Source organism: Peromyscus eremicus, chromosome 6 (assembly GCF_949786415.1).
Source record: "Peromyscus eremicus chromosome 6, PerEre_H2_v1, whole genome shotgun sequence".
In the NCBI taxonomy this organism is placed as follows: Eukaryota; Metazoa; Chordata; class Mammalia; order Rodentia; family Cricetidae; genus Peromyscus; species Peromyscus eremicus.
Genome location: NC_081421.1, coordinates 87,315,439 through 87,459,617, shown reverse-complemented (window position 1 = coordinate 87,459,617; position 144,179 = coordinate 87,315,439). Strand labels below are relative to the sequence as shown.

General features: G+C 39.9%; 1 non-coding gene across 1 annotated transcript; it reads left to right on the top strand.

The window, feature by feature from the left end:
* Positions 1-76,823: 76,823 nt before the first annotated feature.
* On the top strand, positions 76,824-76,896 carry Trnak-cuu (transfer RNA lysine (anticodon CUU)). The gene has a single exon. It is a non-coding gene; the product is annotated as a tRNA-Lys (tRNA).
* Positions 76,897-144,179: the final 67,283 nt, after the last annotated feature.

The following is a 144,179-nucleotide window of genomic DNA, read 5'->3' as shown; positions in this document are numbered from 1 at the left end:
ACTATACTTTATTGTGAAGAATAGAACTCGTGAAGAAAGGGCGGCAAAGATCCCCCTGTTTTGCATGTGTATGTGGGTGCATGTTGAGGCCTGAAGTTGATATTGGGTGTCATCCTTGATTTCTTTCCAAATTTATTTATTGAAGCAGAGTCTTTCGTTGAACATGGAGATTGCCACCAGTTCTGGCTGGCCTCGATAGCAAGCTTGTCCCAAGTATGTTGTCCCTGTTTCCTAAGCACTGGGATTACAAGAAGTCACTATATCTGTTTGCTGAGCTTTTATGTGGGTTCTTGGGTCTGAGTTATGGTCTTCATACTTGCATGCTGAGAGTGAGAGCTTTATCCACAGAACCATTTCCCTGGCCCCCCATTTAAGGGAAAATTTAGACAAAATGCCAATGCCAACAAGTATTTCCCTACAAAAGGATATTCTAAGTGAAGTAATGCATCAAAGTTTTAATAAATGAGCCTCAATATTTTGCACGGTGACCTTAATCAGTTTCTAGCAATCCAGTTGATAAATTCCTTAGGACAACAAAGATCACTGGGCATGTTTTCAATTTGATAAGGGTACAGAGGGACAGGGAGCCAATGTTTATTTCAGATGTTCTATGTACTTGGCAATAAACTGTAATCTTTATAACCATTATCTAATTAAATTCCTCCAAAATCCTGGACTATGGCAGTATGCCAATGCCCAGAGAGGTATGACCACAGAGTTCATTGAGGTGCCTGTATTTAAATCTGGAGATATTCTAGTGTGTGAGCACTATCTACTTCCCTAGGCTAACCTCAGCTTCCTCTTAATCGTTGTAAGGAATCTATGATTTTGTACTGACTAGGGACATCATTAAACATTAGTTGCTGTGTGTTATCTAATAAACTTTTCCCATTTAGTAGAATTGCTCAATGCATTTTGAGACAGTTTGGTACCCTGTTAGTATAGACCTTATGTTGGTGTGTTTGTGCTTTAGCATCGCTCTAAAAGCTGTTCACAGACAAGACATCCAGGAAAATGCCACATTTGGCCTCATTTGAAGTTGTTCTTTCCACCATGTTCCCCCAAATAATCCATCCAAGAGGAACCAAGTGCAGGGGGCAGGGTAGTATTAAAAAACTTTATATTTTAAAGTTTTTATTACTTTATTACTTTATTTATTACTTTATTACTTTATTACTTTATTACTTTATTTATATATTTATTTATTTATTTATTTATTTATTTATTTATTATGTGCTGCTGGTGGTGGGGAGTGCATACAGAGGACAATTTTCAGGAGTCATTTCTCTCCTTCCACTATATGGGTCCTAGGGCTCAAACTCAGCTTATCAGGCTTAGCAGAAACCCTTTTTCCCACTGAGCCAGCTCGATAGTCAAGAACTCAGGTTTCCAAGAAGTTTCCATGTGCAGTTTGTGCTGCTGGTCAGGGGCATTTGGATTGGGAGCTAATAGTTAGGAGAACAGCCTGTCAAAAACTGTTACATCAGTGTGTTTTAGTGTGTAATGTGATGGCTACTTGCTAAGAATCAATAATGGAGAGTGTTAAAAATGCTGGTTTGTCAAGCGCCATTCCCAGAGGTGCAGGTTGGCAGCTTTGGAGAAGAATCCACAGATATATTTTGTAACAAGTTCTGCAGGGGAGACTTCCACGTCTGTGGTCTTTTGAACCATTTTGCTAAATCATGTGAACTTCTTTTCAGCTGTCGTCTACCTCTGTGTACCCTGTGCAATTAGCAGGCTGATGCAGAAACATGTGGCCCTTTGCTGGGACCGTGATTGGCACATAATTAAACATTGGCATTTTCAGAGGTTGATAGGGAAGCACTCAGGTCCCATGTGTGCCTCATTCTATTGAGTGACCTTGAGTAAAGGTGTTTACCCACCGATGCTTCCATTTCTTGTTGTGACAGTGAAGTAAAGAGGTGAGCATATGTAATAATCACTTAGTATCTCATCCTTAGTAAACCCACTATGAACATGATTTCTCTCACACTCTCTGCTCCTAGAAGTGTGAGTGTATTAGCCACTTCTCTGCTGCTGTGATAAAACACCATGACTGAGGCGACTTCTAGAAGGAAGAACTGATTTATGCTTATGGTTCCAGGGGGACGAGAATTCATAATGGTGGGGAAGTGGTAGGCACGGCGACAGACACAGCACAGGGAAGCTCACGTCTTGAACTGTCTCAGGAAGCAGAGAGTGAACTGGGAATGAGGAGTGGCTTTGAAACCTAAAAGTCCGCCCCCAGTGACAGACTTCCTCAAAGTCACATCTCCTAGATCTCCCTGTACCAGTGCCACCTACTGGGGACCAAATCCTCAAGTATGTGAACCTATGGAGACATTCTCATTCAAACCACCACAGTGAGATGCTGCCAGCTCACCCACAAATACACATCTTGCTGCAAGTATTTATTGTGCGGATATACATAAATTAAGGGAAGGGACCGATTCAAAGAAACAAGTAGAAAAAGATGGGGAAAAAAAAAAGGACTTTGGTGCTTAAAAAGCAAGTAGAGAAGACCCGTGCTGGTGAGATGTCAGTAGATGATCTCTCTGCTTTACAGCTTGTCTTCTGCCTATGTGGTTACATATAATCTTGCCCTTACTAAAAATGCCATGCTTCCTTCTGCAGCCCCGTGAGAGTGTATCTGCAAAGACACACATGCAGTCCTGATATAATAACTAGTGTGCATTAGAGGTGGGAGACTTACAGATTTCACAGCAGTGATAGTCAGGGCAAACAAGGAAAATGCTTTTAACCTAAAAACAGACTGTGAAGACCGACAAAAATGCAGGCACATTCTAAAGGAGAACTCCAAACCTGGCGCTACTTAGTCAATTCATTTTATTTTTCTGCGTCTGCCTGGCCATGCACATGTGATAGGATAATATTTTTCCCCCGAGTCCTTGAAGCACAAGGCCAAGTAGACAGACTGTGGACAAGTGAGTGAGTGAATGCTTGGCCTCATCTGTTAAAGTGGGCTTTCTCCAATGATCTGAATAGCTTTTTTCAAATTATATTCTCTCTCTCTCTCTCTCTCTCTCTCTCTCTCTCTCTCTCTCTCTCTCTCTCTCTCTCTCTCTCTCTCCTTCTCCCTCTTTTAAAAATGTACTTGGAATTTAAATGGCAAGATATCCTGCTACCTTTGGCCTCTCAGGAAAGACTCAATGCTTGTCTGTACCCATCTTACTGAAGTTACTATAGTTAATATGGTTTCATGCTGATCTCTGAACTATTACATTTTTAAGTAATAATGAGACAGTGTCACTAAAATTCCAAACAGTAACAGCAAAGCAAAGGGAACAAGCAACCTTCTCTGCTTTATTTCTAAATTTTAGTGCTTCTTAAGGAAGACCAGGCCGAGAGCAGTTAAATTACACGCTGGTACCACAGCCATGATCAGGTGTAGTTTCTGCCCCGAAGCTGTCTCTTACAGCAAGCTGCATTGTTCTGTGTATGAGCTCTTGTCTCCTAGACCATGTCCCTTCTTCTCCTTACGTTTCAAGAACAATGACTTGTAAATTAAAACTTAGAAACATTCCAAACATTGAAAAAAGCCCTCAAGACAGCAGGGAGAAGGGTAACATGAATCTGCGCATCTCCATCGTGCAGATTCACGACCTGTCAACATTTGGCCACATTTATTGTCTCTGTACTCCTTTTCCTCATCATTTCTCACCCCCCCCCACTCCCTCACTCCCTTTCCCTTTTGTGTTTCAATGTAAATTCTGGTGTTTTGAGTTAGAATATTAGATGGGCTGTAGTGGTATTGTGTTCCCCAAAATATTGTGCACGCTAATAAACTTATCTGGGGTCAGAGAAGAGAACAGCCACAATAAAACATAAGTTTAGGCAGTTGTAGCACACGCTTTTAATCCTAGCATTCCAGAGACAGAAATCCCTCTGGATCTCTGTGAGTTCAAGGCTGCATTGGAAACAGCCAGGGATGGTGACTCTCGCCTTTAATCCCAGAAAGTGAGTCTTTAATCCCAGGGAGTGATGGCAGAAAGCAGAAAGGTATATAAGGCAATGAAGAACAGAAACTAGAAGCATTTGGCTGGTTAAGCTTTTAGGCTTTTGAGCAACAGTTCAGCTGAGACCCATTCTGGATGAGGACCCAGAGGCTTCCAGTCTGAGGAAACAGGATCAGCTGAGGAACTGGCAAGGTGAAGTAGCTGTGGCTTGTTCTGTCTCTCTGATCTTCCAGCATTCACCCCAATAACTGGCCTCAGGTTTGATTTAATTGATGAGAACTTTTAAGATTCATGCTACAATGGGCTGCCCTTAAGAGATACTACGTTCTGAACACAGTCCCAAAGACTCTGCTGATGTCCCTCATATTAATCAGCTACAAGGAGACTGGCTCTGGATCTTTCAGTTCTGAGGGACAAGAACTTGGGACATTCCTATATTTTTCAAGTATAGTCTAGGACACCAAGGTTTCTGAATAACTTACTGTGCAGGGGATGCCATTGTGGTGTGTGTGTGTGTGTGTGTGTGTGTGTGTGTGTGTGTGTTTAGTAACCCCCTCTAGTTCCTGAGAAAGAAATCTTAAAATTAAGCATTCACCAAGCCACAAAATGATGGGGTTTGAGAAGTTCAAGATAGCTGAACACATGGTGGTATCTAAAGGGTGGCATGACCAGGGAGGGGAGAGAAACTCCAAGTATCTTGTCCCATTCATCTCTCCTATCTGGATGTCAGTCTTTATTCTCTGCTGCCATATCCTGTATCAATACAATAAACCAACAAACACGTTTTCCTGAGTTCTGTGAATCCTAGATTATTAGTTGTTGAGACAGAAATATGGGTTACACAGTGCTATTTGCAATTGTTATGTTCACTGAGGTAAGTCATGTGGTACTAAGCCTTCATCCTTGGCTCCAACTCCAGGAATAGAATGGAGTTACATATAGAATGCCAGATGCATCAATTGGAGGATTGTTTGGTATGTGTGGAAAAGCCCCTATACATGGGGTATCAGAAAGAGCATGTACTTAATGGGAACATACGTGGGATACATGTGTATCTTCATGGGGATGTTGTTCTGTATGCTGTGAATATGTGTTGCTCTGATTGGTTGATAAATAAAGCTGTTTGGCCAATGGTGAGGCAGAATAAGGTTAGGCAGGACATTCTAACTAGAGAGAAAGAGAGAAGAAAAGAGAGAGGAGGAGATGCTGCCAGCTGCTGCCATGAAAAGCAAAATGTAAAAGTACTGGTAAGCCACAAGCCACGTGGTAAAGTATAGATTTACAGAAATGAGTTAATTTAAGATGTAAGAGCTAGCTAGCGAGAAACCTGAGCCATTAGGCCATATAGTTTGTAATTAATAGAAGCCTCTGTGAGTTCATTTGGGTCTGAGCGGCTGCAGGACCATGGGGCTGTGGTAGGTAGGTGGGACCAGGAAAACTTCAGCTACAGTATCTTGTGACTTCAATACAGTTATAGTAGTTGGAGTACCAACCCTTTCCCATGGTTTTAATTCAAGTACTAGTATTATTATTTATATGACAACCCCAAAATTCTTTTTTTTTAATTTCTCAAATGAGATGGAAAGTTCTAACTGTCTATGCAAATTTCTACTATTTCAAAAACAGCCCTTGGGAGGAGCTGAAAATCCAATTCAAGAGACAGGGCAGTGAGTTAAGGACAAGAACCCATACTAAGCAATGATAGTGTAACCTCCTACTATTCCCAAACTGCATAATTCCACTCACAAAGTAAGAATATTTTCTCTCAGCTATACCTATGTGGTGGCATATAAAAAGGAACAAAGAGAAGTCTTCCCTGAAAGTAAGGGTAAAAATATAGCAGAGGAAACCCCAGTTCCTTTTAATATCTGTATTGTTTGACTCTTTTACAAGAAAGCTCTGAACCTCCGAGGCAAAGTGGGGCTGAGAGCTGCTGCAGGTCAGATTCAAGATCCATTAGGCATCAGTGTCAAAAGACTGGACTCAGAATCCTATGCAATGTATTACGCCTGGCGCTTGTTTTCACCCATCTGTGTGTGCTCTGCATATTTTCCTGTTGTCATCAGACTGCAGCAAGATGACCATATGGACTGTGGTTCTCAATACTTTTCTCTCATTCCACGCTCTGCACACGAGGTCACCATAATTTATGCTTGCATTATTACTTTCTTGGGTCCCCTTTCAGGTTTCTGACAAAGTGTTGATGCCAGGAAGATTAAAAAGAAAGCTGAAGTTCAGGTAGAACTGACCTACAATCTTCGCACAAAGATCAGCACAAGTCTTAGGTTTGTTTTTTTCTTCCTAAGATCTATTTTCAGAATTAAAATAAATAAATAAATTCAGTGGATTCATCCTGAACATACATCATTTGTAGCTGGGCTTTAGGGCTACTGATTCAACTTCCATAATTTTCAGATAGTCTTATCATGTTTCTTTTATCTTTTCTTGCTTGGTTTTTATAGTTAAAAAGTAATAAAAATAAAAATATACATGAATTCATTGAAAAAGGATTCACTTGCCAAAAAAAAAAGGGCATTCGAAAGACAAATATTGGTTTAGGACTCCCTGATTTCCAAAAGTCTTTTCTCCTAGAATCCTTATAAATAGATGAGATTAAACATACGTAAGATCTTATTTATAGATTAAAAACAAATAAATTTATAGATAAAGAAGTAGTGGGGAAGAGAAGAGAATGCAGAACAAGAAAGTAATGAAAAAAAGTTGTAAAATTGTTAGGTCCATAGAAAAATAACAAATTTATAATAAGTTTGGGAAAAATGGGAAACAAAATGAAAATCTTTATGGTTTTTAAAATATAGGGTATCTTTTCCCTTGCAATAAGAGCTTTCTTTTTGCATAGAGAGAGGAATGTTTCTGTGCTTTGTGAAAACAGGAGTGTTATAGGGCTCCATTTCAGCAAGTCATGAACACCAAACAAGCCCTGAATGATTAGACAGTGCCACAGTGTGACTCACAGCAGGTCCCTGTTTTATTATTCTGCATACACTCAGGAGTCTCAACATTATCGCTGTGTATAAAGAAGTTATCTGTACATTTGTATGCCGAGCTGCATGCATTCTTAATGCCTTTCCATGATCCTGGTGTAGGACTGTATTTAGCTCTTTCTTTTGTTTTTATTCCAGAAGAAAATTAAACCATCGATAAGGATCTTGACAGTTAAGGCTTCCCCTTTCTCTCTATCTATTGAGAGTTCTAGCTGGGCTCTTGGAAATGCATGATCCTTGCTTGTTTTCCATAACATATCTGCTTTGCCCAGATGGCTGCACATGTGTGAGCCACACAGGAAACTTCAGGCTGTGGATCATGGGAAAACAGCTCTAGACAGCCAGGAATTTGAATTTTTAGTTGATTATGTAGACTGGGAATTTGGCCATGGCGTCAGGTCAGAGACAGGGAAGTACTGTGTTTGTACCATAGTCTCTGTAAAATCTCCATCTCTTTCCTGAACAGAGGTATCTTTATTGTTATTTTCTTCCAAGTGTAGAAAAAAAAACATATGTTGTTTAGGAAAAAAATAATTATATATAAAGTAGAAAGTGAAAATTTCTCCTTGCCCAAAGTGTCATTACCTCTCAGACATAACACACGTTTACCTTTCTGAAACAAAGCTATGTGACATTTTTGTTCCGTAAGATTACATTTCACTTCTTCACTATGTTTTGAATAGCTTTGCTTTCAAACTATAGGATCCTGGGGGAATAAAGCCATCCTTTATTGGTTAGCACAGCCTGTGTTCTAAGGAATATCTGCTCGTGTACATATTTCTATGTCCCGCCTTTCATAGCCTATGACAAAGTCCTCTACTGTCTGCATCAGTTATTTTCTTGTGGCTGTGCTAAAATATCTGACAGAAACAGTTTAAGGAACTGTTTTCGTTGGTTCCCAGTTTGAGGGTGGAGTCTCCCATGGTGGAGGAAGATGTGTGGCGACAGAGTTGTGAGGCAGCTGGTCACATTGCATCTGCATTCAGGAGGCAGAGAGGGATGGATGTTGGTGCACAGGCAGCTTGTCTCTTTTATTCATTCCAGGACTCAAGGGAATAGTGATGCCAAAATTTATTTAGGGTGGGTCTTGCCACCTCAATTAACCTGATCTAGGTAATCCCCCACAGACATGCCCAGAAGCTTGTCTCTTCTGTGATTTAAGAATCTGAGTTGACAACCTTAAGCATCACAAATGCGTGGTTGCTGAGTCAAGCTGTATTTGTGATTTGTGTTGTAGTTGATCTTGCTACATGTGTACACATTTGCCACCATCGGATGCTATTAGTTTTTAGACGTTTCTCTAATTGCCAATGACTGCTATAATTTGCACAGGGAGGACTTTTTCTGAACTGAGATCTAGCTGGGTGGTCTGCAGGAGACGGCTGTGTGGTTTGCTTGGTGATCCTGCCCTGCCTTCTGCCCCAGTCACCCCCTGATCACCAGAGTTAGCTGCTCAGCATTGGTGGTCTTTTGCTGAAGACTGACTCTTCTACTCCACTATTCACTGTATTTACACAGACACACATACATGCATGCACTCCACACTATATAAATATATACAAATTTTTATACCATTAAACAGAAATCACACGTAAGATTTCACTACAAACACACCACATCACATTACAGGATGTCATTGTGAAGCAATTCTAAATGAGATCTCTGTTACGGCCTCTCATTTAGTGGTCCATCACTTTAAAAGCTGCTGATAGTTGTGGCCTTTCTTGGGGGATACTTCTTTCCAGCTCTCTGGAGTCTCCCTCCTGGTGTTGCTGCAACACAAAGCTATTATCTCTGTTTGGACGTATGACACTCTCGTAGCTCAAAGTCTGTATGTAAAATGGTGAGCATGGAGGTTTAGGGGTACAAAACACAAATATAGTTTAAGTCAGTATTTTCTCTCATCCAATAGATACGTGTTATTTCTTATTAAATTTGTCACAGGGGTTTTGAAAATTAAAAGCAAGGAAATACAGTATATTATGCATGTATACAATGAAAAGTTGCAGTAATATATTTTAATTGAACATATAGTCAATGCAAATCCACATGCAAAATGCCCTGGCACAGGATCATATCACATGCTCCACCTCACTTTACAGGGCATCAGTTCGGAGCAATCTAATGTAGATTCAATTTTGTCTTTTTTTTTTTTTTTTGTAAAAAAAAAAAATCTCTGATTTACTCTAAGCCCAATGTTCCTTTCTTAATGCATAATTTTATTGATTTTTTTCTTATGTCATCAACATTGCTCAAAACAGAATTACTAAAATATGCTGACCTTGTTTTTTATTTCCTCCAAGTTCCTTAGAAATAAGATTTACTTGGTATGTATCCATCAAATCAACTATTTAATGAAAATACACAGTCAGGACTGGAGAATGTAAATAATAGAGTTTGCAAGGAATTAGAAAACGACCACAGCTTTCGCCTTCCGCCTTCAGTGTCGGAGCCAGAATCTCACCGCCAGAGTGGGAGGGGTGCAGCACAATGGACTGACCCAGACAGACCTGCGATTCATCCTTTGTGTGCATGACTGCAGAATAATTCACCCTTTTGAAAGCCTTGATAATTTTGTCTATCAAGTAGGTTTAGTAATGACACTATGAGCTATCAGAAATAAATGATATACGTGTACCCAGATAATCTCATCTGTGTGTGTATAAAAAAGATTTTCGATGGGTAGAAAAGGCTTTTGCCAAGCTCTAGTCCACGTACACTACTCATTTCAATCAGCTCAAGTCTATTGACTTCTATATTGAATGTCTGTCGTTGAGGTTGTGTTTTAATCCAAATTGACCACTTGGGCATCTATTAACCTTTCAGCATTTCTTTGTGGTGAAAGTACAATCTCCATTCTTTCCCAATTCAGTCTTGCAAGTTCACATTTTCTGCACTAGCATTCTAATATGCAGGAACTTGATATTTTCTTTCCCCTGCATTGAAAAGTGGCCCCGACTCTTGATAGCATTTATTACGTGGTGCTCTTGAACATCCTTTCATCCTTCTTCCTATTCAATACTGTGTGAAGAAGATGAAACTCCAAGAATGTACGTGTACACAGAGGAACAGCTATGGGAAATTTACCCTTATGTGAGTGTAAATGCCCTTGACAGGAGAGCTCACTTTGAATCCTCACTAGAGTGACCATTTGCTCAGTGGGGTGAATGGAGATTGATGGACAACCTTTTGGAATCAGAGACAAGGGATTGGGGTAGGATGCATAAACATGTATCAAAATTTGGACTTTGGTTTTTAGAACAATAATTCTACAATTTAAAAATAAAAATAGCCTGAGCACCCATGTGCATGAGTACATGCGCGCACACACACACGCACACGCACACGCACACACACACACACACACACACCCACCACTTTTTTTTAGAAAGGCCCCACATAGTCCAGGCTTGTCTTGAATTGACTGGGTAACTCAGGATGATCTCGAACTGACCTACCTGCCTCTACTCCTTGGCATTCCTTAGCTTTTGGACATTTCTTTACATCATTCTGACTTCAGTTCCTATCATAACATCTTTCACTTACATTGGCCTCCTGATTCTCTTCTACAAGAACCCTGAAATTGCATTAGAAACATTTGGGTAATCATCTTCCACCTTGAGAGTTGTGACAATCACATCTTCTGGTTTAGGGAGTTAGGTTGTGGACATCTTTAGGGACCCAGAATTCTGTCTTCCACAGATTATTAATGCTTATTGTCACCATTTGCCCACATATGTGGTGTGTGTGTATGTAATATAAAACATAATTAAGTGTATGTTATCTACATTTGAATGGAAGGCATGAACTACACTTAGTTTTTCAAAGAGGATAGTAAGATGTTTGGGGGATGATTGAGTCTGATTGCCTTGGAAAGTAAGTGAATTATTTACTACATAAGTACAATACATATCTGCATAAATAAAGCACTTCCCAAATGAGCCTAGTCATTTACCTCTGCACATATTAAACAAAAGCATTGAATTTACATTTTCTAAGCACATGATTTCTTCACCCTGTGCAAGGTATAAAGCACCCTGAAAGTTATTATATATAACATATCTGAATAATTCAACAATAAATACATTTTTTCAGAAAATCATTCTTCCACAGCTGGTTTTAATTAATTGTATCGTCACTTGTACCAGAGACATCTTTCTCCTTCTCTAAAGTGGGACTTGCCTTTTGGCCAGAGTGAATGTAAATTTAAAAGAGAAAGTATTTTTCTTAGCATGAACAATGTACTCTTAATGAACTGCTGTCAAATTCTAAGGATCAGCTGTAATATTCCATGCTCTGGAACCCCCTGGGGCCCATACACCCCACTGTTTGAAGGTGAGCATTGGGCCCCACCAAATGCTATGGTCCAAATATCTTCAGAGTAATTTAATATACTCTGGAATTGTTTCCTTTACTTCCACTACAAAGTGTTCCACATCCTTGCCTCAGTATTCTGGAACTTTCATCTTTTTCACCTCTTGACCTCTAGATTTCTGACTACATTGTTCTCCCAGCCTCAAAGTACCATTTAAAAAATATTTACATTTTGAGAATTTCATACACATACACAATGAAATTATTCCCTATTCTCCTCCTATTCCTCCCAGATCTTCTCCAACATGTCCCCTTTCCAATTTCATATCCCTTTCCTTAGTTTTTCAATCATCCACTAAGTTCAGTTAGCCAAAGCACTTATGTAGACGGAAGTTTCTGTCCTGCCCAGTCCCACAGCCGTTCAGTCCCACAGAGGCTTATATTAACTATAAACTTTTTGGCCTGTTTCTTGGGCTTATAACTAACTAGCTCTTATGCTTTAATTAACCCATGATTCTTGTCTATGTTTAGCCATGTGGCTTGGTACTTTTTCTCAGTTCAACATTCTCATCTTACTTCCTCTGCGTCTGGCTGGTGATCCCATCTCTGCCATCCTTCTTCCCAACCTTCTCCTCTTCTGGTCATCCCACCGACATACTTATTTTCCTGTAACTCTCCCTTTGCATTGCTTGGCTTGTGTTTGTGTTTTGACAATCTCCTATAGTCTAAGGTGCACTCTGTTCACTTGCCATTCTCTCCCACCCCCCTCCCACCCCTTCCTCACATTCATGTCTTTGGTTTGGTGACCTACTGATTTTAGCTAGAGTGTCTGTGTGACTATAGGTTTGGAACAAGTCATTGGAGGCTGGCAAGAAAGATCCACCGGCACATGTACAGTTACAACCTGGTCCTTAGCAGGTGACTAGTAGCCTGTTAGGGGTACATTGCACAGTCGAAGAAAAATACTTTCTTTTGTAATTGAGTCCACTACCGAAGATGATGATTGTCTCTTCTCCAGAACTATCTGTGTCCAGTAGATCAGCAGGGAGGGATTGGGCTCCATAAGCCTTGGGAGTCCAAGACTGGATGTTGCATTTCTTTTTTTTTAAATTTCTATTAAGGTTTATTATAATACATTATAAACTCATAATTACATACCAATATAAATATATACCCATAAATGATTATATGTGTTTACCAAAATATAACGGATGCACAAATATATTTATAATATTGGATATTGCATTTCTATGGCTTCTTCTGTTGTGAAGCTGACTTCCTAACTGAACTTCATCCTCCCAATGCAAATCTTGATTTGCTTTGGAGACTTAACACAAAGCCTAGGATCCTGCACATAGTAAACGTCTAGAAAATCATTACGTTGCTACGGTTTTTTTCTTCTGGTCCTTTTGATGGTCTAACTTTATCCATGAAGGCTCTGACTAAATTGATGAAAGAGTTTTGGCTATTTTGTTTTTTGTTATTTCCTTCTTTCTTTTAAATTTCTTGTTGGCATTTAAATATATTCAAACATTTCCTCCTTTCCGATTAGAGAGCAAGCTCCATTAGTTCTTCTTGCCGCCCCTTCTCCAGGGAGCCTTCAGGGTTCCCTCCCCTTTATACCTTGCCAGCATGGCCTAAGGGTCAGTTTTATCCTTCACCCAGATCTGTCATCGCGACTTACTGTTTGCTTTGGAAGACAGAGCTTATTATCAGTGGTTGTAGGTGAAGGACAAAAGGTTCTTGAAAATCTCCTTGGTGACCATTTCCTCTCTTCCTTCTCGTTGGACTGTACTTGGAGGCTCTTCTTTTTTCCTGATGTTATACCGTGTTATTCCTGTACCCTCACTAAGGTGTGAGGATTTTGAAAACAAAAGTGTGTGTGTGTGTGTGTGTGTGTGTGTGTGTGTGAACATATTTTGGCAACATACCAGCAGAGCCCGAGTCTCAGCACATAGTAGGGACTCAAAGACATTTTCATTTAACACAGTCCTTTCCACCCCAGATCCACATCTGCCTTGTGATTCAGGACAGTTCCTACTGTGCAAAGAGCTGCTGCTTTTGATGAGTGAAACTGTCATCAGGATTCACCATCAGCCCAGAGCCTTGCTCAAAATGAGGGATTTTGTTCATGACTTAAAGCACATGCTCCTAAATTACAAGATTACTAAGCACTAACTGCTTCTGTTTAATTGAGATAGTGTGTAATTTATCACATATCATTAGGAATCACTATAGTTTAGCTGCATAAATTGAGCAAGTTAATCTCTGTATGTCTAGGTTTATTTGAAAAAAAAAAACTGACTATATCTCCATCTATCTATCTATCTATCTATCTATCTATCTATCTATCTATCTATCTACCTACAGTGTTTTGCCTGTGTATGTGTCTGTACACTACCAGAAGAGGGCATTATATCTCCTGGAGTTAGAAATAGTTGTGAGATGCCACGTGGGTGTGGAAATGGAACCTGATTCTTCTGGAAGAGAAGCCAGTGCTCTTAACCACTGAGCCGTCTCTCCAGGTCCTGCATCTAGGTTTTTACAAATTTAGTAACAAAGGTGGGTGCCATAGATAAGCTCACAGTTTTTTTTTTTTCTTTTTGGTAATTCCCGAGAGTTTTTGGCTCTAATCTATTTCTTTCCTCCATCCACCGTAGATTTGGTCTAAAATTCTGCTGTTCGCAGCTTTCCAGAATGTTCTTCCTATGAAGTGAAAAGGATATGAGACTTTATTTGTGATGAGTTCACTTGGTGGACTTAACACTCCATCCTTTTGATGATTTAATTGCAGGGATGGGAAAACCTGGGGAAATAGAAGTGACAGAATTTGACCGAGAAGGGTAGAACAATTATTTTGAGGCAAATTGACTTTTAAAAAGCAAATAGGTTAACTGTCCTCCAGGAAGTAAATGAATACACTTCTTTGGTTTTACCAAGACTTCAGGATCGACAAAGGTGTTGTGACTGACAGATAGTGTCACAGACCAACACAGAGAGACCTGAATTTGGATGCTTAAGAGGACTGTCACCAGCGGTTCAGGGCGCCCCTGTTCACAGTGACATTCCTCGAGGCTCTGCTCGAAACAAATGAAGGTCAAAGTCCTTAATGAAGCAGCCCCTGCAGGTGTGAGGTTTGTGGGTTTCACTTCCAGTTTCATCTGTCAGAGATCAGAGGCATCCAACAGAGCAGGCACCATCTGCAGCCCCTGGGAAACAGTCGGAGGAAGCCCACGTGGGAAAGGAAGAAGCGCCCAAAGTTGTCTTAATTACAGTCCGCTTTCAGAGTTTCCCTTCACACCTCTCACCTTTATCTACTAGAACTATTTTGGCATCAGTTTGCCCCAAGCTACTGGTTTCTACTTTCAATTTCTATATCTAGTTGAAAGATACAGATGGCAGGCAGGAAATGCTTTCACAGGTTTGGAATCTTGCCAGGCTTCTCGGATACCGTCCATAAAAGCATGGTTACAGCCCAGTTCTCATGTCCATGGCCTGCTAGCCATGTCAGTGCAACACACATTTCACCCAAGGCAAGTTAGAGGCCTGCGTGCATTATTGTGAAATTTTCTTCCAAGTTCTACTTTCGCATTGAAAAGAAAAGAAAAGGAAAATACCCGCGGGCATTTGGGTACAGTCATATTCTGAAATATGACACTGATAATACCTGAGGTCTTCATAATGTTGTCTCATGCACTTGGGATTGGGTGGAGAGGAACAGAGGTGATCCCATCACAGAGTAGGTTTCATTCTGTGGAACAAGAACACAGTGCAGAGCTGTGCACGCAGGTTAAGGAGAGGCATGCAGTACATACCCGTGCAATAAGCCCAGAGACTGGCCACTGACTTAAGACAAGGACTGCATATTGACTCTCTGTGTACTTCTAAGCTTTCCCAACTTCATTTTGGTGTTGGTCCCAAATCCTCATGCACATCTGATGTTTCGTTTTGCATGGGATTAATTGGAGACACTGTGGAAAAGTTTGAACTACTACAATGCCGCTGTTCTTCAGTGAAATGAGAGCACTGGATTAAGTGTCCACAAATGGGATTTTCTTGCTCTGCTGCTGTGGTCTCTGCTGGAGCAATGGCAGGTATCTCCAGGCCTGAATTCTGTCACCTGACAGATGAGAATGAGAGACTATCTTACCTCTAAGATCTCTTCCAGCTCTGTAATTTCCTAAAATGCAAAACATGTTCTGTGGCGTGGTGTGCAGGGGGAAAAGTGTATGGAGTCTCCTGGTTGGATCTCTCTTCCCTGTAGATTTTATTTTTTAACTTTAAAACCATGATAATAATTTAAATAGTCTTAGTCAAACATTATATATTTGTGGTAGACAATGTATAAAACATAGATAAGCAAAAAATAAATAAAAACTATGCATAATTTTATCATTTTGGGCAACTACTCAACATCTAGAGATATAAATAATACATAATGCATATATATGTATATATGGGTGTATGTATGACTTCCTTTACAAAAATACACACACACACACACACACATACACACACACACACACACACATGCACCCTTTCACACTAATGAGTGTTCACACAAATACTTAGTTTAAGTGACAACTTGAAGTTATAAGGTTATGAAAGTTAAGTGCCTAGGTTAAGAAGGTACATGATTAAGAAAACTTAAGTACCAAATGTTCAGGATGTTTAGAGAAAGATCCAGAACAGGCCTTCTTTGCTTTTTCTTCTGAGTTATGTGTCTTTTCCTTCAGAGTTTGCCTCGGATGGATCTTGATTAGCCTACCTGTTTACTTTTCTATTTTTTCTTGAATTTATTAGTTCCATTGTTTTCCCTCCTATGAAAGGTCTGTCTCTCTCTGTGTTTATATTTGGTCTTGGACTTCTTTAGAAGGAATTGTTGTTTGTTCAGAATTAAATACTTATGAGCAAACAAATCTTTGTTTAGAAGTTGGTGCTTTGTACAGCAGCAATTCAATTCCTTACCAGGCTAACAGATTCTCTGTCTCTGTTTTCTACTTAAAAATAGATATAAACAATGCAAAATGGATCAGGACAATTGCTATAATAACATGAATAACAACCTAAAAGACAACAACCCCCAAAGCTCCTTGTAGGGAAGGATGGAAGAGAAAGCAAAATGGGAAAGAATGAGCTGTTTTGACCTGCTTTAAAATTAGATGTAGAAGTACTGGCTTCCTCTGTATCCTTTCTCAGTAACCTACTTAAAGTTGTGACTATTGTTCACAATTTGAAATTCATTCCTTTATATAAACCCATCATAAACATCTGTATCATGTAAAAATGTATATAGATCATATTTTAATAGTCAAATAATGTTACATTTAGCACATGTAACTACCTTTAAGTCTTTTTTGCTGATATAACAATTACAGTAGATGAATAGATTAAGGTAATTGTGTAATTATTTATTTATTTTTGTTTAGAACGTCTGCATCCCTGATAGGTATGTGGTAAATACGTGACCACAATCACGTAGACAGTATTACCAACAAATGATGACACCGTGGCTGAGCCCCAGCACAGTGCTCCCGTGACCACAACTGAGAGGACACGATACACTGGGTGAAGTCTAAGCCACTGTTTCTGCAGTTCCTCCTATTGGCAAAGGCAGGAATAGACAAGTGTCATTCCTACAACCCGTTCAATAATGATACCCATAGAAAGTTATTTTACAATGTGTTTATATGAATTCTACAGCGTTTGCAGTTTTCAAAAACAGATGATACAAGTAGTTGTTGTGGACTGGATGTTTATACTTCTCTCAATATCTCTATGTGGAAGATGCAACCACTTATGGACCAGTATTTGGAAATTCGGCCTTTATGGAGGCACTTAAAGCTAATGGAGGGCATGCCGGTTGGTCCCATTTCAATAGTGCTTATGTTCCCATAAATGAAAGATGAGAGAGTTAAAACTCACTATGTGAGGATACAGCAAGAAGGCATTCCTCTGTAAGGCAAGGAGAGAGTTCTCATCAGGATCTAAACTGGCTAGCACCTTGATTTTTTGGAAGGGGGTTCTAGCACACAGAGCTGTGAGAAAGCAAACACTCATTCTTTAAGGTATCAAGCTTATTTATTTATGGCAGTGCAATACAACTATGTCAGATCTAAGTACCAAGAAGTGAGATGCTGCTGTGACCAATAGGAAAAACCACGGCCACGATTTTAGAACTGGTGTCAAGTAGAAAGTAGAAGAGTTTTGATGCACATCCTCAAAAAGGCTGAGATTATAATCCCAAACTGTTGGTTGAATAAAACCTATAAAGGTGATGCTGGTGAGGGCTCAGGCAGATAAGAGAAGAGCAGGAGAGAAAGCTTCCCCCCTCTTAGGGAAGACAAAGATCTAAGCAATCACTGGCAGAACGCTGATAGACTATGGACAGGGAAAGCCACTAGTGAGGACGAAGAATGGAAAGAGGAGCCAGACACTGGAAACCTGAAGAGAGTGGTCCTTGTTTTAAGAAGGTAAAGACCTTTTGCTGAGTTTCATTCTAGTGTGCCAGGTAGAACTTGTGAGCAATGAAACTGGGTGTTTAGCAGAGGCAATGATCTCCTTAATATTTGTGGTAAAATGCAAGAGGGAGAAATGAACCGATGAGGGAATTACTAAGAAAGAGCCAGAGGGGTCTGGGGAGACGGCCCAGTAGCAGTTAAGAGCACCAGAGGACCCAGATTTAATCCCCAGCATCCATATGGTGGCTAACAACTCTCCGCAATGCCAATTCCAGGAGATCCGATGCCCTCTTCTGGCCTCCACAGGGACCAGGCACACAGGTGGTGCACAGACATGCATGCCATGCATGCAGGCAAAATACTCATACACACAAAATAATAAAAAATTTTTAAAAGAAAGAGCTAGAACTTGGAGAGTTTTGAATTTTGATATTTTTTTCCCTGTCTAGTGAAATGTGATGGGTTGCTCTCTCATAATGTTGGGAGGCAACATCTCACTGCAGCGCTCAGCCAACCACATAAGCATGGGGTTATACAACTGATGATTTGCAGTGCACTGTGCTGCTAAGCCATGAAATACACAGACTAGGTATTTTTAAATGTTCTTTTTATTTATTCTTTGTGTCTTTCACACCATGTATCTTGATCACATTCATTTCCCATCCCTTTGTATCCTCTCTCTGCCCTTGAAACCTTCTCCCTCCAAATAAAATAAAATTTAAGAGAAAAAAAAAAGAAAGGAAAAATGTTTTTATGGATGCTAGCTGTGTGACACAGTGAGTCACAAAGTAAACTCATGTATCTATGTGAAAGTGTTCATTGCAAAGAGTCATTGGTCTGGTTCTAGGCCTCTGGGTTCTGCTACACTATCCATACTGGGCCCTCACTGGGACTCCTCTTGGATATCCTGTTGTTATCCTGTGTCATGGAGATCCTGCAGCTTTGGGTCTATAGGACTGGCCCCTTCACATGCTTCAGCAGATCATAGATCGGATGGATGTTAGGGTGGGCCAACTTATAACCCTTGTTCTGGGCCTGGGTAGTTGCAGGGTTGGTCACCCCTGAAAGCTCTCCCTTGTCTTCACCACCAGGGTAGGCTTTCCAGCATTGCTCTTGCTAGTTTACCCCTTGCAGCAGATGAGCAAGGGACAGGGCCAGTTCATCTGCTTTCATGTCCTCAGGGTCAGATGGCAGATGAGGGGTAGGGCCAGATCTCCCATGTTCACATTCTGGGGAGGTTCACCATTCCCCCTGTCAATAGGGTCAGCTCTACTGTTCTCTCCAGGTGAGGTGCAGGGCCCGCTTTCCTAAGTGCTGCAGCTGATAAGGGGGGAGGGTCAGCTCCCTCACCCACCACAGGTGACAGGGGAAAGAGGATGGGGACATCTTTCCCTTGGCCTCACCACCTCATGACAGATGAGGGAGGTGTGGCCAGCTATCCCACTCTCTCACACCCTCAGGGCTGGCTCACCTGCACCTCTGCCAACAGGGTCATCTCTACTGTGCTGTCCAGGTGGGGAGCAGGGTTCACTTTCCTGAGAGCTGCAGCTGGTGTGGGGGAGGGTCAGCTCCCTTATTTGTTGCAGGTGGCAGGGGAAAAGGGTAAGGGGAGCATCTCTCCCCTCTCCGTGCTGCCATATGGCAGATGAGGGGTGGGACCAGATCTCCCACTCTCGGCTGCTCACCTGTGCTCCTGTCAACAGGGTCAGCTCTGCTGGGCCACCCAGATGAGGTGCAGGGCCTGTTTTTCTAAGTATTGCAGCTGGTAAAAGGGAGGGTCAACTCCCTTGCCAGCGGGAGGTGGGAGGGCCAAGTGGGGAGGGCATCTTTCCCTCACCTCCACCACCACACCACAGAGGAGGGAAGTAGTACCAGCTGTGCCCCTCTCACACTCTCAGGGCTGGCTCACCCAAGCCCCTTGTCTAAAGGGTCAACTCTACTATGTTGTCCAGACAAGATGCAGGGGTTATTCTCCTGAGTGCTGCAGCTGGTGAGGGGTCGGGTCAGGTCCTCCACAGACTAGATATTTCTTTTACAAGGTCCAAATAGGAAGCCAAGGACGGCTTTGCATCTTGGATACATCAAGGATGTCATGCATCTGTATCTGACATGGTTCTCCAGAACCAACAAGACATGCTTGGTTCACACTGGTTTCATGTTCCAATGAACTCATTATAACATTTAAATGGTCACAAAAACACATTACGTGTACCTACTTTGAACTGAAGGAAATTCAGAAAAATCACAATGCCATCTCCCTATCAATCAAAAATAATAACACGGAATGCCCTTGCAAAGATGCCTAGACCTCACATTTCCTATATCAGAAGAGAGACAAGATGGTGTTGAGGAAGAAACAAGTCTTCCTTCCCAGTCTATCTATCACCAGTTCCTTGTATATTTGCACTCCTACCATTGGCCGCCGCTAGAAGTTTGCCTTAGTCCATTGTGCCGCTGTAATAAATTATGGGAGCCTGGGTTATTTATAGAGGATGAAAGTCTAGGCTTGCAGCTCTGGAAGATGGAAGTCTGAGATAAGGCAGTAGCCATTCTGGAGTCTAAGGAGGGTAGTGCCATGCTCACACGATGCACCTCGAATAGGGAGGGCATCCTCGGAAGGGAGGAATCTTTTGATAACACATGGCAGAGGGTGAGCAGCAAAAGAAATAATTCCTCTGTCAAACCCTTTCATAGAGTATCTACTCCTAGCCTCAGGGAGGAGTCCGCGTGATGCACTCACTCCACTCGAGAAGTTTCAGTGTGATGTTTGGAGTGGGGAAACAGCCAGCCACATCAGCCATATGAAAACCCCCTTTCTGGGGCTATCACTTCTTTTCAACATTTCTGGTTGATCTAAAGGCATCCATTTTTAAATATTTTTTTGGAGTCTTCTTGTTTTTTTTCAATGAAGCCCCTTTTAGCATCACATAAGCCCACAAACCTTTTCTCTTATTGAGCTATGTGCTAAGTCTATTTTGTGGACTGAGCCAGAGAGCCTAAATGAGTAGACAGCAATTTTTCTCTTCTACAAATGATGTGTGAGATAGCCAGAGGGAATCATCTCCCAACAAAATGATTTTTTATTTATTTTTATATTAGACTAGAAGTTGCATAAATCCAGGCATATATGTCTCATAAGTTGTCAAAATACCTGAATCTAGGTACAGTTACACATTACTTAAATATGAATTGTACTGTGGGAAAAAGAATCATTAGGAGATTTTTTTATGCTTGTGTGAACATCATGGAGTATTAAGGAAAACTTAGATTGCACAGTGTAATACACACCTACACCATGCTATATCCTCTAAGCCTTAGAGTCTAAGGGGACCACTGTCATGTGTGCAGCCCATCACTGTTCCATGGGTCAGCCTGTGGCCCTTGATTGTGTAATTATTACCTAATTATATAGAAATGTGATTAATCTACAAATAAAGTAGTATAATGTAAGTACTTTTAATATGGCTGATAACTTTGTGTGTGTGTGTGTGTGTGTGTGTGTGTGTGTGTGTGTGTGTATTGAATACATGTGTGTGTAAGGATGTATGCCCCTTTGCATGAGCATCTGGAAGCCAGAGAAGGATGCCAGACGTCTTCCCCTATCATCAGACTCCATCTTATTCTCTTGAGACAGGATCTCTCAATAAATCTGAAACCCACCATTTTGGTTAGCCTGTCAGGACATCCAGCTCCCAGGATCTGTCTCTGTGTGCTTCTCAGTGTCAAGGTTACAGACATGTGTAGCCATGTACTTTTTGGGTCTTGCTAGGAATTTGAACTCAGGCCTTCCTGCTTGCACAATTAATGTGCTTAGCACTGAATCATCTCCTTAGGCCCCGATGATAACTTTTTAAAATGGAAAATATTGAACTAGTAAAGGGTAATGAATACCATGAGTACATCTATCTACCCTCCTCCCTACTTACCTACCTACCATCTATCCTTCAGTTTGCTGTCTATTATTTCTTAATTAATATGCCATGAGTCAAATCACGCCCTTTAGCTTTTCAATGTATTCTCTAAAAACCTTATATAATATAATAATAATAAAAGACCTTATATAATAATTCTATCTTCAATATTGGCAATAAAAAGTTTTCATTGAGTGGATAAATGAAATAAAATAGCTTTAGGAGGAACTATTGATTATAGTGTCACAGAACTCATGAATCTGGCTCATTATAATTATCCCTACTTTAGAAAAAATTGCCTCCAAGACATTAGAAGGAAGGATTTCTTTTAAAAGATGACACGAAATTAGTTCTCTGAATTATGAATGTCGTTATCCAGCTTTGTCTGTGGTCTTCCCAAATAGAATCTGATTCTGCTGAAGGAATACACATAGCAGCAGGAAACATAAGACTTGGATTGGATGGATCACTTGACTGGCAAGGCTAAAGAAAATACAGAGGACAGTGTTTTCAGGGTAACTAGAACAGTTTAAGATTTTGTGATCACCTTTTACGTGACCATCATTACATATTAACCTATGTTTACCTTTAATGCTCATTTCCTGATACAGCTTCCGCAGAAAGGATGACTTTCAATTCAGAGCATTCAATTCAATACTTACCTTTTACACTGAAATAATTTCTACCTGAACCATAGCATCTCCTATGCTGTAAAAATTGAACACCAGGAAACCAATAGGTTTCATTTAGAATTTATAACATTAACATAAAAATGAGGCAGATTAAATCTGTTCAAGGTTGCAGTGATTATGAGGACATTTGCCTGAATTTAATAATTTGATATACTCACAAAATTTTTAATGCTACACTCAAATTTGTTGCTGTCTTGTTCAAGGATTCCTTCCACTCAAGATGTTTATATAGAGATTCAAATAAAAGAGTTGTTCTCTCCTGAGGCTGACAGCCTTGGCATTTTTAGGCCTGACTGCACTCTTAGGCTAGGTTAGACCATATCTGGGTTAAATGAAGAGGATCAGATTAGGGGCCTCTAGATAGTATTGTCATAGATTTCTATTTTTATGGAATGCCCAGTTGAGAACTATTGTGTCTACAGATACAGATGTAAAGGACATAGGATGCTAACTTCTCAGTTGTTGCCCCTCTATAACTGAAGTTCTACACCAACTATGATGAATGATATTCAAGTCAGCAGTATGATTTTTTTTCAAGGACTGCCTGCATTAGAATCTTCAAGGCATCATGTGATACTAAAGAACACCTCAGGTAAGCAAAGCAATCTGAGTGAGAAGAACAAAGCTGAGCGCATCATTCTTCTTGACTTCAATTACATTATAAAGCTACTGTTATCAAACCAATATGCTACTGTACAAAACACACATAGACCGATGGAAAAGACTAGAGAGCTAGAAACAAAGTCATCTGTGTATTAGTGAACTAACGGTTTTGTTTTATTTGGTTGTTTTTGAGACAGAGTCTTGCTATGTAGCCCAAGGAGGCTTGGAAATGGCTATTTAGGATATGTTTCATACTCCTAATTCTCCTGCCTCAGGTTTTCAAGTGCTAGGATTACAGGCATATGCTACTATTCCCATGTTCAGCTAATCCTTGACCAGAGAACCAAGGATGCATGATGGGAAAGCATTGTTTCTTCAATAAAAAGTTTTTTTTTTTTTAAGCTGCATGTCCACAGGCAAAAGAAAGCAATCATTCCTCTATGTTTTTAAACAAGTTTTCTGCATGATAAACCCCCAATTCAACACAAAGTGTATTAAAATCTTACACATCAACCAGATATTATAGATGCAGACTTTGGAAAGATGGCTGACACTGGGCTTGGTTATATATATATATATATATATATATATATTTTGGTTTTTCGAGACAGGGTTTCTCTGTGTAGCTTTGCGCCTTTCTTGGAACTCACTTGGTAGCCCAGGCTGGCCTCGAACTCACAGAGATCCGCCTGGCTCTGCCTTCCGAGTGCTGGGATTAAAGGCGTGCGCCACCACCGCCCGGCCAATATATATATTTTTTAAGCTATGACACTGAGAGTCCCAACAGCAGTAGACAAATGGAACTGCAGTCAACTAGAAAGCTTCTTCACAGAATAAAATCAGGAAACCAACCAATCCATCAACAGAGTGAGGAGACAGTCTACACAAAGCAGGAAAATACTTGAAAAACCTGCTTGCCATAACACTATTTATTTCCTGTCAGAAGACCGTCATATTATTTCACTATTAAAATTTATGATTAGATAGTGATTACTGGGACAAGTAAGGAATTTGAAGTGACATTTACTTTTTAGCATGTTTTTGAAACTGAGATCTAGACTTTTATTCAGGAGTGCCATATAAAATGCAGAAAGCCTAGTCATATTTGTACTTCAGATAAGCAAAGTATACGTTTTAAATATATGCGAGTCCTCCAAATTATAGAGAGAAAATCATGTTTATCTTCTGCTGTTCATCTGAAATACAAAATTAACCGGGGTCCCGTGATTTGGTTTGCTAAACTGCGTGGTCTGAAATTGTGCGAGGATGCTTGCTGAGGTTCAAGTGTTCTCAAATTTAAGTTGTTTTCTCTGTCTCTCTGTCTCTGTCTCTGTGTGTGTGTGTGTGTGTGTGTGTGTGTGTGTGTGTGTGTGTGTGATGGGGTGTGTTGTGTGTTATGGGGTGTGTGTTATGGGGTGTGTGTGTGTGTGTATAGGTAGGTGAGTAGGTCATATTTCTTCACAACTGGAGGGAGGGGAAGTGAGAAGCACATGCTCTGGGAACCTCTGCCTCTCACTGAAGCCTCCCCTCACACTGTGCTCTGTCATAGGTACCTCCATGATGCTCTTTCATGGCCTACTCCATTGCCCTCTGCTATGGTTTTTTATATTTACCAAACTGTTAGGTGATTTCCTAGAAATTCAGAACAACATCACTGATTTACAGTGGAAGATATTTTTGTCTCCTCTTATCTGAGTTTTCTTATGTGGCTGTATTCACTTAGGAAGCCAAATGGCATACACTAATACCATATGAGTTTGGAATTAGAGACAAAAGAATTTTTTTTTTTAATGAATAACTTTGGTCGGTGGGGTAAAGTATCATAAAGTTCCCCTTTCTTTATATTTTTTGGATTCTATAATTTAGATTAAACAAGCCCAGATTATTTCATTCATGGGACATGGCTAACGCAGGCTGCTAAAATGCTCTTCTCTCTCTCCCCTTTCTCTTGTCTCCCCACTGGCCCGAAACTCAACGCCTATTTCAGTTTTCTACCTCACTGCCACAGCTTCCAAACATCGTTATACCATCAGCATCTAATTTTACATTGCGTACCTCGTCAATGGACTGTCTCTCAATTGCGTCTGGAATGTTTTCTAGATGACGGTCGATCTTCCTCGTTCTGTGTGGAGTACTTTCAGTCTTGGAGAATGTGTCCTTTCCACGTCCTTGTTCTTCACTTTAATGACAGAGCAGGAAAATAGTGGAGAGGGATTTATTCTTCTGTACTAAGTGGTCCCTGTCTACTTTTTAGGTAAAACAACGGCCCTCTCTGTCTCTCTGTTTTTCTTCTCCCCCCCGCTTACATATGATGTGCTTCCTTTCAGATGGCCTACAGGGGCAGGGGAGAGGTGGGAGTGGAGGAAGAGCTTGCTGAGTAAGGATGAGGATGGCAGTTTGGATACCCATCACACACATCAAAGCTGGGCAGTTTGTTGGCCTACTGGTAACCCTGGCACTCTGAAGATAGAGACAGATCGACAGATCCTTGGGTGGATGGGCTAAACTCTGCATTAGTGGAGTCAGGAAGCCCTGGGTTCAAGTGAGAAATCCTGCCTCAGTATACAAAGTGGAGAGAGACTAATGAAGACACCTGATGCTAACCTCTGGCCTCTACATGTTGGTGCACACGTGGGCACACCCACTCTCACACACGTGTGCCCATATACATGTGAACATGTACATATGTACATGCACACATACACACAGGCAAAAAAAGATAATATATTAAATAAAGTGCATAAAGCTGGAATTCTGTGCTTATTTTTTTTTCATTAAGGTTGCCCCTTTCTTATAATTTAGGCTCATAAGTGAATGGTTAGTTTGTGGCCATAGAAGAAAATTCTGTTTCTTAGCACATGCATTAAAATCCACATGACTTTCTAATTTTGTTCTTTCTTTTATGAGTGCTCCAATCTACATTAAAATATAATTTAGGTGGTAATTCAGAGGAATGGGAGACTATTAAAGTAAAACCAACCAAAAAATGAAAGATAATTTGCAGAGGAGAGTGAGAATATCCCCTTTAATAGCTCCCGGTGATAGTGGTCCTTGAAGAGTTCACCATGCAGTGTAGAGTTGAGAACAACAGTAGTTTCTCCCAAATATTTTAATGGATACATGGAAGTTGTCCTTCACCATAGCAAACTGAATTTCCTTCCAGAGTTCATGTTTAAAATGGAGACACTTCCTGCAATCCCTAAGCCAAATTTATTCAATCCAGTGAAAGATTTAGGAAAGACAGAGATAAAGGCGACAAAGGGAATGGTCCCAAAGTCTTATTTCCGACATCTCTCTGCTACCATAATAAACACTCATAAACCTTAACACTACAGATACCTCAGGCACATGATCTATCATGTACCCCAGCCATGACTTGAACTCATGACCCTTGATGACTTATTTTTATTTTTTATGCAGTTATGACTGTGTACCCCATGCATGCAGTGGTACACAGAAGCTCTCGGGACTGGAGTAAACAGATGGTTGTGAAGTTGTAGCATGAATCTTAAAAGTTCTTATTAATAAAGTCAAACCCGAGGCCAGTTATTGGGGTCAATGCTGGTAGACCAGAGAGACAGAACAAGCCACAGCTATCTCACCTTGCCAGATCCTCAGCTGGTCTTGTCTCCTCAGACCGGAGGCCTCTGAGTCCTCATCCAGAATGGGTCTCAGCTGAATTGCTGCTCAAAAGCCTGAATGCTTAACCAGCCAAATGCTTCTAGTTTCTGGTTCTCACACCTTATAAACCTTTCTGCTTTCTACCACCACTCCCTGGGATTAAAGGCTGCTTTCTGGGATTAGAGGCGTGAGTCACCATGCCTGGCTGTTTCCAATGCAGCCTTGAACTCACAGAGATCCAGAGGGATTTCTGTCTCTGGAATGCTAGGATTAAAGGTGTGTGCTAACATTTTCTAGCCTAAGTATCTTGTGGCTTTTCTGTTCTCTGACCCCAGATCGGTTTATTAAGGTACACAATATTTTGGGGAACACAATACCACCACATGAAGTGACATGTGGATGTTGGGAACTGAGTCATCTGGAAGGAGAGTAGGTGCTCTTGACAGCTGAGCCATCTTTCCAGCCCCAAATTCTTATATTTTATTTCTTCCATTGTTTATTAAAAACACTCAGGGCAATCAAGACCTCTTGAAAATGACACCATTTCTCATTTTTAATAACTACACCTCACATTTTAGAGTGCTTGAGTTTACCAAGGACCCAGTGGGCATGCAGGGCAGCTGTAGCTGTATTTATTTCCATTTATTGATATGCACGATGAGAGAATCTCAGATGTTTGGTGATTTGCGTAGCAACATAATGAGAATGAAGAGAACAATCCTTTTCTTTAAATCCCATTCTCTCTTCCACATGATCAGCGTTATGATGAGAGCCACAGGAAGTGCTATGTAGAAAACGCATAGGAAGTTTTTTTTTTAATATTTATTTATTTAATATATATGAGTGACCTGTCTTCAGGGACACCAGAAGAGGGAATCAGGTCTCATTATAGACGGTTGTGAGCCTGTGATTGCTGGGAATTGAACTCAGGACCTCTGGAAAAGCAGCCAGTGCTCTTAACCACTGAGCCATCTCTCCAGCCCAGGAAGGTTTTTTATTTATTTATTTATTTTTTTATAATAATCTCTTCAGGCTAGTGTTCCAAAGCCTGGCTGGGTCAGCTTCTCCTGTAAAACTCTTCTCTGAGGATGCTCCCCAGATTATCTGATGATCAGTTAGCATGGAGGACAGTTTCCTAAGTCCTGTTTCTAGAAAAATGATGGTTAAGAGATGTCAGCGCCGTGTTGGTTGTAGATTTGAATTTCATCCCATCAGTTCTATGCTGACTTCTTGAGTCTAAATGTCCTTCTGAGAAGGCAGCACACTGGCAATATCTGTTGTCTTTTCTTATTACCATCTATGTGAGTGTGTGTGAGGTGTGCTCAAGTGTGAGAGCTCTGTTGCCATCACCATCGCATACCCCTCCACGAGGAGGGGCAGCCAGAACAGGTAAGTTCTCCCGAGGAGTGAGCATTTCATAAGTTGGTCTTGTGATCACAAAGTTGAAGATTCAGTTTGTTAATGATAGTCATTCAGTGATGACACCACTGCTAAGTTCTAGCATCTAGTGTTACAATATAAGCAGGTTTCCTATGGATTTTTTTTGGGGACAAGAACTCAGTATGTAACCGTATAATTCACAGAGATCCACCTGCCTCTGCCTGCTGAATGCAAGGATTAAAGGTACATGCCGTCATATCTGGCTCATATGGCTTTTTCGAGCATCCTTAGTGTGTCACCCTTCTCTGCCCTATCCCTCATCTGCCTTCCCATTTAAACCTTCCCTCATTATCCCTCCATCCCCCTTCATGCCACCTGTGTTCTATCCCCTCTCACTTGAGATCTTTATCCACCACCCCATGGCTCCTTTCTAGTTTCCCAGCTTCTAGAGATGCTCTAAATTAAACATACAAATTTACTGATTCAAAGCCAGGCTCCACGTATGAGAGCAAATATGCAATGCTTGCTTTACCTGGCCTGGATTATTTCATTCAATATATTTTTCAGTTTACCTTCACATTTCATAATTTCGTTTTCTTTATAGCTGAATAAAATTCCATTGTGTACAGGTACCACATATTCACTATCCATTCATCAGTTGATGATCATCAAGGCTGGTTCCATGCCCTAGTGACTGAGAATTGAGCATCAGTGAGCATGGATGTGCAGGTATTTCTGTAGCAAGAGATGCGGTACTTTGAGATTATGCCTATGGATAGTACAGCTGGGTGATAGCATAATACTAGTTCTAGCTTTTTGAGGAGCCTCAACACTGATTTCTGTAGTGGCTGTACCAGTGTGCTTTCCTACCAACAACAAACAAGGGTTCCTTCTCCCGACATTCTTAGTATTATTTGTTGTCATTTATTTTCTTGAATTCACCTGTTCTTACAGAGATTAACATGAAATCTCAAAATGATTTTAATTTGTATTTCCCTGATGGCTAAGAATATTGAACACTTTTAAAAACACTTGTTAGTCATTTGTATTTTGTTCATTTGTTTTTGTTTTGTTTTCTGCTAGCACTCTATTCAGCTCCAAGACCCTCTTTAAAATTACATTGTTTGTTTTCCTGATGTTTAGCTTTTTAATCTCACAGTAATAATAATAATAATAATAATAATAATAATAATAGTTTCAATAGGGGTGCTTCACAGGGGAAAATAATCTACTCCCAGAAGTTATGGGTTATTAAATAAAAATCCCAGTGTTTGGCATGGGATACTTCCCTATGAGTTATTGATCAAGTGATTCCCAGAGATCCCTGGAACAATGCGCTCAATTGTGATTGTTCACCAGGATTTGACACCAAAACTGCCTTTTAATGGCCAAAGGGTACTAGTACATCCAGGTCTACAGGCGGCAGGAAAAGAGATACACTGGGACCTGCCTTGGGCTTTTGAACCTCAAAGCCCACCCCTAGTGACACACTTCCTCCAACAAGGCCACACCTACTCATCCTTTTAAATAGTGCCACTTCCTGTTGACTAAGCATGCAAACATATGAGCCTATGGGGACTGTTATTCAAACCACTACACTCACTAAATAGGATTGCCTGCATGGGCATAAGTGGGGAGTTATTATTGGAGTATAGGCAACTTTTCAGTAGTTACCCCTGTGAAGAAAATGACAGCCCTCCCCTGCCTACTATTAATTGTCCATGGTTCTAGTACTGATCTGGTAGTTTCCTCCCTGCTAGCCAGATTTTGTAGCTCCAAAGATACTATTATGACTTTTGGGAAAGAAAAGTCATCAATAGTTTCACTCAAATGCAAGGGTTGGGAGCTACAATAATGGTCTGCCGTGACAAGATGCATCCATTGGTGTAACTGTGGCATGGACGTTACAGGGGTAACCAACTGCTTTTTGATAGATTCAAGACTCATTCCACAGGAAGGAATTCATACCTTGTGCTATAAATCTGAGTAAGAATGCATGGCTAAAATGGTCACAGGACCTAGAGGAGAAGCTATTATTTTGCTAAATGGACATGGTATTAAATTGCTTTCTAAATATTTATATTTGCAGCTGCAGATTAGTGTGTATTTCAGCTTTCATCAAAGAAACTTCCTTTCACAATGTATACAGCTTAATATAGAGACTCAGAACTGGTCAAAGTGTGGAAAACAAGTGTCTCTGGGATGTTTTTGCCCCAAACAGGGCATCTGAATCACCATCACCCTGTCTTGAGGCTCAGGAACAACACAGTAGAGAAGGCAAGAAGACTGTAAGAGTCAAATGTTGGGGAGAACCTTTGCAAAACAGTGCATTCTGTACAAGACAGGGCCAGTGCATCTGTGAACTCACTGTATCTGTGATTACCTGCACAAGACTGGGCCCACCAATATTTCCTCATGGAAGGTAGAAGAGATCAGGAGGTCCCACCCCTCTCAAAGGAATTATGGACAATTAATAGTAGGCAGAGGGAGAAGTGTCATTTTCTCCACAGGTGTAACTATGTTCCAGTAATAACCCCCAGTAATAACCCCCACTTATGCTCATGCAGGCAATCCTATTTAGTGGGTGTGGTAGTTTGAATAACAGTCCCCATAGGCTCATATGTTTGCATGCTTAGTCAACAGGAAGTGGCACTATTTAAAAGGATGAGTGGGTGTGGCCTTGTTGGAGGAAGTGTGTCACTGGGGTTGGGATTTGAGGGTTCAAAAGCCCAAGGCAAGTCCCAGTGTATCTTTTCCTGCTGCCTGTGGATCTGGATATAGAACTCTCAGCTACTATTTCAGCACCATGTGTGCCTTCATGCCACCATGTTCCCTGCTATGATAACTGTAAGCAAGCCCCCATTAAATGCTTTCTTTTATAATAGTTGATGTGGTCATGGTGTCTCTTCACACCAATATAATACTGACTAAGACAGTGGGACACACACACAAACACACACACACACACACACTATTTAGAAAAATCTAAAACCTGAGAGGTTCAGCATTCTATTTAGTAGAAGAATTTACTTATGGAATTGCACAAGAACTTCACAGGACTTTCAAAACCATATTTTTTTTCAAACTTTAAATAGTTGAGTTCATCTTGTGAAGAAACATTTGCTTTTAAAACAGGCTACAGGTCTGAGTAATGCACTTTGCTTTGATCTCATTTTCTGCCTAGGGAAGAGCATTTCTAATTTATCACTCAATGTGTAAAATGTCGTTACTCCAGAGTTAGAGGAGGAGAAAAATAACCAAGAATAGCCATGAATGTGTCAGCACACTCAGGGACTGGGAAGAAGAGAGGGGACGATTCTGGACAAGAGGTGATTCTGGACTCACGGTTCATACTTTATGCTTAAAGTAGCCTTTGGAGATTATGAAGTTATTTACACAGCTTAACTTTGGAAGAACAACATTAAATCAAGGAAGCAGTGTTAACTAGCTCTGTCTAGTACAAAGAAATGTTTTGGAGTCAGATATAATTCACACAAAAACAGTAATAGCTAGAATCGACACAGCCTTTCTTTCAGAATGTCCAAGGTCCTACTGTGTGCACATTATAGAATCACTCTTGTCAATAAGACAAGTCATTCCTGTCTCCCAGTAGAAATTGTAAAAATCAATATGTCACATTTCACTTCCGGAGGAAGCTGTGCTGAGGGGCTATTGGTCAATGGCAGCTACAGCAGAGACTACCCCCATTATGTGCTTTTTCTCCTTTGTCACCTTCAACTCTCCTGGCCTAAAGAAGTAATATTGGGTCTGGAGAGAGGACTCAGTGGGTAAAGTGCTTGCTATGAAAATACGGACTCATGTTTGGATCCTTAGCACCCATGTAAAAAGTCAAGTGTGGTGATAGGTGGTTGCATAATCCCAGAGCTGGAAGTCAGAGACAAAAGGGTCACGGGAGAGTCACTGGCCAGTCAGTAGCCAATCCATGAACTTTAGGTTCAGTGAGCTGTCCTGTCTAAAAAAGAAGGTGAAGAAATTGAGCAAGACACTCAGTGTTGGCCTCTGGCTTCCACATAAGCACATATGGGTGTGCACATGTATAAACATTCATACTACACAAATACAACAAAGAAAAGACTGGATCAGTGGGCCCCAGGTGGGCTTTGGTTATATGCCTGTTTATAATAACAAAGGTTAGTAAACATATAATCAGGTTTCTTAATGCACCTAGGGTGCCTACTATTGGCTACCTTTCTATGGCCTCTGTAGTAGTTGTTCCTGACGCCTAGAATATTCTTCTAGATCTTCATAGGCTTCAGTTTCACTAAAGTCTTATATAATAGTTCAATTTCACTTTTCCAAAAAGCTATTTTCATCTGAAGTATCCACCTAATCTCATTCTATCACACTATCCTTTAAAAACTCTCTACATAACACCTATTATCTCCTTCTTGTTAAAACACATTCTTGACATTGTCTGTCACTTTAGCCAAAGTTTGATGGAGGATAGAACCTTTTCTTTTCATCCTTGGTATCTAGACTTTTCTGGGATATAAATATTTGTTAAATAAGTCAGAAGCTTAGAATTCAAAGGTAGGATAAAATCTAAATTGAATCCTTCTTTCACGTGGGCTACTTGTAGTTTAGTAAGGACAATAGACATTGATCAAAGAGTTTTTTAAAATAAATGCTATGTTTGATAATGGAAGTATGGACTTTGAGTAGTTCTACAAAGATGTGAGGAAGAGGCAATGATTTATAAAATTTAGGACAGCCTAGAATCCATGATAATGGGTGAGAGCTTGGGACAAAATCTAAAGGAAAAAGCAAACAGGATATGGATATTGCTTAAGACTCAGGTGTTGTGTATCTTGAGGCTCAGTTCCTAGTGGCAGCCTTCTCATTCAAGTAAAAAAAAATCTCAGAATACCCGTGTTGCAGAGGAAAAATGGAAGGATGATTTTGAGATGAGTCTAGGTAGGTGGGCATCTTACCATATGGAATTTAAGGCAAGATTTTGTGTATAATACTAAATATTTGTACTTTTAGCTTATGTTTGATGGCAAGTTTCTGATGAGTTTTAAGCAGCAGTGGATTGATGTGATTAAATTTTCACTCTGATAAAGACCATTTCATATCAGACAGTGGATAAATAGTGATTTAAATGGAAACATAATGGCCATATTTGAAATTATAGAAGTGAGTAGTTTGGATTAGGACCCTAGCAGTGGTTCTCAACCTCTGGGTCATGATGCCTTTGGGGGTTGCATATCAGATATTTACATTACAATTCATAACAGTAGCAAAATTATAGTTATGAAGTAGCAACAAAACCATTTTATGGTTGGGGGTTACCATAACATGAAGAACTGAATTAAAGTGTCACAGTATTAGAAAGGTTGAGAACTGCTGCTCTAGAGGAAATGAAATGCAGTGAAGAGATTCAGGAGACAACTTGGACATTCAATCTACAAACTGTGGTTTTAGAGTATGTATCAGGAAAGACTATATCAAGGATGATCCCTAGATGTCAGCTTGCTTAGCAGAAGGGAGATTTTAATATTATTGATAATGATCACACTTGAAGAAAGCTGGGTGTGGAGTGGGATGTGGGGCTAGATATAATTAGTTCAGCTTGGCAATTTGTCATGCTTGATGTGCCTTTGAGAAAGTCCCAAGCAGACACATTTAGTAGACAATTATATGTGCCTAACTACAAAGGAAAGTTTATACCAGAGACACCAATAAGTTTCTGACTAATATTTCAACAGGTCAGAACTGATGCCATCAATGTGAACATAATTATCCGGCTCCAGATACTGAGAGAGAATAAGTGCCCAGAAAGAGACTTGGAGAAATTATTTCATTTAATTTCATTGAATTGTTGCATAGAGAAACATATTCATGTCATGCAAAGGAGAGAAAAATCATAGGAAAACAGTAGGACCTAGCCATACAAAATCTTGCCATGATGGAAAGAGGTGAGGCATCCATTTCCTCTCCTCTTATATAAACTTCCAATGTTCCCTGTTATATCCAGACTAAGTAACAGAGTTTGGTTATGGCAAACTTTAAAGAAAGAATTTCAAACCAGTGAATCAATATTGAGCAACACGTAGGGACTCTGTATGAAAGGCATAAGTTATTAAGGGAAAATGGAAGAACTTGTAACTAAAGGCACACACTGAGGAAAAAAGTGAAAATACCCCATTTACAACCATTATGGTATTTGTAGTCCATTGCTAGGATTAGACATAAATACAAGTCTTGAAGAAACATCACCTTTCTTCCTTCTAGGCTTCTGTGCACATGATGGTTAGTTCAAACAAGGACAAGCTGGAAAGAGATGACTAGATAGTGTGTCAGCTGAGGAAAGCTCATCGAAGGAACAGCGTGCAGGCATGCTTAGCTGCTACTTCATGGGGTCACCTGATTTTGATCTGTAGGGACCATTAGAGCCATTCCACTCCTGTACAGCTGTTTCAGGGTGTGGGCTTCAGAGTTTACTATGCAATGTTGGCTCAACTTTCTCATTCTTGTTATTCCAGCGAAGACTTAAAATCCATATGGTAAGATGCCTAAATTTCATTGACTTAGCTCAGTGTTAGCATTTCTGTACAGATGTTTGGTGGGAGGCTGTTTGAGTCAGGGTTTTCTGAAGGAACTCAACAAATAGAAAGAATATTGTAGCTAGAGTTTTCCTGCCTGGCCCACAGTCAGGACAAATCTCTCTCACCTGCCAGTCCCACAGCCTCTCAGACCCGACCAAGTAAACAAGGAGACTTATATTGGTTACAAACTGTATGGCCGTGGCAGGCTTCTTATTAACTGTTTTTACAGCTTAAATTAATCCATTTCTATAAATCTATACCTTGCCACATATCTCATGGCTTACCGGCATCTTCACATGCTGTTTCTCATCATGGCGGCTGGCAGTGTCTCTCTGACTCAGCCTTCCACTTCCCAGCTTTATTCTCCTCCTTGTCCCGCCTACACTTCCTGCCTAGCCAATGGCCAATCAGTGTTTTATTTATTGACTAATTAGCAACACATTTGCCATACAGAACATCCCACAGCAGAATATACATTATACAAATGGATTAGATGGATGTCTTAGTTAAGGTTTCTATTGCTGTTAAGAGACACCGTGACCACATGACCACAGCAACTCTTATAAGGAAAATATTTAATTGAGGTGGTGGTCTACAGTTCAGAGATTCAGTCCATTATAATAATGGAATATGGCAGTGTGCAGGCAGATGTGGTGCTGGTTACATCTTGATCAGAAGACAATAGGAGGTCAACTGTGACACTGGGAGTCGCTTGAGCATAGGAGACCTCAGAGCCTGCCCTCACAGTGACACACTTCCTCCAACAAGGCCACACCTACTCCAACAAAGCCACACCTCCTCCTAGTGCCACTTCCTTTGGGGGCCATTTTCTTTCAAACCACCAATATGGACTGGGTAGTCCAACAGTGGCTGTCTACATGCAGGGGAGCCTTCAAATCCTGTAGATTCTCAGTCCATGAGGCTGGATGACTGAGCAATCCTACTCAGAAAGCCTGGAGAATTCTTGGCGAGCTGCTGGTCTTTGGTCCATGGTGAAAGGCGGAAACAGATGGGTTCTGACAGAGCGAAGATGGAAAGAGCAAGAGGACAGCAGCATTCCCTAGCAAGAGGCGAGGGCAGGCAGGCGAAGAAGCAGTTTCTCCCTCGGAATTCTTTTCATCTCTGACCTGAAGCTGGCAGGTGCTGCCTACTCTCAGGGCAGATCACCTCCCTTCAGTTATTCTCTCCTGGAATGGCACCACAGACCCATTCATAAGCATGTCTTTTAGTTGACTCCATCTCCAACCAAGCTGATACAAGATTACCATTGCAACGGCCCTCCCTAGAGTGACTTATGAACTCCGAGTCCCTCTATGTCTCCACTGACCTTTGGAGGTGGGAGACCTCTACTGAATCCTTTGCTTCCAGCTTGGCCTGTTGGAACAAAAGAGAAAAGGCAGCCTTAAGAGGGACTGGGAGGGGCATGGTGCTAGGTCGGAAGTAGGGTTCTCTCCATCTATTTTCTCTACTGGTTAGAACACCCTTGCTGCTGAAGAGAAGGGTTGGCATCTGCAGATCTTTTAAGTATTCTACTACATTTAGGGCCTAATGTGGCTCTGGTGCCCTCCATTGCAGAACATCATCTTAAGTGTTTTTCTTTGGTTTTGTCTGCCCCTTTCCTCTACTACAGTCTGTCATGAGGAGAAAGGAAAACATGGTTTGGAGTAATTTCCCAGGACTATCCCATGATTATTGTCCACACAAGGAGATCCCAGGGGCTGGAGAGGTGGCTCAGCAATTAAGAGTACTTGTTCTTCCAGAGGACTCAGGCTCAACTCTCAAGCATTCTCATGGCAACTCAACCATATATTACTTCAGTTCCAGGTGATCTGATGCCCTCTTCTGGCCTCTGCATGCACCAGGCACAGGCACATACATACATGCAAGCAAAATACACACACACACACACACACACACACACACACACACACACCCCGCACCACATACAAATCTGAAATATAAAAGCCAGGAAGATAGTTCAATTGGTAAAATGCTTATTGAGTTAAGCATGGGGACCTGAATCTGATCCCCTCAAACCTGCAAAAAAATTCTGGACAAGGTGGTGTGTGCTTGCAATCCCAGTCCTGCTGAGGGATAGACAGGTGGATCCCTGGGCTTCTCTGGCCACCCAGCCTAGATGAAGTTCCAGGCCACTGAGAGATCTTGTCTGAAAAAACAAACAAACAAAAACAAGTGAATAGTACACTGAGGATGATCTCTTGCCTCCACATGGATGCACACATATGTGCATGTGCACATGCACATACATACACACACACACACACACACACACACACACACACACACGCACACACACACCAACTTCTTCTGATCATCTCCAAAAACTACTCTTCCCTGACTGGACCTTCCAGTTTTTCTTTAGTAATTATTTTTGATGGGGTTGTATCACAACAGTGACTTAGGAAACAGATTTACAATTTAACTTTCATCTAACACAGCGATTCTCACGCTTGGTAGCACATTAAAATCAGCTGGTTGCTGGCCCCGTAGCCAGATATTGTGATGCTCCAGATCTGGGGTGTGGCTGACAATCTGTGCTTCTGAGAAATTCTCCAGCAGTTCTGGTGACTGACAGGGGGCAATATTCTGAAAACAGCTGCTTTAAAATAACCTACTTTTAATTTCCTTTTTCAGAGGACAATTTGCTTTCCTACATCTAAAATCTTATTTATATGGGAAGGTAATACAATGGAAAACACATTTCAATCCATCCCCGCCCCCCCCCCCCCAAATAAAACAGCCTTTAGACATTGAAAAGAGAACTCTTAATCCTTAACTTTGAAGGAGGAATGTTCTTGCTAGTGGTCTGAAACCTGTCAAGTTATTCAGCCTCTCAGATTTTTCCATTTCTTTATTTACGGAATGATAATAACATCTGCTTTTACTGGAACAAGAGATTTGATTCCAGGCTAATCTTGAGCAAAACAGCCAGGAAATTTGCTTGTTTCAATAGAAAAGGAGATTTTCATGGCATCAGAGAATTCCCTGGGGACTGTACACCTCGAGGGAAAGTATTATGTTGCCTCCACAGAGGAGGGAGGCAGCCTTGTTCTCTGCACACTCTGCCTTTGTGCTGAGTTTCACAACAGTGTACCAGTCGTCACTCCGAATGGCCAGCACAGCATCCTGATGGTTCTCAACACAGCTTAGAGACAGACTTATCTGTGCAGCTTGGAAAAAAATGCCCACGATTTGGCCTCATCCACTCTTAGTTGGTGCCTGAGCACTTTCCAGGCTCACCTGAGAATCTTCCTGTGGGCGATAGACTCCGGCTCCTTGCAGCAGCCACTTCCTGGCGAGAGAAGAGAGTGCTGTGAGGTGACTCCTGGCTTATGGATGATAGGGACATTCTCTATGCCTCCAAGTTTGATTGCATTGGGGATATTAAATTCCCATGCAGTGAGCACTCTATCACAGGACAAATGAGAGTGTCAGAGCCGGCTTTTAAAGGCCCCGTGTTATTATGTGCAATGATAAACTGCTTCCAAGTGATTAAAGTGCCGCCACAGGCCTCGGCCCTCCCTCCTTTCACTTTTCAGGTGATGCCATCTATCTTTGCAAGTTTTTCCCTCTCACCAAAAGAGAAAACTCACAAGAGTTGAATCACTGTAGCATCTCAGACACTTGAGAAGTGGGTTGACCAGGATACTTTATGGTTGATCCGGTCCTGCGGCACCTGTATCAAACCTGGACAGCTGTAAGTCATCTTGGGTGTGGCCACCTGCTTGGAGGTTTCATTTCCGCCTTCATCACTAGGAAAAAGCAAGCAGAACTTTCATTTTGGGAAGGAGGTGAGACAGGCTGGTTCCGAACTTCAGCTTTCTCTGCGTATTTCCCGTGACTGATAGTTGTTTCAACACAAGGATGGGCCAGAGGACAAAGCAGTTTGTTTGAGAGAATTGCCCAGATGCGTTCCCCAAACTAATCATGTTTGTAGTTCTAAGAAACTCAGGTTTCAGTATCAAAATACTCGGCATTGAAGAATTTGTCCTGAATAGTATTTCCCTCGGAAGAACCTTCACTTGGTTCACATATCAGCCCCAAATGGCTTCTGATGGTTCTAGGAAGAGGAGATTTTAAAACACAGATCATGAAGGTGCTGCTGACACCATGACGTCACGTTTGTTATTTTTCTCTGAACATCCCGTCAAGGAATTGAGCTGACTTTGCGACAGGCCGTTGTGTTGATAATTTGCATTGGAGAGGAGGGCTAGTTCCTACCAGACGCTAAAGTCCACGTTCGTGAATACTTCGTTTCTCCTTAAAACTTGTTTTCTGGGTGCCTCTTGGCTCCGCTTTTCTGAAAATCCAGGTTGATTCAGGTGATACCTTCTGGAAATACGGAGTCAGCATCCCTACAGAATGTTGGTGCTTCCAGGAAAAGAAAGACTGGACAGGATTCCAGCTCAGGTCTCTGTGGCTAGCAGCCAGCTAGGGGAATTCTCAGTGAGTGAGACCAGACTTTTGGATACAGAACTGGGCTCAGGCTCTGACCAAGGCTGAGGCTGACCTGCCAGCAGGTGCATTTTCCTTAAGGTCTTAACATTTGTGGAGCTGGGTTCACACATGTGAGTGTCCTAGCCTATATAGTGTCTTAGGGAGCTGGAGTTCAAATGCTATGCTGTGTTGACTAGAAACTCAATAGAGAGCCTTGTGTTTACAGCTTTGCTTTTCACTCAGCCACAGCTGGAGAAGGAAAAACAAAATAAAACAAAATTTGAATAAGAGAGGTGAAAACTGAGAAGTGAGAAGGGGCCCGCTCTTTTCTTTTTTAAAAAGGTACACATGACATGACAAACAAGTCCTAATTACGTTTTATTTTGGGAATTATTTTGTTCTTTGTTTTAGATCAGATACGGAGATGGGATTTGTATGTTATCATATTGTGTAATTGAATACAGTTTCCAGAACAGGACGTGGCATGGCACGATATTGCAACATTTTCTCTCTCTGTTCTAAAGTAAAGAGGCTCACACCCATGTCCTCTGGCAGGACATCTATTGCCATGGATCCTGTCAATAGGAAGCCAAGAATTTGGGTCAAAGCATTTTGCCTACAGTTTACGATTGCTGGCAAAGAAAAGTCTGCCAGGGAAGCGCAGCCTTTTATTACTCTGGTTTCTCTCTTTGGGGTTAGCACCTACTCAAATCAGCCCACTGTGAATTTTCACACTTCTCCAGTAGGTGCGTCTCTGGAGCTGCTTTAGTTACCAACAAAAAATAAGAATGATAGTTCTCTGTAATTAGCTTTCTAGAGAGAAGGATAACAGCTATTAAATCCAAGCTATGCTAATGTGGATCCTTAATCTAATGAATTCGCCTTTCTACAACTTCATTGAAGTCCTGCTCTTATGGCTGCTGGTTATTGATTAACTAAGTTGTTGGATGCTGTTTTGATTCCCACTGTTGTGCATACATCATGCTACGCTTGTAAGAGTTATTAAAATACTAAAATTATTAAAGAATTGTTAAAGTCAGCATCTCCTTCCACGCCAATGCTTGTACCATCATTACAACAGCTCCCCCAAGTGGTAGAACCCACCTCAGGAGACTGAGGAAAGCAAGTCCCAGTCTGTAAGGCAGGAGTGATGCCTGAAAGAGATGAATTTATGGGGCTGAAGTTAGGACTCCACTTGCACAGTACATGGAGAGCATCCTTGAAGTTCTTCCACCCTCAGCACCATATAAACTCCATGTAATGGCCAGTTTTAATGTCATCTTGCAAAAAATTATAATCATCTGAGTTGGGAGCCTCAGCTGAAGAATTGTCCTGGTTGCCTTCATTGATATGAGAAGACCCACCGAATGTTGGTGGCACTTCTTGGTAGCATCCCACATGAAAAAAAAAAAAAAACACACACACAATGAAGATTACTTGATTTTTGCCCACATGGCTTTCCCTTTTGCCTGCTTGGCCTCTCTTCTTGTTGCCAAGCTGAGTTAACCAGTTGCTACTGTGACTGATTCCTTCACTGATGTAAGAACCAGGAATTTTGGTATCAGATTAGAACTGCTCAGGCACACAGCCTTAAGGATTGAGCAATTATTGGGTCCTTAACCTTTCAAATATGAGGCAATTATAGTTACTATTCCTCTGTTGGCTGATTTAATAAATTCTTCTAATACGCATATGTATCCTTTTTTTGTTCCTCCAGAGAAGCATGACTAATACTCCTGGTGGTACACATCTGTTATCTGAGCACTTAAGCAGGAGATCCAGTTCAAGGTCATTCTGATCTATACAGTGAATTTGAGGCTAGCCTGGGTTACATGAGAACCTGCCTAAAAGAAGTGGTTTATTAAAGGCTAAGGAAAGCTTCAGTTAAGAGATAATCTAAATATAGAAACTAAAGTTGATATATAATATTGTGAGTGTTTTGTGTGGGCTAAAGTGAGTTTTTTTTTTTTATTCCTTGAGAATTTTATCCATGTGTAGAATATTTTGATAAAAATCCACCTACCCTGTTCTCTCCCCTCTAGTATTCCCCTATGCCTCCCACCACTTTTTCCTCCCTACTTCACATGATGTTTAAAAGCTCATTGAGGATTTAGAGTGAGTAACTACATGGAAGAGAACAAGTGATGTTTGTCTTTCTTGGTCTGCTTGCCTTATTCAATAGTGAACCTAGAGAAGATCATATTGAATATGGATAGATAAAATTCATTCTCCTTTACAGATTAATAGTATTCCATCATGCATATATACTACATTTTCATTATCTATTCATGTGCTAAATGATATTTAGGTTGTTCCCATTTCCTGGCTATTGTTAATCAGGCAGTGATGAACACTGCTGAGCAAGCATCGTGAAGTGGGATGTTGAGTTCTTTGGGCATATGTCATAGCTGGATCATATGGTAGATGTACTTCTAGTTTTTTTTTTTGAGGATTCTCTCTAATTTCCAGAGTGGCTGCATCAGTTTGCATTTCCACCAACAGTGAAGGAGGGGTCCTCTTTCTCTACAACCTCACCAGCATTTGTTATCAGTTATTTTATTGATATTAGTCATTTATTGATATTAGTCATTTTGACTAGGGTCAGATTCAAAGTTGTTTTAACTCACATTTCCATAATTGTTAAAAATGATGAACAGGTTTTGTGGCATTTATTAGTCATTAAATATGGATATATTTCTATTAAGAATTAATAGAAATATTAATTTCTTCTATTAAGAACTCTCTGTTCTGATCTACAGCCATGCTTTAATTGGGACTATTGTTTCCTTGACTCTTTGATTTTTGAGTTCTTGGAATATTCTGGATATTAATACTTCATTAGATGTATAGCTAAGATTCTCTCCCATGCTTTGAGTTTCATCTTCATTTGATTGTTTCCTTAGCTGGTCAGACACTTTTTAGTTTTATGAAGTTCCAATTGCCAATTGATGGCCTTAATTCCATGGCAAATGGAGTCCTGTTCAGAAAATGCCTTCCAGCACCTACATCATGTAGAGTCAAACCAGGGAAATAAAAAGGGGCCATAGTTGTGTGTGGGGTCTGGGGAGGGAAACAGCAGAAACCGGTGGTGTGAGGTGGGAAATGGAATAACAGAGAAGGGAATCCAACCAAGGAGGTGACAAAGAGGTTACTGTAGAAGGAGAAGGAGATTAGGGACAAGTAACACCAAGACTACTTGGCAATGTCTCAAGATAACTTATTAACTTATATTTACCTAAATTATACAGAATACATATATGTACATATCTGTCTATCTATCTATCTATCTATCTATCTATCTATCTATCTATCTATCTACCTACCTATCATCTATATCTATCTATCATCTATTCATCTATCTGTCTGTCTATCTTAAAAGAAGTTTAGCCACTTGGGCTGGCAATGCCCTCCATAAGAACCATAGGCTAATAAAACCCCCAGTGCCAGGCATGGGAAACCACTGTGGGATGTCCTGTATGTTGTGAGTATATGTTGCTATGATTGATTGATAAATAAAATGCTGATTGGCCAGTAGTCAGGCAGGAAGTATAGGCAGGACAAAGAGAGAGGAGAATTCTGGGAACAGGAGGGCAGAGTGAAGAGACGCGGCCAGCTGCCACAAGGAGAAGCGTGATATAAAATACCAGTAAGCCACGAGCCACGTGGCAAGGTATAGATTTATAGAAATTGGTTAATTTAAGATATAAGAACAGATAGCAAGAAGCCTGCCACAGCCATATAGTTTATAAGTAATATAAGTCTCTGTGTGTTTACTTGGGGGACGCGAATGAGAGAGATTTGTCCTGACAGGAAAACTTTAGCTATAGGAAACCTCCTTTTGAATGATTGGTCAGGGTAGTTAAGTGACTCCCCAAACAATATAGATTATTGATGTAGCCCTTTGTTCCCTCTTAGGAGTCAACGGTGGGACCCAATGCTGAATATACTATACACTTAGGAAACAGGACTCGAGCTGGATCTAGCTCAAAATCCCCTTTCCTGTAGTGTAGCTTTCCAAATTCCAGAAAATACTATGTAGGCTGCCAAGGGATGGAAACAATTAGACAGTTCTACCCAGCATCAATCCCTGTGGGCTCTGGCAATTACCAGCATGGCAAGATGTACATAAAGCTGCAAGAACTGGCACTCACAGACATTGGCAACCAACAGCTGTCTAATTGGACTTCAGACCCACTTAACAGGAGGGATATCATGTCGGGTACTGAAAACCTAGCCAGATTATTGGTGCTAGTGATGTCATGGACCTTAAAAAAGAATCTACTACTGCCTCTTTGCTAGACCAGCATACTTCCTTACTACATTCTAAACCATCCTTATAAGCACAGGTAAGTACAGCTACCACTCTTCATCAAAGAAACCTCTCTTTACAACAAATGGAGACCATCACAGAAACCACAAATGGACACAATACAGAGACCTTGGTTGCGGGAGCCCAGTCCAATGGCTACATTTACATCACAGCTCCTGCATCTATGCCTCAGGGAAACTTTTGAAAGAGGGGTGGAAAGACAGTAAGATCCAGACTACAAGGAAGTCTGTTTTGAAGCAGCCTCTCCTAGAAAGGGCTGTTTAAACCAGACCAGAATAATGGCAACATCAATGGACATAGTAACTTGGAAGGTGGGAATTTCTGTAGAGTCTTGCCTGTAGACAAGGAACTAATGACTTCTGGAAGAATGAGAGTTAACCTGTCCTAGAGATGAGCTCCCTTACAGGTTGTACAGTGCAGAGTGGTCAGCCTTCAAAGCATACACGCGCGCGCGCGCGCACACACACACACACACACACACACACACACACAACCAAATGGGTTCAATAGGTTATACTTACATATATTTTTGCATACATACACTCACATATATGCATGTGACACAAATAATCAAAGAAAAAGAGGTTATCAAGTTGAGAATTGAGGAATATATGGAGGAGTTCAATCGAGGGCAGCTGGAAGGGGCTGAAGAGAGGAAATGAAGGGAGGGGGTAAAGTTATGTAATTATAGTTCAATTAAAAACATATTTTAAAAAAGCCATTGATCATACTTAGAGTTGCCAGTGTGCTCATGGTATAGGACCTACAAGGGGAGCCTGGCTAGGTTCTTCTGTACAAAATCCCTGAAGAAGACTGGTTCTCCCTTCCCCAGTCAACTTCAGCTGTAAATAATTCCTCAGCAAGGGTGAAACTTCTGGACCTTCTCTACCATCCATGCCGGGACTTTTGTGTGGCTTGATCTTGTGAAAGTTTTGTGTCCTCAGTCATAGCTCCTGTGATTTCATGTATGCAATGGACCTGTAACGTTTGGAAAACTCTGTATTGTTGCAGATTTTCCCTGCCTCTGGCTCTTACAGTCTTTCTGCCCCCTCTTCTAAGATGACCCTTGAGCCTTGGGAAGAAGAGTATGATATTGAGGTCCCATTTAGCACCGAGGACTCCACAATCTCCTATTCTCTGCATGTTGAAAAGATGCGGGATTCTGTGTCAATCACCATCTACTGCAAAAAAGAAGCTTTCCGATGTGGGTTGAGAGTTGAGTGATCTATATGTGTAAAGATAAGTACTTAGGGACAGCTTAATACTATGTCCATTTACTAGAATAATAGTAGTCAGCTCTCCTTTACAGCCTGCATGATCTATGCAGCTACAGGTTCTTGGCCCAACTAATGGTAGCAGCCATGAGTTTCACCGTGTGGGTGGATTTTCAATCTAATCAGAGAGTGTTGGTTACTCTTACAATGATTTTTGCTACCATTGAACCAGTGGACTTACCTTCTCAGGCCAGTTATTGTAGTTCACAGGGTTAACATCTGGATAAGATTATTGATGCCCCCTCCCACTGTTAGCTTCCAGTACTATGAAAGCTAACCAATAAGGATGAAGTTTCTGAGTGGGTACCAACTTGATTTCTCCATGTCCTATGATTCAAGTACGTGATATCTTCAGCAATAGGGTCTTACCGTCAGGTCCTGGAGGGTAGCCATGAACAATGTAATGTTTGGGGGGCGCGGTCTGTGGGACCAACAACTCGAAACAGGTAACTCACATCTGACACTGTCTGGGATAGGCACTGCCCTCCCCCATTGTAAGGTTACTCTATCTAAACTTCCTTTATATGTGCCTATGTTTTAAAAAGCTTCCACAACAATAGGCTTCCCTATGGCTTCTCCAACAGTCTTTAGTTTTAGTGTCCTTACTCCCTCCTCTGTCCTGCCCTCTCACCTCCCACCTCCCCACACCCTTCTTGCTCCATTATTCAAGTGTCTCCCTTCTATCACCATGTTTTTGCCCTCCCTTGAAATCTCGATACCTTCTTACTAGTTTTCTAACTTTTAAAAGTACTCCACTCTAAACACACATATCTAATGTAACATGAATTGCTAAATGGTCTTACTAATAAAAAAAAAAAAAAACAAAACCCAGGGCCAGTATTGTGGTGAGAGCTGAAAGATCAGAGAGACAAAACAAGCCACAGCCAACCTCAGCTCACCAACTCCTCAGCTGATCCTGTTTCCTCAGACTGAAAGCCCTCACCGGGAAGGGATCTCAGCTGAACTTCTTAAAAGCCTCTAGTTCCTGGTCTTCACACCTTATATACTTTTCTGCTTCCTGCCATTACTTCCTGGGATTAAAGGCCTGTGTGCTTCCCAAGCAAAGGCATGAGATCTCAAGTTCTGGGAATAAAGGTATGTGCAACCACTACCTGGCTCTGTTTCCACTGTGGCCTTGAACTCAGAGAGATCCAGATGGATCCCTGCCTCCTGCATTAAGGGTGTGTGCCACCACTGCCAGACCTCTATATCTAATCTAGTGGCTGGCTCTGTCTCTGATCCCCAGATAAGTTTATTACAGTGCACAATATATTGGGGAACACAATATATCACCACAATCTAAAGATCCAAAGCTAGCATCTACATAAGAGAAAACATGCAGTGTTTATCTTTCTGGGTCTGGGTTGCCTCACTCAAAATGATTATTTACATCTCCATCCATCAAATAAGCACTTAAGAAACAATTCGCGGATGGGGAGACTGTTAGAAATATACACAAAGGGGCCTTTGAATCTGTCTTGGAGGATAAGCAGAAGTGTGTCTGAGTGAATGGGATGAGGTGGGGTGTGGAAAGAGCATTCCCATAGGAAAGGACAGCTGGTGCAAAGGTGGTTGGGGAAAGACATGATGAGACATTCAGAATGGCTGTTCAGAAGGATTCAAAAGTGGATTGTGAAATTATTAGCTCAGGCTAAAAGATTTGGGAGCTTGGTTCAACCAAATGAGAGTTTGGACTGTTATTCTACAGATTGCCATTGATTTTCAAAAGATCTGAAGTGTGGAAATGGCATGATCAGTTTTCAAACTGAGCAATGCAATTTTGGTGACAGTATTGAAAATTCATTTGATGGAGAAAAGACCAAATCAGCGGTGGAAATTGAATGTCAAACTCTCTCCCGTTTTGGCAGATCCTGGATCCTATCTTTGGCTCAGAAATTAAGCTCACTATTACAGAGATAGCCAGACTAATGGTGGTGACCTCTTAGAAAACATTATTCCAATGCTGTGTGAGTGTCACCAAAGCAAAATGGGAAATCTTGGCAACTACTTGGATTGTGCAGGGAAAGGTAAACAGACTGAAGTACTATAACAAAGAATTTTAAGATAGGATATACTCATGTCATTGAGCAATGACTTCCCTCACTCCATGAAATGGTCCCATTTAGTTTAGCTGGATGTGGTCACAGGCCTTATAATTTGATGATTTCAACAGCATGTTATTCTTTATTCTCTGACTTCTTGCTAGATCAGAAAGTTATTACTGAATAAGACAAATATAATTATATAAAGCATTATATTCCAAAAAGGAAAGTTTGAGCTGAGAAATAGTTCAGTGGTCCAGAGAACTTGCTATACTTCTAGAGGAGGCAGGTTGGTTCCCAGCACCCACATCAGATGGCTCATAAAGGGTCCATAACTCCAGCTTCAGGGGATCCAATGCCCTCTTCTGGCCTCTGTGGGCGCCTGCACGAATATAATAGCATTTACTTATATAAACGCACACACATACATATAAATAAGAATAAATCTAAAAGCATGAGGGGCATGAAATAAGATGAGGAGAGGAATTAGTAGAGATATCTCTTTCTCTCTTCTTTTTCCTTTCTTTCTATCTTTTTTGATTTCTCAGTCATGTAGCCATGACTGTTCTGGAACTCACTCTATAGCCCAGGCTGTCCTATACTCATGGAGATATACCTGCCCCTGCTTCCTGTGTTCTCAAAACAAAGTCTGCACCACTATGCTGACCAGAAATTTGTATGGATTTAACATCTCTCCCTCCACATGGAATGTGGGCTTACTTCTCCCAGAGTCACAGAGGCAATGCACTTTTGCTATCTTTCGGGAAATGTGGTGGTGCTTAAAAAGTCTGCCTCTTCTGATTGTCTCTTTTTTATGCCACCTGCTCTTTTGACTTTACCAGGTCCCAATTCCTGTGTGTCATTAGCAAGTGATAAAGTCAGAAATCGGAATTAGCTTGAATCAAAGCCCTAACCTTATCAAACATTCTTGCTACTCCAACATGAAAATAACACTATTTTATGGTGTGTGTGTGTGTGTGTGTGTGTGTGTGTGTGTGTGTATGTGTGTGTGTCTATGGGTACACTTGCCCACGCACTAGCATATGGAAGCCAGAGCTCAATGTCAGGTGTCTCCTTCCATGGCTCTTTACTTTACTTTGTAAGACAGGATGTCCCACTGAACCTTGAGTTTTTTGGCTGGACTGCCTGGCTGGGAAGCTCTTGGGATCTACTTTGGGGTTACAGATGCACCCCATTGATCCTGGATTCCATGAAGATTTGGGGAGCCAAATTCAGGTCCTTGTGCTTGTACAGCAAGCACTTTACCCACTGAGTCATATTCCCAGCCCCTGAAATGTGATTTGATGGTTGATATTTATTTACAGTGCACATGTGTTCAGCAGCCTCCCCGGACTGATGAAGGCAGATGGGATATTCAACTGAAAAGAAATTCATTCTGGACACAGGCTGTCTTTCCTCCAAAGCTGGGAAGCTACAGTGCTTTGTCATGCGCCAGAGGTTTGCCAGCTAGAATAGGTGTGTGGCCAGAATTGATCTCTGCTATTATTGTTGATGGAACCCATAATTTGGCCTTTGCTAGTACATCTTCCTACAACTCTCTGGGCTCTGATCTGTGGCTGCTTTCTATCATTTCATATTTGCTGTGTCCTCCATCAAGCTAATACATCATCTGTTTATTATGCATGACCTGCTCCAGAATGTGACTGACAGATAACTGCTGCATTTTAAGTCTTGTGCGAGATTCTCAACCTACTGCCAGCCTCTCCATTATATTCCATAAAAATATTTCTTGCTATGCATTATCGGAAGTGAAAGTAAGTTGTTTTAGGGTCAGTGCCAACTTGAACCCTGTAAAGTGAAGGTGTAGGAAAGTGATGAGATGCTGTCTGTCTGAAAAAAGATGCAATTAAGGGCACAAATAGGACAAATCTTCACAATCCTGCATGGATGGACATGGGACATCTTCTGTGGACTATATGGTGCACTATGAGCTGGAACAGTCATTAACTGTGAGACTGCAAGACTGATAAAATGATAGCAAGAGCAGAGCACTCATATTACATTTTCAAATTTAAACTATTCTTTTAGTTATACAACTTAGCATTTATTAAGTATACTAATAACATTTGCAATACTGTGACCAAAATACAGAAACCACTAAAGGAGGGAAGATTTATTTCCATTCAAAGTTTCAGAGGTTGCTGGTCATTGAGAAAGGGAAAACATGGCAGAGCAGCTGAGCTCACGTGGCAGGATCATACCGTGGGGGCTGTTCCCATCCCAGGTTATCAGGAAGCAGAGAGCATGACAAAAATCAGGGGCTGGAGAGACTTTCAAAGGCCTCTGCCTAGACCTTAAGCTTCTGCCAGCCAGATCCTAACTTCCACGGCCTCTCAGAATAAATAGCACCACGTGCTGCAGAGAAGTGTTGAAAACATGAGTCTGTTGGGGACCATTCAGATTCAAATAATAATATTACATTTGTGTCCAGAGCATTGCCGTCATAAAAATGATTAGATTAAAATTGGAGTCACTTATGTCAAGCTGGGCAAACTGGAGGGAGGGCCCTCATGCACGGTTTGCTTCTTAATAGAATGATGTAAGTTTTTTTTTTTTTTCTAAACCTCAGTTCACTGCAGGAATCACATCAGGACAGCCTGTAGTGGAAGGACAGCTAGGTGTTTGCATAAGAACACTTCCTCATGCCTGGCAAGGCAGCCCATCAGTACTCTAAGATCCAGGCTCTTCCTGTCAGTTGCCGCCACTCACTAATTAGAGCTGGCAGGCTCTGGAAAGACATGGCCCACGTGAGAGTTCCTTTCAAGCCACTTACCCAACTCTCCTCTTGTCCAGTAATGCTTCACTGTGTCCTGTTGTTCTTTGGTCATCCGGAGGCCACCTCAGCCTGGGCACACGTCCTGCATTTCAGTTCTGATCGTTATATTCTTGTCATCTAAAACCTTTTTTGCTCAAAGATTCATCTCTGCATATTTATTTATTTAACACTAGAGCCATCTGCATCAATTCCACACACTGTATCACTGATTTTCTAATAATCCTTTCTTACTTTTTTTAAATTAAAAATAGATTTTTTTCATACAATATATGCTGACCAGTTTCCCTTCCCCCAACTCCTCCCAGATCCCCGTTTCCTGGCCAGCCATCCAAAACCACACACTTTCTCGCTCTCTCTCATTAAAAAACAAACCTGCATATAAAAAAACCAAAAAGGAAAAGAAAAAAGGATAAAAATAAAAACAGATAAACCCATACAGAACAAAACAAATAAGCAACAGAAAAAAAAAGCCAAAGAAAAAGCACAAGAAACACACACATAGATGCACACAGATATCCCGTAAGAACAAGAGACTGAAAACTATAATCTATAAGCAAAAGACCTGTAAGGTTAAAAAAAAAAAAAGACCCAGACAGCATTATGATACAAACAAAACAAAACAAAAACAGCAAGCAACAAACAAATGAATCCTCCAAAATACCAATGAGTTTGTTTTGTGCTGAGCATCCACTGCTGGGTCTGGGGTCTGCCCAGTGAGACTCCATGGGAAAAAAAACCTGATTTTTCCTTTGCATGCAGTTTCTAGTTGGAGATAGCTTCTACATTGAGATGGGGGCTGTGTCCGCTTCCCCTCTCAGCACTGGACCCCATCTGGCCTAGACCTGTGCAGGCTGTGTACATGCCCCCACTGTCTGAGAGACAGGCTCCCTCCCATATCATTGCATTTGTACTCCTGCCCCAGAGGAAATATGTTCTGAAAGACTGTGTGACTTTCTGGCTTTTTGAGAAACAGTTTAGGGTGAGGGAATGACAGTTAAGGTCTGTCTGGTGGTAATGCCTGAGTCTCTTCTGTGACCCACTTTATTTTCTCAGCTGAATGACTGCCCTAAACATGCTCCTGCTTAAGCCAGTCCCTGCTTAAGCCAGTACCAGGGATCCTCAGAGAGGGTTGACAGGACTTCTATTTGCTCACTGAGGTTCTGGGTTCAATCACTAGTGATTCATAACAATCTGGAAGCAGTGCACATTTTGGTTTATTGTGTACTAAGTGTATATTAGCCAATGTGGCAATTTTAAAACAAATTTATAAAAATTTAATTATTTATTGGGGAAAGAGCTACAGAACACAGTCTGATACCTATAAGCTTAATGTAGTTCTTAACTGATGGGTTAAGTATCGTTTCATCTCTCTTGACCTTACCTTGAACTCTTGATCATATTTTATTTACTCAATATTGTTCATCAGCTTGGGGGAGGGTAAGACTTGTGTTCTTGGCTTGGTAGTTGTGAGAACCTGGATCCCAAGCCTCTGAGGGTAGAATGTAGGCCCGAAGTGACAGACTTGGAAAAATATGTTGCCTACCAGAGGCAGTTTTCTGAGATACAAATGAACAAAGATTCTATGTGATGAGAGAGAGGAGAAATGTTGCTAGGTCCTGTGAGGGGATTAATATGCCTTTCAGCTTCATGGGATGAATATTTATTTATTTGTTGTTTTAAATTTATTTTTAGGAGACAGGGTTTTCAAGTAGCACCAGAATTTTCCACAAACTCCCTAACTCACTAGTACAGGATGACCTTGAATTATTAATTCTCTGACTTCCACTTCTGGAGTGACAGATCACAACTACCTGACTTCAGGGGGCCTGGGTCTTTTTTTTAAAACTTTACTTTTATTCTTCTCTCATACATTACACCCTGACCACCGATTCCCATTCCTCCACTCCTCCCAGTCCCTCCCTCCACCTCCCTTCTCCCTCAGATCCACTCTTTCTCCATTTCCCTTAAAAAAAAAAAAAAAGAGCAGGCTTCCCAGGGATATCTACCAAACATGGCCTAACAAGATATAATAAGTGGGCACAAATCCTAATACCAAGGCTGGACAAGGCAACTCACTAGGAGGAAAAGGATCCCAAGTACACGCAAAGGAGTCAGAGACATCCCCACTTCCGCTGTTGGTAGTTCCACAAGAACACCAAGCTTCACAATTGTAAGGTGTATGGAAAGGACCTAGCTCAGACCCGTATGGGTTTGTTGCTTCAGTCTCTGTGAGCCCCTGAGCCCTGCTTAGCTGATTCTATGAGCTGTGTTCTTGTGGTGTCTCCATCCCTCTGGCTCCTACAAGCCTTCCTCCCCAGGGGTCTGAATCTTGATGGAGGAATGATGACTGATATTTGTTTTCTGGGTGAGGTGGAATGTTCTTGAACTTCATGGGGTTTTCCATTGGGAGTATTTTTTTTTTTTTTTTGCTTTTTTAGTTAAAGTCTCACTCAGTTTTTCAGGCCATCCCAGAACTTGTTGTAGCATGAATCTTAAAAGGTTCTTATTAATAAAATCAAACCCAGGAGCCAGGTATTGGGGTGAATACTGGAAGATCAGAGAGACAGAACAAGCCACAGCTAACCTCACCTGGCCAATCCCTCAGCTGATCCTGTTTCCTCAGACTGGAAGCCTCTGAGTCCTCATCTCAGCTGAACTGTGCTGTTCAAAGCCTCAAAGCTTAACCAGCTAAAAGCTCCTAGTTCCTGGTCTTCACGTCTTATATACCTTTCTGCTTTCTGCCATCACTCCCTGGGATTAAAGGCTCACTTTCTGGGATTAAAGGCATGAGTTACCCTGCTTGGCTGTATCCTTGAACACACAGAGATCCAGGTAGATCTCTGCCTCTGGAATGCTAGGATTAAAGGTGTGAGTGCCACCATTTTCTGGTCTCTGTATCTAGTGGCTGTTCTGTTCTCTGACCCCAGATAAGTTTATTAGGGTGCACAATATTTTGGGGAACACAATACCACCACAACTTGTTTTAGGTCTAAGGCTGGCCTCAGACTTGCAGTGGTTCCCCAGCCTCAGTGTCAGGATTACAGCTTTGACACACTACATCTGGCCCTTCTATTGTAGGTTTTATGCAGGATTGGGAGATGAGTAGTTTGTGGAACCCACAAGCTCACAGTCTACTCCAGCTCCCAGCTTTGACAGTCTGTGAGGTTCGCATTTCCAATGTTAAGAATGTCTTTGTAAAGAGGAGAAAAACAATGTAATTAAATGATGTGTGGCATTTCATGGGATGGGAGCTAAAACTGGAAATTCAGTCTTGGTTACATAATAGAGACATTTCTTCTCCACCAAAGCTTGAATTATCTGACAGTGTAGATGCTCTATTCCTCAAACTTCTTAAGTTGTGAGATAAGGAGTTCTGTAATTAATGTAACTATAAGTTAATGCTGATAGTGTGCAGAAGTACTTCTAATTCTCTGTCTGTCTGTCTGTCTGTGTATGTTGCTGGGGACTGAATCCATGGCATTTCACATACTAGACAAGTATTTTAACACTAAGCCAAATCCTAACTCTTTGCTTATGTATTTGGTATGAAAGATTGTTTGACTTGACTGTTGTTCCCTTATGATTTTAAGAACAGTCTTGTGTAGGTCACATGGACTACTATAGTGCAGTGAAAAGGTTCCTTTTCCACCCTCTTTTGCCCAGTAGGCTCATTCACAGCGGGCATTCTATCCCCACGGAACCATGCCTCTTCTGGCTAAGACATAGCAATCTCATGACCCCCCTTGCCCTTTGGCTGCCTGCGTAATGCACCTCTGCTACCGGGCATCAAAAATTAGGAGTTCCTTGGGCTCAGTGCTGGAACATCTCCCTTTTCCTTCTCTGTCCTTTTCCTAAATGTTAGAATCTACACCCATGACTTCAGCTCCGTATTTTGTTTATTTATTTGATTGTTTTTTTTTTTTTTTTTTTTTTTTTTTAAACGGGGTTTCTTTGTGTAGCCATGGCTGTTCTGGAACTCTCTTTTTAGACCAGGTTGACCTCACACTCACAGAGATCTGCCTGCCTCTGCCTCCCAAGTGCCGTCTCACCACTCAGTTCCATCTTTTATTAAATGGTTGAATGATACATTTCCCCCTTCAAGCCTGATTTATTCTCTGAATTTCACCATCATACCTATATGATCTCAATCTGATATCTCACTTGCTGAAGTCACAGGTAGAGTAGCATATCAACACTGACTGACGACCTTGTTCCCTTCACCTTCCCCATTTTAGTGGTTGGCTCCATCTCCTCTTTCAAACCAGAAGACAGACAGGCATTTGTGACTCCAGTTTACATGTAAATGATCCACAAGTCCCGTTTCCTTCATCAAATATGCTACAATGTATTTCAATTTTAATCTCCGTGGTTACAGCTTATAAGCGTTAGCCGGAAAATGAGAAGCAAATAGGGCCATGTGACTGTAGCTGCTCATGATTGTTCTGGATATTTCATCCAATAGGTCGGGGAGGAAGTACAAAGCCCCACAGTGATTGTAAACATTGTTTTCTGAGAAAGAGTGTTTGCATAGGAAAATACTTATAAATAATGATTCATGAGGATATCTAGGAACAAAATAAATACACAGCTCTGTTTTCATATAAAACAGATGCAATTACCTTTGAGATGCTAATAGCCATGAGAAAAAATTGAAAGCATCTCTGAGTTGTTGGTAATATAAAATAAAACTATAATTTAGTAGAAAAATATAATAAAAGTGAAAACAATTTCATTATAATTTAAATGGCTATGAATATTCAGAGGAAGATTTTAATTACAATTTATTATAATTAGTGGTGTAATTATAATAATTACAATTATAATCTATTCTAGAGTATATTTTCTGTCCTTTTTCTTTTTATTTATTCTTCTCTCACACAATACATCCCAACTACAGCCTCCCCTCCCTTCACTCCTTCCAGACCTCCCCCACCTCTCCTCTCCCCCAGATCCACTGTTCCTCCATTTCCCTTCAGAAAAGAACAGGCCACCCAGGGATAGCAACTGAACTTGGCACAGCAAGATGTAATGAGACTCAGCACAAACCCTCACATCAAGGCTGGGTGAGACAGCCCAGTAGGAAGACAAGGGTCCTATGAGCAGGGACAAGAGTTAGCTATATCCCCACTCCACTCCCACATTTAGGAGTCCTAGCAACCTCAAACTAAATCACCATAGCATGTCTGCAGAGGACCTAGTGCAGACCCATGCAGGCCCCTATGAGCCCTGCTTAGGTGATCCTGTGGACTATGTTCTCCTGGTGTCCTTGACCCCTCTGGCTCCTAGAACTCTTCCTTCCCCTCTTCTGTGAGGTTCCCTGAGCTCTGCCTAATATTTGGCTGTGGGTCTCTGCCTCTACTCCCATCAGCTGCTGGATGAAGCCTCTCTGATGACAACTGGGCTAGGCACTGATCTATGAGTATAGCAGGATATCATTAGGAATCAATTCACTGACTTTTTTTTGTCAGTTGTGTTTGGTTCTACTCTAGGTCTGTGAGCCACTCAGCTTCTGGTTCCTGGTCATCCAGACAGTGCTGTGCATGGATCTCTCTTTGCTTTTGTGGCTTGGGCCTCAAGTTAGATCAGCCATTGGTTGGCCACTCCTACAAGCTCTGAGCCAACATTGCCCTAGCACATCTTGCAAGCAAGACAGGTTGTGGGTCAAAGATTGTGTGGCTAGGTTGGTGTCCCAGTATTACCACTGGATGCCTTGCTTGGTTACAGGAGATGGCAGGTCCAGGTTTCATATCCTCCATTACTAGGAGTCCTCTCTAAGGTCATCATCACAGGTTCCAGAAAGTTCCCACTACACTAGGTCCACATCATATCCCAATGACCACATATCCCAGTAGTCTCTCCCCATACAATCTCCCTCCCTAAAGTATATTTTCAAAGATACTAATTGTCCTGACTGTATATATATATATATATATATATATATATATATATATATATATATATATATATATATATAGTCACCTTGATACAAGCCAGGGTCATATGAGAAGAGGAAAGTTCAATTGAGAAAGTAGAGGGAACTTCAATTGAGAAAGTATTTCCATTAGATTGGCCCATAGGCAAGTCTGTGGGGGCATTTTCTTGACTAATGACTGATGTAGGGAGATCCCAGGCCACTGTTGGCAGTTCCACCATTGGCAGGTATTCGTTGGTTGTATAAGAAAGCAGGCTGAGCAAGCCAAGGGGGCAAGTAAGAAGCACTCCCTCATGGTCTGCTTCAGTTCCTGCCTCTAGGTTCCTGCTTCTGTCCTTACATTCACTTCTCTCCATGACAGACTGTGATTATGATAGTTTTTACCTCCAGGTTCCTTGAGTTCCTGACTTGATTTCCCTTCATGATGAACTATAAACTGTGAGATGAAATAAACTCTGCTCTCCAAGTGGCTTTTGGTCGTAGTGTTTTACTGCAGCAACAGAAAGCAAACTAAGACACCAGTAAACCAAAATATTGAAACACTGTGATACTGGGTACAGGAACGTAAAGAAATGCTGATAGTGTAACAGAATAATGCACTTATTTGTGTATTTACATATCTATGTGTCTATGTATGAGTATTTATCATCTATCTACCTACCTATCTATCTACCTATCATTTATCTACCATCTATGTATCTATTATTTATCTAAACATTTCTATATGATGGTTAACTTGCTAGAATTTAGAATCATCATGAAAACACATCTTTGTATGAGCCTATAAGGTTGTTTCCTGGAAGGTGTAGCTGAGCAGGGAAGAACTTGAATGTAACCAGCATCATCCTGTGGGCTGGGCTCTTAAACTGAATAAAAAAGAAAAAAGGAGAGAGGGAGCTGGGCACCAGAGTTCATCTCCATCTGCTTCATGACTGCAGGTGCAATATGACTGGCTGCTTTGTGTTCCCAACACAGTGACTTCCTCACCAGGGTAGACTGGACTTTCCAGCTGCGAACCTCTCTTCCTTAAGTTGCTCCTTGTCAGGTATTTTTTTTTTTGTCACAGCATTGAGGAAAACAACTAACACTCCCCATCCTTCCTGACAGTCAAAGGTGAAATTCCTTCACCTGGACCAGCAGTAGTACTTCTGAGTTTCCAAGCAAAAGAAATCAAAAGACATTGATTCTATGGAGCAGCTCACTCAAATAATATCTGGATATCTCCTAATTTTCTAAGAATTTTTTTTAACTGTGATGCTATGCTATACAATTTGTGTGGGTGTTACCACTATAAGAATACTTTGATCATTGTAAATTACTAAATGGAATTTTTCTTTGTACTTATAATAATGTCAGATAATTTTCCTGTGGTAAAATTAGCTGCCATCCTACTTAGAGTCTCACTGTGATTTCTTGAATGAATGGAAAGAACCAAGTCCTTATTGGAATGAACGGATTTTCACTTCAGTAGCTACAAGTGCTCTTATAAAGACTGGCATTACTTAACACTGCAGAATTCTGTTGCAGCTAATGGAGCCAACATGCTCAAGCTAATTGCTTCACTTTTGTAAGTGCTCAAGAAAGCCTGGAACCAGAATGGGTAAATCTACAGTAGGAGAACAACATTTATACAAATGATACAATACATGTTCTGGTTTTCTCATTGTGGTAATGACCTCAGTGTCACTGTAACGGAAATACCTAAAAGAAACAACTGAAGAGTGGAAAAGATCTTTTCAACTCCTGGTTTCAGGGGGACTTCAGTTTGCCACGGCAAGCAAGGCATGGTTGGGCTGTTCTTCTGTTGTTGTGAGGACTGAGGCTTGTCCACATGACCAGGAAGCAGACAGAACTAGTTTAGAACTAGGGGTAGGTATAACTTTCAAAGGCCCATCTCCAGTGGTTCACTTTCCTCAGCAAATCCTCAACCCCTAGAGGCTCCACAGCCTTCAAAATAGCACCAGAAGCTGATGATTGATTGTTCAAAACATGAGTCTGTGGAAGACATTATACATGTAAATGGTAACAGATATGGAGTGTCCCCCAAAGGCTCATATGCAAAGGTTTGGTTGCTAGCTAATGGGCAGTGTAGGGGGAGTGACTGAATCGTGAGGATGCCAATGAATGGACAAATTCATTGATAGATTGAAACTATGACAGCCTTATTGGGGGTGGTGAAAAGTAGGAGGTGGGGCCTTGTTGGGGGAAGTAGTTTACTGGATTACACCCTAGGAAAATAGCACTTGTCCTATTCTTTGCAAATCCCCCTTTTTCCTGATTGCCACAAAAGGATCATCCCCCTTTACCATATACATCCTCACTGCTGTGATGTTGGTGTTGCCTAAGGCTCTAAGTAACCAGGTTCAACCAACTTGAACTACAACCTCTGACACCAAGATCTGAACAAACCTTTCCTCTTTTTAAGGTTTCTCTCTCAGGTGTTTGTCCCAACAGTAAGAAGAGTAAATCACACAGCATGTCCCTGAATCTTGTGTAAATGTGCTATCTGATGCTCTGTCTGTTGGATCCACATCTCCCGCTTCAATCTTCTTATGTAACTAGAAATTCATCCATGAATTCTTTCTTTGTGATGTGCTCGGTAATATCATTGAATGCTTCACAGGAGATAGTATTAATAAACGCCATTTTGCTTTTGCACAATCATTAAGTTTCTCAGAGACAGATATGGAGTAATTAAGTTTTTATTAAATGTTGTTTCATTCTTTTGAACTAACAGCTGCCAGCAGGGTTTATTGTAAGCGAAAGTGATGAAAAAAACAGGTTGTACATTTGACAGGACAAAACCACTGTAGCGAGTGTGTTCAGGCTGCCCACTTTGTATTCTAACAGCAGGACTTCACTATTTTTATACATCTCACATAGACCTAACCTATAATTTATCAGTTCCTGACTCACTGTGATTGGCAGCTGGTATCATGTGTATCACAAGTATAGTTCATGGGTCAGTTAGCTGGTGGGTAAAATAGAGTTGTCAAGGGTGTCAGCCTCCTTAGTAGAGGACAGTTATATTGTGAGTGAGTCCTGGAAGCTTGCCTGAAAAAGAGACAGGGGTAATGCTAGGTGTTATTTTGGCTTTAAATGTATTAAAATTCATGTCAGTGGTATCGCTTACACACCACTGAAACCAGGAGAGGATCTGCTGGTTATAATGGGAATGTAACAAACCCACTAAACACCATGTGCTGTAGGTGTTTATTAGATACTTGACAAAAATCCAGTTATGGAAGTTTCACTCTAGTCTTTTTCCTTCTGTCCCTGCTCCCAAAACTGAACAGAGACAGTGTGAATCATAATCTTTGGAAATTAAAAGTGACATTACCATATATCTTGCAGTATCAAAAGAAATGCTAATGGGATGTTACTGTGAATATCTTATGACAGAACTCTGGAAATGAAATGACTGCCTTTTGTGAAAATCACAATACACAGAAATGGACACGAAAAGAGTATGAGAATGGTTTGTAACGAACAACAAAGCTGAAAAATAACTTAAAAACTTCAGACAGATAAATATTCTTGAATGGATTAATTATTGAATTTTATAAAATTCCTTTTCTGGAACAGAGTCTCATGTATTCAAGGCTGGCCTCAAACTCACAATGTAGCCAAAGGTGACCTTGAACTTCTGATCCATTGGTCTTTATCCCTCAAGTGTTGAGATGATGGGCCTGTGCCATCATGCTTGATTTACACAGTGCTAGAGACTGAGGTCAGAGCTTCATGCATGCTAGGTAAACATTCTACTGACTTGAGCTGCTTCCCTGGGCCTCAAACTTTCCAGATAAAAATAATTTGAACATCCCACAAGCTTCTAGTGAAAAGATAGCCTGGTGTCCTCATTTTGTCTCATGAGGCTATCACGACATCAGTGACAAATCTTAGGAAGGACATGTAGCTACAAGTTTTTTTGGTCCCACAGGGCTCCCGTGGCCCTGCAGCCGCTTGGTCCCAAATAAACACACACAGACTTATGTTAATTAAAACTGCTCAGCCATTAGTTCAGGGTTCATACTGACTAGCTCTTACACTTAAACTCAGCCTATTTCTGTTAATCTATATGTCCCCACATGTTCTGTGGCTTTACCTGTGTGCCATTACATAATGCTCCCTGGACGGCAGGCTGACATCTCCTGACTCAGTCTTTCCTCTTCCCAGATTCTCCTCATCTGCTCCCCCCACCTATACTTTCTGCCTGGTTACTGGTCAATCAGTGTTTTGTTAAACCAGTGTACAAAAGCATTATTCCACAAGGACATAGTGAGAAATCCAAGTATTGGTGAGTATCTCCAATGCCCAAGGACAAAAATCACTGCAATGAGACTTTAGCAAATCCATTATAGCAGTAAATGTAAAGTGATCAAGAGTATGATAGTAGTATGATAATACTAAAGAAAGCTGACAAAATACATTCGTTTTCCAGAGCAAAAGCAAGGAAATATCCTCTTTTAATTTTACAAGACTGATACTTCTCAAAATTTGATGTCTCCATTAAGTTCAAATATTCTCAGCAAAGTTGGAATGCAATGGAGCTTACTTTGTTACAAGTATTTAATAAATGCCCATGGTGCATATTCAATTCATATTAAGTGCTGAAGTTATATAGGCTTTGCCTGTGGATATGGAAGCAAGACAAAGTTGCTCACTACTACCTTTGTACACATAGTTTTCCTAGAGGTCATGGTAGGTGGAATAGTATTAATAATAATAAACCAAATCAATGAATATCAAAACAATAACTTGAAGTTTATGTGAATTTGAGAGTCAAAAAAACTAATTTTTATTATTATTGGATGAGCTATTGTATGTTAAATATTTATGACAATCTACAAAAAATAATTTGAGTAAAATAGTTTAAGAAAGCAACTGAAGAACTATGCAAAAATAACTACTGGTATATATAGCAACAAGCAGAACTTGAAGTTTAAGCAATACATTAATTAAAATAGCAAATACTTAGAAGTAAATCAATAGAAGCAAATGGAGCAATACATAATGGCTATGGATGATAAGAAATAAATTTGCCAAAATGTCACTTGCCCTAACTTGATCTACAGATTTAAATCACTTTCAATAAAAATTTCAATAGACTTTTTCTTTTGGGTGTATGTCATGTCAAAGGGTGATTATGAAAATTATACAGAGCTACAACACTTAAAGAATAGTCATGTTATTGTAAATACAAATATGCCAATTTGTATTGTGATGGAAGATAGATAGAGGCACATGAATGATCAGGGAGCAGTGTCTAGAAACAGAACCTGCCATATTGGATTTATGAAAAGTGAGCATCTTAGTGAAAGACCGAGGCTTTCAGCACATGGTGCTTGGCATTTGGATATCTCTATGGTAGAATGTGGATCTTATGTCACATCTACTACAAAAGTCATTTCCAGGTATTTTGTAGACCCACATACATTAATCAAAGCAGTACAACTTGTGTAAGTTGTAAGGGGAATATCTACTTAATCTTAGATAGGAGTGAGTTCTTTAACATGGAATAAAATTCACTTACTAGAAGGAAAGGATTCATAAAGTTCATTCCATTAAAATTAAGCAGTTTTGTTCTTTTGATTTGCATTTTGAAGACAGTAAAAAGACAAATCAGAGTGGGGTGAACTTGCCACAATTTGAATCAATGCATCCAGAATACATAAAGAATTCCTACAAATCAGTTAAAAAGATAGTCAGTCAAGGAGAAAAAACTGGCAACTGATTTTAAAAGTAAGGGGACCCAAATAATCAATGTGCACTTAAATTGGCATTTAAACTCTTGGGAAACAGAGAAGAGCAAGTGAGAATCTGAGCAGAAACTTTTGGCTACTCACCAGACTGCAGACAGTTTAAGTCTTGCAGCTCCAGTGGAAGAATGCAGAACAATAGTGCATTCAAAAGCCAGTAGATGGGAATACCGGCAGAAGCATGCTGGAAAAACGTTTTGATTTTATTTAGCAAATGCAGATGTGCACAATCAGAAATTCTTCTCCCAGCGATTTGGCTTATTGTTGAAATGCATACTTATGAGCACCGTGGCTCTTTTGACAGTCAGTGCTGATCAAAATGGCCCCAGATGGGATGCTGCCCAAACATCTACCCATAGTAAAATGAATAGAGAAATTGTTTATTCATGTAATAAAATGACATTCAACAGTGAAATGAACAAACTGCAGCCATATATTCAGAATATGTAAATTCTAAAAAACAAAATATTCCATAAAAGAAACTACAAAAACAGATGAAAGTAAACCACATAGTTTAAAAAATTCTTCTTCCATGATAAAATTTAAAAAGAGAAGGGGGAAATGAAGATAGTAATGGAGATAGAGACAGCCCCAAGGGGAGAGAGGAGCTTGAGATCAGCAAGAGTCACCTAGGGGAGTCATTCTCCAACACTGGAGAAGCTCAGTATTGGCCTTGGCTGGATTCACACTGGGACCCACCTTATCATAATTAGTTAAACTGCAGTTTACTGGGATTTGCTAAACTCCACTGCAATAGGCTTTTTACTTGTACTTTACAGTTTATAAGGTTTCAGTGTGCACAAGATGTGGAGGGATCCAAAGAAACGACAAGTCAAGTTTAGGGGAAAAAGAGGATTAGAAGGGTGTTTAGCGAAGGCTGTCTTTGAACTGGGATGAAGAAGTGAATTAAGGAGCAACAGAGTCACCTATGTGTTTAATTCTAGTCACAAATGACTTCTTGATTATTCAGAATGTCTCAATGAGAGATAGTTTCAATTTGCCTGTGCCTGGGAGCACACAGAGGGTGACAGATGCTGGTGACGAACATGATGGTTAATGAAAGTGACCAAGATGAGGATATGTGATGGCTAATTCTGAAGATTAGCTTGATTGGGTTGAGGAACACCTAGGTGGTTGTGAAAAGTGCCTCTGGATGAGATTGTGTGTGTGTTTCCAGAGATGGTTAGATGGTAAAAGCTCTGAGTTAATGAATGGTTTAATCTATTGGTGAATTCATCATGTGATGACATTATTAGGAGGGGGTGAAAGGTGGGAGGAAAGGCCTACTTAGAGGAAGGTCAATGATGTATGTCCCTGAGGATTATGCCATACTCTTGGCCTCCTCTAGTCTCTGTGCTTCCTGACTACCATGAAGAGGCTTCCAGTACCTCAGTGTGAATCGCTTCATCATGTTGTCACTGCCACGGTGGACTGGTCTTTCTGAAATCATGATCCAAAATAAGTTTAAATTGTTCAGGTCAGGTGTCTTCATCATAGCAACGGAATGCTAACTAATGCAGATTCGTAGCAATGACTAGAGTATAGATAAGTGTTGTCCAGGTAGTTTTGTTAAGTTCCTTGATGACTCTGGTTCACTCATTCAATTTAATCCATTTATCTAAAAAATACATCTGAGCATCCACTATGTGCCATGCTCTTTGAAAGAGAGCATGGACACAGTGGTGAGTAAGGCCAGTCTTGCTTCATTAACTGTGATTCACATAGGCTGGTTGTTGGCATCTGCTTGTGTTCCAGAGCAGGCTGAATGATTTGGGATTCTGAAATCACCATAGATGTTCACCTAATTTTCTTCTCTACTAGAGGTCAAATAAATTATGTTTCCTGATATGAGGTCTGTTTGATTACATGAATTTTCCTGAGCCCACAGCATGTGACATGTGGTTCTTCACCATAGCCCACGTGAGTATATTAGTTCCTACAGTGCTCAACTGAGCTTGGCCAATCTGTTAGTTTTAGGAAACAAGACAGCGTTTATCCACCTAGGAAAGTACTTAGTGGCTCTGCCGTATCAGGCTCTTTCTGATCTCAACTTTCCCTCAGCGGAGCTCACTTGAACCACAGTGGGGAGAACAGACACATTAGTAATCATTTTCCTGATAGGGGACAATTTTAAAGAACAGTGGAAGACAAAATGTAACTAGATCCTAGGTGAGTCTGTTAGATAACTGCTATTTCAAACTGCTAACTTGAAATTTTTTCGCTCTTAAAAGTTAGATTGTGTTTGAATTATTTTTCTACAGGAAAATTTTACCCCCAATAGTATAAAACATGTTGTGTAGTGGATTTTACTGGGCAGACCTGAATAGGGCCATAAGATGGAATTATTGAACATAAATTAATTTTTGGCATATATAAATATATGAAGCCAGGTACCACATAAAGATACTTTGTTTGTGTGGGCATGGTATATGTCTATAATCCAAGCATTGGAGGGAGGATACAGGGGGAATCATGAGTTCAAAGCTAGCCTTGGCTATATGGCAAGATTGGGGCCAGCCTGGGTTACATGTGGTTCTGTTTCAAAAAGCAAAATCCAAGACAAACTGCCACCACTACCACCACCACCACCATCACCACCACCACCACCACCACCATCACCACCACCACCACCACCATTACCACAAAAGACTCAAAGTGGTGTCTCACACTATAATGTCAGAACTCAAGACCTGAGGCTTGAGAATCAAAACAAATTTGAGGCCAGTCTGGTATATAGTGAGTTATAGGCTAGCCAGTACTACCTAGAGAGACTCTATCTTAACTAAACAAACAAATAAAACAACCTACAAATGATATTTTGGTCAACGAAGACCCACCTATATAATGTATATGGGTATAATGGAACTGAAAAACTCCTGTTTCTTTGTGACAGGGTATCCATCATGATGTCATCACTCAATTCATTGCTCATGTGATTGTGGTGACTCTGGTATGAACAAAGCATCTGTGCTGCCAGTCATGCAAAATGACAGCACATGCAACAGCTCCATACAGTTCATAACATCATGCTTTTATCATCATTTTAGAGAGTATGTTTTTCATTTCTCAAAAATAATGCTTACTGTAAAACAACATGTTCTGGTATGCCAGAAGTCGCCTCACTCATCTCAGCCCACCCCCATCTAAGACAAGGTCTCATGTAGACCAGTCTGCCCTTATATGTAGCCCAGGAAGACACTGAATTTCTGATCCTGCTGCCTTCACTTTCTCAGTGCCAGGATTACAGGCAGGCACCATCCCTGGTTTATGAGGTGTGAAGGATGAAACCCAGAGCTTCATGTGTGCTAGGCTATCACTCTACCAACTGAGTAGTCCTTCCTTGTCTCCTTCCCTTCTTTCTTTTGTCTCTCTCACTTTCATAGCATCTCTTGATTTCACTGAGGGGTGGGATATAGAAAGACATCTAGGTTCTGCAAGCACACTCTCTCATGCCCACACTATGACAAAATCACCTAGTGGCATTTTCCTGGTATGCATTGCAGTTTCTTTGTATTGTTCATTGTGTGACCAGGTATACCTGATCTTTCTTTATTTCACATCTCAGTGATGTATATTCTTTGGTTTTGAGTTTTATGAATTTTTCTCATAAAATGTGGCATAGCTCTTGAACTTCTTTTCTGTTGAACTTTCTAGACTTTGACTGACAGAACTTCCTTGAAGTTAGATAGGACAGTTGCTTCCTAAGGTTTACAAATAAACTTGCGAGACCACATATGTGGACTAATAATGGAAACTTAAGAATGGTCTCTTACATTAGTTTTGTTCTATCTTATTATTCTTTTGAAATATAGGACTTTCCCAGATTCTTTTGTGAGCATGCTAACTAATGGAACAACTACCAAATGGTCACTGATCCTGTTCCATACACAGAAAGAATAACAAAGTAATAAGGTGCAGTGCCTGTTCCCAGAGCCCCTGACTAGTTGAGGATTCAAAGTTATGAACTGTATGCACACTTGTAAGTGTAATTAGAAAGGTTGGAATAAAATACTGGCAAGGGAAATTAGCTGACATAGGGAGCAGAGATGAAGGGGTCTTCTGGGTTGAAGTGGCTTGAGCTGAGGCTTGAAGAAGTCCTAGGCCTGGGTCCCTGAGGCCAAATGGGATCCATGGCCACCCATGCCAAAGAACCAAAGTCATAAGGTATAGAGTGCAGGAGAATGCAAGAGGATTGAGTGCAGACTGAGAGTAGTGAGGTAGACAGAACCTGAGATTGGCAAAGCAGAAACAATTCATTAACTAAGGACCTCATAAACCATTTTAAAGATTTTTAAGAAAATGATACCAAGGAATGAACTCAGGGATTGTGTGCACAAGGCGAGCACTTTACCTCCGAGTTCTATCCTTAGACATGCTTTGAGGATATTTCCTTATCCTGAAGGTGGTGTGTTACCGTGGAGCAGTTGTGAGTGGAGAATTTTCAGTTGGCCTCTTTTGTGGTGAGTTGGAGAGCAGAGGATCCAGGATGGGAAAGAAGGGCATCTACAGGTGAGACTTCAAACACTAACCCAGAGAAATTAAATTAATCACATCTAAAATATTCATTTTCTTCTAAATCACTGTGTGACTCAGATTTTTCCTTTGAAAGATTTCCTGGTTATTGCAGTCTCAATTTGCCCTGTATGCCTATATAGCAAAGCGTAGGTTACTTAAGAGTGGTTGGATGGAGGGTAGGCTGCCTGAAGACCTTCTCTTCTCTCTTTGTTTCCCCTTAATCCAATCCCAGAGTCTCACCCTTAGCTCTGCAGCACACCTATGGCAGCCTTCCCAACCCTGCCTACCGGCTCCAATCTCCTGTATATCTCACAGATCTTCTTTACTAACTTTCCTCTGACCACTCACTGCTTTGTCCCAAACCTAACCCCAGCAGACACCCCCTGCTAACCCAAGGGCCACTCCTCCTAGAGTAACAAGTAAGCTGAAGGAAGACCCACACCTCTGTTACTGCTCCCAAGGTCCACTCCCCCTCTAGTCTCATCCCCAGCTCTATAGCAGGAAACCTCCTGTGGTTTCCCTTCCCCTTCTGACCCCATAGGGACCACAAAAACCTTCTACTCCAACCTTCCTTCCTCCAGCTCATTCCAGTATCCTAGCCTCCAACACCAGCAAGTACTACCAGTACACACAGCCGTCACACTCTCTGAAAATCCAGAGAGGAGATGGAAATCAAGGAATAAAACATGTACAAAACAAAGACAAATCCAAAACCCAGCAGCTAGACCTACCATTCCAAATCCAGATGACTAGACACCAGTATAAGAACACAATCAATAACAGCCAGATCAGTATGTCTTCACTAGAGCCCAGCTGTCCTATCCAATATAGCTAAAGCATAGGAAAGAGACCTTAAGACAAACTGTATGAAGATGATAGATGTCCTTAAAGAGAAAATGAATCAATCCCTTAAATAATTCCAGGAAAAGACAAACAAACAGTTGAAATAAATAAACAAAACCATTCAAGACTTAAAAATTGGAATAGATTCAATAAAGAAAACAAAAAACTGAAGGAATTCTGGAAATGAAAAGTTTGTGAATTCAAACAGGTAATACAGAGGCAAGCTTCACAAACAAAATACAAGAGATAGAAGAGATAATCTCATGCACTGAAGATATCATAGAATAAATGGATACATGGGATAAAGAAAATATTGAATTTAATTCACTCCTGACACAAAACATCCAGGAAATCTGAGACACTATGAAAAAACAAACCTAAGAATAATAGAAATAGAGGAAGGAGAAGAATCTCAGCTCAAAGGCTCAGAAAATATTTTCAATAAAATAATAGAGGAAAAATTTCCACAATCCAAAGAAGAATATGCTTATAAAGATACAGAAAGCATACAGAACACTAAATAGATTCCACAACTTAAGAAGGATATACCCATAAAGGTACAGAAAGCATACAGAACACTAAATAGATTATACCAGAAAAGGAAGTCCCCTTGCCACATGATAGTCAAAACACTAAACATACAGAATGAAGAAAGAATATTAAAAGCTGTAGGGAAAAAGACCAAGTAACACATAAGGTGAAGATATCACACTGAAGAGGAGAAGACAGCAAGAAATAATCAAACCCAAAGCTGAAATCAATAAAGTAAAAACCAGGAGAATAATACAAAGAATTAATAAAACAAAGAGCTGGCTCTTTGAGAAAATCAATAAGACAAACTAGTATCCAAACTGACTAAAAGATGGAAAGAGAATATTTAAATTAACAAAATCACAAATGAAAAGGGGGACATAATAAGAGACATGAAGGAAATCCTGAGACTCATAAGGACATACTTTAAAAATCTGTACTTCGTCAAATTGGAAAATCTTAAATAAATGCATAATTTTCTCAATAGGCACTAGTTAACAAAGTTAAATCAAGATCAGATAAACAATTTAAATAGACATATAACCTCCAGTGAGATAGAAATAGTCATTAAATGTCTTCTAACCTAAATGCCCAGGGTCAGTTGGTTTTAGCACAGAATTTTACCAGACTTTCAGAGAATAGTTAAGGTTAATATTCCTCAAATTATTTCACAGAATAAAAAAAGAACATTATCCAATTCATTTTACAAAGTCTGATATCCAAACCACATGAAGACTCAACAAAGAAAATCACAGACAAATCTCCCTTATGCTACTGAAAGAGAAACGTGGACACTAACCTAGCCTGCAATCTTTGACCTAAAATCTGTCCTGCCTGAAATATATGTTAGGGCAATGGTGGCACAGAACTTGTGGGAGTAACCAATCAATTTTCTGATTTGACTTAAGGTCCACCCCATGAGAAGGAATCCATTCCTAACACTTCTTGGGTAACCAAGAATCAGATAGTCCAGAGACTTAGGGTAAAACCAAACACTTGTCTAAAGAAAAAAAAAGTATTAATAAAATGACTCCTAATGATATTCTGCTATACTCATAGATCAGTGCCTTATCCAGTCATCATTAGAGAAGCTTCCTCTGCCACCAGATAGGAGCAGATACAGAGGCCCACAGCCAGACATTTTATATATATAGAGAGCCTAAATGGAAGTCTACTTAAAATCCCCCCCTTCAGAACTCAGGGAATCCCATGAGAGAGAAAGCAGAAAGATTTTAAGAGTTAGAGGAAATAGAGGACACCAGGAGAACAAGGTTCTCTGAATCAACTAAGCAAGGTACATATGAGTTTACAGAGTCTGAAGGGGGAAGCATGGGGCCTACATGGGTCTGCATCAGGTCTTCTGCATATATATTACAGCTGTTAGCTTAGTATTTTATGGGACTCCTGAATGTGAGAACGAGTGGGTCTCTGTCTCTTGTGCCTGCTTTTGGGACTCTTCTTTCTGTTGTGTTTCCATGTCCAACTTCTATGTGATAGTTTTGCTTCATTTTATTTTTTTATTTTCGGGGGGTTTTAAATATTTTTTAATTAAAATTTTAAATTCATTTTATATACCAACCACAGATCTCCCCTCTCCCCTCCTCCTGCCCCCCCAGCCTACCCTACCCACCCACCCATTCCTTCAAAAGGGTAAGGCCTCCCATGGGGAGTCAGCAAAACCTGGTACATTCAGTTGAGGCAAGTACCAAGCCCCTCTCCCATGCAACAAGATGAGCAAGGTGTCCTACCACAGGTAATGGGCCACAGAAAGCCAGCTCATGCACTAGGGATAGATCCTGGTCCCATTGCCAGAGGCCCCTCAAATAGACCAAGCTACACAGCTGTTTCCCATATGCAGAGGGCCTAGTCCAATCTCATGCAGGTTCCACAGCTGTCAGTCTAAAGTTTGTGGGTTCCTATAAGCTTGGTTCAGTTGTTTCTGTAGATTTCCCCATCATGATCTTGACCGCCCTTGCTCATATAATCCCATTTTGTTGTTATCTCTTAGAAGCCTGTTCTTTCCTAATGAGAGGTAGAAAGTAAGTGGATCTGGAGGGGAGAGAAGGTGAGGAGGAACTGAGAAGAGTCAAGGGAGGGGAAATTATAATCAGGATAGATTGTATGAGAAAAACCCATTTTCAATAAAAAGGAAAGAAAAAGAGTGTTTGTATGAGTCAACAAGGTTTTATACCTTCCTCCCAAGGAAAAATATCTATGACACTCTGTCAGTGCTGTGCAATGTAATGGGAACATTATAGAATCAAGAGAGGCTAGATTTAAATTATACCAATAAGGCAAGATAAAACTCATGACACATTGATTATTTTTCAATAGCCAACTGAATTAGAGGGTTAAGGATAGGTTAACAGTGATTTTGTAGGTTATGGCAAGTATCTAATTAGTCTTCCAGCTAGAAAACATCATCATTTGATAAATGTCAATTGCAGAGTTAGAATTAATGGAAGGAGACTGAGAAGCTAAGTAAGCCTTGAACAAAGATTCAAGAAGGGCTCACTCATGTGCTTCCTTGGCTTTAGACGGATTGGGAAATAGAAAACAGAGCTCAGAACAGACTTCCAATGACCAGCTCTGACCCCTTTCCTCCTACTTGAGAAACTATTAACAAAATTGATGATAACACCTCAGGCTCAGAAACCTAAAAGCATGTTTGTTTTGGATGAGTATTCTTCTATGATATTTCCCATCATGAAAAAAAGACCCGCATTACTTTTCAAGCTAGAAAGGGCAAGAGCCTGTGTAGCAGCCCTGTGCATCAGCATCTCCACTTAAATCTGGAAGGAACCAATTGTACACCAACTTATTTTGAATGAGCAGTTGACAGGGCTATCAGATAAAATTACAAGCTAGACTGCAATGGAAAGGCACCTTGTAATTAAGCCATTCTAATTGAATACTTTATCTTTTTTAATAGTTACCCTTGCCTTCAGTTTATTAGCAAACATTATCTAACAAAGTACTCTGTTGTATAGGGAAGTTTGAGCAAAAGGGAAATTGTTTGGAGGAATGAATAAGCAAAGTATCGAATCTGAAATACAGTGTTGTCTCTAGCAGTCAGGCGATTAGGCTCCTCCACTGAGTAAGCACTTGGTATCAATTTTGTGCAAGTACAGGACATTTCTGATGACTTGAAAGAGAAAGATAGGTAGTCCTTGGTGCTTCATAGTTCCACATAAAAATCATTACACTGAAAGTAATTAAAGCCCCCTAACATGCTTTGGAGAATAAAACAATTTTATTTTCTTATCATTTGTGAGGTGATGGTTAAGAGGGCTGTACTTGGACCTCTATCCTAAAATCAGTTTTGCCACTTGGTTAGTGTTTTTGGAAAGGAGACAACTTAGTCCTTGACTCTCATTTGTTGCTTGAATTGATGCATGCAAAACTATTCATCTCCAAAGGTGTTTGTGTCAACTTTCATCTAAAAGATGGATGGCTTTCTCACACAAACAGGAACCAAGCTCCCTGTTTCAAGAAGCTAAAACTAGAAATGGGGCTTGAGACATGTGTTAGCCACCATTGCTGTGTAAGAGAACTCAGTTACTTAGGACAGCACACTTTTATTACTTCAGATTCCATGGGTTGGGAGTCGATGTGGCATATTTGGTGTCTATGGCTTATGGCGTATCACAAGTCTCAAATCATGGTTGTGGCTGAAAAGGAAGACATTTCAAGACTCAAGCAGGAAAGAATCTTCTAGGTTCTCCCATGTGGTTACTGATTTGATTCAGTTTCTTGTGGGTTGTTGGGCTCAGGACCTCAGTTTTCTGCCTCAAGAAATGCTCTAATGGCAGCTCACAATATGGTCACTGTCTCTCTTAAGTAGTAAGAGTAGCCGGCAAGAGAGTGAAGACGGAGGTTCCAGATGGAGAGCATGGTTTCTCTGAAACCTAATCTCAAATATGATATCCCATTACTTTTGTCATTTTCTGTTTGCTTCAAAAGTCACACAGGCTAGTTCCCAACCAAGTGGAGACAGTAGCCCAAGGTGATGTAATAGACAACGAACTGAAAACTGGAAAACTCAGGAGACAGAAGTCACTTTAGAAGCCTCACGTTTTAGCCTGACTCTTGTTTGGTATTCTTCATTGTGATTACTTCCCCACATTTTGGGAATTTTTATCTCCTGGGACTTTCATTGAATGTCTGCTCCTTAGACACGTTAACCTAAAATTAGACTTGGTGGTGTGATCTCAGAGCTGAAACTAGCTACAGTCTGTGTTCCTCTGATATAACAGATTTTATTTAGAAAGATCTCTAGAACCACCCCAGACTGCTTGCACATTCATTATCAACTTTAAACATACAGGATGTGAATGTGTTTAAGACACCAAGAGAAAGAACCTGGAAGATTTAGCTTCTGGCTTGAGTACCATACCCACAGCTCTTAAACCATTCTTTACAGAAGGATTACACACGAAGTGGAAAATATCTTGGATTTGCAGTCACCAGGCTCTTCCATCTGTCTGATAAATATTAGGCTGCCATTATTTGTGAAGATTTCCCTCATTAGTTTTGGGTTATTAATTGCCCGCTCCTGTTCTTTTCTTTTGAGAAAGAGGATGTGTGTAAAATACATTTTTTTTTTTTAAAGATTTATTTATTTATTATGTATTACATGTGTATGACTGCAGGCCAGAAGAGGGCGCCAGATCTCATTACAGATGGCTGTGAGCCACCATGTGGTTGCTGGGAATTGAACTCAGGACCTCTGGAAGAGCAGTCAGTGCTCTTAACCTCTGAGCCATCTCTCCAGCCCGTAAAATACATTTTGTAAATAAACACCACTCGCATCTACATTGAGAATAAACGCTGTTTTAGAAGTGCAGATTTGCTATGTGTTTTAAATCTCTTCTCTGATAAATACGGTCCAGTCAACAGTTTAATTAGTCCAGTAATTATTGAGACCAGGCACTGCCAAGTCTAATGCCACAGCCTGGGAGCATGGTGATGAGTTACATACACTTTTGCCCTTGGGGAATTCTCAGTTCTCAGGGAGGATAATCAGGTAAGCCACTAATAACAAGATAGTGTGTTGAGTGATTCAAGAGAGCCACATGCAGGCTTCTTGTATGAGGCTAATTGTGCCAGAGATGCTAATCCAGCATCTTAGAATATGGTCTTCGGAGTGTATGGCATGTTCAGGAGAAGACACGTGCCTGCCTGTGGACTGGAAGTCATTTTCTTCAAATTCCCTGTTATACATAGTATGGTGGTTAATCATGCTTGTCATCTTGACTGGATATGGGTTAATTAGGAGGCATGTCTCAGAGAGCCCCTGGGAGGGTATCTCCTGCACCAGTTCACTGAAGGGAGGAGACCCTCCATTTGATTGGGTGGCACCTTCTGGTGGAAGTCCAGATACAAAGAGGTCGCTGGGAAGGCAGTCATGCTGTGCTGTCTGCTCTCTTTGCTCCTTGCTGGGGGCTGCATCCACCCTGTTGCTAGCACTGTGCTGTCACCCTCTGCTGATATTGGAACACAGTTTCTTCGTGATTACAAGGCTAAAGACCAGTCACCTGTCCTTCAGCGACCGTCTGGGGCTACTGAGGCGCCAGCCTGTGTCCTGAGCAGCTTCCGGCGGCTCAGCCTCTGCACCGTACAGACAACCATTTGCTGTATATCCCAGCTGGTCTCAAACTTGTAACAGTCTTCCTACCTCCACCTCTCCATCTTGTTTTTCTTTTTTGAATGCATACGAGTACTTTGCCTGCATGTGTGACTGTGCACCACCTACATGCCTGGTGCCGGTGGAGGCCAGAAGTGGGCGTTGGATCTCCTAAGGCTAGAATCACAGATGGTTGTGAGCCTCCATGTGGGTGTCGGGAATCCATTCTGGGTCCTCTGGAAGAGCAGCCAGTGCTCTTAACTGCCAAGCCATCTCCCCAGCCTTTGTAGCATATTTTTTAAATGTAAATACCAGGGAAAAGTGCAAATGCAATCCTTAGCTTTTTATTTAAGAAACTTACTAGATATAAACTCACACACACACACACACACACACACACACACACACTGTGTACTAAATAATCTAAATGGTAAGAAGCTCTAAGAAGATTGCCCAGTGATTCAGAGGAGTGCATTCTGTCTGTATTTTTTTTTTTTTTTGTAGTAGTAAAAGGGCTTTCTGCAAAAATTTGAAGACTCCATCCATCTCAATAACCTTTTCACCTTGTAAAGTTGAAACTCTTTATTAATTAAATAATAACTTATTTCATCCTTTCCTCTGGTCCTTGGAAGTCACCAGTCTGCTCTCTGTCCATATAATTTTGACCACTCAACTGCCTTACGTAAGTAAAATCACACACATCCATCTGTATAGTATCATGTGTCAAATTTCCTTCCCGTCTGAATAATATTCCATTGTATGCATATACCACATTATGTCCATCTATTAATCTGTTAATGGACCTTTGGGCTGCTTCCACATTTTAGCTATTTAGGACAAAACTGTCATAAACGTGAGTATGTACATTTTTTTTCTAGACCCTGTTTTCAATTTGTTGGGTATGCACCCAGAAGGGAAATTGCTGGACTACATTGTAACTCTGTTTCTAATTTATTTCTCTTCTGGGGATTGAGCCCAGGCCCTTATGGACACCAGTCACGCTTTTTCTACCACACTAATGCACATCCTACTATGTTAATTAATTTATTTTTGAACCACATACAGTGGTCACAGTATTTTATAATCCCCACCCACAGTGCAAGTACACAACTGAACAATTGGTAATGTTGGAGAATTTCTCTACAATCAGTGGGCTGTGTGTGTGTGTGTGTGTGTGTGTGTGTGTGTGTATGGTTCTAGCCATCCAGAAAGCTCATTTTCACTCTTGAATTCTCAATCTGGTGATGAAATTAGTTAATATAATAATTTAAATCTTGTGTGATAAATTATATGACACATTCATATGAAAAATGAAAAGGGCTTTAGAAAAGAATATATTATCTTTGATCACATTTATTAACCAAAGGTAAACACTTATCAATATAATGCAGGAGAATTCATGGCTAACCTGTTTCTCTCCCACCAATAAAATATATTTTATTGGTAGGTGCCAAATCTACTTTATTGGTAGACTTCTTGGAGTCTAGGAAGTGTGATAATGATCATTAATGAGTGTTCTGAGAGTTAGGGGAGGTATAGTGACTAAGAAGAGCAGCCTGGTTGGAGAATATAATGTAGACATTGAACACACATCCAAGTAGAAGAGACAAAGGATTGGAATAAAGGAATGGGCCCTAGGTGGAGCCAGCTTAGGGCAGCCCAAGTTGTTGGGCACAGCAGGAATAAGAATTTCATATAGGAATTTCAGTGGAGCAAAGTGGAAAATCAGCTAGTGACAAGGTGGGAAAGGTGGATTGAGGACAGAGTATGGATGTTACAATGCTAGGCTGAGAAATAGGGAATTAACTTTAAGTTAATGGCTCCCAGTTTTGTTGCTTGGTATCTCAAGTATGCTGGATTTGAAATTCTTGATCTTTTTTTTTTCTGTCTTCCTCCCTCATTCCTTGCCTCTCATACTCCCGCATACCAAGTAACTCAGAGACAGAACAAATAGCTCTCAAATGCACAGAAGTTAATGTTACACTGTCCACTGAAGGTGTGACTTAACAAAATAAAAACTGATTCTGTATAAATATTTCATAGCGATTTTATCATCTTGTATCTTCAATTAAAGTGTTCTAATAGTAATCCACTATCTTGTAATGTATAAAAGTTGTTGATGTTCTGAAGTATTTTACATCTTTAAGAACTTTAAGATTACTGTTTATCCCAGTGAATGTTCTATTGCTCTGACAAAACATCTGAGATTTAAGGAATAAGGTTTATGTTAATTTATACTTTCAAGGAACAAATCCCATGGTCATCTGACTTTATTGTGTCTAGGCCCATGGTAAGTCTGAGCATCATAGCAGAAAGGATGTCATAGAGCAAAACTGCTCACTTCGAGACACACAAGAAGCATATAGGAGGTATTATAAATCCTCTAAAAGTCACGCTCAGTAAAGTGTAGAATCTCATCACTCCTTAGTAGTCCCATTATCTGTTGACCAAACACAAAACTTTATTGATGTCTAGATTAAAACTATAACACTAGTCTAGGCAATATGAAGGTCTTGAGTTGCATAAAGACAAGTTGAAATGATTTTTGAAAAGGAAAATATCTGGTTGTGGCCTGTACATTTAAGAGTAGAGAGATTACATACAGCCAATCATTGAGAACCTTTTAGTTAACTGAGACTATCTCCTAAAGCATTGTATAGCATTGGGTTAAAAAAAATGGTATGTCAGAAGTGAATTTGTTTCCTCTCAGTTCCCTATCTACTCATCAGTGTTCATTCTAGGATATTGCATTTGATCTTCCTTTGCCTGCTGGCAAAGTTGTTACAAATCTGGTAACATGGTGCTAACATTTGTCAGTGAAGGGTACTGGAGGGATAGTGGAGGAAGAAGAGTTTGTTTATATTGTTGGTCCCAGTGTTGTAGTCTTTCTAGACTTCTTTGGCACACATTATTTCTTCAAGGTCTAGCCATTCTTGAATAGTCAGGTTCTCTAATACTTGGTATCTGCAACATTGGTGGCTTCCCTTACTCAGTGACCAGTAGCTTCTTTTGTCACCCTCTGTGTAGCTTTGTAATAGAATGACCAGTGAATGACCATCCTGTGTATGGTTTCCCCTAGGACTCCAGAGGGCAGCTTTGTAGCTAGTTATTCTTGTATAATATCTCAGCAGTTCTTAGCTGTTCATTGATTGTCATCTAGATCCTCTCTAGTGAGGTCTGTGTCAGGCCTAATGGAGTGGTGCTATTCCTTAGGGGAATTAGCTCAATCCTAAGAGAAAGGTTGTGTTACTCATATTTTTCTTAACTCTGATGAGAAGGAAAAGCCAGCATTTTGAAGGCTCTAAGCACAATAAGTTTTTTTGAAAAGCTCTTTGTAATTAGAAAGTAATAGATTAATATTTTTTTTGAAATCCTTCCTGTGATTGATTGTGGTGATATTTTATTTGTATGTTAATAAATAAAGTTTGCCTGGAGATCAGAGGACATAGCCAGCCATAAACAAAAGTCAGGCAGTGGTAGTACATGCCCTTAATCCGATCACATGTCAAGCAGAGTCTCTGTGTGTTCAAGGACACACTAAGGAACAGCCAAGTGTGGTGACACATGCCTTTAATCCCAGTACCAACAATAGAGACCTGGAGGTCTGTACAGACAGGCAGTGACAAGGAAGAGAGGTAGCTGGGCTAAGAGCCATTGAGAGGGCAGAACAGCAAGGCAATAAAGGCACAGGTAGACAGGAAGAAGCTTTCTCTGGGGAAGCTACAGTGGCGTGGTAGCTAAGGTTAGCTGGTGGCTCTCACTATCTCTCTGATCTCTATGGCCTTCACCCCTGTATTTGGCTCTGTTTTTATTACTTAATAAGACTGTTTAGAAATTTGTTAACAGTTGATAGCAACATAAAAATGCTATTTAATTCTAGTCATTCTCTTATAATCATAAAGGAACACTAACATTGCCATGGAAATCTATCTGGGGTTGCAACACTTGAGTTTTTATCATTAACACATGTCTATACTCACTTACTTCAGGAAATTTTTAAAAATTTAGATTCATTTGTTTTACTTTATGGGCCTAAGTATGTAGCTTGTATGTTTATATGTACAGCACATGCATGCCTAATGTCTGTGAAGGTCAGAAGAAGGCATCAGATACCCTGGAACTGGAGTTACAGATGGCTGTGAGTCACCATGTGGGTGCTGAAAACTGAAATTTCAAAGAGGGAGCCCGGCTAGCTCAGTCGGTAGAGCATGAGACTCTTAATCTCAGGGTCGTGGGTTCGTGTCCCACATTGGGCACCGGATATTGGTGAAATTATTAAGGTCACTCCACGTAGTTAAAAGGAGATTTATTTAATGGCGTAACTTACAAATGAAGGGATAGGTAGGTCGCGGGGGATAGGTAGGTCGCGGGGTCTGGGGAAGGTGTATCGCAGTCCAGCGGTGTTCTCTGGAGCTCTGCTTGGCCCACCTCCACCGTCCAGGGTCCCGGACCAAGCGCGCCCACCGATCCAGATCTCAGGTCTCCAGGCGCCTCCCTTGGCCCCGCCTTGTAGGCGTGACAGTTGCCGAAGTCTCAATGGGGGTTGGAACTTCCAGATCAAAGCTGGAATGGCTACCCACTACATCTTCTGATAGAACATTAATCAAACTTATGGCTAAGCCATCTCCCCAGTCCCTATTTTTAGGAATTTCACCTGCTGTATTCCATAGACTTGATGGTATTTAGACTTTAAGGTTTTGGAAAAAAGAGATTTCTGGGTTGACTTCATTTTCTTCAAGAACTTGCTCTTAAATACCTATTTTTTTTTGCATGAAATCTGCATAGCTAAGATTTAGGTAAAGGGATAAACAGTAGTGTTTAATGAAAATATTAAAGTATTTGTCAAGGGATGGGTGGGTAGCTAGCTGACAAAGATGAATGTTATTCTTCTTTGCTATTTTAATGACTAAAAGCACTCAGAAAGTAAATGAATGAATTTAACACCATTATGCCTTCATCAAGAAATAAAACATAGGCAAAGGCATTATGTATTATCAAATTTCTAGTTAGCTTGTGTTTATTATTTGTCAAGATACTTACAATAGTTCTAATATAAGTAACACTCCCTGCCATACCCCCGGTCTTTGAAAAGAATATGGATGAACCTCAGAACTCTGGAAACTTTAAAGAATGCTTCAATAGATTTACAAGATCAGCAATTAATGTAGGATTTGAGAACACTTATCCTTGGGTTGTTGGGTTTGAACAGAAAATGTTGGTCCTCTTACTACTTGGCATTAAGGTTCATGTCTTTCTTTTTGAGGCTTCTCTCCACAGATCTATATCTAAACATATTTAGAATGGAGTTCTGATTTTTCCAAGTTATTATTGTTAGATTTAAGAACTTAGTATCTTAAAAATATTATGTGTTTAGCATCTACAGACTTTCCCTCTGTGGCAATTTAAGACTGATCATTTTCTTCTAGCCCTTATGTGAAAAGATCTGAGAGTAGATAGCGGAAATGTTTTCATTGAATATTCATGTTTGGAGACTAGAAGACCAAACATGTTCAGAAAGAGCTGCACTGCGGGGGGAGAAAAAAGGATTCTTGGTGAAAACTGAGCTTGTAATATGTGTCTATGCTTGAAAATTGAATAGTAGAACTGAATAGTTCTTGCTTCTCTTAAGATTAGAAAATATAGTTGCCTTAATTACATCAATATTTCATGGGAGGGCCACTGTGACTTTTATAGACATATAACCAGTTTCTTTTGGTTACAGGATGGATTTGAAATGAAGAAATATAAGCTACTTACAAAGCAGTCTTACTTAGTCATAAACCAGAGGATGCCTTATTTTAAAAGTAAGCATCTTAAGTAAGCATCTTAAATTTGATAGTTTCTCTTTAAAAGTTATATTGAAATGGTACACACACACACACACACACACACACACACACACACATTTTACTTTCAAATTATAAATAATGTCTCGAGACAGTCTCATGCAGCCTAGGCTGGCCTCAAACTCAATCTGAAGATGATTGTGATGGCCAATCTTGGTTGTCAATTTAACTACCTCTGGAATCAATTAAAACCTAAGCAGATGGTCACATCTATGAATGATTTATATGATCAGATCATTTGAGGTGGGAAGACCCACCCTAAACTCGGGCCATATCTTTTGGTGGCAGTCCACATAAAAGGACATAGAAGAAGGAAACCGGCTTTTTTTTTTTTTTTTTTTTTACCTGCTTGGGCCCGGGTTTAGGGTCATAAGACTTCCATGTGAGCAGAAGTGGGGTGTGTCACCCCCAGACTGAAACAAAGAGAAATGTCCCATTCTCTTTCACTCATGATGACAGCCTTGGCCTCAAGTAACTCTTTCACCTGGGTATTGATAAACTATACAGAGAGACTCCAGTTGCATCCAACTCAGTGTGAACAGGTTTGCAACCTAAGCACTGAAACTTCCCAACTGAAATTTATCACAATAAAATCTGTCCTATACATGCATTAGTCCACATCAACATTTTAAAAAAAAACACACACACAAGCATCAGAAAAAGCACTGAAATTACTGGTTCCAAATATATAAATCTACCATTCTATTTTACTTCATATATGTTATACACATCCATAGTTAATTAAAAGTAAAAATATTTATCAGATGCTTTCAGTTCAAATTGCAACAACTCTTAATAATACTAAGTACTATCTATAAGAGAATAGGAGGGGGTTTATCCATATGTGTTTGATGGGATCATAAACCAGTAGGGCTTTTTATAAAAGCAATATAGCAACATCCACCACAATTTTAAGTTTATATATCAGCAATTATATTTCTGGAGTATCTTCAGAAATAGTAATACAAGTGTGCTCATAAAATTAATCATAGAATAATATGAAATTAGAAATAACATAAATATCAGTAGAAAAACTCAGTGTATGGGATATAATGAAGTATGTTTTTTTAAGCAAATGTGTGTTGATGTGCAAGGATGTCCACATGTGCTCTGCAAAAGAGACATGTGATAATATATTTAGCATGGTTTTCTATTTATATAACTAATAAAGAGAATCTGAATGTATGAATGAGTCAGTACTTCTGGAAGTGGGGCCAGATAATATGTGTGTATGTGCTTACTATTCTTTCTATATTTATTTTTCTAGGAATAGAAAAAAAGGTTCATTTGCTCAGTCAGTTTCTTTGCCCTATTTGGTTATCTAAAATCTAAATATTGAAGAAAGAGAAATTCTTCATGAAACTAAGTCATTAACATAATAGAGGCCCAAACTACAAGAAAAGGTATGTGATTGGTATGGGATGAATTTGGTAGAGAACTTGGCAGAGTTCAAAGTGGGGAAAGAGCTCGTCTTTAAAGCCTTGCCATTGACAAAGCATGAGTTATACTGAAAAAGAAATTGGAGAAATAAAATTTGGAAAGATGAATTGAAAATATTCTTTCCTTTGAACATTTTCTACTACAATGAGATTTATATTATTTTCTCTTATTTCATTGACATCTACACTGCTTCTTCTTATATGATTAAATCATGGGACAATTTAATATATAAGAAGGATAATAAGTATATTTTTTGAACAAATATAGGATCATGTGCAAACAGATAAACTAACATAAAAACACATATTTATATGTTTTCTTCAGAAAATTGTATTGAAGTTTACAAATCAAACTGTTAACAGTAGTTTTCTCTTCAAAGTCAGAATGAAAAGGTGATTTTTAAAATATAAACATATAGCAAAGGACGTATCTCATTTGGAAAAGTGATTGTCTAGCATGCACAAAGCCTGGAGTCTTTCCCCAACACTGTATAAACTGGGTATGGTGGTGTATATCCAGTACCAGAAGTTCAAGGTCATTGTGTTTAAACAGGGCACTAAAGGAACAGAACTGATAGAATGCATATACATATATATGTGTATGCATATGTATACATGTGTGTATATATGCATGTGTGTGTGTGCCTATACATATGGGATTTACTAGAGTGGCTTATAGGCTATGGACTGGCTAGTCCAACAATGGCTGTTGGAAAGACCAGGAACTACCAGGAACTAGTAGCTGTTGAGTCCTTGAAGCTGAATGTCTCAGAAGTCCCAATCTAGTGTGAGAGTTCTAGAAGATTCCTGGAGAGCTGTTGCTCTTCAGTCTATGTAGAAATGCCACAGAAGTAGATTCTAATATGAGGGAATGGAAAGAATGCTGAGCAACAGGAGAGATGAACTTGATGGCCAGAGTAAAAGCAAGCAGGTAAAAAAAAAAAGCCGGTGTCCTTCTTCCATGTCCTTTTATGTGGACTGCTTTTTCTGATGCTTGTTTTTTTTTTTTTTTTTTTTTTTTTTTTTTTTTTTTTTTTTTTTTAAATGTTGATATGGACTAATGCATGTATAGGACAGATTTTATTGTAATAAATTTCAGTTGGGAAGTTTCAGTGCTTCGGTTGCAAACCTGTTCACACTGAGTTGGATGCAACTGAGGTCTCTGTATAGTTTATCAATACCCAGGTGAAAGAGTTACTTGAGGCCAAGGCTGTCATCACGAGTGAAAGAGAATGGGACATTTCTCTTTGTTTCAGTCTGGGGGTGACACATCCCTCTTCTGCTCACATGGAAGTCTTATGACCCTGCCCATTCCCAAGTATTCTGGGAAACATAGCAGAATATTTGATGAATATCAGTATGTTTGCCACAAAACACCAGGCTGTTTTTCTTTTGCTCAATTAACTCAACTATGGAATTTAAAATATCTCTCATGATGTGGTCACAATTTAATATTTATATCTTTTAAATCCTGGTTATTTCCCATTTCCATTGTAATTTTAGTTTATGAGAGGTATTTCCTTTCATGTTCTTTATTTCTAAAATACATTTCCTCCTGTTATGAATCTTCTTATTAAGTAGAAGATAGCGATTTTAATTTCAGCCTAAACTGAAATTATGCAGGGTTGATTTCATTCCATCTAGGCCATGAATTCTTCTTACTGAGAAATAGATAAACTTGCCCCATCACCCAAAAAATGGATAGAAAAAATGAAAAGTGGATCTCCACTTGCGCTAAAACTGTTAGCCACTGAGAGAATTTTGGACAGCTTTTCTCTGCTCTCTACTTTTTTCAGCTTATAGCTATGTAGAGGTTCTCCAAATATGCATAAGCCTACATTCAGTAGTTCAAATTATAGGAAGGCTAGACAGTGTCATTGATGATCTGAAACTTGAAAAAGAAGTTCCAAAAATATTCAAAGTACTGTCCTAGGAAATGTCTTACATTCCTCTAGACCCTCTGGGATCTTTTATGTCATGAAAAAAAATCCATGAAATAAATAGAATAAGGTAACTTGTTTCAAACCTCCACATCTACTTGCTGTGGATATCGCTCTGTATAAATAAAATTCTGATTGACCAGTAGCCAGGGAGGAAGTATAGGCAGGACAAGCAGAGAAGAGAATTCTGGGAACAGAAAAGCTGAGTCAGGAGACACTGCCAGCCACTGCCATGAGTACCAACACACAAGGTACCGGTAAGCCACGAGCTACATGGCAGCTTGTCAGGAGCCAAGTAGCCTAACTGATTCTCATGGGAAAAAGCTGTGTACCCAACCTTCCGTTAACAGTTTCAATAGCAACCATTTTTCAACAAGACCACAGTATGTACCTTTTGATCCACTCCCTGAAACATAATGGTTTGCTGTATGGTCCGTTGATCAGGCCCTGGAACAAAGAGACCTTTTCCTGAACCCTACCTTACCCTAACTTCCTCCTAGTAACTTTCCATACCCCTATCTACTTCTCCTAGCTCCTAGCATATATAAGCCTGACTCCCCTTGCAATAAACGAGACCTTGACGCAACTCAGACTGACTTTCTCTTCCTTTACGCGCCTGGTCTCCTTTCTCTCTCGCCCCCATTGATCTTTCAGGAGGTGCCTCCTCGGGTCTCATCAAATAACCTGGCCCGCGGGACGGGGCAGCAGCTTATAGACTAATAGAAATGAGTTAATTTAAGATATAAGAACTAGATAACAAGAAGCCTGCTGCTGCTGTACAGTAAGGGTCTAAGCGGCTGCAGGACTTGTGAGTGAGAGAGATTTGTCCTAACTGTGGGCCAGGCAGGACTGGAGAAAACTCTAGCTACATCTACTTTTGCAGATTTTTTGATTGTAGTTAATATCTTTTCATTTAGTTTAATTTAAGTGGTCTTTTTCCTGTATTATGTGTAGATTACTAACTTTGATTATTATACATGTTAGTGATTTCTGTTTGTCAGCATCCAATTGTATAGTTCTTAAGCCTTAAATGCTGGGGGGATTCACTGTCCCATCAAATGCTCCAATAAATGTTCTCATTAAAATAATAAGGCAATCTAAACTTATTTGTGTTGGAATGAGTAGCATGATGAGGTCTTCAATAGCTAAACAGGCTGTTTACCGGTGCAGAGCTGGGTTAATGATTTGTACAGACAATTTCTATCCATCTTAAGAGAAAGAATGATCTAAAGGAAGACTATACTAGTTTTCTATGGCTGTGTAACAATCATACCGTGGATTTCTGTGCCTTAACAAATAATCACTGGTTATCTCAGTGTTTCTGTGGCTACATAACCTAGGAATGACTAATCTCAGATTTTTACTTGAGTCTCATATTATAATCAAAGTTTTGCCTGAATCTTCAAACTTATCAGAGGCTTGACTGTAGAAGGATCCTGTACTGTATGCACAACGTAGATGTCAGTGCTTTGTTGTTACACAAAGAGCTCAGTTCTTATGGCTAGGAGCTACAATTATCAGTCTTCTTTTGTACATCCAGCAAGGAATAAAAATCTCGAAAGAGTGACAGTGTAATCTTATTTATCATAGTCACCTATATCCCATCACTTTTGCAATATTCAGTTGCTTAGGAATAAGTCATGCATCATATCCATACTCCAGGGGTGAGAATTATACAGGGTACAAATATCCGAAGGAAGAACCAGGAGTTATGGAGTTTGTCCCACCCTAAGGCCTGAAAATTAAAACTGTCCAATAATTACCTACTCCTTTGTCACTTGTATTGTGACCAAGAATATTTCTTGCCAATTTGTTAAGCCATAATGAAACTAAGAATATTTTTATACCTGTCCTATATAAAACCAAAAGTTAACCATTTGCTGAAGGAAATATTAGGTCCTAATATTCAAGACTCTGAGCCAACTGCAATAGCTTATTTCTCAGGGCCAGCATCTTGCATTTTATAACTCTAAGAGCCCATTTTTCCTTCTTATTCATCTGGAACTATTATACCACAAATTCCTTCTCCCATTAATCTATTTTTGCTTTTAAAGAATTGCTTTTAAATCACTAAGTGTAATAGTAATGACCAGAGTGGCAAGATATACCTGTGGTGCAACAGTAACATGGATGTTATGGGGATAACTAACTGCTTCCTGATTGTAGTGGCCTGTTCCACAGTAGGTACATTGTTTGGTAAAGCAAATCTCACTAAGAACCCATGATTAGGGAGCTCATATTACTTGGGTGAACCTACTACTATTACCTTGATAAACAGACTTTGTAAAATCAAACTCTTTGTAAAACTGTTTCTCTGTACCCACAGGTTAGTGGAACTCTCAGGCCTTATAAGAAAACTTTCTTTGTGAAGCAAATGGCGTGAAAATTAAATATAGACATTCACAACTGTTCAAAGTGCAGAGAAGTGTTTGTGGAGTGCATCGCCACGGATGGGACATCAATAGCACAACTCATCTCCTTAAGGTTTAGGGATCATTGCAGGAAAGAGTACAGAAAGACTATAAGAGCCAGAAGTTGATAAGGACTGAAGTGAAGCATTGTCTTCTGGACTTGACAGGACCACAGCACTCATGACCATCTGTGATTGCTTGCACAAGGCTTGGAAAAGATCATACATTCCCGTAAACATTCCAGCTTGGAGAGGGAAAAACTCATGAGCTCCCACCCCTAGATCAAGAGCTTTTGGCACTTCATAGGTCCTGGGAAGGGAAAGATAGTTTCTTTAAGGATGTGGCTCCTGGTGGATCAACCACTCTGTCATGGATAGTCCAATAGCTGTGATTACATGGACAACACAAATTGGACTCTGGTTATTTTTAAAAGAAGAGGACTTGAAGTTGAGAAGAGAGATATGAGTAGAGTTATGAAGAGGAGTGAAGGGTGAATATGATTAATAATACATGTATGAAATTCCCAAAGATTTAATAAAAATATCATACTAAGTGTAGGACTGAAAGTGTAGAACTGGTGATACAGTTTGGTGGTAGGGTGCATGCTTATCATTTTAATTTTAGAGTTCATATCAGTCCCGCAGGAAAATACACATCTGAGGATCTAAAATATGGTAACCATTCTCCGTGACTTCTCCTCTACAACTACAATTCTGTCAAGGTGTGATGTACCTTACTGCACAAGACTAATAAAGCTATCTTTGACCATCTGGATGTTGTGCTTCTCCTTTTGAGGGTCAATAATCATCACTACAACCTTATGAGTTTAGGTGACAGGGTGGCATGCTTCCCTTTGGTTGCAGTACAGGGGCTAATTTCAACTGATTTGGTTTAATCACATTTGATCAAAGATAAAGCCCCTTCAGCTTACCTTAGCATCCAGGTGGGCCATGTATGCTACATTCTGTTTGATAAAGACAGTTTATGAATATTCTGAGGTGGGTGAGTTGTCCTTATGCAATAGGATTTGGAGTAATGTCTTAGCATTCCTCCACATTGTCTGATAGACAGGGATTGAGTCCTTCGTGGATGGTAATGAGAACTACTTAACTCCCATACAGCTTCAAAGATGAAGGCAAGCTTCAGCTCACCCCAGTGTTGTGGGATATTTGTACACTGTGTGAAGAAGTATTGCTGTGATTGTTGTAATAAAAAGCAGAATGGCCAACAGCTAGGCAGGAGAGACAGGCAGGACTTCTGGGCAGAGAGGGGAAGAGGAGATGAATCTAGGCACAGAGAATGGAATTGAGGTAAAAGCCACATGGTAGAACATAGATTAACAGAAATGGGCTAATTTAAGTTATAAGAGCCAGTTGAAAACAAGCCTAAGCTAAAGGCCAAGCTTTCATAATTAATAATACGTCTTTATGTCGTTATTTGTGTGCTGGTGGTCTAAAGAAAAATCCGACTACACCCCAGTTGTCATATGATCTTTCATTCCTTTTACTTTGAGTAACTGCCTACTTCCCTTCCTGCTGCTTGCTGTCCTAGGATAGCAAAAGGAGACATCGTGATCTTTCCATCTCCAAGTGGCAGTTGTTTTGAATATTTGGGGATGTGTAGCATATGCTTCTGATTGTGTGAGTAACTCTAGACAAGCTGTACATACTAGGATGGAGAGAGGGGAGAAGAGGAGACATACACAGGAATACCAGAGAGGGTTGTGCCACCATATCCCCCTCTCTATTCTAGTATCTCTTTACTGAAATCACATTAGTTAAATAAATATTTTTTTCCTCTAGATTTATACTTGAAGAAAAAAATTGAAACGACCTTAAAAAAAACTTTATTTTCATCTTGCGGTGTGTGTGTGTGTGTGTGTGTGTGTGTGTGTGTGTGTGTGTGTGTGTATGTGTGTGTGTGTGTGTGTGTGTGTGTGTGCGTGTGTTTGTGCGTGAGCGCACATGCATGTCAGGGCATAATTTTGGAGGTCAGAGGACAACCTGTGAAAGTTAGTTTTTCCTTCCACACTGTTGGTTCAGAGGCTCTAACCTGGGTCCCCAGAGATCTTTATCTGCAAAGGTCTTTTCCAATCCTAAACAGCCCTTTTATATTACAAAGGTTACTTACAGAAAAAGTTTGAAACTGGTGCAAAGTTCTCATACCTACTACCTCTGATTTCCCTTAAAAATATTAATTAAAATCTATGGTTAATTCAGATTTTCTTACCTTTTACCAAGTGTTCTCTATATCAGGATCTCACGATTTCATATCACACTTAATTATTATGTTTCAGTTACCTTTTGACTGAGGCAGTTTGTAAGGCTTTTTTACTGTTTTTGATAACCTTGAGAGCTCGGAGAAGGACTGGTTAGGCATTTAGTAGACTATCTGTGACTAGAGATTTGTTTGATGTTCTCCTGCTTTCTAGAAAGGTGATAGAGAGTATGACATGACAGATGGCCACAGAGATAAAATGCCATCACTGTCACTGGCTGCCTGCCATGCCTGTGTTTCTTAGGTTTCTCAACTCTGAAGTTATTCTGGTCCCTCAACTTTCACGTTTCCAAACTGTGCTCTTTGGAAGGAAGAAAGCACACACAAGCCCATCTCAGAATGAGCTGTTATGCTACATCTCCTTGAAGTGTGTAGTATATGTCTTTGTCTTTTTTCCCCACCATTTGTTTATATTAGTATGATGGGAATGATACATTGGGGTATCATGATTTATTTTCTTGCCCCACTTGCTTTTATTTTCTGTATTGGAAACTCTTTCACTTGGCCCTTGTGTCCCTCTGACATACCTCCAGTTTTTAAAAGCATTTCTTAATTTTCTGGCACTATAAACCATAAGATGCTCCAGGACCATTTTATATACTTACTGTATTTTCTTTGTAATTTAAAACTAAAAAGGATGTTGAATAAGAAAGAGCCAGAAGCATCCGTTTTATTTCAGCAAAGCTATTTGGTTCAATACATGAATTCTGGTAGATTTTTTCCTTACAGGTCCTTTGTTTAAGCATTGGGAAACAAAGTCCTTGGCAACTTCATAAGAAAATATGGTAAATCATGAAGTAGAACTTTCGAATTTAGAAACTCTGATGAATCTAATAAATCTAAGAATCTTTTTTTTGTTGAGCTACTGACAAAATCTATCAGTAGATTCTAGCTTCTAATGTTTAATCCACTGTGGATTATTCACAGACTTGTCCCCTGTAACTAAAGACAGAAGACAGTAGGGTTTTCTTTTTTATTGTTAGTTTGTTTGTTTCCCATGTATGGTGGGCCTTTTTGCCTTTGAGTGGGTGGTTTGCTGGGAGAGATGGCTTCTGCTTCTGCTTTGGTGACATAAGAAGAAAGCATACAAGACAAGCCTGGGTGATTCTACAGTTTGTAGTAACATAAAATAGGGAAATTTTTAAGAGAACAGCGACCCAGCAGGCAGAAGTGATCAGAGCAAATGTCTGTAGATTATGTGTTTATAAAGGTGATGTCGGTTGTGGTCACAGTGATTTGAAGTAATTGTATAATGATAATGTTCCTCTAGGGTAAAAGCAGGGGAGAGAGAATATAAAAAGAAAAAAAGGTGGTTTTATTGTTCCCTCAGCTGCATTTATTAAATATGTTACTACGTCTAGCCAAATGCTAGAGGAAGGAAACTAGGTTCTACTTATTTAAAAAATATTATTGTGTGTATGTGTTTGTGTAAGGTGTGTGTGTGTGTGTGTGTGTGTATGTGTGTATGTGTGTGTGTGTGAAGGATCACAGTGCCCTGATCATAGGACAACCTTTGGGAGTTGTTTCTGCCTTCTATTTGGGGTTCTGGAAATTGAATCCAGGGACTTCACTTGCCGAGCTGTCTTGTCATCCCAGGTTTACTTCTTGAACTAAATAGAGTCATAGAACTTCTGTGATGTGTTTAACAATTATTCATATTACAGTATTGATAGCCTGGTGTCCTATTTAATTTTCTTGTCTTTGAATAAACCAAATTTTGAAACTGAGCGTTTCCTAGGGAAGATTCAAAAGAAAGTTTTGTGAAAGTACCAAATATTTTTAGCTTTGGGCATCTCATTCAAGTCCTCCAGTGCAGGCCTTGTTTATATATCATAAAACAGAATGGAGATGTAATAATTCTTTTGATAATTAACCAATGTAGTGACATGAATTTTAGTAGACTTTTATGTAGATAATTTACTATCTTTATGATGTTAGTAAAGCAAAGTCTAAGTTTTAGTCATTTTTCTTCTTTAGCAAGGTTCTTTTATTCCTCCCTAGAATCATTTTTAAATAAATAAATCCCTATTATGAACATGACATGATTAATAATGGTGTTTACAAAGGACTTTTAGTTTACCAAGCATTTTTATATAAATTATCTCAACACAAGCATCCTGGATATCTGCATCCAGTAAATGAAAAGGACAGCTTCCTTTTACAGAATTTCTGGTAGTAGTTTAACAGAAAAACTCTGTAATTCAAGTCTAAGTAACCATGGTGTCTCTGTCAGGCTGCTTCAGAGAAATGGCATTAGTAGGATGTATACACATCTATTGATGTTAAACAAATAATATGTTACTAGTTATTGATAGTGGGTTGATACACACATATTACCTTATATATTTGTTATAAAAGTTGCCTTACATAATTGAGGCTAAGAAATCTAGGCGCAAGGATGCCAATGGTATTAAGTTCTAATCCAAACCCAAGTCTGAAGGCAAGAGCCCAACATCCCTACTTGAAAAATCATCAGAGAGGAAGAATCCTGTTTCTTTTAGCCTATTATTTACTCAGCCTCTTTTGTTCAGGCCTTTCACAGATTGACTGACACCCACATGCAGTGGGGAGAGTAATCTCTACTAATTCTGCTGCTTCAAATGTTGATATCTTAATGAAATATCACAGATGTTTCCACAATAATATTTAACTGGATTCATGAGCACTCTGTGGCTCTGTTTCATTCTTACTGGAAATTAACCATTATGAAGCATGCTGTTTCATACTTGTGCTCTTTTGAGGGGCCAGTTAACATTAAATCTTAAGAGTATTAGGATAGAATGAAGCATTGTCATTTGGAAGAAGATAAACTCACTGAGAGTCAACAACAGACACTCCCACTTTGTTTGAAGAATGGCAATGTCACCCTTTTCATTGTAGCTCAGGCCTTGTACATTGTAGATAGAGGTTATATCAATGAAGCCGGCTGAAATTTGGTCACAATGACATAAAGTTATGGACAATGTCTCCCTATTTCTTTCCAAGGAACTGTGGCTATTAGATAGCATCTAAAGAATCTGTGTGATAGGTATAATTGTGTCAATGTGTCCCATGATAATTTGTCTTGCAATGAGGATGAATGATTTTAATCTATACAATTGCTAATAATGATGTTATTTTATATTACCTGAAACTGAGCCATAATAGATTAGTATCAGACAGGTTCAATCTTTTTTTTCAGGTCAGTAAATCTCCATAAGGAGCTCATTGTACTTTATTAATTGTGACTGCATACCTCCAGTATTCTACAAAGTACCCTAGGGTGTCATACATATCTCTCTTCTCACTTTGGTTTCACCAGGTCGATGGAGGTTATTGCTTGATTTCAACCTTAGTATTCTGACTAGTTGCTGCCCATATTTTATATGTTAACTATTTTGAGAGTCACTCCCGAATCAAATATTTTTAGAATAAAATAAAGCTGAACAAATCTCTATTTCCATTTTTAATGGTGGTCTTTATAATTTCCAAGGTTTCTTGGGAAAATGTAAAATATATTGGAGAAAACTCTCATACCAACTCACAAAAGGACAAAAACAAATTACTTCTTCATTTATGGGGCTATTTCCCTAGACTCTAAACAGTTCTCTAGTGGACACCAATTGAGTATGCCATTATTTAAATTAATCCTGACCCTCCAGACTCCTCAGATTAAAATAGCACTACACTCTCTAGTTTTCACAGGAAACAGTAGATTCCATTGCCAAGAAATCAAAATTCAGTTACATATTTGCAACTAACATAACTTAGAAATTAAGAAATTTAATTCATGAAGGTTAATTGACTATGAGGCTCCATCCATAGCTGAGGAACTATTGGCAGTTAAGGACTGTTGGATGAGGGACAGTTACAGTTTTAGGATCAAGTAGACACTGGTCAATTGCGTATGCCCCATTGATGACCTCATACTAGTGAGTATAGGGGCAGCACTAATACGATTAAGTGGGTTATTAAAATGAAGAATATTTGAAATTGGGAAGGAGATGTGTTGGGGGATCCTAGGGTGAGCTAGAAGGAGTGAGTTGGGGGAAGATATGATCAAGATATATTGTATACAGGTATAAAATCTCAAAATAAATAAAATGACAACAAAGAAATATTCTACACCAGTTTTTATATCATCAGAAAATAGCAAAGAATTCATGTACATAAGAATTCATATTTCTAATTCCTAAACCCTCCATTCTCCATGCCTATAGCATGTAAGTTAAAGAATTATTTAAGTTTATTAATTATTTCAGTTCAGTACAAACATGAGTTTAACATAATGTTACTGACGTGTTTCTCCAGGATAATATATATATATATATATATATATATATATATATATATATATATTTATATTTATATTCTATATATATATATAATATAAAGAATTGGATGTAATATGAAGATAAAAGGTCCAAGTAGCTATAGTAATGCCTGGATATTGAGGATGGGGCTGTATGTGCCTGCTGAGCATGCATAGTAGGGTCAGTACACAGGAAATTAATTAAGCACAGCATATGTTGAGTATCTAGCAACCTGAAAATGTATGAAATAAAACATCAGGGAAATAACATGGAAATAATTATTTAGACAAACAAATCCAGTGACTTCAGCCTGTCTGTCAGCTCTTCCCCATGTATATCGTGCTTTTTTATTTCCCTTTGCTCAAATGTATTCAGACGCCAAGTGCTTGGATATAATGTAGAGAGTTAAAATAGATAAGTGCCTGAATTCTCAAAGTGCTTTGCATTTGTCAGTTTAAAAGGAAACCAAGTATAACTGGATTTCAGCATGTAGAAGAATGCAAATAGATTCGTATCTATCACCCTGTACAAACTTCAAGTTCAAGTGGATCAAAGACCTCAACATAAATCCAGTTACACTGAACCAGACAGAAAAGAAAGTGGGAAATAGCCTTGAACGCATTGGCACAAGAGACAACTTCATGAACAGAACACCAATAGGGCAGGCATTAAGATGGACAATTAATAAATGGAGCCTCATGAAACTGAAAAGCTTCTGTAAGGCAAAGGACATCGTCAAAAGAACAAAAAGGCAGCCTACAGAGTGGGAAAAGATCTTCACTGATCCCACATCTGACAGAGGGCTGATTCACAAAGTATATAAAAAACGCAAGAAACCAGACATCAAAAACCAAATAATTCAATTAAAAATGAGGTACAGATCTAAACAGAATTCTCAACAGAAAAATGTCAAATGGCTGAGAAACACTTGAAGAAATGTTCAACATTCTTAGCCATCAGGGAAATGTAAATCAAAATGACTCTGAGATAACATCTTACACCTTTCAGAATGGCTATGATCAAAAACACAAATGACAGTTTATGCTGGAGAGGATGTAGAGCAAGGGGAACACTCCTCCATCATTGGTGGGAGTGTAAACTTGTACAGGCACTTTGGAAATCAATATGGCAGTTTCTCTGAAAATTGGGAAATCCATCTACCTCAAGACCCAATGATACCACTCTTGGGCATATATCTAAAGGGTTCTCAGTAATACCACAAGGAAACTTGTTCAACTTTGTTCATAGCAGCTTTATTCATAATAGCCAGAACCTGGAAACAACATAGATGTCCCTCAATCAAAGAATGGATAAAGAAAATGTGGTACATTTACACAATGGAGTATTACTTAGCTGTTAAAAATGACATCATGAAATTTTCAGGCAAATGTGTAGAACTAGAAAAAAAAATCATCCCAAGTGAGGAAACTTAGACTCAGAAAGACAAACATGGTATGTACTCACTTATAAGTGAATAGCCACTGTAAAGTAAAGGATAACCATGCTACAATCCACAGACTAAGAGAAGCTAGGTAACAAGGTGGGCTCAAGGGGGGATGCTCAGAACTCCCTGGGAAGGGGAAATAGAAGAGATTTTTGTGGGTAGACTGGGGGCGAATAGAGGATAGGAACATGAGGGATCAGGTAGGGGGATAGAGGTGGAGATTACTGAAAGAGATGACTGAGGGGGGCATTTTGGGGTGAGGTAGAAACCTGATGCAGAGGAAACTCCCAAGAATCTGCAAGGATGTCCCCAGCTAAGATGGCTAGTAATGGTAGATGCGTAGCCTGAACTGATTCTTTCCTGTGATCAGGCAAGGCTTCCAGTGGAAGGTTTGGGACATCAACCCAGCCACATAATCTTTGACCTATAGTCTATTCTGCCTATGGGATGTGCTGGGTTATGGGTGGCACAGAAATTGTGGGCATGCTAACCAGTGACTGGTCCAGCCTGAAACCCATGCTATGAGAGTGAGCCCACTCCTGACATTGCCTGGAGTGCCAGGATCCAGAGGCTGGATGGCCCAGAGACCTAGAATAGAACCAAACGTGACTGGAAAAAATGAGAATGTAATGAGTCTAATGATTCTGCTATACTCATAGATTTATGTCTACCTTAATTGTCATCAGAGAGGCTTCATCCAGCAATTGATGGAAACAGATGCAAAGACACACAGGCAAACATTAGGCCAAGCTCAGGTAATCCTACTGAAGAGAGGTGGGAAGAATTGTAGGAACCAGAGGGGTCAAGGACGTCATAAGGAAACCCACAGAATCAACTAACCTGGGTTCACAGGAGCTTAGAGAGACAATAGAAAACTAGGGAGCCGGCATGGAACTGACCTAGGCCCTCTGCATATATGTTAAGTTGTGTAGCTTGGTCTACTTGTGGGACTCCAAACAGTGGGAGCAAGGGCTGTCTCTGATTCTTTTTCTGGCTTTTGGGACCCTATTCCTTATACTGGGTTGCTTTTCCCAGCCTTAATACAAGGGGAGGTGCTTAGTTTTACTGTAACTAGATAACTAGAAAACGTGCAACTGCCATGTTTTGTTGATATCCATGGGAAGACTATCCTTTTCTGAATAGAAATGGAGAAGGAATGGATAGTAGAGGGGGCAAAGGGGAGTTGGGGGAGGGACGTAGAGGAGAAGAGGGAAGGGAAATTGTGTTCAGGATGTAAAATAATTGAATAAATGAATGAATGAATGAATGAGAAAACAAACAAACAATTAAATAAATAAGAAAACCAAGACATTGCTTTAGTGTTGCATGTGTGTTTGTGTGCTCATACACATTTTATTAAACATATGCTTCCAGACACATTCCATTTGATAAGATCACAAGCGCATAACAGCTACTTGCTGTGAAGAAAAAACACTGATGAGAAATTAACTAGTTATTTTTGACAATAAATAAGACCTCCTAAGCTATTCTAAGCACCCCCTTACACATCCTTCAGTTTGCTTGTTAGCTCTTCATCTGTCCCTAAGCTTCTATTTACTCACTCCTCACAAAGATAAATACTGCACTTGCATATGATTCAAACACTGAGAATCTGTGTTTACATTTGTTTTTCCAACCGAATATTCCAATAGTGTTTAACAGTGATGTTTCTTTATATCAGTGTTTTGTATAGTAAACAGCCTCAGTGACAATGTTGTGATAACCAAAACAGTCTTTCATATTAAAACTTGGCGACACTCCCAGCTTTTGGAATAGACATTTGATTCTAAAATCAAGAAGAAATCTTTTAATCTTCCTCAGGATTAGTTCTGTGTTTTTGGGAAGCATTAAATATCTGCTTTGTTTTCTTAAGAGTGAGAATGAGACCTACCAGATTTACTCCAGCAGCATTCCAGAGGCTTTGGTATTCCAAATGATCTTCCACACTGGCCAAGAGTATGTGCAGGCAGGAGTTCAAGGTGATGCTCTCCAGATAAACTACTACAGGTTGCCATGAGCTTGGCCTGAGAATGTTCTGTGGAGAAACTCAGCAGTACTCTAGGCTGAAAAGCAATCTGAAGTTGCTGCTGAGTAGAAAGGGTTGAGAAAGGACCTGCTTTTAGTCATGAATTTCCACCAATCCAAGTAAGAACCTGCCCTTGTTATAATCCATCTAAAGGTGGTTTAGAACTCATGAAAGACTTGGCAATCTTTGGACTCCAGGCAGAAGAAGTGTGCTGTACACTCTTAAAGTAAAAACATTTGCCCTATAAAGCAAGACAAGAGTGGACAGGAGAGATAGGTCAGTGGCTAAAAGTGTGCATTGTTCTTGCATAGGAACAGGTTTTGGTTCCAGCTCCCACACTGAACAGCTTACAACTGCCTGTAACTCCAGCTCCAGGGGATCTGACAGCTTCTTCTGGCCTCTGTGTATACCTGCACACACATGGCATATGCACACAAACATATACACATAAGTGCAAATAATAAACCTTTAAAAAAGGAAAACTACCCCTTCAAAGTCATTTAGAAAATAGAAAAACAATAAGATAAGAATTATAATCCTAGGTTCCAAACTTCCTCTTATGCCAGAAATATTTTCTGGCTTTTGTTTGTATTTGGAGATGAGACTTCTCTTTCTGTGCCTGAGTATACGAGAGTTTTGGCGGTTTGCTGCTGCTGTTGTTTTTAGAGAAACCTGACATACTTTTTCTTTTTTCTGTTTATTTGGAATACAATCACTTGGAAAACAATCCACTCTTTGCATTTTAACCTTGCCAAATTGTATGCAGATTCTCTCTAATACGTCTCCTCTCAAAGGACATAAAACATTTTGGTTCTTAAACACTTATGAGAGGTGCCCTGCTTGAGATGTACAGATAGCTTTCATTAGTGCTAATGGGAGTTATGTTTCTGCACCAGGAGAAAATAGAGCCTGCAGAGTCTAAATTATGCTCGATGCAAATCTTCCAGATGGAATAAATTATGAGGGATGCTTAGAGGGAAAAGATCTAAATATCCCCCAAAGCCATAGTTTAAGAGCAAAGCAATGCTTCTGAGTAATGGGAGTGGAGTCAACAGTAATAGCTTTTCTGCTCGCACCATGTTAAGTAGTCGATATTGACTCTTGAAAATTCTTATTGAATTAGTGCTGCACTTGAGTGCCATTATTTTCCAGAGGACCTGGGAGATAGTTCTCTGTCTTGAACAGTTCACTGAAATGGATTCAATCTATGTTGGTTTTCAAAGTCATCCATCTTAAATTTAGTAAATTCTTCATCTGCAAGAGACAAACCAAAGAGACCACGTGGTCTGTTTTTATAATGGCCTCTTCTGAAAATGTAGTTTCCTATATTTTTAATTTGGGGAAAGATTGTTCACTTTTTTTATTTTAAAATGCTTGCTTTTAAATTTTGTTTTGAAAATTATTTTCTACATATTGGAGACAACCAGAATTGCCCCTTATATTGTTTACCTAGTCATCTGACTCTTGGCTTCTTACTTTGAAATGTGTTAGATTTCATTTCATTTGTGACTGTTTACTTTGAGAGCTATTGCTTCTCCATTTATGCCAAGCTAACCAAATAAATGATGGATTTAAGTTTTATTCTATTAGCCTAAGGAGTTATAACTGTAGATGAACAGTTTTATTAAATAAGAAACACAGAGCCAAATGCAGAGTTAAAAGCCAAGAGATCAGAGCAGTAGCTGAGAGCTGAGACTTAAAACCGCCTTTTTACCCTTCCTGCTGCTGTCCTTCCCCTCAGCAAGAGACCTACTTCCTGTGTGTTTATCTTTTTTTTTTTTTTGTGTGTGTGTCTATCTTTTTATTGACTATCTGTTCTGCCTTCTCATTGGTTGTAAACCCAACCACATGACCTCCTAGTCACTGCCTGTTTATACAGACCTCTAGGTCTCTATGGTTGGTATTGAGATTGAAGGCATGTGTCTCAATGCTGGCTGTATCCTTGAACACACAGAGATCTGTCTGTCACGTGATCTGGATTAAAGGTGTGCACTACCACCACCTGGCTTCTGCTATGGCTTGCTATTAGCTCTGACCCCCAGGCAACTTTATTTATACAAATTTATTTATACAAATAAAATCACATTTCAGTACAAATAAAATATCACCATGTATAACTTTCAGTTAATTTACTGTGAAAGCATTGTCTTCATTTGAATTTTTTCTAGCTTCAAAATGAAAATTGAGTATAGTATTTAATCATCAATTAAAGCGTGAAAATGGTCAAGGTATAGACAGGATCATGAGAGGAAGGATGGATATCACTAAGATGAAGCAGGTGACTTTCAAAAGACCTTATTTCTTGGAGAATTTACTCTTAATGCAACCACTTTTAGAAAAAGGTTTAGTTTTATTTTTATGTGTATGTGTACATAAATGTATGCCGTGTGTGCAAGTGCCTGTGGAACCTGGAAGAGGGTAGCAGATTCCCAGTACCTGTAGTTACAGATGGTTGTGAGCCCCATGACATATATGGGTTTTGGGAACTTCTCGAAGAATGGGTGTGTCATTTGAAAACATAGGAAGGTAAAGACTTTACTTATAGAATCTAGATTGTTCAGGATATAGGAAAAACAATCAACCAGTGGGTCTTATAAAATAAAAATTTTTCTGTATTGAAAATAAATTTTAAAAAGTCAACTGAAGAGGTAGACTACGTAATGGAAAAATGTTTTCTAGCTATACATCTGACAAAGGATTACATAAAGAATATATAAAGAATAACAACAGCAAAACAAACAAGCAAAAACAAACAAACAAACAAACAAACAAAACAATCAACCAAACAAACCATGAACACTGAATACCAAGAAATCAAACATTGCAATTAAAAAATGAGGTACAGATTAGAACAGAGACTTTTCAAAAGAGAAAATGCAAAGGACTAAGATATATTTTAAACAACATCCTTAGCCAGTAGGAAAATGCAAACTGAAATTATTTTGAGATTTATTGCCCCAGCCAGGATAGTTAAGATCAAGAAAATAAATGATAACAACTCCTGGGAAGGAAGTGAGAATTAAAACTGGTATAGTTACTGTGGAAATCAGTGTGGATGTTCTTCAAAAAACAACAAATTGAACTGCCGTATGACCCAGCTATACCACTCCTGAGGATATATCCAAAGGGCTCAATATTCTGCTTCAGAGATACTTGTTCATCCATAGTTGCTCATCTCTTTTAACAATGGCTAGGAACTAGAAACAGCCTACATGCCCACCAACTGATGAACAGATGGTAAAACTTGGTATTTATATTCAGTGGAATTTTATTCAGCTATAAAGAAAATGGAAATATGAAATTTGCAGGTAAATGGAGGAATGTGGAAAAATATTATATGTGAGACAACCCACACAAAGGACAGATATTTCATTTCTATCTAATATATAGATACTAGTATCAAATTGCTACATTTGTGTCTTTAACTTGGAGTATCTGTGGAGGCAAGGAAACTAGATAGCACTTGTGGGAGGTAGGAGAAGGATGATCATAATGGGAGAGTAGAACACAGATGATATAAAGGGGGAATGGTGGAGAAGGATATTAAGTGGGGAGGGAATATGACAGAGGGGAGGGTGGAGGAGGGATAACTAGCTGTGTGTGTAATATAGATTATATATATATATATATATATATATTCATAAAAGAGTTTAATTGTTAATTGTAGTTACTCTACACTGGGGATAATGCTTCTTTCAGGATACACAGGCAAACAAATAAAAAGCCCAGTGCCAGGAATGGGTCACTTCTCTTCTAGTTGTTGGTTACCGTTTTCCAGAGTCCCACAAAACAATACAGGCTGTGGCCATTGCTCTTGTTTTCCTACCAGATATTTATGGTAAGACCCTGTTGCTGAAGACAGCATGTACTTTGGGTACAGGATATAGAAAAATGAAGCTGGTATTACCAAGAAGCTTCCTCATGGTTAGTTAACTTTCATAGTACATGAAGGTGTTATACAAGGTTTTAGAAGAGAAAATTTATCAGAAGTTTTACTGAGCTATGAACTTGAGGACTACAATAATGATTAGCCTGGCAAGATGTACTCACAGATGTAATAATGGCAGAAGTGTACCAATCCATTTCTGATTGGATTTAAGGCCAACTACACAGGAGAAAACACATAGTTGGTACTCTAAATCTAACCAAGAACCCACAGCTAAGTGTAACCAGAGGCTTTTCTCTGTCCTGCCTCATCCTGCAGCTGTTTCCAAATAATCATTCAGAGGCTTGTGTTAATTATAAATGCTTGGCTGATGGCTCAGGCTTATTATCAACTAGTTCTTTCAACTTAAATGAACCCATTTCTATTAATCTATGTATTGCCATGTAGCTGTGGTATTACCAGTCTGCTGGCATCTTGCTCCTTGGGTGGCTGGATGGTGTCTGCCCTTGACTCTGTTTGGATTTCCCACCTAGCTATATTCTGCCCTACCATAAGCCAAAGCAGCTTTATTCATCAACCAATAAAAGCAGCTGCTGTGGATATCACTCTGTATAAATAAAATGCTGATTGGCTAGTAGCCAGGCAGGAAGTATAGGTGGGACAAGCAGAGAAGAGAATTCTGGGAACAGGAAGGCTGAGTCAGAAGACGCTGCCAGCCACCACCATGAGTACCAACATGTAAGATACTGATAAGCCACGAGCCATGTGGCAAGGTATAGATTAATAGAAATGGGTTGATTTAAGATATAAGAACAGTTAGCAAGAAGCCTGCCACGGCCATACAGTTTATAAGTAATATAAGTCACTGTGTGTTTACTTGGTTGGGTCTGAGCGGCTGCAGGACTGGCAGGTGAGAGAGATTTGTGCTGACTGTAGGCCAGGCAGGACTGGAGAAAATTTCAGCTACAAGCAACACATATTTACAGCATAAAGAAGGACATCCCGCATCAGCTAAGGACCTCATAGATGCCAGGGGTGAGCCTACTACTATTATTTTTCTAAATGGTCACATAGTTCAAACTGACTTCTGAAATTTATATCTCCAAACCCATAGATTAGTGAAGCCCTCAGTCCTCATCAAATAAATTTCTTTGTGCAACAGATGGTGGTTAACACAGAAACTCTTAAGTAGTCAAGGTGTAGAGAATAAGGGTCTGTGGGGCTGCTGGACTCAGTGTTCACAGAATGTCATGGAAGAAGGGAATGGAATGATCATTAGAGCCAGGTTGAGGAGGAACAAGGAAAATAAAGTTTTCTGGACACGACAGGACTGCTGCATTCATGAACTCACAGAATCCATGGTTGCTTACACAAGATCTGCATGAGATCAAGCCAGTGAATATTTCAGTATGGAGAGACAAGGATCCCCAAAGTCCTCACCCCTAGTTGAAGAGCTATTGACAGTTGATGGCTGCTAGGCAAGGGAGACTCAATCTTCTTTAGGGATGTGGCCCTTGGTAGGTCAACCATGATCCACTGAATGGCCCATATTCATGCCTACATGGGCAGCTCAAATTAGACTTAATGGGTCATAAAATAAGAAGAGTATATGAAATTGGGAGGGGTACAGAGAGTATAGAATGGATATGGGAAGAGTTAGGGAGAGGAATGGGGAGTGAATATGATCAAAACACATTTTACTCATTTGTGAACTTTCAAATGAATTAAAAAAGTATTATATTAACCAAAGTTGTAGCAGTGCATGCATATAATCCAAAGACAGGAAGGTCTTTGGAGCTCAGGCCAGATAGTCTGTGTGACTTGGTGAGATATTTGCTAAGTGAGAAACCTTGTTCCAAAATAATGGGGAGTATGATTGAAGAAAATACCTGACATAGACCTCTAGCCTCCACAGTCATATGTACTCACATACACCACACTCATACACAACCATATCTCCCTCCAAATGAAGGTAAAATCAAAATACTTCTAAAAGTTTAATGAAAAGAAGAAAGGGGAAATGAAAAGGGCAAACAAAGAAAAAGGAGAAAAATAAAAGAGGAAAAAGATTGCTGCATAATGAAAAAATATAGACAGAAAATTAGCTTGATACATGAAAGGGAATAAAAAGAATACATACAATATTTAAAAATACTAAAATATAATAAAATTACTACTAAGAGTATAACAAATGGCAAAATCAGTAAATATGGTAAACACAAAGGGCAATAACAAAAAAGATGAAGTAGTTGAGTGATTTCTTTCTGGGCCCTTGATGAACAGAGTTTTCTCAGTTGATATAGGGGTGGTGGTGGGAGAGTGGAATGTATAGCTTTTGTCTTTCCTGTGATTTTTTTTTCTGGTGCTGAGTCTGTGCTGGACAAGGGTTAGGTGTCTGCCAGAGCTGATGTCACTTAGTAGTACCCCTTCTTTGTGTTCCTAGTGTCTCCGTTGGACACATTTAGTTTTGTATTCTTGTTCAGGTTCTCCTGCCCTGCAGAGACTCTCTGGCTTGTATTTCTTGGGTGGCTGACATTCTAGCTGAGGAGGTGTCTCTTAAGAACATTGGGAGTTGAAGGAAGCAAAGAGAGCATTGAGATTTGTTCAGGCCAAGGGATATTGAAGTTCAAAGTTATCCTTAATTGATCAAACCCCAAAGTATTAGTTTCAAAGTCTGCTCCAAACTACTGTGGTTTGGTTGACCTCCTTCTGAACACTACACTGTGTGAGCCAAGTCTCAGGCCTCCTGTGCTTCCCAACGTGTCATCGTATGAGCTTCTTACTGTCTATGCTGCTTCCCATGGCTGTCTGTTTCCTGGAGGCCTAGAAAGTTGACTTTGGTCTACCTTGCTTGCATTGCTCCATGTTATCAGGCTCCCAGGACAGCTCAACTCTAAACAACAGCTTTTCTTTGAAGATGACACCTACCTTAGATTGCTGAACTTTGAGTGCCTGTGTTTAACAAAAGGTTCTCTCCATGGCCACCATTCCCAATGGGGTAGGCACCATCTCACCTACCTGAAACTGGACTGAGGTAAGAAATGAACTTGTCTTATGCATAGGACTTCTGGTTTCTTTTCAGCATGCAGCCTGGCTGATCTTTTGGATGAGCTTTTTGTTCAGCTGTGGGGAGTCTTGCTCTGAAGCTATGTTCATCTTGGCATGTTCTCACCCAACTTTCGTTCTGCCATTTTTCAGTCAACCTACAACTCTCATTGTGAATATATAAAACTCTTTCTCTCATTCTTTCTTATGGTCTCTCTTCTCTATTACACCCTGTCACCCAAAGGTGGTTTCTAATGTGCTATCTCACTCACAAGTTTGGTTTCCAAAGTCCATTAACAAAAAGTAGTGGAAGGCAGCGAACAATGTTGGGTATTTGGGGGAAATGATGAGATAGGTGCTCTTTGGAATTGGCGCTTGATTGTTCTTTGAAATAAGTGTGTGTAGTGTACTCTACTGTGCACTGATCATTCTAACCTTATAAGGCTAATTTTTCTTCTTCCTTTCACCTTTCCATCCATTTTTTAAAGCTTTATTCAGAAAGCAAACTAAGATTTGTTACTGTGTGAAAGAAGAAGGATAAGATTATCATTTGGGTTAAACACATGAAATAATTCTTTTGTTTCACACCTTTTCCTTTTTCCAGAGTTTGCAAGTTGTTATTTTTCTGTATAATAGTACCTGTTGTTTTTCATAAGCATTAATAATTAGGAAATGTAATTCAAGTGTAAAGTGGGTCTCCTTTCCTGTTGTTGGATTTTTTTCACCCCCAAGTAACTCAGGCCTAGGTTTTAGTCTCTGTATGACATTTCATATTTCAAAGATTGAAACTCCAAAATCCATCAAACCAGACAGCTCACACTGTTACTGGAAAGGAACATTCAAATATGTGAGCAAGCCTAATGGCCTCTCTTGCTTTTTAAGAATATAAAGGACAATCTTTCCAATACTTACTGCTAAAATTAAATGAGCAGCGTCGGGTGGTGAATGGCAAAATAATGATGTTAATGCCTGGGGTGCCTGTTCATCACATGGTGGGCAAATGGAGACTCCATGGGAGACATTAAAAAAAAAACAAAACAAAACCAAGACTGGCAATGGTGATGACATTCTCTAGTTGGGAGAGGGAAGGCAGGTCAGCAGTACTGACAGCTGTGCCTCAGGTCAGAGGGGAAGAGTGGGAGAAGAGTGGGCTGGACATCAAGCTGCTCCGTTTGCATATGGTTCACCAGCTGGCTCCCTATCAATCCCTGTCCAGTGTCCCCTCTGCGGCCTCATAAAGCATGTGCTTTGATGCATTCTGTCAGTTGGCACACTAGACAGTGAATAGTTGAAGGATGGCTGGCACTCTGGAGACTTTCCTTTATTGATATTATACATTAGTCTTGTCGGGATGAAATTGAATCCCCAGCTCAAACCAGGTATAGGGTATTCTAGGGTGCAAATAAATGGTTGTAAAGAAGGAATCTAAGCTGGGTATGGTAGTTTATGACTGTTATCTCAATGTTTGGAAGGCTGAAGCTGGAGGATTGCTGTGGGTCAAAGGTACATGAAGAAATCTTAGGTCTACCTGGCCTACAGAGTGAGACTATTTCAAACAAACAAATTAACTAACTAACTAACTAACTAACTAACTAACTAACTAACTATAAAACAAATAAAAGAGGATGTCTGAAGTTTGTATTTTGCTATCAAATTTTCACATCTGATTGTCAGTATTTGGCTCAAGAGTTTTCAAGAGCTGTCACTGGACAGGTGTGGCTGGGGCCACTAGTAATGTTTTTAAACTACATATGATTGCTTTAATTATTCACACTATGGATTCTGAAAGATTTTATAAGAATAGTTGAATAATTGAAAGAAATTTTGAAATGAAATTTACAACTTGTGTTCTGTGAGAAGCTGTTCCTAGAAAAACTTTTGTCTGTCTGTCACTGTCCCTGTTTCTTTATCTTTGTATGCCAATATATTTGGTTTTGGTGGAATGAGGAGAAAGTATAGATACATGTGACATTCATTGTGGTGGTGTGTTTCCTGAAAAGATAATGAGTATGTATGTATGGAGTGTATGTAGTTGAGTTGTTGACACTTTCATTTGTACTAAACTGTACACCTTTGAAACATGGCTTTTGCAGTTTATTGAGGCTATACAAGCAGAAAGAAAAGAGGAGTCCTCTGTCAGGTAGAGCTCAAGTACCTCTTCATCTCAGTTGTAAATGTCCTCATTTAAAAACGTTGTTGTGTAAATGCAACACAAGCACATCCTATTAATCTTCCACTTTCCAGGAACTGCTTGGAATCCACAGGAAGAGCAAGTCTCACACAGTTTAGTAAATACATGAGCATGGACTTCAGCAGGCAATTTGGAAATAGGGACAAAGATAAACACAGGGAAATTATCAAACTAATCACTGATGCAGATTGTACTTTGAAAAGAGGCAACCCAGAAATCAAGAAAGGACACACTAAGTCAGATGCACAAATGACAAGAAAGGAGCTCCAGATTCCAAGTTCCCAGCATGTTCATCAGAATGCATAACCAGAGTACAAGGAGAGCATGAGATGGCTCAGATGTGGCAGATGAGGAAGTCTAAACAAATGACAGACATTTTTTCACAGACTGATAACTGTAAAGTCATCTGGGGTAAGCTGCCTCCTTCTAAACTTTATACTGTCTCCATGATTCGTTGACTACTTGAAAGTGTGACATCACGGGGATATTTTTTTCTGAGTGCCTTAGGAAAAGTCACAACAGTGGGATTAGTCATGTTATAGCCCTGTCATGTTAGCATTACTAGAATGCCCAATAGAGTAGTTTAGCACAGTACTGCTAACTGACCAGCCTGATTTCATTTGACTGTGTGTGTGTGTGTGTGTGTGTGTGTGTGTGTGTGTGTGTGTGTGATACTGGTTATTGTTCCTACAGGAATTACTCAATAAAGCTAAGAGGTGGCCACTGTATTGCCTCCACATTCATATCTATCACTGTGTAACCTATTATTCTCAGATTAGAGACTAGCAATCAACATAAACACTTTCTGCCTATCAGTTTCGTTCTAGATTAGAAATTTGGGAGCAGCTTACCTAGAGTATACTGGCTTTGAGGCTTCTGTAAGACAGCAGTCAGGTTCAGGAGGGGCTAAGTAGTCAGGAGTCTTGACAGAGGCTGGACCAATGGTACCTAACTACTGTGGCCAGCTGGCTGCATCATCCCTCATATAGGTTAGTTGCATGTCTTTTTGTTATGCTGGCTGGTGTCCACCAATGAGGAGCCCATATAAGGACTGCAAAGCCATTGCTAGCCCATTTCAAAACCATCGAAAGTGGAGAAGCTGTCATTTCTGCTGTAGTTAATTTATAAAGTATTTTTACAAGAATTATTTTACGCATAAATGTGTTTTGTCTGCATGCTTGTCTGTACACCACAGGTGTCCCTGGTACCTACAGAAAAGTATGTCGTATTCCGCGGAACTGGAATTACAGATGGTTGTGAGCCACCACGTGAGTGCTGAGAATTAAACCCTGTCCTCTTGAAAGAGCAACCAGTGTTCTTAACTGCTGACCCATCTCTTCAGCGCCCCTCTAAAGAATGTCTTATTTTATTTTTAACAACTTCTGCTATACTTAATGACCACAAATACTTGCTCTGACTCAGTATGGAGGGTCTTAGTGTGTGTGTGGGGGCTTGTGTAATCAGACCTCCCATCACGGTGACAGAATACTAGCCCTAAACAACTTAAGAGGAAAACCAGTTTTATCTCAGTGTCATATATTCTGTCTGTAGTGCTTGGATCCATTGGTCTTGGCCCTTGCTGAGGTAGGATACCAAGGCAGCGGGAGCATGTAGCAGAGAATAGTCATTCTGTGGCAGAAAGGAAGTGGAGGGGCTGAAGTATGCCCTTCAAGGACATGTATATCCTTTAAATAAGTTCCACTTCATATTTAAAACATAATAGGGTTTGACTAAAAGGAGTTACAGGTTACTGGGATTTAGGTCAGAGACTGGCTACCAGTGCATTTGGAGGAGATGGCTTTTGTTTTGTAAATAGTAAAGTTGGATGCATTTCACTAGAAAGCCCTTGGGATGGGCTAATCTTATTTGTGAACTTGACAGGATTTAAAATTACGTTGGAGACAAACCTCTGGGCCTGTATTGGGGATGTTTCCAGAGAAGTTTAAGAGAACTGGGAGTCTCACCTTGAACGTGGGTGGTACCATTCTGTGAGCTGGGATCTTGGATGGAGTAAAGAGAAGGTGAGTGGAGTACCAGCATTCATTGCTCTCTGCTTCCTGACTGCTGACACAATGTGACCAGCTGTTTAATGTCCCGACTGTGACACTTTCCTCATAATGATGGACTAGATCCTTGAACTGCAAACAGATATAAATCTTTCCTACTTTATGTTGCTTTTGTTAGGTATTTTATCCCAGCAACAAGAAAAATATGAGAATCCTTGCTAGGAGGCCATGATGCTGTCATGGCAGCAAATGCTGAGAGGCTGAGGAAGGACAGGAACACCTTGTAATTACTCTGTGAGGTCGAATTACCATGGAAGATAGTGGGTAAGCTCGCCCAGTTGTGCTTATTGTGTTATAGATGTAAAACTAAATGTAAGCAAACAAAATGAAGCACAGATAACCCTGGATGGAATGGCTAAAGACTGCCAATATTTTCTGTATTAGAGACTAGTGTGAAAAGCTTGTCATGTTTTAGAAAACATATGCCTTCTATTTTGAAGGAGAAAGAAAGAGGTTTGTGGTCTGTGACTGCTCAAAATGATGACACAGGTGATTGCCAAGAGGTTTTGCTCTGCTTCCTGGCAAGCACCTCAACGATGAAATTGTACTCCTCATTTGATCTTACTGTATTATTGAAACTGTCATGTTCTACTGAACAGAGCCGTTTGTTTCTTCACACTGGCTGATTAGTGCTTTAGGCTGGCATTGGACTTGGCTGGTTTATACTCTACTGTACAGTCACTAATTGGCCTGAACTTGAATGATGGAGTATGAGGATGGGGAAGAGAAAGGGCAGAGCTTGTCAGTGTATTGTCATCAGCCTCTACCCTTAAAGGTCTAATTTATTACCTACATTTATCACCTCACCCAAATTTTCAGTTCCTTAGTACCTGTTCAACAATAAATCTCAGTGTGGATGACCAAAGGCATTATGTTATGCAAGCATGTCTTTGACCAATTACTAGAAATTTGGAACCAGCTATGGGCTACTTTCATTGGAGGATATTCTAGGCCTATACAATTTGTGGAATTACAATGATTTCTGTATTCTGAAAAGGTGTTGAGCCAGATGGGACAAGAGGTAGGCAGGAACTGGGAGGAGTAGGGGGAAGGAAATCATAATTAGAACATATTTTATAAATGCTATTTTCAATAAGAGGGGAAAATATTTCTAATGTGTGAGAATCAAAGAAATCCAGGGTCTATTGATTCATGGGTCAACAGCAACTCTTAGCACCACACCGTATTCTGAAGATTTGTACTCCAATGGCACCTATTTTGAAATATTCTTTGACTTGAAATTCAGGGTCTAGGTATTCTAGCTGTTGTGGCACACCCTAATGTTTCCTAACTAAAAATTTACCTCCTCTTCCTAGAATCCTCAATGTTTGTCATGGAACATGGCTACCTAGTGAGGACAGGGTTTTCAATTACGCATGGCCATGAGCATTTAGACATGTGAGTGACCAAGGGGGCATGTAAAGTGTTCTCTCTCTCTCTCTCTCTCTCTCTCTCTCTCTCTCTCTCTCTCTCTCTCTGTGTGTGTGTGTGTGTGTGTGAGAGAGAGAGAGAGAGAGAAAGAGAGAGAGAGAGAGAGAGAGAGAGAGAGAGAGAGAGAGAGAGAGAGAGAACATGTGTACTTTCAATGAGTTCCATAGGATCTATCCTCCTTGTTTTTTGAGACAGAGTCTCTCACAGGGACCCAGGGTTCACCAATATGGCTAGGCTTGCTGGGCAGAGAGACACAGGGAGATTCCTATTTCCATATGATCAACTCTGGGATTGTAAGCACATGACACCACACTCAGCTTTTTATGTGGAGGATGATGATCTAGGCTCAGATCTTCATGGTTGTGTGTAAGCAGAGGTGGAGCTTTTGTCCTGCCCGTTCCCAAATACCTGGCAGCTGCTTCCAAATTTACCGCACAGAGGCTTATATTAATTATAAATATTTGGTCTATGGCTCAGGTTTACTATTAACTAGCTCTTACATTTAAATTAACCCATTTCTATTAATCTATTTACTGCCAGGTGGTCCGTGGCTTACCAGGTCCTTCAGCATCCTGCTTCTTGTGCGGCTCACAGTGTCTCTCTTGACTCTGCCCCTCTTCCTCTGAGTCCTAGTTTGATTCTTCCACCTAACCTCATCCTGCCTTGTCATAGGCCAAAACAGCTTTATTATCAACCAATGAGGGAAATACATAGTCACAGTGTACAGAAGGACCATATCATAGCCATTGTGTGATAGGGCACATACATAAATAAATGGATATATTTCCACAGCTTCTTTTGTGAAATTTTCTTAAGACGGGCATCAAACTATACTTTGGGCCTGCTTAGCCACTTGCTTCAAGATGTTTAAAACTCAAATTTCAAGATTGTGTCACACAGAAAAGCTCATGAGGCAGAATCAAAAGCAACCCAAGTCCCAGACGGTAATGCAGGTACTGTGGCAGTCCTCATTTGCTTATATGTAGAACAAACTTCTGTTTGTTGAAGTGATTGCTATTTCAGTGCAATGCTTCATTGTTGGGTTGTGATAAAGTTTTATGTCTACACTTTAGTGGCAAACACAAGCCATTGCCAGTCATGTTGTAGTCCAGCTTGATATAAACCATGGCCTTTTTATGTGGTAGTCAGGGATAAGTTGCTTAGCAGCATCATGGGGGAGAACTGTGGCACCTCTGCACAGACGCTTCCTCTGTAGGGGTGGTTCTGGTGCATGTTCCTGGATGATTCACCATGGAGTGCACACACATTCTCCATGCACTGAAATGGTAAATTATAAGATACTTTCTCTCTCTCTCTCTCTCTCTCTCTCTCTCTCTCTCTCTCTCTCTCTCTCTCTCTCTCTCTCTCTCTCTCTCTCTGTGTTTGTGTTGGAGCTGGATAAAAAAATGAGAAATTCAAGGATCTAAAATTTTTGGAGTCAGAAGACTAAGAGAAAACAGACTTGTAAATAAATATGCAAGCCATGAAACCTATAATGTTTGAGTAACAAGCTGTAATCCTCTCCAAATCAGAGCTTGTGTTTAATATGGATGTCTCAATATATCATAGCCTTTAAATTGAAATCATCTTTTGCTCGATTAAAGAATTACATTTGTCTTCACTGTGACCATTTTCCAAAAAGTAATTATGGCATACTTAGTATGCACGAAATGCTGAGTTATAAACAATGAAGAAGTCAGCTAAAATAGAGAAAAGTCTAAAGGAGAGCAAATAGCATGACTGTGTTTCAGCTAGCATGCTCTTCTCCATATAAGCTCGCCACCATTCATCTATGATTTGAGGAAATGTGCTGGATTTCCAGCACTGGTTTCCAGTGACATGTAAGACTTTTGGTGACTTTAGGATTATTGGTTGCTTCAATAGGTATTTGTGGAAATGTTGTAATTAGATTGTTTTCTTTTCTTTTGCTTAAAATAAAAATTATTCTGTGTATGTGCTATATGTTTGTGTGTCTATGTGGATATATACACATGGGTGCATGTGCTTGCTGAGGCCAGAGGCACTGAGCTCTCTAGAGCTGGAGTTATAGGGGCAAATTGGTGAATCTCAGCTTTCTGAGTGCCTATTCAAAAAGTGGGCTACTTTCTTGAAAGTCTAGGCTCACCAACACTGCCTCTGAGCACACACCTACTGTGTCCCAATATCAGGGTCCAAGCCTTAGGTGTCACTGATTTATCTCATCCCACTGACATCATCCCTCCCAATGCCACGTTGATCTGGGATCCATCGAGGCCGTTAGAGTGTGTGATGCTGAACATAATATCAGTTTCTATGTAAATATTGGTGTTTCCTCACCCCACAAAGGCAAGGGAAGGCAAATGGTTATGATGTGGGTCCCGGGAATCAAGCACTCAACCGTCTGAGCCATCTCTTCATCCTTATATTTAGATTTAAAGTGCAATTATCACAGCTCCAATTTTGTCAATGGCAAAACAAGACCGAGAGATCTAAATGAATGTCTCAAGATCAAAATGCTGCTTAAGGAGAAACTTGACTCCAAACCAAGCTTGTCAATAGCAAAACTGTGCATTTCTACTACATTTCATATCATGCTAAGATTTCATTACTTATAGTTCCCTAAAGCCACTGGGAATTGTAGCGATTTTTGCTTTATTTTCAGTGGGGTTGGAATGCAAAACTTTATGCAGAGCTCAGATAATTTATTTGTGGAATGTCAAGCCTTATACACTGAGAACACGATCAAAGTTACTGAAGGAGGTACAAACATGGACCAGCATTATGATCATGCTTTAAAATAATATTCACAGCTTCTCTTCTCCAAATATGCTTTTTTTTTTTTTAAAAAAAAAGAGGATATACTGGAATGTATTGTTAGAAAATTGTACACACTGGAGCTATATAAACTTCTGAATAATTTATTCTCAGGAATTTCTGCTCTGTCATCATTCCTCTAGTCTTTCCACCACAAAACAAATAAAAATGATATATGTATGTATATATACATGCATATATATATGTATATAGTGTGTGTATATATATATATGCACATATACATATATAATGTGTGTGTGTGTGTGTGTGTGTGTGTGTGTGTGTGTGTGTGTGTGTTTGTGTCTGTGGTACATGTGAAGGTGAGAGGGTGTTTCAACTGGGTATATTCTTTAGTCACTTTTCACCTAGTATATGAGGCAGAGGCCATCATCGGAGCCCAGAACTCACCTACTTGGACAGTTTTGCACCAGCTTGTCCCAAGGACCCTGTCTCTGCCTCTTGAATGCTGGGATTACAGGTGACCTTCCCATCTAGTCAGCATTTACGTGAGTGCTGGGGATTGAACGCAGGGCTTCGTACGGCAGGCTCAGCCAGCAAGCTCTTCAGGCCTGGAGCGATCATTGCTCAGGCACATGTCTGCTGTTCCTCCTGCTGTCCTCAATGCTGTATCTCAAAAGCTTCCTATTGTTAACCTAAGGTCTTTGATACTGTCATCTGGCTTAGCTACAGCTCTCCTGCCTCATCTCATAATTCTCTAGGTTAAAAAAAAATCCAAATCTCTTCATTGTAAAGAATATTAAATTATTACCTTTTAACTTATTTTGATTAATAATAAAATATTGGCTTCATTTACAAATTTATACATGTTAAATTCTCCTAAATGTTTTGAGTTACACTTATAACTTTTATATTTCTCACTGTGGACCCTTTAGATAGCAAGTTGCTTTTCATTATGGTAAAAATGTATAACACAAAGCTTAGCATTTAGCCATTTTTTTTAAAGGTTTATCCTTCAATGGGTACATAGATGTTCTCTTGTGGCTGACCACTCTGCAGACACTGATTCTCTTCAGTTTGATCAGATATGAGTTTCTGTGTCACTCCTGCTCACTACACAAAGAAACTTCTCCGCTGATGTCAGAGAACTGCATTAATCCGTGGGTAGAGAGACACGATTTTAGAGGGTGCTTTGATACCATGTTCATTTAGCAGAATAGTAGTAGGTTCCTACCTGGGGCCTTTGAGCATGCCAGCCATGAGTTCTTGGTTAGATTTACATTACCAAGTATATGTTTCCACTGTGGAGCTGGCCTTAAATACTGTCACAACAAAGTTTGTTATATCCATAACATTTGCACTACTGCTGCACCCATGGACATGTCTTTTCCTGCTAGGGTCATTATTGAAGTTCACTGAGTTCATGGCAGGGTAAGACTGTTGAATAATTTTTTCTTTTAGCAGCCTGCATAGTACCCTTTGGTATTGTGAAATCCACCTAGCAGGAAAGAAGCTTCCTGATTTCTTGATTCTGGTGACCAGAGTGTCTGGTGGAAGACAATACCTTTAAAGAGTGTCAGGATTATCTTGTTTCATCAGGGTGGACTTTGTCTTTCCGTGACTGCACTAATTTGCAGTTCTCCAGATAGACACAACATTATGGAAATGGATATTATGTAAATAATCCTCATTCATGATGTTTGATGAAGTCCAATTCACTTCTACCCTATATTTTTACATTTCAAAATATGAGATTTTAAATATGAGGCTCAAATATGAGATTTTAAATTATTAATAATCTTCATCTTATCACATTTATTTTTAGCAACACTTACTGTACATTTATATATATATATATTTGAATTTCAAATTTATTGAATAGTTTTAGATAATTTACCAAATTACTTTATTAATTAATGAGCTAAAATGTTTGACAGTATTCATTTTATGAAATAAAATTGGTTGACTGATTGATTTATCTTTGAGACAGATTCTTGCAAGGTACTTCTGGCTGATCTGATACTCACTTTCCAGTCTATTTGGACTCAAATTCACAGCAATCTTCCAGCTGCAACTTTCTAAGTACTGGGATTATAGGAAGGCATTGCTATGCCTAGTAACATTTACATGCACGCGCACGCGCGTGTGCGTGCGCGCGAGTGTGTGTGTGTGTGTGTGTGTGTGTGTGTGTGTGTGTGTAAGCATATGCATATGTGTGCGTACCCATGTGGAGGTCAGAGTCAGAGGACAACTTGGTGTCACTCTTCAGGCTCCATCTACTTTTGTTTCAAGACCAAGTCATTTTATTGGCCTGGACTTCACTTTTTGGGCTGAGCTGGTAGACCAACCCCCACCCTGGATCTACCAACTCTACCTCCATAGCTCCAAATTTACAAGGACACATCCTACCATGCTGGCTTTTTAAGGGGGATCTGGACTTAGAACTCATGTCTTCATGCTTAAAGGCAAGTACTTCAATGACAGAGCTATCTTTCTAGCCCAAGATTTATACTTAAATTTTTTTAAAATCATACTTTAGCAAATTAGATTTTTTTAAAAAAGGCATGTTTAATTAAAAATCCTTAATCTCTGCAAAGATCAGAAAATTGTTTAAATAGTTATAAAATATCTGGATTAATTTCAGAAAATAGTAGCAAATTTCATTACAGAAAATATTTCTGTTCTAGACAAGTTGGGGAAAATATTACAACTATCTAGGATGCTTTATAATTATTCCTAGAATTCTTTGGGTTACAAATGACTTACTCATCTTTGGTTCTGTAGAGATGTTTCATGTGAAATTTCCAAAACTACAGGTAAATAGGTAAATATGATGACAACCTCCACTGACTGCTTTGCTCTCAAGTGCGTGTGTGTGTGTGTGTGTGTGTGTGTGTGTGTGTGTGTGTGTGTGTGTATGTTTGAGGGTCTTTGTGTATATCTCAGGTTGACCTGGAACTCACTATGTAGCCCAAGCTGGCAATGAATTTATGATCTTCCTGCCTCAACCTCCCAAATGGTAGATTTCAGATGTATACCACCACACCTGGTTTACCACTCTACTTTTTCTTTAGCTGATTGAAATTAATTTCTTTGTTGCAGCATTTGAACAAAATGTCTTTGTATTGCCTGATTGAGTTCTAATTCTTACCATATCTTTGTTTCATTGATTAAGGATCATTCTTTTATGGATGCTCAACTTCAACTGCTCTAGTTCAGACAGAACAAAATGCATTTTCCTAGAACATCAGTTTGTCTCTTGCTCTTAGGTAACTGTATCTAAACACGGCATTATCCTGACCCTATCTCTGAGATGAATTCCCTGTGAGAAGCTTTTGTTGCCTCGAAGTACCAGGGTATTTCCTTCCTTTATATTTCCACTAGAACTGTATGCATTTTTCCTGAGATATCTATATTACTGTAATATTTCTTTGTTTTCTCCACTAAACCTTAATCTTCTTGAAGATGATACCAATGCCTTGCCCACTACTGGAACTTGCACACTAGCCTAAAAAGATTAACATGGAAAGTTCTTCCTCCATATTACAAGGAAAAAATAGACAAAGGCCGGGGAATATGTTCTGATCTGCAAAGGGAGTAAGAATAATGAGTTACTTAGAGTATGGCCTCTTGGCATACTGAATATTTTAAGCTGAAGGAATCTAAGAAACCCGCAAAAGCTGGATGGCCTTTCTGACTCTTGCCTGCCTACCTTCTCTGAAGTATTCACAAGGTCTCCATGTTCTCCACTCATATCCAGAGGAAAGGAACATTTGCATCTCTGAAGATACTCCACGACAGAGAAGAATCTGAATGAGCAGGCTTTGTTGAATATCTCCTAGTTTATTCCCAGGAGGCTGTACCCTTTTCAGGCTATCTGCTCTTCCTCACAGACAGCAAAACCGCACATAAGCTTGGCTTATCCATTTCTGTGACACTTTGCTGTCTTTTGAAGGATGCTGCATCATGTAAAACATTAAATGCATTTCTATACTTTTGCTAAACTGTCTGTTCCTACAGCACCCCCTACCCACCCCACAATGAATGGAAGGCATGAAAAGGAGAAGATAACATATCTTTCTTCCCCTACAATTGTTCTAAGAAAAATAATCCATGTGTTGAAGCCATGAGGGCATCTGAGGCAAGTCTAACAGGACTTTTGTAAATAGTGTAATTTTAGTTCCCTATTTAACCCATTCCTTCTCACTGGTGGAGCGGAGTCACTATCTCTACCATTCTTAGGGGACAAATGGCAAAACCAACTTTGGCTTTACTAGAAATGTTTATAAATTGGTGGAATAACCCACAAGCAAAATCAAATTTTCTGTTATTAAGATAAATTCATAATTTCCTTAGTATTTATACAGAGAAATGAAAATGGTCACAATAATGAAATAATATTTGTTCATCACTGTTCAGCCATTGACACTTGGATGTTTTCTGCTGCTGAATGTGCTCTCATGGAGTGTGCTGAAGTGAAACCTTGACTGGAGGCTCCTCAGGCAAGTGATGACCTGCTCTTAGCTCGTGTCATCATTTATTTTGATTTTTGATTTTATTTTGACCATCCAAGCTTTCTTATGTTTCTGTAGCAATCCAGTTGGCTATGGCCTGGAGACCCATAAGCAGCACAATTAGCATTTTATATTTAGCTATAATTTTCAATCTATGAACCACATGTTGTTCAATATTTCTATAGAATGACTCCCTGACTAGTGACAGTCGCAGATGCGGCTGTTATATTCTTGGAATCAGTATCTGAACAAAAATAAAATTGATGTGCTCTTTTCATAGTTACAATAAAATTCCAGGTAACACACAAATCAAGAAAATTGCCTGAGACAACAGATGCTAACAATTACTTTGTATTTCTGCCTTTGAAAAAACAGAATTGGAGATTGAATATGCATACCAAATGGAATTTGTTTCTTTTGTGTTTAAAGGTGTAAGGAAGTGATGGCTGGAGGAAGTAAAACAATGTACGATTATGATGCTACGGTGTGAAACTGCGGTTCAAGTGTTACAGAAAGTGTTGCCATATGCTGCTGTATAATCATGGGTAATTATGACATTATTGTCATTTAAAATTTTACTTTCATGTATATGTATGAATGTGGGTGAACTGTACTATGTGGATGTATGTGTATGTGGGTGTGTGCACCTGTGTACCCTTTCATGGAGGTGAGAGGAGGCGTTTGAATGTCCTGCTCCATTACCCTCTACTTTATTCCTTTGAGTCATGGTCTCTCCTTGAACATGGAGCTATGTTGGTGGCCAGCAAGCTGTCATGATCTTCTCATCTACTCTTTTCATATTTCTGGAGTTAACAGTTGTGTGTGTCCATGTCTGATTTTTTTTTATGTGAATACTGGGGATTTGAACTCAGGTCCTCATGCTTGCATGGAAAGCTCTCCTACACCCTGAGCCATCATTTCTTTGGGAGCGGGGTCTCATGTTGCCTTCACGAAATTTCATGCTGACTTCACCCTTACATAGTAGCAGAAGATAGCTTTGTACTCCTAATTCTCCTGCTTCTGCCTCCCAAGAGATGGCATTTTAGGGATATGCCACCATTCTTGGATCTTTTTGTTTTGTTTTGAGGGACATGATTTGTCTTTGAGAATAAGAGGGATGGTTCCTAGCTTTCCTTAGAGCAAAGAAATATTTGAGAGGCTATTCTTATAATTCCTCTCAACAGCTGGATTATTTGTTGGAGGCACTCTTCATGAGCATTATTTAGTACTGTCCCTTCATGATCAAGCATCAAGGTCTGTTCTGTCTCTGCAGCTAAGTGTGCTGACAATGGTTCTAAGTGCATTTCATTTTGCTGTCAAGTACCTAAGTGCATTTCATTTTGCTGTCATATATCATGAAGTTAAAGGCAGTATTTTATTTTGGTTGTGAGGAAATGTCTGGAACGTGTGACATATTAACTAATTATAAAGAATATTGCCACATGGCCAATTAATATGAAATATTGTAATGATTAAAGTAACTCAGATTTTCTGCTTTCCTATAATTATTGTCTATTTTAATTTCACATGGAATTTAAGAAATGATAAATTAGGGTTAGTGACTTTACTTTTTAATTTATGTTTTTCAAGGCAGCCTCTCACTATGTAGCCCAGGCTGGCTTGAAAGTTCATATATATTTTAGGCTGGTCTAAAGATCACAATCCTCCTGCTGCTGATCCCTTCACTTTTTGATTTCTGTTTTTAATTTACAAGAATTTAAAAAGTATCTATCCTTTGAAGATAAAGGTGAGGATTATTAAATGAAACATGGGTTAGTGAAAGCTGCTTTGAGAGCTAACAATAAATTTTACAAAGAATGACTGAACTAACATTCTGTGTGATGGCTGAAATGGTACTCCAGGGTTCATTACCTCTGGTATGATCCTTCGTACAGTCCCTTCTGCACTACAGCTGGTCTGCACAACAGGACATCATAGAACAGTGGTCTGTCACTTCCATGACTGCCTTGCCAATGCCTTTCTCCCTTTTCCTTTCAGTCTCTTCTTACCTCCAATAATAATGCACGAGAGAAAATCAGCTGCTGTGCTGTGAGGAGAGGGTCGGTCACACAGAGAGGGACAAAGGCCTCTGGACAGCAACCAGTGAAGATCAGAGGCTGATGTAAGACTCGGAGGAGAGAGAGTCTAGGGCAGGTCTTCTGTCCTAGCCAAGCTTCCAGATGATCATCAGCCTCTCCTTCATCCGAGCTGCAACCCTTTTCAAGCCACTTCAAGATTCCCCATCTGCAGATAGTGGGAGATAACAAATGTCTGCTGATTTAAGCCACTACCTTTTAAAAGCAATTGGTTTCACTGGTGTAGATTACCTATATAAAAGAGACCAGGAAGCTCACATTACTTTTGTATACAACTTCATGCTTGCATATATGAACACACTGGTACATTTACAAACATGCAAAAATTCTTAATTGCTTACATCTTAAGCCTTAGATATTCCCAAGTTTCCCTTCATGTTAAGACATATGCAAAAGTGTAAAGAACCAATTTCATTGTAAATGTGTGTGTGTGTGTGTGTGTGTGTGTGTGTGTGTGTGTGTGTGTGTGTGTTATTAACTCAAACAGCAGCTGCCATGGAGTATGGACGGTATAATGAGTTTCTGTTGCTGCTGCTGTTTTTTGGTGTGTTTGTGGGTGGACTGCTTGCCAGCCTATCTCCTGCCTGAAGAAATGGAAGGAATCATTGTGTCACTATGACAGCTCCTTGTCTCGTTGCCATGCCCCTTAAGGGAGGAAGGACTTACCCTGCTTCACACATCGGGGCATACAGTCTACCGTGGCAGGGAAGTCATGGAAACTGGAGCAGGGGTTAGAGAGCAGAGAACGTGGATGAGAAGGAGAGCCAGCATGTAATCTTTGACCCCGATCCCTATGTCTGCATTGTGAACACTCCACATCAAATTCTAATGATGACTCAGAAGGGTAGAACATTATATGGTGGAACATTCAGTTAGGATATAGAGTTAACTTCTTTAAAAGGGTTATGTTATTAAAATCTAGTAACCATTCTTTTAATGTTTTGCTTTTACAGATATTGGCAGCATTCAGGTAAAGGTGTATTTGTTTTGAAGGTTACCGGATCAAATTATAATTAACTATGCCACCTAAAGCAATTGAAATTTGTCTTCTTAGTTCTGGAGCCAGAAATGTGGCATTAAAGTGTCTGCAGGATGTGGTTTCACTAAAGACTATTCTTTTCCAGTTTATGATGGCTCTAAACCTTTCTTGGTTCTTTACAGTACACCTCTGTCAGATGGCCTTCCTCACTGTGTCTTTATGTGCAGTCTTTTTTTTTTTTTTTTTTTTTTTTTTGTAGTGATACCTGCCATTGCATTTGAGGTTCAGGATAAAGTATAAAGTCATCTCATGCTCTTTAACTCATTACATCGACAATGACCTTTTATTCTTTAGGTAGGGTTACCTTCACAAGCTTTGATGGTTAAAACTTGGACACGTCTCTTAGTGAATCATATGTGATTCACTACATAAAGTAGGTATGGGACTTCTTCCTATGCTGTGGTTGCCCATTTCATAGGAGACATGAATATTACTCCTGGTTGGGTCGTCAACAGAATTGAAGTGGTGAGATTGTAGCAACAACAAAAGTAATAAGAAAAGATTTTAAAAGTTAAGAGAACTTTCAATCCATAGTTCGTAGACCCAACAAAGGAGGCAAACCCACACTTGTTAAGACAGAAAAGTCAGGGATGTACTGAGGAATAAACCCTGGAAAGAAACTGAAGGAGATATGGAGCAAAATGAATCTATCTGTCAAACTTTGTGAATCTGTGCTTATCACATGGACAAAGAACCTCTCTTCCTTAACTTCAAGTTAAAAAAAATGTACAGATCAAAGCAAAAAAGAGTCATGGCAAAATATTAGACAGGACTGGGAAGAGAGTGGGATCAGAGCACGTGATGTGAATCTCCCAAATAATAAAAAAAATATGTTAGACAACAATATTAGATATATTTAATTATTTGATCTATATAATTAGATATATTTAAACCAAGATAAACCACTAGCCTGTACACCTTTGAGATTTGGGTGGGAATAAAGATGAAAACATGGCACATATTTTAAGATGTCTGTGATAGATAAACCTTATGACAGGTTAGCCACCTGTCAGCCAAAATATCATGCATATTTTCTTTCAAGAATGAATACACTCTAATTATATAAAGTTTATGAAATATTTTATTACATTTTTTACATCTTTATTTCAGTACAGTAAACAGGAATGATCGTCAGCATTGTCGTAGATTCTGTCTATCACTAGCTTCATAATCCCTTCTCATCCTCATGCTAACATCCCTTGCACAATATTTTCCATTTCAGTCATCAGGAGAGTATAAAGAGAAATCCAAGGGAGTCTGCTTAAGAGGTATAATGAATTTATTAGGACATACATTAAAAAAGACAACTCACTAAACAGAATAGGTGAGTCGTCGCAGGGTCCTGGAAGGCTGAGGTCCTGTCCCACGCTGCTCCTGCTGCCTGAGTCAGTCTGCATCATCCAAGCCCAGGAGGGAGAGAAGAGGGTGAGCACAGGTGCCCCTCAGGTCCCAAGGGCAGCCCCGAGGCCACGCCCCAGGGGCTGGTACTTCAAGGTCATAGGTAGAACAGGTATCCACTACAGGAGATGAGATAATTTCTCGACTTTTTGAGTCCAGGATGACCTTGTGTTTTGCTTTGGACAATGAAATGAAGCAGAAATGACATTTTTGTTATTTCCTGGAGAAATGTTACAACTTCTGTACTGATTTTCTTGGACTTCGGGCCCATGTACCTTAAGGAGGCTTAAATATTCTGAAATAGTTCTATTGTATAGTATACATGAGAATTTCTCATACAAAGGTTTAGAAATAAAGATCAGGGGGTTAGTTCATTTCTTAAAATTCTGTGGGGATCATAAAAAATGTAGAATTGGTCCAATCTAGGCAGGAAAAAAGAACATTAAACTTTTTACTAGCATATATGAATTCCAGATAATAATCGGTTTTGTTGTGACATTTCAGTACATGTATTTGCATATGTTCATTACCCTCTTGTGTTCTCACTCCTCATTCCTGCCGCCGCCCCCCCCCCCCCCCCCCCCCCGGCCAAATTCTCCCTGTCATATTGAGGAAGACCATTTTTGAAATAAACAACATGCAAATTCTGTCAAAATAGCTTTGGCTTTTGTTAATAATCTTGATTTTCCTGAACTAGCCAAAAAATAAATAATTTACAAGTCAGTATGTTTTCTGTATGTATATAAATATGATATTGTCAGTAAACTTAACAGAAAGTTTACCAATCACGGTTGACTTGTTATCTCATTGAAGTACATGTTTCATTTGCTTTCAGTATACATTGCTTTAGTCATTAGCTGATGTTTGAGAATTGTATAGTAGTATTTACTATAGCAAGGACAAGGGTTTTATTTTTGTTCAAAACTATCTTTTATTCAATTCTATTCCTACTTTAGATTTTGAAAGACAGTACTACCCTGCAGAGTTGTGAGTACCTGTAGCATTAACATAGGCCTTGTTGAAGGATAGACGGTTTGTTCATAACATCGAGCCAGAAGTACCTTTGTGGCAGATTATATTTATTAAGGTCCCCAGTTCCTTTGCACTTCCTTTTAACCTTATTTTTGCCTTATGATTTTGCAGTTCTTGCTAAATGAGCAGAATGTCTTAACTTTTTTGGCCATGTGATTTGCAGATATGATGTGAAGTTAGGGGAAAAAATGCTTGTTCATCATTATTTAGCTCTTGAACCTTAGCACTTCCCATTGGGACATGTCTGGGCTTGCCTTCTGGAGGGAAAGGACAGATACAATGTAAGGAACACATGTAAGGCCTAGGGTGAACAACCCTGGTCAGGAGTGATAAGCAATAGAATGATGTAAGTAAACCACAAATGGAGTAGTGATAAGCTATAGACTATGTGTGGAAGTAGGGATAAGACTAGAAACCTAGCCAGGAAAGAATATAAAAGATGAAGCCTCAGACCCGACCAACAGAGCTCGTCAGGCCCTCACGCGAGACGACTCTCCTCTGCCAGAGACGTGAGATCCTGTGCCCAGTGTAGACGTGGCTGACCTGAGGAAGGCTGACCCAAGATCCAGAGGAACAGACGTGGCGAGTCCGGACCTGTATACCCGGAGAGGTACTCCTGCTTCCATTTGGAAGACAGGATGAATATTGCTTGTAATCTTACTGTGTGAATAAATGAGTGTTATACCAAGTCTGAATCAAGAGTGATTATTCCTCCCCCGTAACTGGGGTATGTGCTCGCTACATACATGAAGAGCAAAATCAGGCTTTCCTCCAAAAGATAACTGACTGACTTCAGATGTGCAAGTGAGACCAGATGAAATGACATGGTCTGCCTGCTCTGTGTTCCATATGTAGTTTCATTGAGTGTGCTGCGTCTGACACATAGATCAGCATATTTGTATTTTCCCAAACTGTTAGAATTTATTGAGTAGCAATAAATTCACAAGGCATGTCACTGTCATTGACAGCAATTTCCCAAGTAGTCTTCATTCTCTTTCTGGCTGGCTAAGGCAAACACAGTTGCTTCCCAACCTTACCTCCGAACGCCAACTCGCATATCACATTATTCCATATCACACAGTAACTGTATCTATGTAGATATATACGTGTAGGCTTTAGGGTGACCAAGAGGCCAAAGCAGAATTAAGACCCTTCAAAAAGGGCGTAAGTGAGAGGCAGAAATGGGAAGCTGATGGGATGCACAAAGAGTCTTGGTGGAGCTCAGATGACTAACTTCGATGGAGCTCTGCAAGAGCCATTGTTGCAGCGTGAAGTTCCTGAATAGTCTTATGGAGGAGAGGTGTGTAAGGAAGGTGCAGGACCATGAAGGATGTAGATGTGGAAGACACGACCAAGGCGAGATGGATGAACATGTGAATGAACAGACAGTAATTTGAGTAGATTGTATCGGCTGTGGGTACCCAGGTGAGATGAAGGCCCTGGACAATCAGGGGTTCTCTGCCTATGGTTCCCTCGAGACCCACATTAGGTAGTCAGATGACAGGTTTATGGAGGCCTTTGCCATCACAGTGTTACGTTTCTCACTGTTACCCTCTTTTCGAGGTCTGTTATAGTCAATAAATTCCCAAGCCTGGGGTTCCTGATTTGATTTCAATATGCTCATGTGCTCACATGGTCCTCAAATGTTTATGATGGGACATTGTTCTGCTTTAGGAGTATCAGTCTCTGCCTCATGGATAGTGCTGGTCAGATGACGATGTTTATGTGAATAGCTAGGTGCAGACACATCCTGACTCAAATGGAGCCAGGTGCTGCTGGTTGAACCATGTCTGTATGGGCAAAGCACAGCCTGAAAAGAACACCATTTCATAGGAAGTGGAGTAACTTAGGGCAGGGCATAGCCTGGTTCAAACACGTGCAAACCTGAGAGTTAGGGCTGACTGCAAGGGTGTTTTTTTTTTTTTTTTTTTTTTATTTATTTTTTTTCCCCACATTACTGTGGCTATAGGGAACTGGACACATCCCATTAAGATTTGAAGCTTTTGGTGAGGGACATGAAGATGCCATACTGAGACATGAGAGACACTTCTCTTTTTCTTAGATTCAGATGGCTCAACTACCAGATTCCATATAACTTGGCTAATTCCTTATATTTTGGCTAATGATCAGAATATAACTGTCATCTTAATGGTCAGAATATAAATGTCATCCTCTTAAGGATCAAGAGGGCATATGTTTTAGGGTCATGGTGCACGCTTCAGGTACAAGGAGTATCAGGCCAAATGCACAGTATTAATTAGCAGGGAACACACACCCACTTGTGCACTTCTATTTTTTTCCTAATGGAATGCAGTAAAGCAAGTTTATAATAAATCCCAGTGGACCTCAGGGGGAAAAGTACCATTTTATAATGTCTCATTGGTACTGAGTCCTTGTTAGGTCAAAAGGATTTAAAAGCCTTTCAGCTTTCAAAGGTTTTCTTGGTTCATAAATTACTCATAAGTAATCTTTTTGGATGATTTCTACTTATTATATAATCATATTTTTCCTGTTCTCTAGAAAATCTTGAAAGGTAAAATTAATTTTACTAGTTTTCTTTCTTTTTAGCTTTTCAATCATCTTGCTAGAATTCTTATATTTTTTCCATTACAAAAGTACAAGGTAATACACCCTGTAATTTTGCCATCTCCTTTAATAAGAGTATTATTTAAAATTCACCATTGGCATAGTGTTTACTGATTGTATATTTCATTTTATAAATAAAAGAATTTAAACATTTCTGTATTTATCAATCCTCAAAATACCAATGTAGAAATATTTTTCATGTGTTCGTTTTTGGTATTTTTCTTATGAAAGATTTCCAGAAATGGAACATGGGTTCAAATGTTATGTGCATTTTAGAGATTCAAAATTCTGGAGGTGATGCATGCTTTTAAGCCCAGCATTTATGAGGCAGAAGCAGATGCATCTCTGAGTTTGAGGTCAGCCTGGTCTACAGAGCAAGTTCCAGGACAGCCAAGGCTACACAAAAAAACTTTGTCTTGAACAACTAAAAGAGACCCCAAACTGAGACAAGACAAAACAAATTCCTGAGAAGACTATGTTACTTGCTTCAGTTAAGTGATCAAACACATCTACACCAAACAGCCACACTGAATCTAGTCTTTAAAAATTATTCTTTGCTAGTGTACATATGTCATACGTTTTACAAGGCCCAGTAGTGTTAAAGTAAGAAGAATATAATCATTTTAAACTGTAAAATAGTGAGCTTTCAGATCAAAGGTCACTGAAACATTTGGAAAATTACAATGGTGTTAGGATGCCAGCGACTGGGGTCTTCCTTCCCTTCCTGGATGCTTCTCAGAGAACTCAGGAGGAGGAGTGGTAGCAGGATTGGATTTCTAGTAGAGCTTCTGGCTCCAGGCTTTTACTTTTGGTCCCCTGAGTACATTCCAGCGACGACAAGGGATGGGATGACAGGTGCTGTGGAGAAAGTAGAACTGGTCCCAAGGGTATGTCTTCAAATGTTTGCATTGCCATTAAGAGTGACAACTCCTTATGATAATGTTTCAAAGGAGGAGACTGAAGACTCCATGTTGTCTGTTTGTTTTCTTTTGTTTGATTACTTTGTGTGCACTTTTCTTTTATCTTGCTTTTTTTTTTCACTTTTTAAAATCTTTTTGGTCCAATAAAAGGGAGTCAGTCTTTTAGTAGATTGTACAGACAAGGGGCACAACAGGCCAGTGCCCTGCTTGCAGGCTCAGGCACTCTGGGAGGTGATGCAATAGCAACCCCTCCCCCCCACCACCACCTAGTTTTGTTTTTGTTTCTTAGAGAAAGACTATGCAGCTGGGTGAACAGGGAAAGGGTGTTTGGGAGGAGCAGGGGGAGGGGAAAGAATATCACCAAATTATGCCGGGCTCTGCTGACTCCCCACGGGAGACCTTGATAAGGGAGATGTAGGGATGTGGGGTAGCTTGGGAGAGAGGGCTGGGGGGTGGGAAGAGTGAGAAGGTGGGATCTGTGGGTAGTATGTAGAGTGAGTAGAAAATTTCTTAATAAAGAAAAATGAAAAAAATTTCAGAAAAGAAACTCAAAAAATATGCTGCATGAAATTTTTTTTAAAAGGGAATAAGAGCCTTTTAAAAAGAGCCAAATTTGAGTGACTATGGGCCGGGAACACAGCTTTAGGTTACCCAGGATTCCATGTTCTAACCCGAAAGCTGATTCACGAAGTTTCATAGTTTTAGAGAACAAAGAAAATCATAAATCAAGGCAAACATAAAACACATCGGAAAAATGGTTGCAGTAAAATGCAGAAACCTTCTGTATAGGGTTCAGATGCTGTCGGATGCCACATTGAGTTTTTGGATTAATGGAGGCTAATAGTCTGCTAAATTAATAAGGTCTAAAAGGTTTTTATCTCTCAAAGGATGTTAGCTCCAACACAGAGGTGGGAAAGGAATCATGATCCAGGGGGTCAAAGCCGACCCTAAATAAAGTAAGTAGTCTCTGGACTTGCAACATTCCAACCTCTATGCATCACTAGAGTTCTACTCAGCCAATCAGTCTTTGCAGACAGAGTTTCTTTCCTGGAATTCTTGTTCACAGTTCCTCCTATTGGCCAAGCGTCACATGTTGTGCACGTGGGAGAACATATTACTTATTAAATATTTTAAGTTTCTTCATAGCTAGGAAGATCATTTCTAGGATCTGATGCACATAGTAGTGAGAAGGACAGCAGGACAGCAGTCTTCAGGAGAGAGGACAATTTGGTAAAGGCCATTAATAAAGAAACTCCTGGTTTGTGTCAAAACTGTTAGTTTTGGTCCTAATCTGACTTTTGTAAGTGACCCATTTATCTGACATACGTTTGCAATACCTAAAATTAAATAATCAAGAACACAGTCTGGTTTAATGGATTGAAGGTATTAGATGAAGAAAAATATATTTTAAATAACTAAAATTTACATATAAAAACAGGATTGACTATATTTCCTCCTTTATTTATAACTATTTAAGATAGTATATACTGTGAAATACCTTACTTAAATTTAAATAATTAGAAATGGGACTTTGGAGGGAGTCACTGTAGTATCATTCTGTTAATTAAAACCAAATATTGTTTAATCACTGTTTAAATCCAAGGCTAATTATACTATAGGACAGTTTAGATTCTTATTTAATAAAGAAACTTCATTATTTAAGGCAAAAATGTCATGAATGTTGTTATTAGAGGTTAATGCCTTTGGTACAAGAAGAGTTAACAGAAACTTTGGGTATCTCTAGCTAGAATAAATGGAGTTAAAATTCATTAAACACTAGTTTTGAATAAGGTTCAGGGTAAGTAAACAGTTATAACAAAAATAATGACTAAATGAGTGGACCTAATCTTCATTTGTAACTTCAAAATTAAAAATTAGTTTAAAAAGTCAAAAAAGAGAAAATGAGGTAGTTAGACAATGGAAACAAAGATTCAGAATGTATGACATCTTTGTGTAGAACCAACCTCTGTCCCTTATCCACTCTGCTGTCTTGAGCAAGGCACTTGATCATTCTTAGCTTTGGGTTTTTGTTTGTTTGTTTCATTTTTTTTTTTAAAGAGCTAACAATTACCTTGTGGTAAAATAGTTTATGAGAAATGTGTTGATGGGATGCATTAAATAAAATCCCAGAAAAACTTCAATTATTGCTAGGAGGCACAACCCCACAGCAAACTCCCTCATCCTCTGGTTCATACAACCTTTCCTCTCCCTCTTCTGTAATGTTCCCTGAGCCTCCATTGTGGGAGTGTCTTGTTGAAGTATCCATTAGAAGGGGAGTGTACAATTATGTAATGGATTGGTGTAGTTTTCTGTTGTAAAGAGAAGTTTCCTGGATGATGAATGAAGACTATATTTAACTTTGGGTTTAAAGACAAATGTTTATAAATTGTCCTTAGAGATTATGCTGGTTTTAGTAAATTAGTGGTTGTAGATTCCCCTTCAAAAACCATGAGTTCACTAGCTCTTAATAGTTAGCCAGGTTTCCAGGACCAAGCACGTTACACCACTTGTTGACCAAGCATTAAGTCCAATTGGAGAACTGTTGGTTAGTGCCAAGGTATGTGTGCCACTACTGCATCTTTGGAGTTACTGTGTTGTACTGGTCGTTGAGGTGATTCATAAGGCATCATAGCTGGGTAGGGTTGCTGCTTGCTTCCCTCCTTTGGATGCTTGCATGGTGCCTTCTAGTACCACAGAAGCTAGTTCTCAGGGAAGGGGCATTCAGGTGAGTTCCAGCTCAGGGACTTCTGGACCCTATTTCTAAAGGCGTGTGCTATCCTCAGCAATGGGGACCTAACTCTCCTTTCTTTGGTGATAACTACAGGCAGCAACAAAATTTTGTAATATCTTAGACAGCTCTGGCAAACAACTCAAAAAAGGGCTTCTCTTATCTGGTATTTGAGTTTTTAATTATATGATCTTTGGTTCATAAAGGGAGCACCATCAATTCAGATGAGAAAGTTCATTAAAATTACTTATGTATATTTATACACTGAATTATATGCATTATAAGTTTTTTTTAGGTAAATATTTAGTAATATGATTCCTTGTGGGGTTTTTCCAGAATTCTTATTGTTATTTTACTCACTGTGGTGATATATTGTACACCTTAATAAACTTGCCTGAGGATCAGAGGACAGAGTCAGCCACTAGATTAGACATAGAGGCCAGGCAGTGGTGGTACATACCTTTAATCCCAGGAAGTAGTATGGCAGGACAGAGAAAGGTATATAAAGAGGGAGGAAACAGGAACTCACTGTCTTTAAGCTGAGGATTTTGTAGAGTAAGAACTATGGCTGGTTGTTCTGCTTCTCTGATCTATCAGCTTTCACCCTGTCATCTGGCTCTGTTTTTTTTTTTTTTATTAAAAGACCATCTAAGATTTGAGCAACAACTCACTTCCCCTCTTCTGTAATTACCTCTGTCTCCCTTCCCTAATGAGCTCCCTTTCCCCAATTCCTTGATCATGTTATTTGTGTCCTGCTATTCCCCTCTCTATCATTCCCCAATACCCCTATCCCAGCAATGGTCCAGTTAAACTTTCCTTGTTTCTCTAATTATCACATGGTATGTACTCACATATGAAGATTTAGAGCTAGGAACCTCCAATAAGAGAGAACATACAGTGTTCGTCTTTCTGGGTCTAGGTTACCTCTTTCAATATGTTCTATTCTAGCTCCATCCATTTACTTGCAAAATCAATGATTTCATTTGTTTAACAGCTGGATAGTATTCCATAGTGTATACGTATCATATTTTCACTATTTGTTGGTTATAGGGCATTTAAGTTGTGTAGCTAGAGTTTTCCTGCCTGGCCCACAGTCAGGGCAAATCTCTTTCACCTGCCAGTCCCACAGCCGCTTAGACCCGACCAAGTAAACACAGAGACTTATATTGGTTACAAACTGTATGGCCGTGGCAGGCTTCTTGCTAACTGTTCTTACAACTTAAATTAATCCATTTCCATAAATCTATACCTTGCCACATGGCTCGTGGCTTACCGTGATCTTCACATGCGGTTTGTCATGGTGGCGGCTGGCAGTGTCTCCCCCACCCAGCTTACTGTTCTCTCAATTCTCCTCTCTGTTAGTCCCGCCTATACTTCCTGCCTGGCCACTGGCCAATCAGTGATTTATTTATTGACCAATCAGCAACACATTTGACATACAGACCATCCCACAGCACTTCCCCTTTTCTTTTCTTAAAAAGGAAGATTTTAACCTTTACACATCTCCAAAGTCAGTTTGGTATATTTGGGAATTTGGGCGTAGCTTCTCTTACTACTTCCTGCTGGAGGGGGGCGCTGTATCTTATGGGGACACAAAGAATATTTTAGGATTATGGAGTAGTCCATGAGGGTGTATCGTCCGAGCCAGTTGCCTTGAAATGTTTCTGGATGTTGGATCATCTGGGCCATGGTGTCATCGGAGACCTTTCAGGTGGTCCTGGCTGGTCAAACCTGATGTAGCTTAATCTGGAACAAATCCGTAGCCTCTGGCTTTCTGTGGAAACAAAAGCAGAGCCTCCTTTCCAAAGCAACATATCCTTACATCCAAATTTTGAAGTCAAGGTACCTTTAAAATATACATTTTGGCATAACTCAACAGCTTTTGTAATCAAATGTTTTTCTTCAGTTACGAATATCAAAGAGAACATAATCCAGATTCTCTGTGTGGTAGCCATCTTTACGTGGCTTATTTTTTTATATTAGCTTGAGCCAATTGCTTTAAACTGCAGCCTTCTAAGCCTGAAACGGCGCCAGCGCTATGGCTGCTGGCTCCGCCCACTTCAGCTTCCCAACATGGCGGTGGTACATTTTCCACCAGCTCTGGGAGCCATCAACTCTCAGAAATAGTGGGTCTATGCTTCTATCAAAGCAGCGTGTAGTCCAGAAACCTCTTTTTTTTTTTTTTGTACTAGCAAAGGCTAAATCCACCACACAGCTTAATGTGCCACTTGCAGAGGCCTCATTCCCGCCATACTGCAGGTCGAGCATGCACGCCAGGAACCCGCCATAGTAGCTCAAACACGTAGGCTGCCGCTAGCTTGAAAGAGACAACTAGGAGCTGTTTTTAGCTCTGTTTTAGAATCTTTTTACTCAGGTTTTAGGTGGAAACTCTTGCCAACACGTTGGGCGCCATTTGTAGCTAGAGTTTTCCTGCCTGGCCCACAGTCAGGGCAAATCTCTCTCACCCGCCAGTCCCACAGCTGCTTAGACCCGACCAAGTAAACACAGAGACTTATATTGCTTACAAACTGTATGGCCGTGGCAGGCTTCTTGCTAACTGTTCTTACAGCTTAAATTAATCCATTTCCATAAATCTATACCTTGCCACATGGCTTGTGGCTTACTGTGATCTTCACATGCAGCTTGTCGTGGTGGCGGCTGGCAGTGTCTCCCCCACCCAGCTTACTGTTCTCTCAATTCTCCTCTCTGTTAGTCCTGCCTATACTTCCTGCCTGGCCACTGGCCAATCAGTGATTTATTTATTGACCAATCAGCAACGCATTTGACATACAGACCATCCCACAGCAAAGTTGTTTCTATTTTCTAACTATTGTAAATAGAGCAGCAATGAACATGACTGAGGAAGTATCTGTAGAGTATGATGCTGAATCATCTCACCAACATGACTGCCCAGACATGAGCTGAACAAGAATTAAACCCATGGTCATGTCAAACTGGATGGGGAAAACACAAAGGCCTCAACTCTACACAAAGAACTGAGGAAAGCCGGGAGGAGGAGAGGCGGTCTTTCCCAGGGAAGAGCACATCAATGGGTTGTCCAGTGCTAAACAGTTAGCTCAGAAAAACATACACACAAGTAACACTATATGGACTGAACAAGTTATGTTTAGGAATATATATATAGTGTATACATATATGCATACAATAATAATTAGTGAAAAAAATATGCCATAGAAGGAGAGTGGGGAGAAGTATATAGGAAGAGTTAGGTAGAGGAAAGGAAAGTGAGGAATGTTGCAATTAAATTATAATTTCAAAAACAAAAAGAAATCACAGTGTAATGTAACTGATGATAATGGCAGACATGGAAGTAAAAAGTGTTGTACAGGGCATTATTGTGAGGGCTTAGTGATGAGGTCTGCAAAATATGAAGCAATAGAAAGTAAAGGATAAAGAGGAATTTAGGTGGTAACCAAGATGTAGACTAAATGATAAAAATTTTAAGACAATAATATAAAATTATTTTCCCACTGACCTCTAGGATAAGTCACATCTCACTGACCAAATTTAAATATTTAGGCTATGCCCTAAATTTTTTCTTCTGGTGGAATGACTTGTTGGAAGCTAGAGGCCTGTAGCTGTATCTGAGGTATATTAGGCATTTATTGGGATAACTAAAGGTATCTTGAAGAAAGACACATTTTGATGTGTAAACCTGGGAAGCTGGGAATAAAATATGATGAAGTCCAAGACTTAACTTCAAGAGAGTTTCTGCCTCTATACCTAAGAGACCAGAGAACAATGCAGTCTCTTCAGACATACTATGATTAAGAGGCAACAACAAAGAGCTTTGTGGTTAACAATTACCTGAAAATTGATAGATAGGTGGGTTTTAATGAAGACTCAAATGACTTGAATTTCCCCTTGTCAATATACCAAGTCTAGACAGTTTGTATTTACAAGGAAAGCAATGTAGAGCACACACTGATGTGCAATGCCACATTTGATTAATTTGTGCCATTATTAGGATTGTCAGTGATTCCCAAAGCTAAATTTATAGTGTAGAGTTGTGCATTGATTATTGAGATAGGGACATTGATCGTGTCAGTATGCTACAGGCAAATAATTTCAGCTCAATACAGAAAGGTAGAGTTTGAGATTCTATAAAATTATTTTAATAAAACTCCTTATTAAGACTAGCTCTCTTTAAATGGCCTATCATTATTAGGAAAGGAACTTTGGTGATCCCTAAGAGGAGTTTTCTACTAATGAGAATTAATGTGAGAATTAGAGAACTCACTTAGAGTCAGAAGCAGCCAAGGGAAAAGGGTTTAAGAGTCTGAATGAGGTTGGTCGACAGTGCTCCAAAATTGGACTTGCTCTTTGTGGGAAATGTCATTAGCCCAAATGGAGGATTAGCAGAGAATTATAAAGAAGCAAATGAAGCAGTTCTCATTAAGCTACAGTTGTTTCAGATGGAGTAAAAATGATCAAAATATGCTGTGCTGCTTATTGGTAAAATTAAATTAAACAGAAGGAGCCACATAGATTTAATTTGTTTGGTTTATTTCTCTTTCTCTGTTATGTGATGTGTTTTTCCCAAAAGGAAATGCTCATGATCCTTTATTAATGATGCACAGTATCTAAAAGAATCATGTGCTTGCAGAGATGGAAGGGTACTTCATTTGACTTTCTATCCAACAGCAGCCCTCTGCTGTATGAGTTTACCTAGGGAGACATGAGCAAATGTCTGTTCATCTAAGATTGGGAACTAACAACAGACCAAAGAAATGTTTCCAACGAAGTCCAATTTTGTAACTAGTGAGTTTATTGGGGTTACTTTCAGGAGTATGAGTAAGGGAATACTTATAGAAGCATGGACATTTGGAAGACAGTGACATCACTGAAAAACCTACCTGAGCCTCAAGGAGAATTCATGTAAGATGCTTCCCTGAATCTTCCTTCACAACTTGCAGGTAGCCGCACAGGTCAGATAGCATTCTCTGACTCTGTGGTGTGAGCTGATTTCCCCACAAATATTTTATTTTATTTTATGAAGAAAATTTTTATTCATTTTGCGTACCAATCACAGATCCCTCTCTTCCCTCCTCCCACCCCTCCAGCCTTCCCCCTCACCAACCCACTCCCCATTCCCTCATACGAGAAGGTAAGCCCTCCCATGGGGAGTCAGCAGAGCCTGGTACATTCAGTAGAAGCAGATCTAAGCCCCTCTCTCTGCCTCAAGGCTGTGTGAGGTGTTCCACCATAGCAGTGGGCTCCAAAAAGCCAGCTCATGCACCAGGGATGGATCCCTACTGCCAGGGGGTCCTTAAGAAGATCAAGCTACACAACTGTCTCGATTATACAGAGGGCCTAGTCCAGTCCTGTGGAGGTTCCACAGGTGCTGGTCTAAATTTCTTGAGTTCCCACTAGTTTGGTTTGGTTGTCTGTAGGTTTCTCCATCGTGATCTTGATGCCCTTTGCTCTTAGAATCCCTCTTCTCTTTGACTAGACTCCTGGAGCTCAGCCTGGTGTTTGGATGTGGATCTCTGCATCTGCTTCCATCAGTTACTGGAGAAAGGCTCTATGACGACAGTTAGGGTATTCACTGGGTTAAGCCAGTTCAGACACTCTCTCCGTTATTGCTAGTAGTCTAAGCTGGGGTCAAAGCAGATTTCTGGAAGCTTCCCTAGTTTCTCCTTATCCCCATGATGTCTTCCTGTATTACTGTATCGCTTTCATTGCTCTCCCATTCCATCCCTGTTCCAGCTCAACCATCTGTTCCCTTATATTCTTATCCCCCATGCTCTACCCTCCATTGCCCAACCTCTTCATCCTCAGTTTACTTATAGAGATCTCATCTATTTCCCCTTCCCGGGGCAATCCATGCATCCCTCTCTGGGTCCTCCTTGTTAGCTAGCATGGCACTTTCTCAGAAAATTGGGAATCAATGTTCCTCAAGACCCAGCTATACCACTCTTGGGCATAACCCAAGGAATGCTGAATCATACCACACGGACACATTCTCAACTATGTTCATAGCAGCATTATTCATAATAGACAGAACCTAGATGCCCCTCAACTGAAGAATGGATTAAAAAATGTGGTACATATACACAATGGAGTACTACTCAGCAGTAAAAAAACATGACATCATGAAATTTTCAGGCAAATGGATGCAACTAGAAAATATCATCCTGAGTGAGATAACCCAGACTCAGAAGGACAAACATGGTACATACTCACTCATAAGTGTATACTAGATGTAAAGCATAGGATAACCAGACTGCAAACCACAAATAATTTAAAGCAGCTATGCCTTCCCTAGGACACAGAGATAGAGCATGTACTCTGCTTCCAGATCCTTACTTGAGCTCAGTCCTCTGCACATGCATCTGTTCTTCATCTCTCTCTTTAATTTTTTTTTAATTAAGTTAATTAATTAAAATGTTATTTATTCATTTTACATACTGAACAATTTCCCTTCCCTCTTCTCTTCCTGTTACCCCCCCATGCCTCCCATCTATCCCCCTCCTCATACGCTCCTCCCTTAAATCAAATACCTAGAATGGAGCTAGTATTTATTTCCAAGATTGGTTTAATTAATGGGAATAGAAGAATGCTGTCTTCATTTTCTTTTTCTTCTGAGCACTGTGATCTGAAATTCAATCAGTATTTTCAGAATTCCTTATCACACCACTAAACCCAAAACTTATTTTTAATGAAATTCCTAATGCTTTTGACATGAAGGTATTGTCTTGACATCCCTTTTCTTACAGCTGTAGAATTAATTTTTATATTGTATTTTATTAGTCACACGTTTCATTTTTTCTTTTTCTTGAATTCATTTTGGAAATTGATCTATGTCTTGTAAAGAGATACAGGTTTGGTAAGAATTATTGGAAATATTTGTCACAAGAAGTATTAAAATTTTTATAATATTTACATACTATATTTACATAAAATATAATATTTATAATATATTATAAAATATTATAATATATATATAATGATATATGTTGAAGTTGGGACCCAAGTGTGAACCTAAACTTCATTTATGATTCATAAATACCTTATCCATAGAGCTTAGTGGTAATTTTATATGGTAGTTTTCAAATCCGTGGAATACTGAGTTTCACTGTATTATTTTCTGCAGCTGGTATCATATTGGCACATGTCAAGTCTTGGGTTTCAAATTGTTTCAGATTTTGTATTCTTTTTAACTTTAATGTTAGTTTTTTATTGTTTTATGTGTATAATTGTTTGCCTGCATGTATTTCTGCATACCACACATGTGTCTGGTGCCTATAGAGCCCAGGAGAGATCGTTGAATCTTTTTGAAATGGAGTTACAGATAGTTGTAAGCTGCTACATAGGTGTTAGGAATTGAACCTATATCCCATGGAAGAGCAGAAGTGTTCTTTACCACCGAACCCTCCCTCCATGCCTGATACTTTTTATTCCTTTTTATGGGGATACTTAACCTGCAATAAAGATGCAAGTAGTAACTTTTCTCTGTCTCTTTTCTTGTCAAGGTTGAAGACACACAAAACAAGGCAGAGCCCCAAACACTGTCTTTAGACAGTTATTCAAAGTGTTGTACATCTGAGCAATTTCCTAATAGTAGTCTCTTATGTTTGTCTTTCCCAGAGATTCTAAAGAAAAAAGCAAGTTCCATGAGTAACAGAGGTTCGTGTCACATACCCTAAATGTTTAAATCTCAACTAGCAAATGCTTCATTCAAAAAATTGTAAATTATAGCCCATATAAAGATCTTTTTTGAAGCTAGCATACAAAATAATATTTTGCTGTAATCTTATAATATCCATTCTTAAGTTTTGCTGTAAGACCTTTAATAGTTTATAGACCATAACCATTTTCAAATTTGTGTTATTACTGTCCTTTTAAAATTGATCTCTGTCCTTTCTCAACTTGGTACCTAAGGTACACTTTTTTTTCTCTTCCAAGAGAGTGAAATCTCACCTTCCTAATGTGAGTGTGATGAGCTCTTTCCTCCTTGTCTGTCTTTAGACACTTCCAGGAAAGCGTCTCAGGTTGCTCTTTTATATCAAAGAACTCGTGCTTCTGAGGTGTGAAGAACTAATCTGTGATTACGTATTATGTGCCCAGCTCTTGTCTGCTAGCTGCCTCCATTATTTCATCACTCAATGAATGAAATGACAATATCTTAGTTTATTTTTTTTTAAATCAAGTCTATAATGTGTCCCTCCACAAGCAATTCTAGGTGAAGAGACAATTTAACATAAACTTCATTTACAGATTTTGACAATATGTATTCTCTAAATAATATAAAAGCATCGTCTTATGCTATTATGCTCATGTATATGTTACGTCAATGTGGTTATAGTCTATGAGGGTCTCAGCTGTGTTTACATTATCTCCTTGTACTGTTTTGTGGCAGCCTTGTCCTTGGTTTATTTAAATGAGAAGGGGTCATTGCAGGCTATTATTAGTCAGCTTGAAGGGTAGGTTGAACCTAGGTAATGTTTCTCAGGGAGAAGCGACACAAGTAGAAGAAATGTCTAAACAAACTATCTGACTGTTGGAAGAAAAAAGAAGAAATCTTGCTGCTTCCCGGGGCTATTGCACCATTCCACCCAATCTTTGATCAGAGCCACTGCTGGAGAGTCGAAGTCCTCCTTGATCCCCAGTGCCAGGTCTAGACAGTCCCCGTTTCACTGTGGTCTCCACCATTAAACTTTCTTCCTATGTGCTGGTGGGATGTGGTCTAATGTATAACCTAGCTCCAGGGAACCTGAGAAATGTAGGCTGCCTTCTGACCTTCAGTGAACAGAAAACGTGCTACTGGAAGAAAGCGTTCTGTAATGTCTGCTTCTGTTGTTCCTAGGGCAGTGCAGCCTGCATTACCTCTCTGCTTCTCAGACTTGCCCGTGGCAACGGGAGCAACCAGCATGTGATTTATCTAAAGAACCACTTGTCCCCACTGAAGACAGGCTGACCTTTTTTCAAAAGGGGAGTTTCAAAATCTTACTTGTTATTACATCCATTTCTGCTGCGTAATATCTGAAACTTCCCCAGTTCAGGTACTTCTGTATACTAATGTTCTTCATCTACCTTTAAGTTACAAATATTTAATCATCAGGGTTTTTTTTTTATGGACTAACAGTGAAAATATGAGAGGGTGAAGGGAAAACTAGTTAATATATAATTGAAGTAGGATTTCTTCCCCTCTTTGTCTTACCTTCTGTCTAATGTCCTTGCTCCCTCTAGGTCTGAAAATCTCTTTTTAGATCAGGTTGATACAATTCCTTCTGAATAGAGTAATATTGGAAGGCACCAGTAAAGCTCTTGCATACATCCATTGCACAGTTTCACTCTGATTTGCTCTTGGTCATCAACATCAGTTATTGTAGCACACACAATGACTTCTAGTTTATTGATCCAGGAACAACAAAATCACAATCTGAACACAGAGTTCAGTAGAATTAATATATCTCACAAATATCTGAAAATCTCTCAGCAATGGAATCAAATATTTGCCATTTGTCATCTTCTCTGGTCAGATGACCAAACAATGACATGACCATATCAATATATAGAAAAGCCCTGCTAATTCTATTGTGATTTCTTCTGTTTCTTGCGTGTGCATTTTAGGATGTGACTATGTTTTTTTTTTCTTTTTTCTTTTTGCACATCACATTAAAAAGTTCAACGTGTGTGTTTCCTCAACTCAGTGAGTAAATTTTCATATACATTTTTATTGTATCAAGTACAGTGTTCTTTCTGTAAATAGAAGATAAACTACATGGGTAGAAAGCTAAGGTTCTGGCTCTGATTTCAAATTAAATATTCCTAGACATTAGTAAAAAGCAAAACAAAGCAAAATAAAACAAAAAACAGCAAATACCCCAATGCAAACCCAAACAAAACACTTATCTAGTGTCTTGAAGACTGAATAAACCTAAGCCTCTTGGATTGGGCCCAGATGTCCAACATTGATATTTTAAAAACAACCTCATTCATATTCATACTAATATGCAGTCAGATTTCAGAGCTACTGTAATATATCAGGCCTTTATAAACCATTAAAAACCACTTACTCTATTTTTTCCTTTTTTAATACCTTTACTTTTGGTTTTTGCTATTTATATTTTATAGTTTTGAATAGAAACATCTACAGCTTATTAAGTAATTGTGGCAGTTTAAAAGAAGATGGCCCCCATGGGTTTATAGCGAGGGGTACTATTAGGAGGTGTGACCTTGTTGGAGTAGGTGTGGCATTATTAGAGGAAGTGTGTCACTGGGGACAGGCTTTGAGGTCTCAGATGCTCAACCCAGGCCTATTGTGGCATTCTTTTCCTGCAGCCTGAGGATCGAGGTGTAGAACTCTGAGTTCCTTTTGCAGTACCGTGTCTGGCTGCATGCCATGACAATAATGGACTTAACCTCTGAAACTGTAAACCAGTCCCAATTAAATGTTTTTCTTTATAAGAGTTGCTGCAATCATAGTGTCTCTTTATAGAAATAGAAACCCTGCCTAAGACACTAATTAAAAATAAAATTCTGTATTTTTTTGTGTATAACTGTAGTAAACTTTCTCATCAGGACTGCAGTCTGCAAATAACAACACAGAGACTTATTAATTATGAAAGCTTGGCCCTAGCTTAGGCTTTTTTCTAACTAGCTCTTGTAACTTAATTAATCTGTTTCTATTAATCTATGTTCTATTACATGGCTCTGTTACCTTTCCTCTGTCCCATATGTCTGATTTGTTCCGTATCCTGTTGGCACTTCCTGCTCACCTAGATTCATCCCTCCGACTTACTCTCTCTGCTGGAAATCCCATCTATTATTTTCTGCCTAGGTATTAGTCAATCAGCCCTTTATTTACACAAGTCACAGCACTATATCTTCCCACAGTGTACAAATATCCCATAACACGTAACAATAACTTTTGAAATTGAAACATGCTATTCTAAAGGATATCTTCTTAAACAGAAAGGTAAACAACTCAAAATAGCTCCAGGAACTCTCTGAAATTGACCAGATTCACTAGGCTTCTCCTTCCCATAATAAGCAATAAAGTTTCAAAGAAGAGTCTCAGACAGGCAAAGCTACAAGGAAGATTGTATTAGACCGGCTTCCTGGATGAAGTGGAAACTAGTCCAGCTGCCTGGAAGAGGTTTAGACCAACTGAGTCAGTCACTTGGAAAGGATGCTCTCCAACCCAACTGCTTGCTTGCTGGCTAGTTCTAGGTTCCCAGCTTTTGTGAGTTGTCATCTGTGCGTGGGTGGACTGTAGCTGAAGTTTTCCTGTGTCCCACCTGGTCCGCAGGTGCTCAGACCCATACAGAGTAAACATACAGAGGCTTACATTAATCAAAACTGCTTGGCCATTAGCTCAGGTCTACCACTGACTAGCTCTCACACTTAAATTCAGCCCATTTCTGTTAATCTATATGTCACCACGTGTTCCATGGCTTTACCTGTGTGCCATTACATGCTGCTCCCTGGATGGTGGGTTGGCATCTCCTGACTCAGCCTTCTTCTTCCCAGAATTCTCCTTGTCTGCTTATCCTACCTATACTTCCTGCCTGGCTACTGGCCAATCAGTGTTTTATTAAACTAGTGTACAAAAGCATTATCCTACAGCAGTGGACTTTGGGGATGCAGCTGTCTTTGAGTCATTTCTGCTCCTGTAAACAACCACTCACTTATATTCTTATAAATAACCCTAATAAAACTCATGGTTCACCAAGATGGACTTTGGTGGTATCTGTATTTTATTCTGTTGTAGACTCCTTGCCTAGGTTGAGTAGATAGATGTGCATGTTGGGTTTTCCTAGGAAAAGTGTTGCCACATAATATTTATACACACACATATGTATATTTCAAATTCTCTGTCCACCAAAGATAATTTTTAAATAGAGTTAAGGAGAAGAAAGCAATTTTCATTCATTTCTCCTTGGTACATAGGTTGCTGCTTAGATCATCTGCTTGTGTATAAACATGTACACAAAGAACTGGAATCATAGTATATGGTTTTCCTTTTCCCCTGGTCCTTAATAATCTTAATCTTTTTCCAAGTTATTAAACCCTCTTAGAAAAGAGGAATTTCAGAGGGTACCTAGTGCTCTATACTGTGACTGTGATGTGACCTAGGAGAAAAAATGTCTTCTCCCAAAGAAAAAAACCAACCCAAGGGTTAAATTGTTCTGTACTTAGGTTCAATGAGCTGTAAGGAAGGTACAAGAACAGGAAAGAGATACCATCTAAAGCTGTTCCAACTGTGTCACACAGGAAGGGGATAAAATCTGAAGTTTGTCAAGCTGGCTCACACCTGGAACCATGCCTGTTATTTGAAACTTAAAAAGAAAAATTTGTGATATACCTCAAGCTAACTCCTTTTCATTGGCCCTTGTAATCTGCCTGCTTGCTCTCACTTGCCAAGCAACAAAACTTATATAAAAGACTGATTTTCTCTGCAGACAGTGTATATCTCTCCTGAGTACAAGTGCTGCCCAGCCGTTAGTTAATAAACTCTTGAGACTTTACCATCTGGTGTTTGTTCTCTCATTGGGTTTGGGCTCGGTACTCAGTCCATTACAACTGTACCAAGTGAATATTTATTTTCCATGTTTCTTATTATGGAAACTTTCAAAATAGGGAAAGTAGTGGGATTTGCAGAGATGTTTTTCTCCACTCTGTAGACTGTCTTTTCCTTGCCTGTGCAGAAGCTTTTGGATTTTGTGCTGTTCCATGTGTCAGTTCCCAGTGTTGGTTTCTGTCCTCCTGGAGTTCTCTTCATCAAGCCCTTGCCTATGTTTACATCCTGAAGTGTTTTGCCTAGTTCTTTCTCTAGCAATTTCAGCATTTTCTAGTTGCAAATGAAGGTCTTTGAAACACTTTGATTTATTTTCATGCATAGTGAGAGAAATCTAACTTTGGCATAGCCATATCTGATTGGAAATTTCCCACCAAATGATATGAATCAGAAGAAATTGTATTCTTTCAATGACCATTTGTCATTTGGAGAACGATATATGTTGAGCTATCCACCCCCTCCCACCACCAACTTTAGGTCCATCTAAGCACAGGCAAGGTGACTCTGTCCTTCAGTGGCCTAGCTGGGAGCAGTATGTCTGTTTTATTTATTTTTTATTCCAAACTCTAGCAAATCTTTGAATCCTCCCTTGATTATTCAAAGCTATTGAATATTTTAATTAGTTACAATTAATCAATGTTACACCCACATGCATGCTTCATGAAAAATGGAAGGATGTAATGAGGTGTGACATTTACTCTGATCCTTTTTTGGTAGGAATGTTCATTTTGAGAAGAAATGAATTGAAGCCTAAAGCATTTGCCCCCAGAACACTTAGTATGCATTCTACTGAATTCTTTTTCTAGTTTTCTTCTCCTCTAGAAAGGTTTTCATCAATTGAGTGTGACACATGGGTAATGATGGCTCTAATAGGTTCTGTAAACCAATACTTCTAATGTACAGTATAATTGAGTGAGATATGGTGTTATACCTATCATATCCCTGGTGTTTTAACAAGTGAATTATGATTAGAAAGGCCTAGAATATATTGACCTATATTAACATTAAACCACAATATTATGAAACTTTTCTTGCCCCAACATATTTATTCTTTTGAAATTTTCAATGTTGTCATGGAAAGGTTCAGTATTACTTTGGAGTAGAATTTTTAGAAACTTTTTGGAAGATTTTAGCTTTTTTTTTATATAAAAGAGATACAAGCTCAACTTTTTGGCAATAGTCTTCAATGGAAAACTTTTTTTTTCTATAGCATTCATAGGAAATAATTCCTTTCAAAAATACCCTAAGGCAAGCCTTCCTAGCCTGCTAAATGTGATGGTGTGGTATTCAATGGCCTGTACATAGAAAGATCATTATCCTAATTGCTATGAGATATGTAGAAGCTGTATTTGCCCTTTTCACATTGTCAAGGGTACAAGGTGAAAAAACAGTTTATAAATGGTAGAGAGGCATGGGAGGTACTCTTAAAATAATGAATGCCTCATAACTCAGACCTAGTGAGGTGTGAGTGAAATATATTGTTTTCTTTCTTTGTGAATAAAGATCATCAATTATTGTTGTGGACTGAGACACTTGTATTTGTGATCTAAAATTATATATTGTAAGACTAAAACTTTTAGTTTCACCTTCCCTTTGCTGAATTATTTAAAATTTTCTCTAAAGATTTGTGCAGTAACTGTATGTATAATAAATAATAAAAATGTTTCTGTGTTAATGGTGGTAATACTATTCCTAATAGTGTTTAGTTGCCATTTATTAAGGGGTTTTATTCATTTATTTTGGTCAGGCATTTTACATATAATCAAATGTATACTTTACATGATAAAGTAGAAAATGTTTAAGGAGGCTGCTAAGTGAACAAAGGCCAGGATACCAATCCTGGTGTTAGTTCAGACTCCAAATATTAGCTTCAAATGTACTGGAAACATAGGGATTTCCTAAAGCTTCAAGTCCTCTACCAGACAGACAAGAGAGAATGGAAAAATGTTGTCCAATAAGGAAAATTTCATGTTAGACTAAACAAGAGGAAGAGAGAGAATGCCTGCAGTCAGTATGCAGCACACAGGCATATACTGATATATTGTGAAATTAGAAAACAGAAAAATAAATGAGAAAAGAAAACATAATAGCAATATTGCCTGGCATTGAGTCTTTTGTGCCAGGCATTGTACTAACTTTTACAACATTTTAATTCCCAGTTACTATTAAGGAAGCAGTAAGTACAGGAAGTAGAACTATACAAGTCTTAATAGGAGCTTACATATCTTGTTCAAGAGACAGGGACTGGCTGGGCCTAAGCAAGGTAGCCTTAGAACTTATACACCACTACATTAGCAAAACAGAAACATGGGAATTATATTAATAGTCTTATGCCAAGTACAAGTAGGAATGAAGTGAAATATTTATAAAATGGTATTGTGACCTTTGTAGAACAGAGAAAGAAAACAAGTTCTTAGAACCTTTTTCATCAAGGATACATACTTTCTAGCCACATGCATTCTTCTTGATTACTTCCTATGTAAGTTTATTATTTGCAAGTGTGTCCACTTTGTCCTCTTTACAGTGAGGAGTTTGTTATACCCATTGTTCTACTAATTTGATTTCTAATGCTATGATAAAATTTTCTTACAAATACAACATAGGATAGAAAAGAGATTATATGGCTTATATGAGATCACAGTCTATTATTATGGAGAAGTCCAGCAGGGATTTAAAGCGTCAGATTTATAGCTAAGAACAGAAAGAATAAGCATGTAGACATTCCCTGTTTGCTTCCAGTGGACTCTTCTCTTTCTGACACTGTTCAGAAAGCCTAGGGATAGTCTAGGGAATGGTATCACTCACAGGAGACTGGATTTTTCTTTATCAATTGGCAGTCAGGACATGCCCACAAAGACTTGTCCACAGGCCAACATGATCCAGATAATCCTCATTAAGACTCTTTCCAGGTAATAACAGGTCACGTTGTTGATAGTTAAAACTAGTCAATCAGCCCCGACCCCATCCCTGGGCACCAGCCACTCCGGGGAAGACCTGCCCAACTTGGGCCCAGGTTCTGGACCCCGAGCAGGTGCCCTTCTACCCCAACCGGGAAGGATCCCCTTCTCCAAGACCCCTGGCAGACCCTGCAGTCTCCACGCCCTGCCCCCACGCCCATCTGCCTGAGCCCCAAGCCTCTTCCTGAGACTTAGAGGCTGGCCCCCAGCTCCCATCTTGCCCAGGACTTCCCTTCTGAAGCACAGGTGAGTGCCCTAGCTTGCCCCAGACCCCATCCCTGGGCACCAGCCACTCCGGGGAAGACCTGCCCAACTTGGGCCCAGGTTCTGGACCCCGGGCAGGTGCCCTTCTACCCCAACCGGGAAGGATCCCCTTCTCCAAGACCCCTGGCAGACCCTGCAGTCTCCACGCCCTGCCCCCACGCCCATCTGCCTGAGCCCCAAGCCTCTTCCTGAGACTTAGAGGCCGGCCCCCAGCTCCCATCTTGCCCAGGACTTCCCTTCTGAAGCACAGGTGAGTGCCCTAGCTTGCCCCCGACCCCATCCCTGGGCACCAGCCACTCCGGGGAAGACCTGCCCAACTTGGGCCCAGGTTCTGGACCCCGGGCAGGGGCCCTTCTACCCCAACCGGGAAGGATCCCCTTCTCCAAGACCCCTGGCAGACCCTGCAGTCTCCACGCCCTGCCCCCACGCCCATCTGCCTGAGCCCCAAGCCTCTTCCTGAGACTTAGAGGCCGGCCCCCAGCTCCCATCTTGCCCAGGACTTCCCTTCTGAAGCACAGGTGAGTGCCCTAGCTTGCCCCCGACCCCATCCCTGGGCACCAGCCACTCCGGGGAAGACCTGCCCAACTTGGGCCCAGGTTCTGGACCCCGGGCAGGGGCCCTTCTACCCCAACCGGGAAGGATCCCCTTCTCCAAGACCCCTGGCAGACCCTGAAGTCTCCACGCCCTGCCCCCACGCCCATCTGCCTGAGCCCCAAGCCTCTTCCTGAGACTTAGAGGCCAGCCCCCAGCTCCCATCTTGCCTAGGACTTCCCTTCTGAAGCACAGGTGAGTGCCCTAGCTTGCCCCAGACCCCATCCCTGGGCACCAGCCACTCCGGGGAAGACCTGCCCAACTTGGGCCCAGGTTCTGCTCCCCGGGCAGGTGCCCTTCTAGCCCCACTGGGAAGGATCCCCTTCTCCAAGACCCCTGGCAGACCCTGCAGTCTCCACGCCCTGCCCCCACGCCCATCCGCCTGAGCCCCAAGCCTCTGCCTGAGACTTAGAGGCCAGGCCCCCCAGCTCCCATCTTGCCCAGGACTTCCCTTCTGAAGCACAGGTGAGTGCCCTAGCTTGCCCCCTACCCCATCCCTGGGCACCAGCCACTCCGGGGAAGACCTGCCCAACTTGGCCCCAGGTTCTGGTCCCCGGGCAGGTGCCCTTCTAGCCCCACCGGGAAGGATCTCCTTCTCCAAGACCCCTGGCAGACCCTGCAGTCTCCACGCCCTGCCCCCACGCCCATCCGCCTGAGCCCCAAGCCTCTTCTTGAGACTTAGAGGCTGGCCCCCAGCTCCCATCTTGCCGTGGATTTCCCATCTGGAGGAGAGAGAGAGAGAGAGAGAGAGAGAGAGAGAGAGAGAGAGAGAGAGAGAGAGGAGAGCACCCATCCTCCCCCGGACTTCCCTTCTGAACAAGAGCTTCCATCCTGCCCCGGACTTCCAATTTGGACAAGAGAGCTCCCATCTGGACAAGAGAGAGAGACTTCCTGAACCTGTCAGCTCTGAACCAAGTGTGCGGATAAGGCCAGGAACGAACCTCAAGGAGATGGGCAGACGTCAAGGCAGAAACACATACAACAAAATGAATAGTAATACACCATCACCAGGCCCTAGCCCTCCTCCAACACCTAGACCTGAACATCAGAAATTGGAAGAAGCAGAAGAAAATAGCCTTATGAATGTCATCATGAAGAAGCTAGAGGCTCGTGTAGAGGAAAAGACAAAAAAATGTGAAGAACGCTGTAAACAACTAGAGGAAAGGGCAAACAAATTAGAAGAAATCAATAAAGTCCTGGAAGAGAACAATAAAATACTGAAAGAAAATCAAGAAAAATCAATGAAACAAATGAAGGAAACAGTCCAAGACCTGAAAAAGGAAATAGAAAAAATGAAGAAGACACAAACAGAGGGAATGCTGGAAATAGAAAATGTGAGAAAACGATTGGGAACTTCAGATGCAAGTATAGTCAACAGAATGCAAGAGATGGAAGAGAGGATCTCTAGCGTTGAAGATACAATAGAAGAAATAGATTCATCAGTCAAAGAAAACACTAAAGTCAACAAAGTCATGAACCAAAATGTCCAAGAAATTTGGGACACCATGAAAAGACCAAACCTACGAATAATAGGGGTAGAAGAAGGAGAAGAATACCAACTCAAGGGCACAGAAAATATATTCAACAAGATCATAGAAGAAAACTTTCCCAACTTAAAGAAGGAAATGCCTATGAAGATACAGGAAGCCTATAGAACACCAAACAGACTAGACCCCCAAAAAAAGTCCCCTCGCCACATAATAATTAAACAATTAAACGTACAGAATAAAGAAAGAATATTAAGAGCAGCAAAGGAAAAAGGCCAAGTGACATATAAAGGCAAACCTATCAGAATAACACCCGATTTCTCAATGGAGACTTT